The following is a 144,179-nucleotide window of genomic DNA, read 5'->3' on the forward strand; positions in this document are numbered from 1 at the left end:
ATAATTTATATCGATAGTATCGATACTATCTCGATAATTTCCCATCACCTATATTTCAATCGAAAATGTGAAGCAACATCAATGCACAGACCAAATAAAACCAAGAGAAATCATTGTACAAAATGTTAGTGTAATCGGATGAAAATTGCGCCCTCTATAGGCGCAATGTATCCTAAAGGATGCATTCAGTGTCGGATTGCTTATTTTTGCATAATTTTACAAAAAATTAACTTTTGCGATAGTATCTATCGGAAAAATATCAATCAATGGTTGTTGTTGTCGTTGTTGTGTTCTATCTTTCGTCTGCTTGATTCTGTTGAGTATTAAAACCCAGGAACTCTGCGACTAAAATGGGGTGCGTCCAGAGGAATCTGGGTCTCAATCGAGTGGGTCTGGCAGGGCTGTTAAACATGCGACGTGTGGTCCCAGATCACAATCGGGACACACATACTGCATGTCGGCATCAATCCTTGCTCTGTAGCAGTTGAGGCGACTACATCTGCCGGAACGTAATTGAGCCAGAACTACTCTGGTTTGCCGGGGGAGGTCAATTTATTCAGGTGCAATGGGAGGCGGTCGTTCTCCAAGGACTACATTCACCCGGTTGCCATTTACCGCATCTGCTACCGTGTCGGCACGAATGTTGGCTAGACTTGCTTGATATGCCGCTTGATCTAGAGGTTCTCTCTTGTAGCGCTGAACATCACACTCTAGATCATGTAGATCTACCTTAAGGCTTGTGGGCGGTGGATATCTATCCACAAATGATGATTTGGATGGTCTCTGCGATAACAGCCCAAAAGGTATTGCTTAGACAGCATGTAGTTATGTGTTCGCTCAGGTAGGATCTTTGTCTCCTGATGGAGGTGATCCACCTGAGAACTGAAGTGACAACCCGTCGTAGTTCGAAGACTGGCATTCTGACAGATCTGAATGTTATTCCACTGCATGTCACAGAGCTGTTGAGACCACACTGGTGCTGCATAACTTAACACAGACCGGCCAATTGATTTGTACGTGGTCAACAAGGTTTCATTGTCAGCAACCCAAGTGCTGCCGTGACTTGAGGACATTGTTTCTACTTTTGACTGTATCGCAAATTGCTGCGCTATGTTTAGAGTAAATGTGAGAGCAGTCAAATGTGACACCAAGTATTTTGGGACACTTGATGGTCGGCTCTATCGACCACCACATTCAGCTCAGTATTCACCTCACGCTTATTTGAACAATGTGGCTGAAGATTTGGTGGCAGAGGTCTTCAGACCTCTTGCAGCGAAATATGAGGCAAGTTCGTTGAGGTAGGCGTTGAGTGGGTGTATAACACACTGCTACAACAACAACACGATCTTTGTCTCCTAATGGAGGTGGTCCACATGAGAACTGAGGAGACAGCCCGTCGCTGTTCGGAACGGCATTCTGAAAGATCTGAATATTATTCCACTGCGTATCACAGCGCTGACGAGACCACACTGGCGCTGGATAACTTACCGCAGACCATCCAATTGCTTTGTACGTGGTCAACAAGGTTACTTTGTCTGGACCCCAAGTGCTGCCGCCATGTGACTTGAGGACCTTGTTTCTACGTATCACGCGTATCAGTCACTACTGATAATGTGGCTGAAGGTGTGGTGGCAGATATCTTCAGATCTCTTGCAGCGAGTTAAGAGGCAAGTTCGTTGAGGTAGACGTTTAACCTATCACAGATGTCATCAATGGGCGGGCGGCCTGATGCCATGATCGTACAATCGTCCGCATATGATACGATCTATCTATGCCGTCTGGAGGGGGTGGAATGGAGGATAGGTAGAGGTTAAACAGTGAGAGAGATATCACTCGTCTGGGTGAACTCCCTGTTTTGAATTTTTATTCCAAAATTCCACAAATGACTGTCGACCCCATAGACATTTCGCGACCCAGCGTTTGAGGTCTGGCTGGAGGGACGTGTTGGCGATGTCCTCAAATAATTTGGCATGGCTGACCGTGCCGAATGCCTTCGGTAGGTCTAGTGCCACGAGGACAGTTCTATCGCATGGTTTGGGCTGATTAAAGCCACGGCAAATGTGTGCGGTGATGTCATGCAAAGCAATTGTTGTGCTATGCACTCTTCGAAATCCATGTTGATGCTCGGCGAATGGAAATTCTCCTACGAGGCTCGGGAGGATAAAGCCTCAAGCGTCTTTGCTACTGGTGAGAGAAGAGAGATCGGTCTGTACGACTCCCCTAAACTCGGGTCCTTTCCAGGCTTCAGTAGCGGGATCACTCGGCTCATTTTCAAGACATTGGGAACCATAAGAGTGTTCAAAGACAGGTTGAGGACAATAGTCAGGTACTCAACTCCAGGTAAATCCAGATTCTTTAACATCAATGTAGAGATTCCGTCGGGGCCCAACGTCTTGGATAATTTGGCGCCACGGACAACATTCGTAACTTCGCCCACGGTAAATTGTGATGGCTGTCCATCGGCTTGGAGACCACGGATACGACGAATGGCTCTCCTCCTTGCCCTGTCACTTTTGGGATGCACAATAAATTGGCGGTGGAACAACCTGGCACATCTCTTAGGATTAGTCACAGTTAGGTCGCCAAAAGTGAAAGAGGTCTTGTCAACCGGTGTTCGATAGTGACTTAACAGTAGACACAGCTTGCCCAAACCGGTACCTTAGCTACATTACTGAAAATAATCCAGCCACAAATTCCGCTTATGTTCGTTGACTACCCTATTTATATTCCAGATGGTGGCAGTTAATGGGGTCCCATCACGCTCGTCCGCGAGTAGCACTGCTTGTGCCGGGAAATTAAGCCGCACTTGGGGTATTCAGCCGGAATTTCCCCTCGGCAACTAACACATTTGAGGAGGATGTCAGTTCACTGAAGCGGCGATTGGTGCACTCTCTTCTGCTGATTGATAAACATCCGGCGGTCAGAGGTTATGAAATCGGTTGGTCGGTCGATGGTGAGAATTATGGGGAGGTGGTCTGATCCCATAGAAATAACGGCTTGCCAGGATACATCACTCAGGAGATCCGGGACTACAATGGAAATGTCCGGCGAGCTAATGCATCTCCTTGCAATCAAAGTGAGGGTATCCTCATTCACCATGCAAAACGTGGAGCTTTCAATCTGCTCTGCCAAAGCTATGCCCCGCTGGTCGTTACCTAGGGGAGAATGCCATGAAACGTGATGCGCATTAAAGTCTCCTAGAACCAGACGATTGTGGGCAGACAGTAGCCCACTTATGTCGGGCTTCTAAGCTTGGCCATTAACTGGGTCACATCTACCAACTGGCGGTATGTACACGTTGTATAGCTTAACCTCGGCAGTACCGGACTTGACTGCCATCCTTGTGCTAGCGCCAGACGCAGGCAAGATGGATCTATACTACACGGAATGTTGTATCACGAAGGTCAATGCCCCACCTCCATTCCTTAAGCGATCCTTACGTAGCACGTTGTATCCGTGACAACTGTGCAAGCTGCAGTTGTTGGTCAGCTTTGTCTCCAGGATCGCTGCAACCAATATATTCTTCCGACTCATAAAATCCACTATCTCGTTGATCTTGCCTCTCAGACCATTCCAATACAATTGCAAGAAAGATATACTTGCCGGCACTGGCCTGGCAATATTGGGTCTGGGGTGCTGCTGTTGCGTATATTGCCGCACAGGAGAGGTCGAGGGGTTGACCTAGTCCGAGGACGACGACGCTTGTGACCCACTGCTGTCTATGTTCGCACAGCACCTTGCAACATATTCAGTATGACTAAGGCCAGAGCAAGATAGGAAATGTACCCACTAAATGCACCGGTTACACCTCACCGACACCAACCGATGATGTATGAGTTGGTTTTTTTTTAAATCCCCCTGCCGGGATTTAAAAAAACCGGGATGTGCCTCTCCCATGATTAAAAAAGTGCGAACACTTACACTGTCTGGTGGACGCCTAGTCTGCAATTCAAAATTTCAACACTTCATCATCTCTTGACCTTATACCTAGAAAAATGACTAGGACAACTGCAGTAAGGGGTTACGGGTTGTCTTTTATAGATCGGGATTGGACAACCCTTGTGTTGCAATCTGCCTACTGACAGCTCTTTCGTAAAGCTTGACATTTTTGAGGTTATACGTCCTCAGAACAGTAGCGCAGAGGTTAGCATGTCCGCCTATGATGCTGAACACCTAGGTTCGAATCGTGCCGAGAACATCTGAAAAATTTTCAGCGATGGTTTTCCCCGCCTAATGCTGGCAACATTTGTGAGGTACTATGCCATGTAAAACTTCTCTCCAAAGAGGTATCACACTGCGGCATGCCGTTCGGACTCGGCTACAAAAAGGAGGCTCCTTATCATTGAGCTTAAACTTCAATTGGGCTGCACTCATTGCTCCTGTTCCTTAGTGGAATGTTCATGGGTAAACTTTTGCAAATTTTTTACGTAATCAGAACGTTTTGACAGAAGAGCGCTATTTGTGTTGTTTACAGTAACTTCAAAGATTCATCTCGCCCAAAAAATGGAATTAAATCGTGAACATATTCGTGCAATAATTTTTTACAACTTTCGACGTGGATTAGCTCAATAAAAGAGCATCGATTAACTTAATTCAATTTTTGGCGATGAAGGCCCATCTAGGACTAGTGTTTATCGATGGTCGTAGTTCACTCCAACTGAGGTCGTAGTTCACTCCAACTGAGGTCGTAGTTCACTACAAGACGTATTTCGTGAAGGTCGTCTAAAATCAGTTGTTGTTCCAAAAACCATTGATGCTGGGCGCCAACTGATATTTCAAAATCTTCATGTGACCTATCGTGAGATTGAGACAATCTTAGGAATTAGTGGGACCAGCATACATTCAATATTGATCTGACCGTCAAAAAAATTTGGAATTCAGACCACATATGAAGAACAATTTTTCGATATGCTGAGGTGACTAACTTTAGGGCCTGCCAAGAGGTGCCCGGACCACCTAGGATCTTAAAATTTTCTCATGATCCCGTTAACACCAACCATTTCAAAGAGCTCTTTTCGTTCTCAAATGTCATATCTTTTACTAGTTTTTTCCCACTCGCATCGCCGACGCAAGACCTTAAATCCCTTTTATCGATATAAGACAGAAGCAGAGCGCATTCAGTCCTCATTTAATCCTATCCCCGACTTTCCTTATCCAGTTGAGTATCGGTCAAAAATCACGCACAGGTACTTGGCCTTTAGAGAGACCGCCAGCTCTACCCTACCCAGAACAGTTTGTCTATGAATGCCCAGCTTACGTTGCATGCCAAGCCCATGGGCCTTCAATGTTTTTAACTCCCATAGTATTATCAAAAGTCGTACATTGTCAACAGTTCTTGGCGAAGTTGACATATTTCCCACTCACACTTTTTCATTACTTAGAGAGGCGGTATGAGTGAGGGGATATGGCTATGGCCTGTAGTGTGAAACTTCCAACGAATTCCAAACCATATCTATCCTGTTTCTCCAAACTCCCCCCTCCCACCTTTTTCAGATTCCCATCGTTTAGTCGATAGTAATGAAATTCCTTTTTTATTGATTCAAAATATTATGAAGAGAATGAATTATGTACAGACTCACAGAGAAATACTCTCACACAAAATATTGATTCCGGAAACTGCTGTGGATATTGGCCAGTGTGGTATGTGCAAAATAAATTTCCATTGAAGTACGAACATGCATTCAAATTTTATAGGAACGGGGTGTAAAGAAGATGGCATAAAGCATACTGAATTTTTAAATATTTTTGTTTTTATATCAAAAAAGAAGTTTCAATAAATTTTCCCGTAAAATTAATAGGTTTTTAAAGAATTTTGTATGATAGTCAAAATTTGCTAACGTGCGTGCGAACTTCTTATGACGATGATGATACATGACCACGTGTGGATGATTGACAAAAATTCAATTCAGCGACTTTGGAGAGGAGAGTCTCAATGAGGAATCAGGTGGCACTGGCTCTTAATTAAATACTGAGTGCCAATGATACTCGAGATGACAAGGCGAGTTATTGGCGCCTTCATATAACCAATGGCCAACATCAGCGTCTGGTTCCAGGTTAGGGGCGGCTGGAGGCGAACGTCGGATGTTGAAGCAAGCGGCTCGCCACAACGAGGGATACATGTGCAATCCCACAAAACCCATGCGGTTGGGGCGCTGGGACAATAACCTGCCCCCGGAAAACTATGAGAACTACTACGAGAAACAAAGAAATAGTAAAAACGAACCCCCCCAACATTGACGACCCATGCAAACGAAAAAAGGACCATGATTTGCGGATCTGCACCTGAAATGTTCGCACTCTTTATAGAGAAGGTGCAGTATACACGCTGGCGGATGTATTAGAGAAGTACAGGGCAGATATTACCGTCTTGCAGGAAGTGCGATGGACTGGGAATGGCGTCACTACAACACCAAACGGTGACGAACTATACTAAAGCTGCCATAACATGAGGCATGAATTTGGCTGTGGATTTGTGGTAAGTCGGAGACTGAAACACCTTGTCTCCAGCTTCACTACGGTGGATGAGAGGCTAGCCATAATCCGCATAATAGCCAAATTCTTCAACATCAGCCTTATTTGTGCCCACGCCCCGACGGAAGACAAGGACGAGCAGAGCAAGGATATTTTCTACGAGCGCCTAGGGAGATACCGAATATGACCGCTGCCCCGCCCATGATATTAAAATCGTTCTGGGATATAGGAAAGGAAGACATCTTTGGTCCAGCAGTCGGAAAGTTTAGCCTCCGAGAGATAACGTCCAGTAAAGTGTTGAGGCTGATAGATTTCGCCGCGGCAAAAAACATGGTAGGTAGTAGCACCAGATTTCAACATAAAAATATTCACAAAGCCGCATGGCTGTCACCCGATCAAAATACTAGGAACCAAATTGATGGAAGGTATTCATCCTGAATATTAAATGTACGATCGATCCGTGGAGCGAATATAGATTCAGATCATTAACTTGTTGCAGCAAAGGTTCGCACCCGTTTGAACAGGGCGAGGAAAGTACGATCTGACACTGCATGGAAGCTGGACTTTGAAAAACTGCAAACACAACAGATGGCAACGGCATACTCCACTCGACTGACCCACTCCTTGTTCCGATGATATAATGATGCAGTGGCAAACTTTTGCCCACTCCATGGAAAATGCCGCGAAATACGTACTTGGGTACGGAAAGCCTCCCCCAACAAACCCATGGTACGATCAAGAGTGTCGAGATGCTACTGAAGCCAAGAATGAGGCATATAGAGCAACCTAGCCATCAGTAGCATCGCGCCAGATGAAGGAGAGTTATCGTCTATTCCACAGAAAGAAACAGGGAATGGAAAGACGTGAGTGTGAGCGAATTGAGATATACAGAAGTCATAATAAGTTCGGAAATTCTACCAGAGAATTAAACATCAAACCGATGGCTTTGGTGCAGGCACATCCTCCTGCAGAGACAAAGAAGGAAATCTGGTAACTGACAGAGATAGTGTGCTGAGGATATGGAAAGAACATTTTACCCAACTGCTGGTATCCGACGTTGGCGGCGAAGAGAATACCGCAGAACCAATCAATGATGATGGTATAGACTGCTTACCTCCCAGTCAGAATGAGATCCAAGTAGCAGTGACCCAACTGAAGAACAACAAGTCAGCAGGAGCCAACGGGTTACCCGCTAAACTATTTAAGACCGGAGGCGACACGCTGATAAGACGTATGCATCAGCTTATCAGCGCCATCTGGCTATAAGAACGCATACCCGATGATTGGAATCTCAGCATACTATGTCCCATTCACAAGAAAGGAGTCAAAGCGGAATATGCCAACTACAAAGGTATAAGTCTCCTCCCCATCGCATACAAGATACTCTCGAGTGTACTGTGTAAAAGATTAAAACCTAAAGTCAATGAGATAATTGGTCCCTATAAATGCGGCTTTAGACCTGATAAATCCACCCTGGACTAGATATACACACTGCGTCAAATCCTGGAAAAGACCCGAGAAGGACAAATCAACACTTACCATCTCTTTGTTGACTACAAAGCCGCTTTCGATAGCCCTTTACGTTCAAAGATATTTCAAGCCATGTCTGAGTTTGGTATCCCTGCACATGTATTACGACTCTGCAGGATGAAACTTGCTGATACGCGTACCTCAGTAAGAATAGGAAAGAATCTCTTCGAACCATTCAATACCAAAAGAGGTTTCAGGCAAGGAGACAGCCTATCGTGTGATCTCTTTAATATTCTGCTGGAGAGATGCAGATGTGAATAGATATGGCACACTTATCACAAGAGAACACATGCTACTCGCCTATGAAGATGACGTCGACGTCATAGGTCGGTCACCGGATATAGTAACTGCAGCCTTTGAAAGAATCGAGAGAGACAGAGAGTCAGTATATGGAGATAAGATGAAATGGATGGCTTCAACTCCCAAAACGCCTTGTACAACCGAGCAAATAATGAAAATGGAGAAAGTTGGGACACACAACTTTGAGATAGTCAGTAACTTTATCTACCTCGGCGCCGCCATAACCGGAACGAATGACACCAGTTTTGAGATAAAGCGAAGAATAATGCTGGCAAACAGAGGCTACTTTGGTCTAAATAAGCAGTTTAGAAACAAGGCCAGCTCTCGACAGACGAAGATTACACTATACAAGACACTGCTACTGCCCGTGTTGTTATATGGTTCTTGGGCATGGGTACTTGTCAAAGCAGACGAGGCAGTGTTTGGAGTGTTTGAGAGAAATTTTCTTCGTAAAATATATGGACCAGTTTGCGTTAATAGAGAATATTAGAATTCGTATGAACCACGAGCTGTATGACGACGATAGCATAGTTTAACGCATCAAAATACAATGGCAACGTTGGCTAGGTCATGTTGTCAGAATGGATGAAGAAGCTCCAGCAAAGAAGTCGTTTGAAGGCAAACACGGTGGTACACCCAAACCGGGAAGACCAAAAGCCCGACGGAAAGATCAAGTGGTGGGAGACACCTCGAAACTTGGTGACAGAGATTTTAGAATGAGCGCAGAAGATCGAGGCGCGTGGAACGCTATTCTGTCATAGCCATTAAAAGTGAGTGAAGTAAGTGTTTTTGCTGACCTTTTGTTCAAACTATTGGGTTGCCCAAAAAGTAATTGCGAATTGCGGAGTCGGCGTTGACAAATTTTTTCACAGCTTGTGACTCTGTAATTGCATTCTTTCTTCTGTCAGTTATCAGCTGTTACTTTTAGATTGCTTTAGAAAAAAGTGTAAAAAAAGTATATTTGATAAAAGTTCATTCTAAGTTTTATTAAAAATGCATTTACTTTCTTTAAAAAATCCGTAATTACTTTTTGGGCAACCCAATATCTCTTAAAATGAATTTGAATACCTTGAGCATTTTACCACTTATTGTGCATCCGATTTTAATGTTTAATTCTATTTAATTAAAGAACGAACACAAACATGTTTTAAGATGAATTTGCAGTTCTTCAGTATGAACATGCATACCGAATGCCGTTTCTATGGTCACAAAACTTGCATCAACTCCCAAATGAAATATGACATTTTAATGAAGTTTTGCCTTTTCAATTTTTGGCAGCGAAATGTTTTTTCACAACTCATTAATGAACTAAGTTTGCCAAATGCAAGGATCCAAGGAGTTGGTAATTGAGCCCAGAGTATGATTTTCCAAGAACTTTTGCGATGGGAAGCGACAAAAGAAAACAAAAAGTAGAAATCTCAACAAGTTCAGAAAGAAATTAATGAAATAAATACACAAACTTCATATAATAAGTGGAAGTCAGTTGGACATAAACAAAAGAAAATTAATTTGAAGCGATGTTCATTTTGCAAAGGACATACTTCTTAATAATTCTTAATAACTGCTTCAATATATTTGTGAATGAACATCTAAAAATACAATAGGTAGGCCTGCAGGTTAAACATTTCCCTTTCGGATCAACCATAATCTGATGAAAAGGGAATCAGTCCCACGTCAGTGCTTGCGTACCAATTATCTCCTCCAAGGAACCCATGTACGACCAGGAGTGTCAAAATTCTATTAAAACCGAGAATATGGCAAGCAGACCAATCCTGCGGTCAGTTACAACGCATCAGGTGAAGGAGAGATATCGAGAAAAATTGACAAAAGTCAGGCAGTGAACGAATCAAGGTGCATAGGATATGGAGAGAAAATTTTCCCAGTTGTAAGTATCCAATGGAATGTTTTTACTCATATTTTTTGTTTCATTGTCTTTCAAGTCGAGCTTAATGACCAAGCGAATGCAACATCCAAGGGAGAGATTGAAAATTGAGCCTTGAAGAAAAGAAATTGCCAGTTCCTCAGACAAGGCAGGACACATGTCACCCCACTGGTGGACGCGTTTCGATAATTGAGTTTCATTATCTCATCGGCACCATCGTGAACTATGTCCGTCCGTCTGACCGGCCTACAGTTCACAGCCTGCTGTTCGTAGTACTTATAGTTGAGATCATAAGCACAAATCCTATGTGAAATATCAACTACTACTACCAGACTGTTCGCTGTAAGCTTTTTCACTAAGCAATATCTCTTCAAACAGACTCAAACTCCCCTCTATGGCTCATATAGTCAGCATGAGATCTAAAGGGTGATTTTTTGGCTATTATCTTTTTGACAACACTGGTTTAAACAGTTCACGCAAGTTTCGTATTTTGTTTCACTGTCAAACATATTCAGTTTGGTCTAAAATTTAACCATAAATCGTCTCGCAAACGAACAACGCTTGCAAATTATTGAATTTTATTATCAAAATGCGTGCTCTGTTAAGAGAGTTCATCGCCCATTTCCTTTATTTTACGACGAAGCTCATTTTTGGCTCAATGGGAACGTAAAAAAGCAGAATTGTCGATTTTAGATAAAAGATCAGCCAGAAGCACTGCAAGAGCTACCAATGCATCCAGAAAAAGTCACAGTTTAGTGCGGTTTATGGGTTGGTGGCATCATTGGACCGTACTTCTCCAAATATGATTCGAATCGTAACGTAACTGTGAATGGCGAGAACTATCGTGAGATGGTATCCAACTTTTTTTTGCCCAAAATGCAAGAGTTTGACTTAGGTTAGGTTAGGTTTAAGTGGCAGTCTGCTATCAGTGATACCACAGATTGGGTATCACAATGGACCACAGATTGGGTATCACTAGATTGGACCACATAGTTTTTGAATGCTAATTTCCCGCACTTTGTGACCATCTAGCATTCGTTGTCCTTCGGGCCTGATCCTAAAAACTTAGCTAACATGTCGCTAGAAGCATACCCACAGATTCCAGTATCCCTGGAATGTGTAGGGTAGTTCCTAGTCTCGCAAGCTCGTCCGCTTTACAATTTCCCTGGGATATCTCCGTGGCCCGGCACCCAGAACAGATGAATTTTGAACTGTTCAGCCATCTCGTTGAGAGATCTGCGACAGTCGAGGGCGGTTTTTGGGTTCAGAAATACATTCTCCAGGGATTTAATGACTGCCTGGCTGTCTGAGAAGATATTTATGCCAATCGTCGTAATGACATTACATCTTAGCCATTCCATAATTGTCCTTCCTTCCTTCCTTAATTTCAAGAATCTCTGCTTGATACACACTGCAGTGGTCGGAACATTCTCTCTCTCTCTGTAAATGGAACATTCTCTCCTCCCAAGGAGACAGGTTCCACTGTAGGCAACTGGTATCTCCTGCTGAAAAGAACAACTTCTGTCTTGCTCGAATTTATACCTAGACTACTTTCGGTAGCCCACTTTACTGTTGCACGTAGAGCGTCATAGGTCTGACATCTTACGCATGACACGCGGTTTAAACCCCCAACTCTCTCCGCAATTGCCACGTCATCAGCATACGCGACCACTTTTACGCCTTTTTCTTCCAGAGACAGTAATATATAACATAGATAATAATATAAAGTAGAGAAGACAGTAAACCACCTTGAGGAGTTTCTCTGCTGAACCATCTTGTTAGATCCACAGATCCCAAGCCTGCCGTAATGCCTATAAACTCCAACTCCTTCATGATTGACGGCTGTTTTACATTATTGAAAGCATCTTCAATGTTAAGAAATGCCACCATTGTATATTCCTTGACAGCGAGATTAGCCTCTTTGTAGCCGACTAGGTCGTGAAGGGCTGTTTCAGTGGATTTGCCTTTAATATATGCATGCTGCTACCGCGACATCTTTGCCCTAAGATACATATCTAAGATACCTCTCAAGAGTCTTCAGCATAAACGATGACAGACTAATGGGACGAAAATCTTTCGCCTTCGTGTGGTAGGGTTTTCCTGCTTGCGGAATGAAAATGACCTTCGTGTCCCTCCACCCTACAGGTATATATGACATTCTGATACAAGCAGAGTATATCTCCCTAAGCCAGGGAACCATTCTATCAGACACAGCTTGTAATTCAACCGGTGATACATCATCAGGGCCTGGCGACTGAAAAGGAGTCGAAACTTCTTATCACCCAAAGAATTTTCGGCTCAGACACAATTTCCCTAATAGCCTCCGACGACCTCTGACAACCTCTTCTGGCATAGCTCCCATAACACGAGGCATGAATTTGGCTGTAGCTGTTCGCTAAGCCAGGGAACAATTCTATCAGACACAGCTTGCAATTCAACCGGTGATACATCATCAGGGCCCGGCGACTCAAAAGGAGTCGAAACTTCTTATGGCCCAAAGGATTTTCGGCTCAGACACAATTTTCCTATTAGCCTCCCACGAATGCATACCAGTGACAACCTCTTCTGGCATAGCTGCCATAACACTAGGCATGAATTTGGCTGTGGATTTGTGGTTAGTCGGAGACTGAAACATCTTGTCTCCAGCTTTACCCCGGTGAATGGGGGGCTAGCCACAATTCGCATAAAAGCCTTATTCTTAAACATCAGTCTTATTTGTGTACATGCCCCGACGTAAGACAAGAACATGCAGACCAAGGATATTTTCTACGAGCGCCTAGAGAGAGAATATGACCGCTGCCCCGCTCATGATATTAAAATCGTTCTGGGAGATTTTAATGCGAAGATAGGGAAGTAAGACATATTTGGTCCAACAGTCGGAAAGTTTAGCCTCCACGAGATAACGTCCGCTAATGGGTTGAGGCTGAAAGATTTCGCCGCGGCAAAAAACATGGTAGTTAATAGCACCAGATTTCAACATAAAAATATTCACAAAGCCACATGGCTGTCATCCGATCAAAACACGAGGAATCAAATTGATCACGTTGTGATAGATGGAAGGCATTCATGCAGCGTGTTAGATGTACGATCGATCTGTGGACCGAATATAGATTCGGATCATTAACTTCTTGCAGCAAAGGTTGAGCATGGCGAGGAAAGTACTATCTGACAATGCACGGAAGCTGGACATTGAAAAACTGCAAACACAACAGATGGCAACGGCATACTTCACTCGGCTGACCCAGCTGCTTGATGCAAGCACTTCTCGTTCCGATGATAAAATGGCGCAGTGGCAAATCATTGCCCACTCCATGAAAAATGCCGCGAAATACGTACTTGGGTACCGGAAGCCTCCCCCAAGAATCCCATGATACGACCATATGAGTGTCGAGATGCTACTGAAGCCAAGAATCCGGCATACAGAGCAACCCTGCCATCAGTAGCAACGCGCCAGATGAAGGAGAGGTAGTGGGAGAAAAGGAGAGAGGAGAAACGTCTATTCTGCAGAAAGAGAGAGGAAATGGAAATTCGTGAGTATGAGCGAATTGAAATGTGCAGGAGTCATAATAAGTTCGGAAATTCTACCAGAGAATTAAACATCAACCCGATGGCTTTGGTGTTGGCACATCCTCCTGCAGAGACAAAGAAGGAAATCTGGTAACTGACAGAGATAGTGTGCTGAGGATATGGAAAGAACATTTTACACAACTGCTAGTGTCCGACGTTGGCGACGAAGAGGATACCGCAGAACCAATCCCTAATGATGGTATAGAATGTTTATCTCCTTATCAGAATGAAGTCCAAGTAGCAGTGACCCAACTGAAGAACAACAAGGCAGCAGGAGCCGATGTATTGCCCATTGAACTATTTAAGACCGGAGGCGACACGCTGATAAGGCTTATGCATAAGCTTGTCTGCGCGAACTGGCTGGACGAACGCATACCCGATGATTGGAACCCCAGCATACTATGTCCCGTACACAAGAAAGGAGAAAAGTAGGAATGTACCAACTACAATATAATCTCGAGCGTACTGTGTGAAAGATTAAAACCTAAAGTCAATGAGATAATTGGGCCCTGTCAATGCGGCTTTAGAACTGGTAAATCCACCCTGGACTAGATATTCACACTGCGTCAAATCCTGGAAAAGACCTGAGAAGGACAAATCAATACCTGCCATCTCTTTGTTGACTACAAAGCCGCTTTCGATACCCCTTTACGTTCAAAGGTATTTCAAGCCATGTCTGAGTTTGGTATCCCTGCAAAATTAATAAGACTCTGCAGGATGTCACTTGCTGATACAAGTTTCTCAGTAAGAATAGGAAAGAATCTCTTTGAACCATTCAATACAAAAAGAGGTTTCTCTTTAATACCCTGCTGGAGAAGATTATACGAGATGCAGATGTCAATAAAAATGGCACATTAATCACAAGACAACACATGCTACTCGCCTATGCCGACGACATCGACATTTCAGGTTTCAGACAAGGAGACAGCTTATTGTGTGATCTCTTTAATACACTGCTGGAGAAGATTATACGAGATGCAGATGTGAATAGATATGGCATACAACTCACAAGAGAACACATGCTACTTGCCTATGCCGACGATATCGATATCATAGGTCGGTCACCGGAAATAGTAACTGCAGCCTTTGAGAGAATCGAAAGAGAGTCAGTGAAAATCGGTCTGGCAGTATATGGAGATAAGACGAGAGGAATAGTTTCAACTCCCAAAACGCCTTGCAGATAAAGAAAATTGAGAATGTTGGGAACCACAACTTTGAGATAGTCAGAAACTTTATCTACCTCGGCCCCGCCGTAACCGAAACGAATGACACCAGGTTTGAGATAAAGCGAAGAATAATACTGGCAAACAGATTCTACTTTGGATTAAGTAAGCAGTTTAGAAACAAGGCCACCTGTCGACAAACGAAGATTACACTATACAAGACACTGCTACTGCCCGTGTTGTTATATGGTTCTGAGGCATGGGTACTTGTGAAAACAGATGAGGCAGTGCTTGGAGTGTTTGAGAGAAAGTTTCTTCGTAAAATATATGGACCAGTTTGCGTTAATAGAGAATATTAGAATTCGTATGAACCACAAGCTATATGACGACGATAGCATAGTTACACTTATCAAAACACAACGGCTGCATTGGCTAGGTCATGTTGTCAGAATGGATGAAGAAGCTGCAGCAAAGAAGTCTTTTGGTGATACACGCAAACCGGGGCCACCAAAAACCCCATGGAACTTGGTGTCAGAGATTATAAAATGGGTGCAGAAGATCAAGGCGCTTCCAACGCTATTCTACGTTCGGCTAGTGGAACAAATGTTTTGTCATAGCCAATTAAAGTAAGTAATACGAAGGAAGTATTCGTTGTTTATATAAGTCTTGCCAACTCATCACAACAAGCCTTGAACAGCTTTGACTGCAGTCCGTCAGCACCCGCAGCTTTATAATTTTTTCATTGTTGTTTCTGATGTATCATCATGGGAGTTTTTTGCGATTCCACGGTATTGTGGCATAAGAAAATATGAATTTCGTATTCAGAGAACATTTTATACCTATTGTACTACCGAAGGATGGGGGTATATTAATTTTGTCATTCCGTTTGCAACACATCGAAATACCCATTTCCGACCCTGTAAAGTATGTATACTCTTGATCAGCATAAAAATCTAAGACGTTTTAGCCATGTCTGTCTGTTGAAATCGCGCTACAATCTTAAAAAATAGAGATATAGAGCTGAAACTTTGTACAGATTCTTTTTTTTGTTCATAAGCAGGTTAAGTTCAAAGATTGGCTATATCGGACTATATTTTGATATAGCCCCCATATATACCGATCCGCCGATTTAAGTTCTTAGGCCTATAAAGCCACATTTATTATCCGATTTTGCTGAAATTTGAGACAGTGAGTTGTGTTAGGCCCTTCGTTATTATTCTTCAATTTGGACAAGATCGGTTCAGATTTGGATATAGTTGCCATATAAACCGATCTCTCGATTTAAGGTCTTGCACTCATAAAAGGCGCATTTTTTGTCCCATTTTGCCACAATTTGGGACAGTGAGTTGTGTAAGGCCCTTCGGTATTTTACTTCAATTTGGCCCAGATCGGTTCAGATTCGGATATAGCTGCCATATAGACCGATCCGCCGATTTAGGGTCTTAAGCCCATAAAAGCCACATTTATTATCCGATTTTGCCAAAATTTGGGACAGTGAGTTGCGTTAGCCCCTTCAACATTCGTCTTTAATTTGGCTCAGATCGGTCCAGATTTGGATATAGCTGCCATATAGACCGATCTCTCGATTTAAGGTCTTACACCCATAAAAGGCGCTTTTATTGTCCGATTTCGCCGAAATTTGGGACAGTGAGTTCTGCTAGGGCCTTCGACATCCTTCTTCCATTTGGCCCAGATCGGTTCATATTTGGATATATCTGCCATATAGACCGATCTCTCAATTTGAAGTCTTGGCCCCATAAAAGGCACATTTATTATCCGATTTCGCTGAAATTCGACACAGTGTCTTATGTTAGGCTTTTCGACATCCGTGTCGTATATGGTTCATATCGGTCTATATTTGGATATGGCTACCAAAAAGACCAATATTTTTGTTCTGCAAAATTGAACAATGACTTGTACTTATTAGACCACTCATTATCCGTGTCGAATTTGGTACAAATCCGACCATATTTCAATAATGGTGCATTTTTCACCGGATTATAACGAAAGGTGGTCTACATATATACCCGAGATGGTGGGTATCCAGAGTTCGACCCGGCCGAAATTAACGCCTTTTTACTTGTTTTAAATTAAATTATTACTGTGCAGCAGTACTTATTGATTTATTTCATCATAAAGAAGATTATGCCGGTAGGCTAAAGGATGCGTCCAAGACTACCAAACATTAGATAAAGAGTTCAATACTCTGTGGCAACAAAATTATTAAAATTTGTTTTTAAGGCTAATAGTAGAGAGTGACAGAGGAAAACCCGAGAGCAGCAATAAAACTAATGAGACAAAGCAGCGCGAGCCGAACAAAGAAGACAAAAACACCACCACCCGAAACAAAGCATATGCGTTGGCTGGTTGGATGGGTTTTGCCTTGCCTATGGATATATTGTTGTTGTTGTTGTTATATGTTGGCTTGCAAAGAGTGCCTTTCAACAACAAATATGTACTTTGGGTCATTGAGATTCAAAATAAATTGTTGCAGGAAAATTAACAACTTTCGTAGTTGTTTTTTCGACCAAAGTTGTTGTTTTTCAAAATTATTTTTATCTGTGTAGTATTCAATTTCTGTGAGAGTGACACTTTCCTTTTTTCCAAATATTTATCCTAGGCGTTCTCCGCATTACTTGGAACTTCAGAGTTGCCTTGAAGACCGCAATTTTCTCAGAAGTAGGAAATTATTAAAAATTCAAATACCCTATAAGTTTCGCGGAAAAAAGCACGAAAGCGATTAAGGCTGGATTAGACATCTCTTGTTTTACTGTATCGAGCTAAAAGGAGAGGAAGTCGCGTAATAAAGAAAAACAACTTTAAGGGTACTCCAATAACCCTTTGATGCCTTATGAAACACTTTTTGGTGTCAGTGTTTGCTTACACTTCACCAGAAAGACATGCCACACGAGTGTTCGCTTGTACTCCATAATATTGACCTAATTAAATAGCGAATAATATATGGCGAAGATAGGGAGCCCAAAGCAAAAAAAAACTTGGACGTATGCATGAATCAAATATTTACATACCGCATCACAAAAAACTTTAAAGATGCATATGAGATTTGCCTAAAGCTCCCCTAGGAGAACAGGGGCAGACGTTTATGATGTTAAAATGTAAATATTTTCATCGTTGACAAAGGCAGTACAAAATAAATGGGACAACGTCGCATGAAATGAGGTGAATGTAAAACTCCTACGATATGAAATTATCATGGCATGTTTTTTGAAAGGGGTTTCCTAGTCGTAGTGCAATACCAAGCAGATATTTATGAGAGGATAAAAGAACTTTTTAAGAAAAGTAGTTGACAAAAATATCAAACGAGGTGTAGACAAGTAAAAAGGCATTAAGTTCGGCAGGGCCAAACTTTGGATACCCACCACCTCGGGTATATATGTTAACTACCTTTCGTCATAACCCGGTGAAAATAGCATTATTTATGCACTCAAAGGAGCTATATCGAAGTATGGCCCGATTTGGACTAAAATCGGCATACTTTTCTCTGCTTGTGATAGTGAAAGCCAGCGTCGACTTTTCACTGTTAGGCTGCGCAGAATGTTTGAATTTCTCAAACATACTTTTTTCTTGGACAGGAAACTGAATTGGAAGTGTCATATTCAGGAGCGTACTGAGAAGGCTCACAGATGTTGGGCACTATGTAGACGGGCCATAGGCTCGAAATGGGGCCTGAATTCGAGGATAGTCTCAGAACGTGAGAAGACGTAGCTATTAATGAAAGGAAGTCAGTATAGCTATTGGTATCATAACGGGACACATAGGACTACGAGCTCACTTATGTTAAATCGGTGCGGCAAGTGATAGCATGTGTAGGGCATGCGATGAAGATGATGAGACGTTAGAGCATTTCCTTTGCCATTGCCCGGCTTTCGCGTCCACCAGATACCGGCATTTAGGTGGAGACACAATACCAGACATGAACCAACTTAGGGGAGTGGTATTGCAAACAATTAAGGATTTTGTAAGTAGCATGGAATTCCTAATTTAAATTTTTCTTTTTTAAGACTTTTTTATAGTTTTTAGAGCGCACAACAAGCCGATTACTGGCTTAGGTGTATGTCCATAGTGGCATTGGGCGGACTAATATCTGCACCATCTTTTCAACCTAACCTACATATTCTCTCCATATGCCATAGCGAGTTGCGAAAAGGTAAAAACAAGGTCCTCAAGTCACTTGCCGCCAGCACTGATAGTGTGTGCTGACAATGAAACCTTGTTGACCAAGTACAAAGCAATTGGCCGATCTATGGTTAGTTTTGAAGTACTGTCAGAATGCCGCCCTCCGAGGTGCTTATGTGGACCACCTCCATCAGGAGACAAAGATCGCACTGGTAGGGCGAAGACATAAATACATGTTGTCTTAGCAATACCTTTTGGGCTGTTATCGCAGAGGCCATCCAAATCATCATCTTGTGGATAGATATCCACCGCCCAGAAGCCTTAAGGTAGATCTACATGATCTAGAACGTGAGGTTCAGCGCTACAAGAGAGAACCCCTAGATCAAGCGGCATATCAAGCAGGTCTACACAACATTCATGCAGACACGGTAGCAGATGCGGTAAATGGCTATCGGGTGAATATTGTCATTGGAGAACGACCGCCTCCCATTGCACCCGAAGAAATTGACCTCCTCCGGCAAACCAGAGTAGTTCTGGCTCAATAACGTTCCGGCAGATGCAGCCGCCCCAACTCCTACAGAGCAAGGATTGATGCCGACGTGCAAGATGTATATCTCGATTGTAACCTAATACCACACCAGATGCACGTCACCTGTTTAACTGCCCGGCCAGACCGAGTCGACTCAGACCGGGATCCCTGTGGACGCGCCCCATCTTAGTCGCAGAGTTCCTGGGTCTTGACACTCAACAGAATCAAGCAGACGAAATATGTTGTTGTTGTTGTAGCAGTGTGTTTACATTGAGGCGGCAGCCCTTGCCGATGAAGAACTCCATCGGGTCTATCCGGTACGTGCAACCGGTTGTCATGGGATTGGTGTTCTATCTTTCGGACTATATTTCGATATAGCTACTATGGGCTAATGATGCATTTTTCACCGGGTTATGACGAAAGGTGGTTAACATATATACTCGAGGTGGTGGGAATACAAAGATCGGCCCAGTTGAACTTAATGAAACGAAAGGATTATTGTTGTTGTGAGCAAGATCCTTCCGACGCGGTAACATGACAGCCATTGGTTATTTAAAGGCGCTAATAACTCCGAGAGGGTGAAAGTCGTTTCCTATGCAGGTGACGTCGTGGTTGCTTTCTCTCCTACTATTATGGTGTTCGCTCAGAGGGCCTTAAGGCATAAATCTCAAATAGACTGAGCTGGTACATTTCACGAATGCTTGGCATTTCTGAGGACCTGTCCTAAATGAACTGGAAAAGGATTGTCGAAAAGAATCTTAGGGGGCCAAATGCGCCCTACTTCTGTCTCAAGTCGATAGTAAGGATTTCAGGCTTGGCCGGGGTCAGTACATTGGATGTTGAAGGCGGTGTTTTGGCCGATTCTGGACTGTGGTTATCTGATGCGAAATCAGGCAGCTATGATCTTCGCAGGTTTTTTAAGAAGGCACAGGTTATCGAGACAGTGCTGATCACTGGAGCAAAGAGGAGTGTCCGAGAACGCTGAATGCCATGTTCGGGTGAGCGAAACGGAACCCGGCATTACTCGGACTATGGAGCTGGACATTATTTTCTCGGAAAAGGGAATCTGGGCTGGGGACACCCCGCCTTCCCCAGAACCTTCTCTATACATGGATGGGGGCACCGGGGCAGAAGTCTACATAAAGTTCCTTGGAATTTGCGAGTCATATAGGTTTTCGGACGGGTGCACCGCGGCGGCGGCGCTGAAGGCTCTTGCTTCGGGCCATGTGAAGTCAAGACTGGTAAGGAGACTCAAAGAGTTTCTTCGAATGATGGCTTTGCTGAGTACCGGGCCAAAAAAGAGTAGCGGGGAAGGAGGCGGTGAACACGCCCCTATGCGAGCTCCTTGGTGGGAGACGTATAAGCGGGTGTTCGAACGAATTGTAACTATGTGGGTCGACAGTCGGGTGGCGCTGAAGGCCATATGAGGTCCAGACTGGGTAGGAGATGTTAAAAGGTTTTTTCGAATAATGGGAAGGGATATCAAGTGTTGAGGAACGAGTTTACGGATAAGCTAGTTGGCAATGGAAAGCTGATGAACACCTACTGATATAGTAAAACAATCCCTGTTCGAGCTTCTTGGCAGGATATACGCATTTGCGAGGCCACCGTAGATAACCAAATAAATGAGGCACGTTTCAGGCTTTTGGTTTCAGGGTGGCCAAGTGCCCGTGGCTGGGACAGGACGTCACTTATCCTAGGTTTGAGAAAGCATGACCTCATACTGCCGGTAAAAGTCCTAACTATTGATGCAACGTTTGGTCTTTTACTTAGCCATGGATACAAGGAGCGGTGGGTCTGTGGAGACTGTTGTTGTTGTAGCCTCACGTTTGCAAGTATATCGATTCTTGTTTTGTCTCCGCAGTTCACTATTCTCTGTGAGATCATCCTTACCCGACAATAGTTCCTAGATCTAGCTCTAAGGATATGGCTGCTTCTACTGGATCGGTCTATAGTGCCTCTGCATTCAGATTCGTTGGGCATCTAAATAGGTGATTGTTGTTGTTGTTGTAACAGTGTGTTATACACTGCCCTTGCCGATGAAGAACTCCATCGGGTCAATCCGGTACGTACAACCGGCTGCCATGGATGATTGGTGTCATGGGGTGTAGTGCCGCACTAAGGGCAGATATTTGTAATATTATCATCTAACCATGAACGATGCGACTTCAGTCTGTACACCATCCGGATCTCAGTTGGTTGTGGTCCCCCTGGGCAGGTCTTTTCGTCATCAGCAATGGGTAATGGGCGCCCACCAAAGACTCTATTCGGTCGGTATGATAAGATCACACTACTTACTACTGGCGGACATCCTGGTGACTGCGGTGTTGTGTCACTGCCCCGCATTTGTGTCGAGAACACATATGATTATGAATGAACGCCTATGACCTGGGTTCCAATCCTGGCGAGAACATCAGAAAAAAATATCCATCGATGGTTATACTCTCCTAATGCTGGCCTATGACGCTAAACGCCTGGGTTCCAACCCTGGCCGAAAGGATCAGAAAAAATTTTAATCCCCACGATTATGAATGAACGCCTATGACGATGAACGTCCGCGTTCCAATCCTGTTGAGAACATCAAAAAATTTTCCATCGATGGTTATCCCCTCCTAATGCTCGGCACGGAATGCCCGTGAGCACCACACAAGCTGGAACCTTGAGGTCCGATCTGTGTGGTGTTCATTGCTGTCACGAGAAGCTTAGCTGGGAGCTACCGGGCGCGTCCACAGGTTGCGGATAGTGGAATGCTCCATACGGAGTAGCTGCAACGGCAGTCGGGGACAGTCAGCTGTATTGAGAGGAGAGTCTCAGTGAGAGGCCGGGTGGCACCGGCTCTTGCACAAATACTGAGTGCCTACGTTGCTCGATACGACAAGGCGAGCTATTGGCGCCTTTAAATAACCAATGGCCACCCTGTTGCCGCGGCGATCGTTCCTTTGGACGGGTACGAGCTTGCTGCTCCACTTGAAAATGTGGCTACAACAACAATAAGGATCGACACCTCCTCATTCAATCCCATGGCAGCCGGTTGTACGTACCGGATTGACCTGATGAATTCCTTCATCGACAAAGGCAGCCGTCTCAGTGTACTATACACTGCTACAACACCTGCCATCGGCAACGGCTGCCGTCTCAGTGTACTACACACTGCTACAACACCTTCTCATAAATGTGTCTACAACAATAACGCCAAGATTATGGTTCAGTCAAAATGTCATTTAAAAGCAAAACAACAACAATGGAATATCAGATGTTGTTCTGTCCACCAACAATGCTTTACACTGAGAATAGGCTGCGTAGAGTAAAGAAGAAAATAAATTTGTTTGTTTTTGAAATTTATTTTTGTGTATTTTTATAATTGCATTTATTTGTATTTAATTTAAATCTGATTTAAAATTTATTGTGAATAGTAGTAATAAATATTATATCGTAAGCTTATAAGACTAGTTTTTGGTGTGAACGTATATTATGTGGGTGTATGTATGTATGTATGTTTTCTTTTTCTTTTTCTTTTTATTTTATTTTATTAATATTTGTAATTTTCAATTTAAAGTCGACATTAACCCCTAGGGAAGTCCAAACAATAGGTGATAGCTTAAATAAAGAAGATACCAAGGTTGCCCCATCTACATACACACATACATATGCATGTATGTGGATATGGGACATTTCATTTATTATATGTAAGTTTGTATAAATAAATATATTAAATAAATAAAAATAATAAAACTTAAAACTGCAACAATACGCCATGGAAATTAGAACTAGAATTTTGACTAGGAAAAACAAAGTTGCCTACACTTACTTATTTGTATATCAGCTAGACCCGCTTGGGCTAACAGTCATTTATTTGATTTGTTCCGTCGACAGAAGTGGTCGTTTCGTAAACCAGATCTATCCTCTGGTTCTATAAGTATTTTTTTTTTATTTAATGTAATGTATGTATGTGAAATGGTGTCGTATCGTATTATCATCTCGTGTTTGAACTGAATGCTTTTCTTCTGGCAAGTTTGAATGTAGTTTTGGTTTAGTTAATTGTTCTATTTTTTGGTTTTTGATTTGGTAAATTGGCTAAGTAGTAAATACGTAGTAATAATGAGTATTTCTTTGCAACTCAAACCACCTCAATACGATGTGGCCAACACATGTGTTGCTGCAATCGCTGATTGTATTGTGGGGACATGGCACTTCTTCCAAACGGCAGTTGATGCAATGCATCGCTTATTTGGTAGGAAACTCGGGCCAATAGTTGATGTAGTATCTGTGAGTTGAGCCCTCGAAAAGGCGATCCAACCAATTGCTAAGGCCATCCAATAAGTTGCCCTCCAACAGCACTTTGGGCTCATTGTCTTCGGAATCATCGGAATTGGCAGGATTGAAGAAGGCACCAATTTCCGGATCATCGGGACGTTGTATGAGTTGGCGAGTGATCTTCTCCATGCGCTTAACACCTCGCGTTGTTTCCGGATGCTTGGCATGGTACATGCAGAAGTACTTGCGATGGCCATTCAAGGCCAACACAGTGCCCACACAATTTCTAGGGTTTATGTGCAAAGTCTTGGAATCGCCCAAACCCTGGCGCAATAGCTCCGAATACCAAGACAAACCTTTGTCTATAAGCATGTGGCCAAACATAAGGGTCTTGTTGCGGCGATAAGGCCAAACGGCTTTATGGAAAGGCGGTATAAGCTTGGGCCTTGATTGCAAGTCTGTTATAAGAATTATGGTTCTACAGCCTGGCTTTAGGAGCCTTATTAGGCCATTGTATTTTTCCGCTCGCAATTCATGCAGTCTTAGCTCTGGTTGTTGGCGATTTGCCTTGGCACCTCCCTTTGGCGACAGCTCGCCTTTGGCCTTTAGATTCTCCTCTTCGGCACGCACAAAATAGACCATGACATAGCCTACGGCAAACATAAATGCTATGGTGCCCAGCAAAGAAAGTGCAGCCAAAACATGCTGCTCCTCGATGGTGTCCACCAGATAATCGTAGATATTGAATACCTTAGTGATCCAACTGTGTATGAAACCCTGGGCATGCTCATCCAGCAGATTTTTGACAAATGCCTCATAGCTCAAGGCCTCAGATGTCTTCAGCAACTTCTGTATGGTATGATCAATTTGTTGCTTGGTATGATTTATGAGATGATCCGAGGAGGGATGATCTTTCAGATCCAAACTGGCATCATGTACCCATTCGTATTTGATATGCGAGGTGTCGCGGCGCCACAATACCACAATGCGCAAAAGCTTCTCGTTCTCAGAGCCCTGCGAAATGGCATTGATAAAGTCCAATTGCTTTTCCTTGTATATGTAGGCGAAGCGGACTTTCTCCAAACTGTAAGCACTTTGCAGGGCTATGTTGCGCAGGGCTCCGCGAGCGAAATTGTGCTCGTCGGAGTTTTCTGTTATTAAAACCACACATAGCCTTTTACGGGGGCGATTCCATTCAGCGGGACAAATACCTTCCAGTATCTCCTGGGAGGAGAGACGCGGCAGCATTAGATATTGATTTGATGATATGATGCTATTCAGTGTTTGTGTAGGTATATCAGCCATGGAGACACTGGCCACTGGGCGCTCTACATACTCATTGAATATCAACAAAGTATCCAAATTGGGATGAATCTGGAAACGTTCTCGTATATCCTTACAATTGGCATTGTCCAAGTGAACCAGACCGAATTGTACACGATTGCGAAACTGAAAGGCTGCTAGAAGATAGCGCAGGCGTGTTTGATTCCTGGGCTCCAAAATCAAAGCCCGCACTTTATTGTCCATCCAACCGTTTAGAAAGTCATCAATATTGCTGTCGTCCACCTTTACAGCCATTCTGTAGGGCAACTTCTTGCGTATGAAATCCACCACCTTTTGGGCACTTATGGTGTTCTCCCTATACACATAGTTGTGCCCGTTGAGCACAAAGACCATGCTGGGCAGATCATTGAGACCAGCATTGCGAAATAGTCTTTGCTCGTGGGCCGCATTGACGGTGGCAAACTGCACACCCAAAGGCTCCAGTATATCGATGAGTTTCTTAAAGGCCCCCACCAAACGCGTGCAGCGGAAACACCAGTCATTGTAGAACATTAAAATGTACGGCACACTACGGCTCTTCTCCAAAATGGTCTGTTCATAATAGTTGGTGGTCACCGACAACTTGTGATAGATGCTGATGTCATGATCGAAATGGAACTGCTTGCCAAAGAACTCCTCCAGAGGGTCGGTGGCAAAACGGCCATAATTACTGTAGTCGTGCTTTTGCTTGTACATATGCGAGTCCTCGTTGGTCACACCATGCTGGTCATACAGACGTCGTCGGTCTGAGTCACTGAGCAGCTCATATGCTTTTTTGATTTGCACAAATTTCAATTCAGCATCCGGATGACTATTTTTATCAGGGTGCCATTCTTTGGCCAGCTGCTTGTAGGCTTTGCGTATCTCCTGGTTGCTAGCGTGTCTATTCAATCCCAGCACTTTGTAGGGGTCCTCCGTTATTTGAGCTACTGCGAAACTTACGACTACAATTAATACAAATATAAAGTGTTTGTGATCGATCGAAAAAAGAGCCATGACGGGCTATTTTCGGTGCAGAAGAAAATAATCCACCCAAAAAACCACGAATTCGCGTACTTTTGTGTGTGCGTGAAGGAAATTTTCTTAATGAATGTGCTTTGTGATGACATTCGTGGTATGGAGGAAATTTTCTGACAATTTTGGGGTTTTTATGGAATGTTGGGAGCAAAACAAACCACTAAAAATATACACCAGAGCACAAACACATGCAAACAATGGTATTTGTTTACATGCGTTTGACATTTCTTACAAGTTGAAATATACTTAGGGGGGCTTTCTCAATGGAAACGTTGGGAAAAGTAACGCTTTGAGGGGGTGGATGAAAAATAGGCATTGCCAAAGACTAAAACATGAATAAACCTTTTCGCCTGACCAATTAAAATAGACAAACAGCCCCTTTTTCTTTTCTTTTATTCTCATCTACGGTTTCTTTCTAGTTTGCCTTTGCTGCTGCCGGCGACGCAATCATTTAGTTATGTCTCGCATATCATGCATGCACGCAAATCTCATGTCTGACAGTTCTCAGTAAAAGAAGAAAAAAAAGACGAAGTCAATCGCAAGTGTTTTTCCATTGCTTGCTTGAAATGTAGAAAATTTTATATATTTTAAAACGAAAAACTGCAAATAATATTGGAAACAAGTGCATGGTTGCCTTCAATAAAGTGTAAAGTTTGTAATTTTTGAAAAAGTTTCCGCCAGCCATGTCGACGACATCGATTGTGCAACAATTCGTGACGGGACTCAAGTCCCGGAATCGCGGCATGCAGAGCAAAGCCGCCCAGGATCTTTTTCTCTATGTCAAAACGGAGCTTAGGGAAATGTCCCAGGAGGAATTGGTGCAGTTTTTCGATGATTTCAATCATCAGATATTTAGTATGGTCATGTCCACGGACATCAATGAGAAAAAGGGTGGTGTTTTAGCCATAAGTGAGTATGCATGCATATATGACATGATGTGAGATGGATATTTTTTCTGGTGTTTGGCAGAGCCGGTGAGTTGTGAAATTAAATAACGTTTGTTTGCATTTACAGAATGTCTAATAAGTGGCGATGTTGTAAATACCATGAAACGTATTACGCCTTATTATAACCACCTGCGGGACTTGTTGCCCTGCAATGATGTCTCTGTAATGGAAATAGCTGCTCGCACTTTGGTCAAATTGGCCAATCTGCCGGGGTCCAAGGGTGCTGAATCCTTTGAGTTTGATATAAAACGTGCTTTCGAGTGGCTTAGCGGCGACCGACATGAGGCAAGTTCCAAACACGTACAGTAATACCTGAATTAACCAATAATAACACTCTTTTTGTTCTCATTACTTTTAGTATCGCCGACATGCTGCCGTATTTATACTACGCGAATTGGCCGTTGCCATGCCCACATATTTCTATCAGCAAATTTCCACTTTTTTTGATCATATCTTTAATGCCATTTTCGATCCGAAACCTGCTATACGTGAATCAGCCGGAGAGGCTTTACGTGCTGCTCTTATTGTTACATCGCAACGTGAGAACACCAAACAGTCGAGTGAACCCCAATGGTATAAGATATCCTATGCCGAGGCCTGTAAAAGTTTCAACGAAGACATAGCGCTGCAGCAAAGGGAGCCCAAGGGCATGACACGTGACGATCGTATTCATGGTAGTCTGATTATATTCAATGAACTCTTCCGCTGCTCTAATGCAGCTTGGGAGCGTCGTTACAATAGTTTAAAGGCCCTGCTACCCGATACATTGTCTGGCAAACTGGGCGACGCTTCTGCCGCTTCATATATAACCGGCGGCAATGGAACTAATTCTGGCAATAGCAGTCATCAATTGACAACAATTGTTCCACGTTTGAAAGCTCCCTTCATCAAGAAATTGGGCTCAACACGTTTGGTGGAATTGGGCGAGGGCCAACAAGGAGGACACAAATTCAATGGGGTAAGATAAACGATATGATTTAACAACTGCATTACTCATAAAAACCAAGTGTGGATTGATGAATTTTATTAATTCAAGCACTAATTTTGATATACAAAAAAATATACAACTGTATCAAAGCCCACACCACCCACAACCAGTGGGGCGCAATCCTAAAAAATTTTTAGAACATCGCTCACAATATTTTGTGATGCCTTCATTAGGATTCGAACCTAGGCGTTTGGCGTCATATCTGGACATGACAACCTATTGTTATGTCCATTGGTTGGTTAAATACGAGTATTGGCTATATCGGACCGTAAGTTAATGTAGCTCCCGGTATAGAGCGATCTCCGGAATTCAATTCTGCTGTTGTTGTCATTGAAACCACATATTTGCTTCGTGAGGTAGCGATCTACTTTAAGTTTCAATAGGTGAGAAGGCTCGGCCCTTGCACGATAGCTGTGAGCACCACACAGGCTGGAACATTGAGCTCCAATTTATGTGGTGTTTATTGCTGTCACGAGAAACTTAGCTGCAAGCTACCGGGCGCGTCCACAGGTTGCGTATATTGGAATGCTCCATACGGTCGCGGACAATCGGCGGTATCAAGCGGAGAGTCTCAGTGGGAGGGCGGGCGGCACCGGCTCTTGCACAAGTACTGAGTGCCTATGATGCTATGACAAGGCGAGTTATTGGCACCTTTAAATAAGCAATGGTCAACCTGTTCCCACGGCGATCGGTCGTTTGAACCGGAACGAGTTTGTTCACTTACAGGAGCTTGACGAGGATCATTGCCACCTCCACATGAAAATGTGGCTACAACAACAACAACAGGCAAAAGAGCATAAGATCAAGCACATCATTCAAAGTCTCTCTTGGGGCATTCCCCCTTGCACCGGATATCAGAACCTTCGCAGTATACTGCACCTTCTCCATCGTCCGCGGAAGCACAGCTGCCCAGATCCCGATGCCATACCCAAATATTCTTGTACTAGGCCCCTAGCTCCTAGAGCGCTTTCATTCCATTTCTGGCCCTTTTCTCCTAGGTACTTGGCCTCCGGTAAGAGCGGCAGCCCTAACACCTAAAAAGCTCAGCTTGTAAAAAGTACCAGTTCAAATTTTTTGGGGTGTATGTGTAAGCCATGAACATGGGACTTTGCCTATCCACACAGCTTTATCTACACCTTATCACGATGACGACGTAAAACGCGTAGGCAACGACCTTCGATCTTTCCCACCGAAGGACCTAAGACATGCATTGATACCAAAATCGATCCAGAATCATTTCTGGCCAAGGATTATCAGTCGATGAAGGAGCATCGAAACAAGTCCCATGCAGCTCTCCTAACGTGGTGACGTACCACTTGGTATCCTAACCCCATTCTTCCGGTGCCGAGCGAGTCGTCTTCTGTGGTGACGTACCAGTAAGCATAGCAAATCCAGTTTTTCTTACATGTTGTCAAACCCGTAAGCATCGTAAATCCATTCTTCCCCTGGCGTGCGGGTCTACTTACGTATCTGCACGTACCCGAAACCTTTGAAAACCCTTGCTCCCCGTATCTTGTCAGTCTTCTTACGTTATGACGTACCCGTAAGCATCGAATATCAATTCTTTGTGACTTGCAAGTCTTCTTACATGCTGACGTAGCCATAAGGATCCAAAATCATTCTCCCTGTACCTTGTGAATCTTATTACGTGGTAACATATCAGTAAGCGTCCTTACATCGATTCTTTTAATGCCGTGCAAGTCTTCTTATCATCGACCCTTTCATTGTGGCGAGTCTTCTTACGTTACCGTTACAAGCAAATACTTGATTATTTCGGTGCCGTGCGAATCTTCTTACGCGATCTATGAAAAGTACCAAGCCAATAGCTTTGAGAGTGTCACAGCTAGACTCCATTCAAGGTCGAGCTTATTTCAAGGGGCTCGGGTTCTTAGAAAGCTCCCTACGAAAACTAAAGAACTCGTCTAATCCCTTTGTTGATTTGTAAAAATCGACTCATGACTCAGTCCCTTTTGGCCGATTTCACCATGTCATTTTGTTTACTTGCCTGCACACAACTTCAGTCGTTTGCCCTTATTGTGAACCACCTCGTAGCCTGTCTAAGCCTTCTTAAATCTCCGTTCCACCAAACAGGTTACGATCATTTTCATGATACACTAAATGCAGCTTTCCACACAAGCAGAGATCATTTTTTTTACATCTGTGTATCTCATATGGAAATTAATTGGAATTTTCAGAAAAATCCTAAATTAATTGAAAATTAAAAAAAAAATTGGATGGATTAATTTCGTGATTAAAACCCACCTTTTATTTTTTTTTTTTTCTGTGTATAAGTTTGCCGAATCAGCGGGATATAGGAAATTGAATGGCAGCGTCCCGTTCAGGCATTGCTGTAGCAAAAAGCTTGGCAGGCTAGGCTTGAAGGTGGTCTATATGGGTTCATATCAAGATGTAACCTTCCAACAGAGGAATCTTTCGATCTGAGTTATTAAGCTGGCCGAATGCTATTTTTTTGTATTCGATTTTAATTAGAATTTTGGTATGGTGAACTCCTCTAACACCAATTGCAATTGTACATTATATACGAGCCACACTATGTAACCATCCTTTTTATATCCAACAAAAATTTTTTTTATATTCCTCTTTTGCAGTCTAACGTTTTGGAATCTTCCTATGCCCGTGAGGTCATCATGGAGCATTACACCAACATTTGTGACAATATCATTGAGCAGAGACTATCAAAGTCGGTTTATGTGCAACAGGCATTGCTTCAAATACTACCTCGCCTGGCTGCCATCAATCGTGAGGTGTTCGTCCAAAAATATATTCAAAAATGCATTAACCACTTGTTGACCGTACTTAAGGGCAAAGAGAAAGATCGTAATGTGGCCTACATAACAATTGGTTACATAGCTGTGGCAGTGGAGCGTGACATTGATAAGCATTTGAAAACGATAATGTCTGCCATAAAAATGGCCTTACCGCCCAAGGATGCTACCAATAAACGTAAGGCCTCTATAGATCCGGCCATTTTTGCATGCATTACTCTGTTGGCCAATGCTGTAAAGGCTGGCATTACCGAAGATGTGCGTGAGATTTTGGAGCAAATGTTTTCGACAGGATTGTCACCGGCGCTGACGGTTTGTTTGAGAGAGTTGGCAGAAAATGTGCCCTACTTGAAATCGGCCATAGCTGAAGGCTTGATTGGCATACTCTCTCAGATATTGATGAATAAACCAGCAGGAGCTGCATACGGTGCTATAATGTCGATGTCCTCATCTATGGACTCGTCCATGAATTTATCGCAAGATGCTGCTACCATTGTTTTGGCCTTGCGCACATTGGGAACATTTAATTTCGAGGAACAGAATATGCTAGATTTTGTGCAAAGGTAAGGAAAATCATTTTTCTCAGTAGCCTGTGAGGATAACTTTCTGCTTTTTTCCAATTATTCAGATGCGCCGACTACTTCATCAATCACGAGCAACAGGAAATACGTCTGGAGGCTGTGCAGACTTGCACACGACTTTTGAAATTGGCTGTGCAACAAGCGGATAGCAGTGAAAATTCGAAAACCCTTAGCGACACCGTCTCATACGTCATCGAACGCTTGTTGATTGTAGCCATCACCGATACTGATTGCAATGTACGCGTACGCATACTTCGTTCACTCGATGAGACATTTGATGCTGAACTAGCACAGCCGGAATCCTTAAGTGCCCTGTTTATAACATTGAACGATGAAATCTTCGAGATACGTGAGTTGGCCATGGTTACAATAGGCCGCCTCTCGGCCATGAATCCAGCATATGTTATGCCCAAACTAAGACGTGTTTTGGTCCAATTGTTGACAGAGCTTGAGCATTCAGGCATGAGCAGAAATAAGGAGCAAAGTGCTCGCATGTTGGACCATTTAGTCATAAGCACCCCTCGTTTGATATCTTCGTATATGAATCCTATTTTGGCCATTTTGGTGCCCAAACTACGGGAAACCGAATCAAATCCTGGTGTTATTCTAAATGTTCTGCGCGCTGTGGGTGATTTGGCCGAAGTAAATGGTGGCTCAAATGAAATGGAACTGTGGGCCGATGATTTACTTTCGATACTCTTGGAAATGTTGGGTGACGCCGGTTCTCCGGATAAGAGAGGTGTGGCTCTGTGGACCTTGGGTCAACTTATAAGTGCCACCGGACGTGTTGTAACTCCCTATCATAAATATCCTGTGTTGATAGATATTTTGATAAATTTTCTAAAGACCGAGCAGAGGCGTTCGATACGCCGTGAAACCATAAGGGTTTTAGGTTTGCTGGGAGCCATGGACCCATACAAGCACAAAATGAACAAAGGCCTGATAGACAGTCAAAAAGACAGTGTCCTCATTTCGCTCTCTGACTTTAAGGTGGAGGAGAACCAAGATATTTCCACCGCCGAACTACTAGTGAACATGGGTAATATATTGGACGAGTACTATCCTGCAGTAGCCATTGCTGCCCTCATTCGCATTTTAAGAGATCCCACCTTGTCCAGTCGCCATACAAGCGTAGTGCAGGCTGTCACCTACATCTTTCAAAGTCTGGGCATCAAATGTGTGCCCTATCTGTCGCAGGTGCTACCCAGCCTTTTGGAAAATGTACGCACTGCCAACAACAACCTCAGAGAATTTCTCTTCCAGCAACTGGCCATCCTAGTGGAGATAGTGCGTCAGCATATTATAACATACATGAACGACATTTTCAAGTTAATCAAAGAATTTTGGACCAACAACACGCCATTGCAGGTGACGCTCATCAATTTAATTGAACAAATCGCTGTGGCTCTGGGAGGAGAATTCCGCAACTACTTGGCCCAACTCATACCTCAAATGCTGCGTGTTTTGCAACATGACAATTCCAAAGATCGCAACGTCACCAAGCGCTTATTGCAGGCCCTACAGAAATTTGGCAACAATCTTGATGACTATCTGCATTTGATAGTGCCACCCATAGTTAAGCTTTTTGATTCGCCCTATGTGCCGCAACAAGTTTCGCAACATGCTTTGGAGACTATTGACAATTTGGCTTGGAATCTGGATTTTACCGATTTCTCCTCACGCATAATACATCCACTGGTGCGTGTCTTGGACACAGAAACAGAACTTCGGGATCAGGCCATGTCCACCTTGTGTTCATTGGTCATTCAGTTGGGCAAAAAATACCTTGTGTTTGCTCCTCTGGTTAATCGCACTATAACCAAGCATCGAATCGTAAACCCGCAGTATGAGAAGATAATGGCGAAACTGCAATCGAACACCACCATGTGCCTGGATGAGGAGTTTCTTATGAGACAGGCGAAGTTTAAGCTGAACTCAGCGGGCAATGTCATAAGTGATGCCAACACCACCATCAAGAAACTGAACGTGTCCACCAAACAGCTTTGCATGGCTTGGCAGGTTAATCGTCGTGTATCCAAAGACGATTGGGTTGAATGGCTGAAGCGTTTATCCATAGGTTTGTTGAGAGAATCCCGCTCGCATGCTTTACGCGCCTGCCGCGTACTGGCCGAAGATTATGATAAGCTTTTGAGGGATCTGTTTAATGCTGCCTTCATATCGTGCTGGACAGAGTTGTCGCCGGAACACAAGAACGAATTGACGCAATCCCTGATACAGGCCCTTCAAGTCACCGATATGCCTGAGATAACACAGACCATTTTAAATTTGGCCGAGTTTATGGAGCACTGCGACAAAGATCCCATTTTAATCGATCCCAAGTTGTTGGGTACGCGAGCCATGGCATGCCGCGCCTATGCAAAAGCTTTGCGTTATAAGGAGGAGGAATTCATGATGCACAAAGATCCCCAAGTCCTTGAGACGCTGATTCTGATCAATAATAAACTGCAGCAAAAGGAGGCTGCCGAGGGTCTGCTCACAACATATCGCAATTCTGTGGGCAGTGAGAATCCTCCCTTCAAGGATGGGCTGAAAGTCCAAGGAAGATGGTATGAAAAACTACACAATTGGGACCAGGCTTTGATACACTATCAGAGGAATTTGCGTCAGGGCAGTGTTGACCTGGAGTCTCGTCTAGGCAGCATGCGTTGCTTGGAGGCTCTGGGCGAATGGTCTCAGCTAAGCAAAGTCTCTAAACAGGAATGGGACACATTCGGCAAAGAGACTAAATCAAAGGCTGCTCCCCTGGCAGCTGTAGCCGCTTGGGGTTTACAGGATTGGGAATCTATGCAGGAGTATGTGAAATGTATTCCCGAGGATACTCAAGATGGTTCATTCTACAGAGCCGTCTTAGCAGTTCACCACGATGAATTCGAGTTGGCCCAACGACTGATAGACGAAACACGAGATTTGCTTGACACCGAATTGACCTCCATGGCTGGTGAGTCATATGAAAGAGCCTATGGAGCTATGGTTTGTGTTCAAATGCTTGCGGAACTGGAAGAGGTCATACAGTACAAACTTATACCCGAACGCAGGGAGCCCCTCAAAGCCATGTGGTGGAAACGTTTGCAGGGAGGTCAACGTCTGGTCGAAGACTGGCGTCGCGTTATCCAGGTTCATTCGTTGGTGCTAAGTCCTCATGAAGATATCCACACTTGGCTTAAGTATGCTTCGCTTTGCCGCAAATCTGGTTCCTTGCAACAGTCACACAAAACTTTGGTCATGCTGCTGGGCATGGATCCCATGGAAAATCCCAAGGATCCTTTGCCATACAAATTGCCTCAGGTTACATATGCCTATACCAAACACATGGCGGCTTCGGACAACATGCAGGTGGCCTATGAACAGCTGAGCCGATTCGTTAATACCTATAGCAGTCAACTTAATTGCTTGCCGGATACGGTGCACAAGCAGGAGGACCACCGTCTGTTGGCCAGATGCTATCTGCGCCTGGCCACTTGGCAGCATAAACTGGAAGGTTTGGATCCAGAAGCTGTGCAAGGTGCTTTAGATTGTCTGGAAAAAGCTGCAGAATACGACTCGAGCTGGTATAAGGCTTGGCATCTATTTGCCTACATGAACTTTAAGGTGGTACAGGCACAGAAGCAGACGTTTGAAAATCTCAAATCTCCCTTGGATCTACACAATTCTGCCGGGTTCTTGGAGAAAGAGAAATTTATTATAGAGCAGTATGCCGTACCAGCTGTAAACGGTTTCTTTCAGTCCATTAGCCTCATCAAAGGTAATTCCCTGCAGGATACCCTGCGCCTGCTCACTCTGTGGTTCGATTATGGTCATCACTCGGAGGTGTACGACGCTTTGTTGAAAGGCATGAAAGCGATTGAAATCAACACATGGTTGCAAGTCATACCGCAATTGATTGCCCGCATTGACACCCATCGCAATTTGGTGGGTCAATTAATTCATCAGCTACTCATAGACATTGGTAAAAATCATCCCCAGGCATTGGTGTATCCTCTAACGGTGGCCTCCAAGTCAGCATCAATAGCTCGCAAAAATGCTGCCTTCAAAATTCTCGACTCTATGCGCAAACATTCTCCCATTCTGGTGGAACAAACAATGATGATAAGTGAGGAGCTGATTAGAGTGGCCATTCTGTGGCACGAACAATGGCATGAGGGCTTGGAAGAAGCTTCCCGCTTATATTTCGGTGATCGCAATGTGAAGGGCATGTTCGACATACTGGAGCCGCTACACTGTACGTTGGAGCGTGGCCCTCAAACGCTAAAGGAAACCTCATTTTCTCAGGCCTACGGCAGAGAACTGACCGAGGCCTACGAATGGACACAGCGCTATAAGACGTCGAATGCTCTCACAGATTTAGATCGTGCCTGGGACATTTACTATCATGTTTTCCAGAAGATTTCAAGACAGTTGCCACAGCTAACCTCCTTGGAGTTGCCCTATGTTTCGCCAAAACTTTTGGCATGTAAGGATCTAGAATTGGCAGTACCAGGCTCCTACAATCCAGGCCACGATCTAATTAGCATCAGCTATATAAAAACCAATCTTCAGGTCATCACCTCCAAACAAAGGCCCAGAAAGTTGTGCATTCGGGGCTCCAACGGCAAGGACTACATGTATTTGCTAAAGGGCCATGAAGATCTTCGACAAGACGAACGAGTCATGCAACTGTTCTCATTGGTGAACACCCTCCTGCTAGATGATCCCGATACTTTCCGCAGAAACTTGGCCATACAACGCTACGCTGTCATACCCTTGAGTACGAACTCTGGCCTTATTGGCTGGGTGCCACATTGTGATACTTTACATACCCTCATACGAGATTATCGAGACAAAAAGAAGGTGCCCTTGAACCAGGAGCATAGAACCATGCTTAGCATATCACCCGATTATGACCATCTCACATTGATGCAGAAAGTTGAGGTATTCGAGTATGCATTGGACCAAACCCCTGGTGATGACCTATCCAAGCTGCTGTGGCTAAAATCACCCTCTTCAGAGGTGTGGTTTGAGCGACGCACCAATTACACACGCTCCTTGGCTGTTATGTCCATGGTTGGCTACATTCTGGGCTTGGGCGACCGGCATCCTTCCAATCTTATGTTGGATCGCATGAGCGGCAAAATTTTACACATAGATTTCGGTGACTGCTTCGAAGTGGCTATGACGCGCGAGAAATTCCCCGAGAAAATACCTTTCCGTTTGACACGAATGCTCATCAAGGCCATGGAGGTAACGGGCATTGAGGGTACCTACAGGCGCACCTGTGAAAGTGTCATGCTGGTATTGCGACGCAACAAAGACTCTCTGATGGCAGTGCTGGAGGCCTTCGTCTATGATCCTCTGCTTAATTGGCGTCTGCTGGACAGCGAGACGAAAAACCTACGTACCAAAAATGCCAATGAACCTGCCAACTCTGGTGGCGGCATTGCGGGCAATGCTGGCAACAGCCTCAGTAATTCCATGGACGAAAACATGTTGCATACCAATACCAATACCATGGCCAAGTCCAAGGCTTACGACACGCAATTCTCCAATGCCCTGTTTGCAGCGAATGCCAATAATGCCGATATCACCAACAGCAAGGCCAGCAAGGTTATAAAGCGTGTCAAACGCAAACTGACGGGTACAGACTTTCAGGCACAAACCAGCTACACGGTGCAACAACAAGTCGATTTGCTAATACAACAGGCAACAAACAATGAGAATCTGTGCCAGTGTTACATTGGCTGGTGTCCCTTTTGGTAAGCCGAGAAGTGCCATAGCAAATGGCCCATGGGCCAGGCTTGGCAGAGCTGAGGAAGTCTTTAAGATTTCTTGTTTGACTTTTACAAGAGAGTACTTTAAACTTTAACGATTTATGTTTTTTACAAAACCTTAACGCTATTGCAATTTCTACATTATCTTCTATGTGTATTTTTCTATTATTCTCTTTTTTTTTGTTTATTTTTTTATAAATCAACAGGCGCATACATACATACGACCGACGAGTCCATAACATACTTATCAAACCCAATCATCATTTTTTTTCTAATTTTATGACTTAAAAATAAGTTCACCTTCGTTAGCTTTTAAGTTGAATTTAGTTGTTAAGCAAACCTCTTTTTATGTTTATTATGCCACCTCCTCTTCTTCTTGTTTTCTATATATACATATATTTTTGCACACCTACTAGTCATTTAGTCGTGTGCTTCATGCGTTTTTTTTTTAGAAAATCGAAAAAAATCATAAAACGATTCGTTACGATTCCGACTGAAGTAGCGAAGCTCGGAAGCCCCCCCCCATAGACCTAAGAACAAAATATGCAATTTTCTTTTGTCATACATTTATAAAAGTGAATTAAATAATAATAAAAAAAAAAACAAAAAAATAACAATAATATGGGTGATCTTTTCTTTTTATTGTAAGGAATTGATAAAATTGAGCTTAGAGTAAGCACTCCAAAGGTGAGCAAGCTTGTTGCGGTCCATAGGATCCATCGCCGCAGAAACGTTATGGGCATTGCCAAGGCAGATTTAAAAAGGTGGTCTCGCTAGAGCTGGCATACTATTGATAATCGCAACATTCGATATTTTCGGTATTTCTAATAATAAATATCGATAGTACGATCTTCACCTATATTTCAAACGAAAATGAGAAGTAAAAATCGATAGATCGTGTTTTATAGAAGCAATACCAATGCCCAGAGGGAATAAAACCAATTTTAATAAAGAAATCATTGTAAAAATTTTAGCATAATCGGACGAAAATTGCGCCCTCTATAGGCGCAATGTATCTTATAGGGTATCGGATTGTACAATTTCGCAAAAATTTAACTTTACCAATATTATTGATAGGAAAAATTTCAATCGATATTCAGACAAAAAAAAAATTATCGATAGTATCGATATTTTGTCAGCTCTAAAATATCAATCGATATTCAGACAATCGATCGATATTCAGACAAAAAAAAATTATCGATAGTATCGATATTTTGTCAGCTCTAGGTCTCACGCGAACAGCTGTTAACAGCCGGCCAGGCTTGGCGGTATTAGGTTAGCTTGAAAAGAGGGTGCAGAAATTAATCCGCTCCATGCCACTATGGATATACACCTAAGCCAGTAATCGGCTTGTTGTGCGCTCTAAAAAGAAAATGAAAATGACGGTATTAAGATGCCAGATTTTTGTTGTTGCTATCTTCTTTCTCGCATATTCATACGCACACTTTCTAGAGCTGGGAAAATATAGATGTCACTATCGATATTTAATTTTTTGAGTAAATACCGATTGATGTTTTTCCGGTGGATACTTTGGCAAAAGCTCATTTTTTTCAAAATTAAACAAAAACAAGTAAAAGCGTGCTAAGTTCAGCCGGTCCGAATCTTATATACCCTGCACCATGGATCGCATTTGTCGAGTTCTTTTCCCGGCATCTCTTCTTAGGCAAAAAAGGATATAAGAAAAGATTTGCTCTGCTATTAGAGCGATATCAAGATATGGTCCGGTTTGGATCACAATTAAATTATATGTTGGAGACCTGTGTAAAATGTCAGCCAATTCGAATAAGAATTCTGCCCTTTGTGGGCTCAAGAAGTAAAATAGAGAGACGGATTTATATGGGAGCTGTATCGGGCTATGTTGTTGGATATCATAACAAAATACTTCGTGCAAAATTTCACTCAAATCGGCTAAGAATTGCGCCCTCTAGAGGTTCAAGAAGTCCTCAGATCTGTTTTTATAACAGCTATATCAGGTTATGGCCGATTTGAACCATACTTGGCACAGTTGTTGGATATCATAACAAAATACTTCGTGCAAAATTTCACTCAAATCGGCTAAGAATTGCGCCCTCTAGAGGTTCAAGAAGTCAAGACCCAAGATCGGTTTATATGGCAGCTATATCAGGTCATGGACCGATTTACTTGGTCCAGTTGTTGGATATCATAACAAAACACGTCGAGCTAAATTTCATTTCAATCGGATAAGAATTGGAATGACCCAGGATCGGTTTATATGGCAGTTATATCAGGTTATGGACCGATTTGAACCACACTTGGCACAGTTGTTAGATATCATAACAAAACACGTAGTGTAAAATTTCATTCCGATTGGATAAGAATTGCGCACTCTAGAGGCTTAAGAAATCAAGACCCAAGATCGGTTTATATGGCAGCAATATCAGGTTATTGACCGATTTGAACCATACTTGGCACAGTTGTTGGATATCATAACAAAACACGTCGTGCAAAATTTAATTTCAATACGATAAGAATTGCGCACTCTAGAAGCTCAAGAAGTCAAGACCCAAGAGCGGTTTATATGGCAGCTATATCAAAACATGGACCGATGTGGCCCATTTACAATACCAACCGACCTACACTAATAAGAAATATTTGTACTAAATTTCAAGCGGCTAGCTTTACTCCTTCGGAAGTTAGCGTGCTTTCGACAGACAGACGGACGGACGGAAATGGCTAGATTGACATAAAATGTCGCGACGATCCAGAATATATATACTTTATGGGGTCTCACACGAATATTTCGAGTAGTTACAAACAGAATGACGAAATTAGTATACTCCCCATTCTATGGTGGAGGGTATAACAAGCAATCCGACATTGAATGCATCCTTTAAGATACATTGCGCCTATAGAGGACGCAATTTTCATTCGATTAGGCAAACATTTCGTACAATGGGGGATTAGCCTTCGTGATACACCATTCCTTGCCAATCCCATGGCAGCCGGTTCTACGCACCGGATTGACCCGATGGAATCCTCATCGGCAAGGGCTGCCACCTCAGTGTACGTGTTCGTCTTTTTTCGTCATGGGAGAGGCACATCCCGGAGTGCCTTCTCCGCACGCTTCTGGTCCGTGCCGGGATTGAAAAGAACCCCGGACCCTGGTTCTGTTCGGTTTGCTAGAATCGCCTTCATCATCAGTCGGTGTCGGTGAGGTGTAACCGATGCATGGAGTGGGTACATTTCCGATCTTGCTCTGGCCTCACTTCACTATGGGAGTATAGTCATACTGGCTATGTCGCAAGGTGCTGTGCGAACATAGTCAGCAGTGGGTCACAAGCGTCGTCGTCGTCGCCTTCGGCGTCCTCGTCGTCGGACTATGCGTGTCTTGGGCTTCTACAAAAGTCACTATGGCGATCTGCCTTAGTTTAGTGGGTACTTAGAAAACGAACATATTAGAATGGTAATCTTTCTTAATGGAATGTTTATGGGAAACATTCATATAAACTTTCCATCTAACCTCAGGTTTCGTCACCAACATTTTCACATTCCTTGACGTTTCACTAACAACAGAGATTGCAAGGAGACAAAAAAAGGAAGAAAAAAATGCTACCTAAATTTTCAATGAACTTGAGGCCTAGGATTATTTTAGGGAGGCAAATTTTGGATTTTGGGTTAGCTAAAAATAAATCTTATATATAAAAATCAATTTGTGTTTGTTTGTAAATTTGTTTGTTTGTGTGTTCCTTATAGACTCAGAAACGGCAGAACCGATTTTCTTGAAATTTTCACAGATGGTGCATAATGACCCCGTGGTGAAAATAGGGTACTACATTTTTTTATATCTTAAGGGAGGACGGACCCTCCCCCTTACCCTAATTTTCAGAAACGCCAGATCTCGGGGATGGGTGGTGCTATTTAAGCGAAATTTTGTGTGCCCTAAAAATAAAAATTTGGTATCCAAATTTCGGATGGGGTACCTAGGGGGGCCGCCCCACTATAAAACCTACCAAACATATATTTAGACCAATCACGACAATATGGGACTCAAACGAAAGGTATTTAGGATAAGAAAACGTATCTGATATCCAATTGTCGAAACAAGTGCTAGGGGGACAACCCCTAAATCGGACATATTTACCGACCATGGCAATATGAGACTCAAATGAAAGGTATTTGCGAGTAGAATACGAATCTGATATCCAAATGTGGGAACACGTTTCTGGGGGTCTACCCCTTCCCCAAAACACCCCCCAAACAGGACTTATTTACTGACCATGGGAATATGGGGCTTAAATAAAAGGGATTTGAATGTAGAATACGAATCTGATATCCAAATATGGGACCAAGTGTTTGAGGGGCTGCCTCTCACCAAAAACATCCCCCAAAGGGGACAAATTTACGACCATAGCAATATGGGGCTCAAATGAAAGGTCTTTGGGAGTAAAGCACGAATTTGATATCAATATTCGGGAAAAGTGTCTATGGGGCCACGCCAACCCCACATCACAACCCAAATAGTAAGTATTTTCTGACTATTGCAATGTGAGGCTCAAATAAGAGGGTTTTTAAAGTGGAACACGAATCCGATATATATTTTCAAGGCCAACTCACTAAGTGGCCGCCCATTCGCCAAAACACCCTCCAAGCCGGTAATTTTTGCCGACTATGGAAATATGGGGCTCAAATTAAAGGTTTGTGGGAGTAGACCACGTATCTGATATCAACATTAGGGGCCAACTGTCTAGCGGACGTCCCACCACCATAGCAACCCCCAAATAGGACGTATTTGCTCACCAAGACAATTTGGGTCTTAAAGAGAGTGGAACTAAATATTCATAGTTTTTAGGGCCAATACCCCAAACCGGACATATTTGCTGACTTCTGCAATAAGGAGTTTAAATGAGATTAGAAAACGAATTTGATATCCAATTTTGAGGGCAAAAGCAATATGGGGTTCAAATAAATGATATTTGAGAATAGAGCACGTTGCTGATATATTTCTGGGCTTAGTGTTTGGGGGACCAATTCAATCCCCAAATCGGGCATATTTACCGACCATGTCAATGTGGAGCTTAAATGAAAGGTATTGAGGGAAAGAGCAAGAATTGATACCCATTTTCGGGACCAATATTCTGGGGGTGAAATGAAGTATTTCAAGAATTGAGTACACCTTACATCCAAACTTAAATTCGTAGGCCAATAAAGATCATATGGCATTCAGATAAAGGCACTATACTGTTAAACTGTTTGCCAAGTTAGCATGGTATTTCGCTAAAAGATCTTTAATTGTTGCAAATAAATATTCCAAGCAAACTTTTGTTCCATATAAAGAAAAAGAAGGCGCAGCAGATCAGCCCCGGTTCAGCTAGTAATATTATAATTTTTAATAAAAAAAACTCAATCTTCAGCTTAAAAACTAAAATACAAATGGCGCAGACTATTTAATTACGACAGTTTCCCCTTATCTTTTACTTGAGAAGTATGCAGATTTCGTAACATTTTAGTGGCTGAATGATCAAAAAGGAAAAGTCTTTTAAAAATGTTTCTTACATTGACTTTACAGAGATCTGCAAAATAAATAGCCTTTAATTCCGGGAAATTCAAACAGAATTGTAGGGTTCCCCTACATATATTTTTGAGTTTGAACTACATTTACTTTTAACTTATAAAAAGACTCCTGCTAAGCAGATAGGCATTTTTTAAGACTACATTTTTAAGAAGCTTGATATTTGGAAACATAACAAGCAGAATTTTAAGAAAATCAAAAGCAGTTAATTTACTGAGAAATTTTGTCTGTAGAGAAAATTTTATAGAAATTTTGTCTTTCGAGAAAATTTCATAGAAATTTTGTCTTTCGAGAAAATTTCATAGAAATTTTGTCTTTCGAGAAAATTTCATAGAAATTTTGTCTTTCGAGAAAATTTCATAGAAATTTTGTCTTTCGAGAAAATTTCATAGAAATTTTGTCTTTCGAGAAAATTTCATAGAAATTTTGTCTTTCGAGAAAATTTCATAGAAATTTTGTCTTTCGAGAAAATTTCATAGAAATTTTGTCTTTCGAGAAAATTTCATAGAAATTTTGTCTTTAGAGAAAATTTCATAGAAATTTTGTCTTCAGAGAAAATTTCATAGAAATTTTGTCTTTAGAGAAAATTTCATAGAAATTTTGTCTTTAGAGAAAATTTCTATGAAATTTTGTCTTTAGAGAAAATTTCATGGAAGGAGCGTCCTATAACATGGTCTGAGCTGATTGAAGCCACGGCAAATGTGCTGTCTTCGAAATCCATGTTGATGCTCAGCGAATGGAAATTCTCCTATGAGGCTCGGGAGGAATCATGCCTCAAGCGTCTTTGCTCCTGGTGAGAGAAAGGAGATCGGTCTGTATGAATCCCCCAAACTCGGGTCCTTTCCAGTAATGGCTGCAGTAGCGGCATTACTTTGCCCATTTTCTAAACATCGGGAACTATAAGAGTCTTCAAAGACAGGTTGATGGCAGTAGTAAGGTACTCAACACTAGGTAAATCCAGATTCTTCAGCATCAGAGTAGAGATTCGGTGGGGCCCAACGTCTTGGATGATTTGGCACCACGGTGACATTCGTAACTTCGCCCACGGTAAATTGTGATGGCTGTCCATCGACGCGGGAGCCCATGGATACGAAGAATGGCTCCCCTCCTAGTCCTGTCATTCTCGGGATGCATAATAAATTGACAGTTGAACAACCTGGAGCACATTCTCGGGTTGGTAAAAGATATGTCGCCAAAAGTGACTGGGGTTACTTCACCGTCAGTGTAGAGATTCCGACGGGGCCGAACGACTTGGTGCCACGGATGACATTCGTAACTTGTCCACGGTAAATTGTGATAGCTGTCCTTTGACTCGGAGACCACCGATACAAGAAATGGCTCCCCTCCTAGCCCTGTCTTTCTCGGGATGCACAATATATTGACGGTTGAACAACCTGGCGCACCTCCTCGGGTCAGTCAAAGTTACGGCAATGTTCTACCGGAGTTCGAGAATGACTTAACAGTAGACCACAGCATGCCTAAACCGGGGCTCCACCTGCTTACATTGCTCCAAGAGTTTCCGCCACAAAATCCGCTTATTTTCGTTGCCTACCCTGCTTATTTCCAGATTCAGCTCGCTGATTCTGCTGCTGCTGCGTTAATGATGTCTCAGAATTTCTTCTCGGCATCTACCACATCCGAGGGGGATGTCAGTGGCTATTGGTGTACTTTCTGAAGCCAGCCCAATCGGCTTTCTTCTGATTGATAAACGTCCGGCGGCCAGAGGTTATGAAGTCGGATGGTCGGCCGATGGTGAGAGTTAAGCGGAGGTGGTCTGATCCCATAAAAATAACGGCTTGCCAGGATAAGTCACTAAAGAGATTAGGGGATGCAACGGAAATGTCTGGCGAGCTGCTGCACCTCCTCGTAATCCAAGTTGAGGCATCCTCATTCACCGTGCAAAACATGGAGCCTTCAATCTGCTCTGCCAAAGGTATGCCTCGCTGGTCGTTACCTAGGGGAGAATGCCATGAAATGTGATGCGCATTAAAGTCCCCTAGATGTAGACGATTATGGCCAGATATTAGCCCACATATGTCAGGCTTGTAAGCCTTGCCATTCTTTGGGACACAGTCACCAACCGGCGGTATGTACACGTTGTATATCTCTATTTCCGCAATACCAGACTTGACGGCTCTATGTATGGGCCATGGACTCTATGTATGGGCCACTAGCACCAGGCGCAGGCAAGATGGGACTATACTGCACGGAATGGTGTATCACGAAGGCCAGCGATCCTTAGCACATTGTATCCGTGACAAATGTGCAAGCTGCAACTGTTGGTCAGCTTTGTCTCCTAGATCGCTTCAACCAATATGTACTTCCGACTCATAAAATCCACAATCTCATCGATCTTGCCACGGAGACCGTTACAGTTTAGTTGCAAAAATGATACACTTCCCGGGCTGGGATGCTGCTGTTGCGCATATTTCCGCACGGGAAGTCGGGGGGTCACATAGTCCGACGATGAGGACGTAGAAGGCGACGGCGCCGACGTTGTTGCTGTTGTTGCAGTCACATTTTCATGTGAAGGTGGCGATCCTCGTCAAGCTCCAGTAGGTGAGCAAGCTCGTTCCGGTCCAAAGGACCTATCGAACGTCGGGTCCGACTACTGGCGAGACGATCAGAAAAAATTTTCAGCGGTTGTTTTCCCCTCCTAATGCTGGCAACATTTGTGAGCTTCTATGCCATGTAAAACTTCTCTCCAATGAGATGTCGCACTGTGGCACGCCGTTCAGACTCGGCTATAAAAAGGAGGCCCCCTATCATTGAGCTCAAAACTTGAATCGGACTGCACTCATTGATATGTGAGACGTTTGCTCCAGTTCCATAGTGGAATGTTCATGGGCAAAATTTGCATCTGCAATTTCTCGCCTTGTCATATTAAGCATCATAGGCACTCAGTAGTTGTGCAAGAGCCGGTGCCGTATGGAGGCGCAACGGTAGACGAGTTGGCAGCGTGCTTGGATTACCAGTGCAGGGGTCGTGGGTTCGATTCCCGCAGGAAGCCTTGGTCTGTCGCTGCTGTGGTATCACAATGGATCTAAAATTGTCTAAGTGAGTCTGTAAAGAACTGGCACTTTTACCTAACCTAACCATAACTCGCTTTGTCATTTCAAGCATCATAGGCACTTAGTATTTGTGCAAGAGCCGGTGTCGTATGGAGCATTCCACTATTCGCAACCTGTGGACGCGCCCGGTAGCTCGCAGCTAAGTTTCTCGTGCCAGCAATGAACACAACACAGATCGGACCTCAATGTTCCAGCCTATGTGGTGTGCACAGCTATCCCGTGCCGGGACGACGACGCTTGTGGCCCACTTCCGTCTAGGTTCGCACAGCACCTCGTAACATATTCAGAGCAAGATTGGAAATGTACCTACTCCATGCACCGGTTACACCTCACCGACTGATGATGGAGGCTGTTCTGGCAAACTGAACAGAACCAGGGTCCGGGGTGCTTTTCAATCCCGGTACGGAGCAGAAGCGTGCGGAGAAGGCACTCCGGCATCTCCCATGACGAAAAAAAGGACGAACCCGTACACTAACGTAATCTTTTACAAGATTTCTTGGAATCTTTTTGCATCAGAAAAATGCATTCATTATCTCGTTGCAAAAACTTTGGAATCATTTGGCATACACATTACTTGAGTTATGGCAATCCTTTTTGAATTCTGTGAATTCAAATATTTCCCCTCTTTTTGGCATACGCGCCGGCTTTTCTGCAACATTTTCTGTTAAACTTTAAAAAGCAGAAAACGCTTAGCTGAATACAATTCAAAATGGCGCAAATCGTTCATTACATAACGCTAAAAACAATCGAGTGTGCAGATAATCAAATAGTAGGCGTTCGCCAGTGTGTTGTGCAATTCTGGGAACTACTCTACAACCACTCTTTGAAAGGGTAAACAAAGCGATTCTTAGAAATCTGGCTCATATGGTTGCACCAGAGTGTTTTTGTTTTTGAGCATCCCAGCTAAGTTTTCCTAGAATAATGGCCAATTTGACTCATTCATCATCATCGATGCAAATTAGCTGCTCCATTGAACGTTCGATTTTCGAGCATCCCTCAGAATTCTATGAATCGTATCAACAGAATGGCACCAAGTACTTGAAAAGTCGCAAGCAACTCGATGCTGGTTTACAAGCGCAATTAAATGCTTGCGAGGGAGAGGTAAGCCACAATCTCACATCAAATTTGTCATTGAGTTTTGTTTTGTTATAAAAATTTAAAAAGAAATTGTATGTAGATTTTCATACATTCCATACCTGCTGAAGTCAGAGCTGAGACCATTGCAGAAATTGCTTCCAAATTGGGTGAGGTGTATGTGCTGCGTTACAAAGTGAATTTTTCGGGTCTTTCTAGAGGTTTCGCTTATTTGCAATACATGGATCCATCTTTAATGCAATATGCCCTGACCAGGTGAGTGTTGGTGAAAAGTGCTGAAAACAAAAAAGGGATAAAATTAAAATCGAATCTTTCCAAAAAGAACTTTTATGGAGAAAAAATGCCCCAAACTGTTGAAAGCCGATAGCCAATATTTGATTCCCATAAGAAAATCCTGCCACAACGTATCACATTTCAAAAAATGTAGCCCCCTTGAAGTTTTAGCTAGCCCCAATCTTTCGAGGCTATCGCGCGGGCCATTGTAAGTCCCCAATAGCCTTTTTATCTTCGATTCGGGTCTTTCAACGGGTATCGAAGCAGTTAACGTGCATTCCACAGTATCCTCTTGTGCCACTTTGATGACTTACCTTTACTTAAATTGGCTATGACAGAATATTTGTTCCACTAGCCGAACGTAGAATAGCGTTCCAAGCACCTCGATCTTCTGCGCTCATTCTTAAATCTCTGACACCAAGTTTCGAGGTGTCTCCCACCACTTGATCTTTCCATCGGGCTTTTGGTCTTCCCGGTTTGCATGTACCATATTCAACAAACAAGTGTAGAGGTCTATCAAATCGCACTGTTTCAAATTTCATCCAAATCGGATGAAAAATGCTACTTTTATGGGCTCAATACTCTATATCAGGAGATAGGTCTATATGTCAGCTATATCCAAATATGGTCCGATCTGGACGATATTCAACAAAAAGGTTTAAAAGGGTACCGGAACTCGCTGTGCCAAATTTCATCAAAATTTTGTCTTTAGAGAAAATTTCATAGAAATTTTGTCTTTAGAGAAAATTTCATAGAAATTTTGTCTTTAGAGAAAATTTCATAGAAATTTTGTCTTTAGAGAAAATTTCATAGAAATTTTGTCTTTAGAGAAAATTTCATAGAAATTTTGTCTTTAGAGAAAATTTCATAGACATTTTGTCTTTAGAGAAAATTTCATAGAAATTTTGTCGCCAGAGAAAATTTCATAGAAATTTTGTCGCCAGAGAAAATTTCATAGAAATTTTGTCTTTAGAGAAAATTTCATAGAAATTTTGTCGCCAGAGAAAATTTCATAGAAATTTTGTCGCCAGAGAAAATTTCATAGAAATTTTGTCTTTAGAGAAAATTTCATAGAAATTTTGTCTTTAGAGAAAATTTCATAGAAATTTTGTCTTTAGAGAAAATTTCATAGAAATTTTGTCGCCAGAGAAAATTTCATAGAAATTTTGTCTTTAGAGAAAATTTCATAGAAATTTTGTCTTTAGAGAAAATTTCATAGAAATTTTGTCTTTGGAGAAAATTTCATAGAAATTTTGTCTTTGGAGAAAATTTCATAGAAATTTTGTCTTTGGAGAAAATTTCATAGAAATTTTGTCTTTGGAGAAAATTTCATAGAAATTTTGTCTTTGGAGAAAATTTCATAGAAATTTTGTCTTTGGAGAAAATTTCATAGAAATTTTGTCTTTGGAGAAAATTTCATAGAAATTTTGTCTTTAGAGAAAATTTCTATGAAATTTTGTCTTTGGAGAAAATTTCATAGAAATTTTGTCTTTGGAGAAAATTTCATAGAAATTTTGTCTTTGGGGAAAATTTCATAGAAATTTTGTCTTTGGAGAAAATTTCATAGAAATTTTGTCTTTGGAGAAAATTTCATAGAAATTTTGTCTTTGGAGAAAATTTCATAGAAATTTTGTCTTTGGAGAAAATTTCATAGAAATTTTGTCTTTGGAGAAAATTTCATAGAAATTTTGTCTTTGGAGAAAATTTCATAGAAATTTTGTCTTTGGAGAAAATTTCATAGAAATTTTGTCTTTGGAGAAAATTTCATAGAAATTTTGTCTTTGGAGAAAATTTCATAGAAATTTTGTCTTTAGAGAAAATTTCATAGAAATTTTGTCTTTAGAGAAAAATTCATAGAAATTTTGTCTTTGGAGAAAATTTCATAGAAATTTTGTCTTTGGAGAAAATTTCATAGAAATTTTGTCTTTGGAGAAAATTTCATAGAAATTTTGTCTTTGGAGAAAATTTCATAGAAATTTTGTCTTTGGAGAAAATTTCATAGAAATTTTGTCTTTGGAGAAAATTTCATAGAAATTTTGTCTTTCGAGAAAATTTCATAGAAATTTTGTCTTTCGAGAAAATTTCATAGAAATTTTGTCTTTCGAGAAAATTTCATAGAAATTTTGTCTTTAGAGAAAATTTCATAGAAATTTTGTCTTTAGAGAAAATTTCATAGAAATTTTGTCTTTGGAGAAAATTTCATAGAAATTTTGTCTTTGGAGAAAATTTCATAGAAATTTTGTCTTTGGAGAAAATTTCATAGAAATTTTGTCTTTGGAGAAAATTTCTTAGAAATTTTGTCTTTGGAGAAAATTTCATAGAAATTTTGTCTTTGGAGAAAATTTCATAGAAATTTTGTCTTTGGAGAAAATTTCATAGAAATTTTGTCTTTGGAGAAAATTTCATAGAAATTTTGTCTTTAGAGAAAATTTCATAGAAATTTTGTCTTTGGAGAAAATTTCATAGAAATTTTGTCTTTGGAGAAAATTTCATAGAAATTTTGTCTTTGGAGAAAATTTCATAGAAATTTTGTCTGGAGAAAATTTCATAGAAATTTTGTCTTTGGAGAAAATTTCATAGAAATTTTGTCTTTGGAGAAAATTTCATAGAAATTTTGTCTTTGGAGAAAATTTCATTGATATTTTGTCTTTGGAGAAAATTTCATAGAAATTTTGTCTTTCGAGAAAATTTCATAGAAATTTTGTCTTTAGAGAAAATTTCATAGAAATTTTGTCTTTAGAGAAAATTTCATAGAAATTTTGTCTTTAGAGAAAATTTCATAGAAATTTTGTCTTTAGAGAAAATTTCATAGAAATTTTGTCTTTGGAGAAAATTTCATAGAAATTTTGTCTTTAGAGAAAATTTCATAGAAATTTTGTCTTTAGAGAAAATTTCATAGAAATTTTGTCTTTGGAGAAAATTTCATAGAAATTTTGTCTTTGGAGAAAATTTCATAGAAATTTTGTCTTTAGAGAAAATTTCATAGAAATTTTGTCTTTAGAGAAAATTTCATAGAAATTTTGTCTTTAGAGAAAATTTCATAGTTCAATAAAGGAATTCGTCAAATAAGCCTAGTTTTGTGAATGCCGTTGTTTGTCTTTATAGAAAATTTCATTGGAGGACCATCCATTAACGATATTTGCATCAACTATTTTCAGGTTAGAAAGATTGCTACGGCTTTATGCATTGCCCATGATAAAAGTATGCCAATCACGCAATAGATCCGTTTTATTATTGAAAAGAGCAAACTATATGAAGCCAAAAGCTGTCATTGAAAATCTCCAGTCTTTGGTGGGATTCCAGGGATTGATGGGTATCGAAGTACGTCCAGGCTATTATGAGTACAAAATCATATTCAAGAGCAACGAGGAGGCTGTTCATGCGAGACGGGAGATCTTAAGAGTCATTTCAAGATTTGGACGCAATGCTGCACTTGTTTGGCACAATGATCATTTGTTCGATAAATATAAGCCTCGCAACTACGCTATGCCTGATAATCTAAAGCAGGCGCTTAAAGCAACATATCCAGAAGAATGTCGGGAGTGCCCCATCTATTTACAACCTCGAAGCCCATGTCTACAATTTAATCAGTTCCATTAGAATGGGAACCACATTGGACCACACATGTATGGCAGTGTGTGGCTAGAAATATTTGCAAATGGAATTTGGAAATGTGGCGCTAAAGGAAAATATTGCTGCCATCACGTATTCAGCTACTAAATTTAATCAATTTGAATTATTATGCACGATTTATTTTGTAATTATATGGATGTCAATGTATCGATGTACCTTTTTGTCTGTATGTTAAAGAAAAGTTAAATGAGTCCTGATTATCCCAAATTGAATTGAATTGTTTCTTACCCATGTCATTCTCAAAAGTTTATTTAACACTCATGAAATTATTAATAAACAATGAAATAATTATAAAGAATCAGAATGCAGTAGATAAAATGCAATAGCTTGTTTACAATCGTTTTTAAAAAATACCAACGTTTTCGCCCTTAAAGTACCGAGTCGTATGTAGGTTTATGATGACGCCGTCAACATTTTCTGGTGTTATTGCTTTAGTTACACATATCGTAACGTACAATAACGCAACGGCTTTTGATTCGGTTAAAAATTCCAACAATAATATATGTGTATTTTGAGGTTCCGGACTATCGCAACTGGCGGAAAATGTATAACCGAGAAAATAAAAATGGTTTTAAAGCTTAGACAAATATGCACCAGAAGGTATTTTGAAGGGTACCATATTCTCCTACATACTAATGTGTGTTAGAATGCAGCAAAAGATGGCACAACAAGCGGCGTGTCAGGATGGTTTAAATAACATGTTATGAGGATATGACAGCAGAGCGGTGCATACGCTCAATAACGAGTATGGGGTCTTGGAGGACCATCCACCCTGCAAATCCTGTGTAGAAGATAACTTTTCAGAAAAAACAGTTGCAGCCGCCTCCATTCCATTGCTTTGTTTTTACAGCAGCTTTGTTTGTTGTTGTTGTTGTAGCCACATTTGCATGTGGAGGTGGCGATCTTTGTCAAGCTCCTGTAGGTGACCAAACTCGTTCCGGTATAAAGGTCCTTTCGCCGCGGAAACGGGGTGGCCATTGGTTATTTGAAGGCGCTAATAACTCGCCTTGTCATATCGAGCATCATAAGCACTCAGTATTTGTATAAGAGCATTTGCCATCTGGTCTCTCGCTGAGACTCTTCGCTGGATACCGCTGATTGTTCGCGACAGCCGTTGCAGCTGCTCCATATGGTGCATTCAACTATCCGAAATCTGTGGATGCGACCGGTAGCTCACAGCTAAGCTTCTCGTGACAGCAATGAACACCACACCGATCCGAACTCAATGTTCCAGCCTGTGTGGTGCTCACAGCTATCTCGTGCCGGGTGCAGCAGGAAACAGATCTAGACTTAGAAATCTGGCCGGTCCACAGTGACCCTTCGTTAGACTAGTGCGTTTCGCCGGTCATGTAAATAGGTGATTGGAGTTATAGGATTCTGTGTTGCATGCAGGACAAATAACGGCTAATAGCATCGTCCAACAAGTTCAATTTGCTACGCCATATGGATGCCAGAGTAATTTTGGTCTTTCGTGGCAAGTCTTTCTCGCCATTAGCAACAGTTGGCGGGCGACCACCAAAGACTATATTTTGTCGGTATGATAAGGTCAAACTGATTACAACATTCTAGTGGAGACCATCGTGGCGCAGAGGTTAGCATGTCCGCTTTAACACCCAACGTGTTGGTTTAAATCCCGGCGTGAACATTAGAAAAATGTATCCCTTCACTAATGCTGGCTACATTTGTGAGGTGTCTTGCCATGTCTACCTGCATGAATGTTTTCTAGACCTGCTTGATCTAGAGGTTCTCTCATGTAGCGCTCAACCTCATACTCTAGATCATGTAGATCTACCTTAAGGCTTCTGGGCGGTGGATATCTATCCACAAGATGATGTTTTGGATGGTTTGTGCGTTAACAGCCCAAAAGGTATTGCTTAGACAGCATGTACATAGTTATGTCTACGCACTGGTAGGATCTTTGTCTCCTGATGGAGGTGGTCCACATGAGAACGGAGGAGACAACCCGTCGCAGTTCAGAGGGCGGCATTCTGACAGATCTGAATATTATTCCACTGCATGTCACAAAGCTGACGAGACCACACTGGCGCTGCAGAACTTAGCACAAACCGACCAATTGCTTTGTACGTTGTCAACAAGGTTTCTTCGTTGTTGTGGTTGTTGTTGTAGCAGTGTGTTGTACACTGAGGCGGCAGCCCTTGCCGATGAAGGACTTCATCGGGTCAATCCGGTACGTACAACCGGCTGCCATGGGATTGTCTCCACCACAAGTGCTGCCGGCAAGTGACTTGAGGACCTTGTTTCTACATTTGACTTTATCGCTAATAGCTGTGGCATATGGGGAGAATGTGTAAGAGCTGTCAAATGTGACGCCAAGTATTTTGGGACACTTGATGATCGGAACTGTTACTCCATCGACCATCACATTTATCTCAGTATTCACCTCACGCGTATCGGTATGTACGACTCCCCCAAACTCGGGTTCTTTCCAGGCTTAAGGAGCGGCATTACTCTGTCCATTTTCCAGACATCGGGAACTATAAGAGTTTTCAAAGACAGGTGGAGGACAGTAGTAAGGTATTCAACTCCAGGTAAATCCAGATCCTTCAACATCAATGTAGAGATTGACGGTTGAAAAACCTGGCCATTTCTTCGGATCAATCGCGGCCAAAAGTGACGGAGGTCCTGTCATCCCGTCTACCGGGGTTCGAGAGTGACTTAACAGTAGGCCAAAGCTTGCCTATACCGGTGCAAACGTTACATTGCTCCAAGTTTTTCAGCCACAAATTCCGCTTATGTTCGTTGACTACCCTGTTTATTTCCAGATTAAGCTGTCTGATTTTGGGGTTAGTGGGGTCCATACCACGAATCCCATTACGCTCGTCTCCGAGTACCACTGCCTGCGCCGCACTTGGGGTATTCGACCGGCTGCTGCGTTATTGATGTCTCGGAATTTCCTCTCGGCCGTAGTGTCCTGCCACCCCGAGGGAGGTGGCAGTTCACCGAAGCGGCGATTGGTATACTCTCTGAAGCCAGCCCAATCGGCCTTCTTCTTATTGATAAACGTACGGCGCTCAGAGTTTATGAAGTCGGGTGTTCGGTCGAAGGTGAGAATTATGGGGAGGTGGTCTGACCCCTAAGAGATGACGGCTTGCCAGGATACGTCATTCAGGAGATCAGGGGATGCAATGGAAATGTCTGGCGAACTTCTGCACCTCCTCGTAATCCTAGTGGGGGCATCCTCATTTACCGACCAAAACGTGGAGCCTTCAATCTTCTCTGCCAAAGTTTTGTCACGCTGGTAGTTACCTAGGGGAGAATACCATGAAGTGTGATGCGCTTTAAAGTCCCCTAGAACCAGACGATTATGGCCAAATAGTAACCCACGTATTTCGGGTTGTAAGCTTGGCCATTAATCGGAACACAGCTACCAACCGGCGGTATGTACACGTTGTATAGCTCTATCTCGGCAGTACCGTACCTGAGTGCTATCCCCATGCACTCCATGTAGGGGTCACTAGCGCCATGCGCAGGCGAGATGGGTCTATATTGCACGGAATGGTGTATCACGAAGGGTAATCCCTCACCTCCATTCTTTAAGCGATCCTTCCGTAGCACATTGTATCCGTGACAACTGTGCAAGCTGCAGGTGTTGGTCAGGTTTGTCTCCTGGAGGGGGGGGGTCACATAGTCCGACGACGACGCTTGTTCACACAGCACCTTGCGACATATCCAGTACGACTATACGGGTTACGGATAGTGGTATGCTCCATATGGAGTAACTGCAACGGCAGTCGCGGACAATCAGCGGTATCGAGCGGAGAGTCTCAATGAGAGGCAGGGCGGCACCGGCTCTTGCACAAATACTGAGTGCCAATGATGCTCGAAATGACAAGGCTAGTTATTGGTGCCTTAAAATAGCCAATGGCCACCCTGTTCCTGCGGTAATCGATGCTTTGGCCCGGAACCAGCTTGCCCACTTACATGAGCTTGACGAGGATCCCCATCTCCACATGAAGATGTGGCTACAACAACAACCTTAATGGTTGTAGCAGTGTAGTTGACACTGAGGCGGCAGCCCTTGCCGATGAAGGACTCCATCGGGTCAATCCGGTACGTACAAACAGCTGCCAAGGGATTTGTCAACCTTAGTTGTTGTTGTTGTAGCAGTGTGTTATACACTGAGATGGCAGAACTTCCAAATGTAGAACTCCATCGGGTCATTATTTCTTTGGGCACAAGTCGAATAAAATAGGAGGATTAGTATACGCGTCATCTTATGGTGATGGAGTGGATGGAATGCTTTTCAAGAAACGCTAATACATCATTAGCATAACTTTTATCCTATATACACGTAACGCAAAGTGTTAAATGAAACATGGTCTTTTAAGTTACAGTTTTACAATTTTTTTTTTATTATTTTACGTTTTCACTTGTTATTTTATGATGAGAATGATGATGATGATAATGATGGATTATAATGGGTGGTTTAATGCAAAGTCTGAAATAAAACCCAAACCTCAGTCTTAATGAATGTGTCGTATGATGTATGATGAGATGAAATATGTAAAAATAGATGGAAACAAAAACGGAAATCTTATAGAAAATGTGAAACATGGAAAACGATAGTTTAACAGTGGCTAAGAGAGGTAATGATGCCGAGAAGAGTGTTACTAGATGATTTTTTTTTTGGCAAAACATTTGTTAAAATGAAATGAATTTTCTTCCAAGCAAGAGCTTTGATGAAAATGTTGTACGAATAGGAAAAAAATTACAAATTTTTTAAGAACTCCTTGAACTTTGAAATAAACAACTTGTTTGACCCCCCAAATATTGAAAAGATGTTGGTTGGGCTCTCGGCCAAGTTTATGTGAGTAACACCATCCAATAGCGGTTTTGATGCAAGAAGGCAGGCAGCCACTTCAAAGAGTTTATTGTACAATTCGTAGTTTGCAGTAAGGTAGGTAATTATGATATCTCTAGCATGGGCAATGCACAATAACGACTTTGCTGTGGCCTCCTCACCCCAAAAAAAAGGAGAAGAGCTTAGGGCCTATCTTCATTTAAGATTCGGGTGTTTTTAAGTTGTATTTTGTTTTAATGTTGTTCAGCTCCTCCTGCTTCTTGTCTACATCCAGACGCTTGAATGCCTTGTTCGATTGGTAGTACAACACCACGAGATATCGATTGCAGACATTAAAGCCCGACAGATGGTCGCAAGCATTTTTAGCATCAAATATATCCTCGTAGACAACAAAGGCGGTGCCACGAGTCTCTGGGGTATTACCACTGTAAAGACAACATAAAAAACAGGATTTTACACATGGAAAAGCCAATGGTAGTAGAAAAACAAGGGCACTTACACTCTTATTTGTCTGATCGCTCCATACTTGCCAAAGATATCATACATTTCTTCCGAAGTAATCTTGTAGGGTAGGTTGCGCACATACAAAAGGCGATTGACCTCGGGAGGTAAACGTATCTGCAACGACAATGCAAAATTTATTATGGTTCTTGTTATTGAACTTATTGAGATAAAACACATTTTTTTGTTAGTTGATCAGCGCAACACCACTACCAACATCGAACTCACATTGTTACGTTTATTCATTTTATACGTTTAATATCTGTGGCCAGTGCAGGCAGCCAGGCTCAATGATGATGCTGGCGATTCGCGTTGTATACAACGAATGACAACAGAAATTTGCTCCTTGCTAACTAAAGAGTTAAGTTTGTCTAGTTCGGCGGTAGACGCTTTGTTTGTCCTTTGTCTCCTTTGTCCTCAGGATGCTTAAAAAAAGAGTCCTTTGTTTGGTCTAGTGAACTGTAATGTGCAAATGCCGTCGATTTCAATTTATCATCGATAATACATTTGGCTTATCGATTTTTTTTCAAAGTGATTACGAATCTTATTAGAAAACCGATAACTATGAACTTTGCAATTCGATTATTAATGCAGGAACACAGGAAAACATTTCACATTTCAAAAAAAACTTAACAAATATTTTAGTCACTTACCTGAATAATAAGGCAGACGTCTTTTTTGTTGTATGTTTTAAATTTGTTTTTGATGCTTCAAAGAGGCAACACTTGCATCTCCACTCAAAACAGATTTACACGAGGCCACGTGGGAACTGTTGCCAGTGGCACAGTCTTGGATTGAAGGAACTCTGGCATTGCCATCTGGTAGATTATGCATGGCGAAACAATTATAGGTGGTCTCATTTGTATAACAACCACAAATCACATTGTGCAATCCGCCATATTGCCATCAAGCTGATCGACGTTTTCCAACACACACAAAGAAATTTTCGTGAGTGTTTGTATACATGAGCGTACATGAGCAGAGAATATGCGAGATAGAAGATAACAACAAAGAGAATGCAAACAAAAACCTGTCATCTTAATACGGTCAAACTTGGCCGGCTGTTAGCAGCTGTTCGCGCAAGACCACCTTTTTAAATATCATGGATCAAAGTTGGAATACAAACAGATCTGGGCGTCTGAAGATGCTGAGTTCTATATCGGACGGCTTTATCATAACGCGGTCCTGCAAAGGGGTGTTCGGGGTGATCTCAGAATACGTTGAGGGGTACAGTACTAACGCCAGGAAGTCGAGTGTGAAAATCGTTACGGACGGTTAAGACGCTCTATAAGGTGAGGTTATGCGAACAGCTGAGAACAATTTCTTTTTATTTTTGTATTGATTTTGTAGTTAATCTAAATGTCAGATGCTTGATAACAGCTGTTATTTTTTTCTAATATCTTAAAAAGATGTTCTATTTGATCCGAAATTCCACCCATAAGCAACAAAATAGTGTTATAATGAGAAAATATTATGTATAAAATTAAATTTGTGTTTGTTTGTTTGTCGGTATGTTTGTTTGTTGCGTATAGACTCTAAAACGGCTGAACCGATTACCTTGACATTTTCGCAGATTGTGTAGGTTGGTCTGGAAGGAAGCGCAGGCTATATAGTTTTTTGATATCGGGAGGGGGGCGGACCCTCCCCTTTACCCACAAAGAACTCCCAAAAATATAAGTGGACCGATCGGGACAATATGGGATTCAAATGAAAGGTAATCGAGAGTAGAATACGAATTTCATAATAAAAGTTGTGTCCAAGTACCTGGAGGCTGCCCCAGCATCAAAACATCTTTAAATAGCTTTATTTGACGATCATGACAATATGGGACTCCAATGAAAGGTATTCGGGAGTAGATTACGAATATGGTCAGGAAGTAGGAATAGGCTTTATAATTTATTGATAACGGTAGGTCCGGACCCTCCATCGTTACCCCAAAAACACAACCCAAAATTAAAAGTGGACCGATAGGGACAATATAGGTATCCAATGAAAGGTATTGGGGAGTAGAATATGAATATGGTATTAAAATTTGAGTCTAAGTACCCATCGGGCCGCCCAAAACGCAAAACTCCCCCAAACAGACATATTGGACGTTCATTTCAACATGGGGCTGAAATTAAAGGTTTTCGAGGGTAGATTTCGAATTTGGCTTACAAAATCAGAACGAAGTATAGGGGGTCACGGCATCCCTCAAAAACGTCATTGGATCCATTATGACAAAATGATACTTGGCTGAACCGATTTTCTTAAAATTTTCATTGTGTACATTTGTCTGAAAGGAAACATTGGCTATATAATTTTTGGATATCGGGTGGAGGTGGACCCTCTCCCTTACCACATAAACGCCACTCATATCCGAAAGTGGTCCGATGGGCACAATAAGGGTATACAATTAAAGGTATAGGAGAGCAGAACACGAATATGTTATTAAAATTTGGGTCCCCACCCTCACCCAACCCCAAAACTCCTTTAAACATATATAGTCGATGTTCATGTCAATATGGGATTCAAATGAAAAGTATTTGGCGTAGATTAAAAATACAAAATTAGGTCGCCCACCTCCAAATGGGCATATAAGCCAACCATGGCTATATGGGAGTCAAATGCAAGGTATTAGGGAGTAGATTACGAATATTACATTAAAACTTGCGTTCAAGTCTATGTGGCGCTTTTCCTCCTAAAGATACGTCAAATGGATTATTTGACCCATTATGACAATATGGGGCTCAAATGAAAGGTATTTGAGAGTAGAAAACGAATTTGAAATCCAATTTTGGAGCCAAGTGTTTTGGGTTACGTCCTAAAGCACCCCCTAAACTGAATTTCATTTTAGTTGGGAATAAAGAACGAATTTGATATCTATTTTGAGTGCAAAGTGCCGATGGCCGCCCCAACCCCAAAAAGCCCTCCAAATGGTTGATATTAATCGGCCATGGTAATATGGGGCTGAAATTTAAGGGATTTGGAAATGCAGCACAAATTTAATATCCATATTTGAGTCGAAATGTCTGTCTGTCCCTCTCTCCCATAATGAGAACTTTACCCTAAGGAAGAAGATTACCACCAGGAACCGAGAAGGGGTAAATTCTCACACATCAATAAGTACTTTTCGATTCAAGTTTAATCTCAATGATAAGGGACCTTCTTTAATAGCCGATTACGAACGGCGTTCCGCAGTGCGACACCTCTTTGGGGAAAATTTTTAAATGACCATGCATAGCATTGTACTCCACAAATGTCGCCAACATTAAGAGGAGATAAACACCGCTTTGTCCGATGTTCTCGACAGGATTTGAACGCGTTCAGCGTCATAGGCTACAATGGCACGAATTCGATATTCCCATTCAGGGCGAAGTGTCCCCACTCTAAAAAGATATTAGAGAGTTAATGAAGGCGCAGAGGAGCGGGCCCGATTCGGCTAGTACTTAATATTCATGTAAGTCGTTGGGGATTGCAAATGGGCCATATTGGTTCAGATTGAGATATAGCTCCCATATAGAACAATCTCCCGATTTGCCTTCTTGAGCCCCTGGAAGCCCCAATTTGTGTCCGATTGAACTAAAAATTAGCAGATAGTGTTCTGTTATGACTTTCAACAACTGTGCCAAGTACGGTTCGAATCGGTCTATAACCTGATAAAGCTCCCATATAAACCGATCTCCCGATGTGCCTTCTTGAGCCCTTACAAGCCGCAATTTTTTTCCAATTTAGCTGAACTTTTGCATGTATTGTTCTGTTAAGACTTCCAACAACTATGCTAAGTACGGTCCAAATCGGTGTGTAACCTGATATAGCTCCCATATAAACCGATCTCCCGATTTGACTTCTTGAGCCGCTAGAAGACGCAATTTTTGTCCGATTTGGCTGAAATTTTGCATGTATTGTTCTGTTATGACTTCCAACGACTATGCTAAGTACGGTCCGAATCGGTCTATAACCTGGTTTAGCTCCCATATAAACCGATCTCTCGATTTGACTTCATGAGCCCCTGGAAGACGCAATTTTTGTCCGATTTGGCTGAAATTTTGCATGTATTATTCTGTTATGACTTCCAACAACTATGCTAAGTACGGTCCAAATCGGTGTGTAACCTGATATAGCTCCCATATAAACCGATCTCCCGATTTGACTTCTTGAGCCCCTGGAAGACGCAATTTTTGTGTGATTTGACTGATATTTTGCATGTAGTGTTCTGTTATGACTCTCAACAACTGTGTCAAGTACGTTCCAAATCGGTCTATAACCTGATATAGCTTCCATATAAACAGATCTCCCGATTTGACATCTTGAGCCCTTACAAGCAGAAAGTTTTGTCCGATTTGGCTGAAATTTTCCATGTATTGTTCTGTTATGGCTTCCAACAACTGTTCCAAGTACGGCCCTAATCGGAGTATAACCTGATATAACTCCCATATAAACCGGTCTCCCGATTTGACTTCTTGAGCCCCTGGAAGACGCAATTTTTCTCCGATTTGGCTGAAATTTTGCATGTTTTGTTCTGTTATGACTTCCAACAATTATGCTAAGTACGGTCCAAATCGGTGTATAATCTGATATAGCTTGTATATAAACTGATCTCCCGATTTGACAATTTTCATCCGATTTAGCTGAAATTTTGCACATAGTGTTATGTTATGACTCTCAATAACTGTGCCAAATACGGCCCAAATCGGTCTATAACCAGATATAGCTCCCATATTTTAGCCGAAACCATGGTGGTGGGTTCCCAAGATTCGGCCCGGTCGAATATAGCACGGTTTTACTTGTTATATATTAGAAGGTTGTTGAGAAAATGCCTCTATGATATAAATACCACATTAACCACGCTCGCATGCAACCCTGTCTATTAGCTCTACTTTTTTCTCATGCATGTGTTTTTGTGTAATGGCAGATTTTTTGTCTACACAATTACACTACTCCCATGGTATACATATGATTCTGTGCACTTGTTGGAAGCTGTTTTGATGGCTTTGAATGGCAGACAATGTGGCAACAGTACTCACTGTTGCTCCGTGTGCCCAGGTTCGAATTCCGGCTCTGCCAATTTTTTTTTTAAGTTTTTTTCCTGTAAGTGCGAAGGGGTATACTAATTTCGTCATTCTGTTTGTAACTACTTGAAATATTCGTCTGAGACCCCATAAAGTATATATATTCTTGATCGTCGCGACATTTTATGTCGATCTAGCCATGTCCGTCTGTCTATCGAAAGCACGCTAACTTCCGAAGGAATAAAGCTAGCCGCTTGAAATTTTGCACAAATATTTCTTATTAGTGTAGGTTGGTTGGTTGGTTGGTTGGTTGGTATTGTAAATGGGCCATATCGGTCCATGTTTTGATATAGTTGCCATATAAACCGATCTTTGGTCTTGACTTCTTGAACCTCTAGAGTGCGCAATTCTTATCCGATTGAAATGAAATTTTGCACTACGTGTTTTGTTATGATATCCAACAACTGTGCCAAGTATGGTTCAAATCGGTTCATAACCTGATATAGCTGCCATATAAACCGATCTTGGGTCTTGACTTCTTGAGTCTCTATAGGTCGCAATTATTATCCGATTTGCCTGAAATTTTTTACGATGGATCCTCTCATGACCATAAACATACGTGTTTATTATGGTCTGAATCGGTCTATAGCCTGATACAGCTTTCATATAAATCGATCTCTCTATTTTACTTCTTAAGCCCCCAAAGGGCGCAATTCCTATTCGAATTGGCTGACATTTTACACAGGTCTCCAACATATAATATAATTGTGGTCCAAACCGGACCATATCTTGATATCGCTCTAATAGCAGAGCAAATCTTTTCTTATTTCCATTTTTGCCTAAGAAGAGATGCCGCGAAAAGAACTGGACAAATGCGATCCATGGTGGAGGGTATATAAGATTCGGCCCTGCCGAACTTAGCACGCTTTCACTAGTTTTTTTCTACGAGAAACCAACGCTTTATCCATAAAGGGATGATCCCTTTTTATGCAGGTGCTTACAAATACAGTGACACAGAAAAGTCTACATACCCTGCTGAAAAATCGTGTTTTACAAAACAAAATTTTTATACGAAAAAGTGTTTCCGCCAAATATTGAATGTTGCTGAAATTGTTCACCGTGGTCACTTGGTTTATAAATAGTCAACAATTTTGGTGCTACATCATATCCTCATTAAATAAGTGTCAGTTTATGAAGTCGCCATATACGAAAAGGTATGTAGACTTATCTGTGCCACTGTATATCCTTTGTATGTTCGTCCTTTTCTTAGGTCAAGGTACCATCCTTTATTCGAATTAGAGTCAATATCGAGACGTTAAAACGCGTGTTCACGTGGTTCCCTTAAGTCCCCCAGTACTTCTGTTGATACAGGATGGCCAAAGAAAAAGTGCTCAACCCCTATATGGTTGGACTCAACTCAACTATAAATGCGATCTCCCTTGGATTCAGCCCTGATGAATTGATTACCTTGTATACCTGTTACATCTCCTTATATGGGAGCATTATCTTTAACTACCGCAATGCTTTCCTAGTAGGTGGTTGGCTAATCGAATATTGTCTTTGCTCAAATTGGTTGCATTTTCCTCGATGAGACAAACTGAGTTTGCATTAAAATAAATACTCTATAATGCTCCCCCTAGATGCTCGCCTATAAATATTCCATTATCGCCATGTTCAAGTCTTTTGGAGCCACAATAGCACAACCGCATCTGTGACAGACTTAACATTTTGTGCAAAAAGGATGCCTGGATGCGGTGGCTTTTTATGACGTTTTAAGGATGCTTAAATTCTGACAAAAAATAACAACATGGCAAAAGGTAAGGGAAACAGCAACTCTGAATAAAAAAAGACGTTCAAGAAGCCACATGCACATGTCTACTACAGAATGCAACAACGAACCCACAAGCTGAAAACATGAAAAGTATTCGTAGCCATGAAATGGAGAAATGGGAAGTGCATGCCACAAGCACACACGCAGAGCATTTGAGTTAAGAAAACTTTTTGAAAATAATCCTCGAGTTTTCTTTGAAGTTAGTCAGGGGGTAAGAAAAAAATGTGGGGTGGCGTTGGTTGGTATTGGTGTTATGAGCCACCCACACAACTTTCCCATTCTATCGCATTCGCTTCGAAACATTTACCTTGCTAGAATATTTTGTAAATAAATACAAATTTACCACATCAAAAGTTCAGAAGCGGATTTAAAGCGGTCCGCTTAAACACAAGGCCTCTTAAAGGAAAGGAAAACTTAACGTAGGATCACAATGTGAAGTGCAATGTTCGGGAGAAATGAAAGGCCTTCTAACATGCCTTCCATGGCAATAAAGTAGTAGCAAATTCACATTCATCACTTCTTTGGTCATTGCCAACAACAGGTTTCCATGGATAATGGTGTGGTAGATGGAGAGATCAAATTCCATACACTGATAGAAAAATGACGGTACTTTGCCAATACCGCCTGGTATTATTTTGTGCGCGTCATTGGCAAAGATTTTTAATACCATTTGGTAACAATTTAATACCAGACAAAGGAGACTATTAAGAATTGACGGCTTCACATTTGTGTTCTTGTCATATGAAAACCACTTCTGGGAATCAATGGATATGGAATCAATTGCTGAATACAAAGAATTGGGGTTGGCCACGGTGTACGATTACTTTTTGTTATTATTAACATAAATAATCAAAATATTGGGTTGCCCAAGAAGTAATTGCGGATTTTTTAAAAGAAAGTAAATACATTTTCTATAAAACTTAGAATGAACTTTAAACGAATATACTTTTTTTACACTTTTTTTCTAAAGCAAGCTAAAAGTAACAGCTGATAACCGACAGAAGAAAGAATGCAATTACAGAGTCACAAGCTGTGAAAAAATTTGTCAACGCCGACTATATGAAAAATCCGCAATTACTTTTTGGGCAACCCAATGAAATTAGATTAAAATTATTTTCAGTAGTTTTTATATCCACCACCCTGGGGATATACTAATCTAGTCATTCCGTTTGTAACACCTCGAAATATTGATCTAGGACCCCATAAAGTATCTTCTTCATTGTCTCGAAATTCTGATTCCAATCAGCCATGTCCGTCCGTCCGTCTGTTGAAATCACGATAGCGGTCGAATGCGAGAAGCTAGCCGCTTGAAATTTTTCAGAGATACTTTATATTGATGTAGGTCATTGGGGATTGCAAATGGACCATATCGGTTCAGATTTGAATATAGCTCCCAATTAAAACCGATTCGTGAGCCCATGGAAGCCACAGTTGTTGACCGATTTGGCTGAAATTTTGCATATAGTGTTCTGTTATGACTTCCAATAACTGTGCTAAATACAGTCCAAATCGGTCAAGAATCGGATAAAGCTCCCATATAAACCGATCTCCCGATTTGACTTATTGAGCCCCTGGAATCCGCAATGTTCATCTGATTTGACTGAAATTTTGAACATGATGTTCTGTTATGACTCGCAACAAATGTACCAAGTACGGTTCAAATCGGTCAAGAACATGTTACAGCTCCCATATAAACCGATCTCCCGATGTGACTTCTTCAGCCCTTACAAGCCAAGATTTTTTTCCGATTTGGCTGAAATTTAGCATATAGTGTTCTGTTATGACTCTCAACAACTGCGCCAAGTACGGTTCAATTCGGTGTATAACTAGTTATAGCTCTCATATTTTAGCAGAATCCATGGTGGGGGGTTTCCAAGATTCGGCCCCGCCGAACTTAGCACGCTTTTACTTGTTTTTGGTTCATTAGGGGGTGGAAACATCAATAACGGTTTGGTACTAAAGCCAATAAAGGTCTGTTGCTAAAATCAATGACAGATTGGTATTAATACCAATACCAGCTCGGTATTTAAACCAATACCAGTTCGGTAATAAGGCTAGCACCAAACGGTACTGATCATTTCATGTTTGATCCATAGCATCCGGTATTGTTTTTGTACCATACGGTGTTGCTTTGCTATCAATACCGTATGGTACTGAAATGAGCACGTTTGGTATCAACTTTTCTCTGGGTGTCCTTCAAGTTGTCATTTTCCAGCTCTTTCAAAAGGAATTCCACAGAAGGCTTTTTATAAAACCCATGTCTGAATTACAACTTAACTTAAAACCATAAGGTAAAATCGTCACCTTGTCTTCAAGCTTGATCAGAGACTATGCGAGAAAGAAGGTAACAACAAGTAAAATCGTGCCAAGTTCGGCCGGGTCGAATCTTGGAAACCTACCATCATAGATTCTTTTAAAAATTTATATAAAATAAATTAAGTTCAAGGGCATAATTTTATTCTACATACCAAACTTCTGTCAAACCGGCAAAAATTGAAGCTTCTAGGAACCAAACAAGGATGACTGAGAGACCGGTTTACATGGGAGCCATATAAGGTTATAGACTGATTTGGGGCGTATTTGGCACAGTTATTGGAAATAGTAACAGAACACCGAATGCAAAATTTCAGCAAAATCGGATTGCGGCTTCCAGGGGCTCAAGAAGTCAAATTCGGAGATTGGTTTATATGGTAGCTATATCAGGTTACAGACCGATTTCTACCGTATTTGGCATAGTTATTGGAAGTCATAACAGAACACTATATGTAAAATTTCAGCCAAATCGAATAAAAAAATTGCTGCTTCCAGGGGCTCAAGAAGGCAAATCGAGAGATCGGTTTATATGGGAGCTATATCAGGTTATAGACAAATTTGGACCGTATTTGCCACAATTATTGCCAGTCAGAACAGAACGCTACATGCAAAATTTCAGCCAAATCGGACAAAAACTGAGGATTCTAGAGGCTCAAGAAGGCAAATCGAGAGATCGGTTTATATGGGAGCTATATCAAAATCTAAACCAATATTACTCATTTGCAATCTCCAAGGACCTACATCAATACTTAGTATATGTACAAAAACTGAAAATTATGTGTACACTCATGCGCATGTTCATGCGTTGCATAATAAAACAAAGAGCATAAGAATAAATGTGACTTGCCATCAACGCTACCGTAAAGGGCTGGACATCGCTGTTGTAGTCCTTTGTGTCCCGTTATAATACCGAAAGCTATGCTGATCTCCTTCTTATTTTCCTTCATTAATATCCTTGTCTTCCCATGATCCGAATGTCCCCATAGGATTGTCGTCGTCCTACCGACCGTTTCGCTGTTCCACAGTGTTGCATCCACGTTTGTCGCCCACGCCCTTAACTTGGGCTGCGTCTAACCGAAAGGCTTCGGTTAACCAGCTGTCCTCTAGCCTTCATTGCCAAATCGTCTGCTCTTACATATCCCCTTACTCCGCTATGGCCCGCCATCAAAACAATGCGGATCGTTTAAAGCAGGGGCAAACTTCTCACATATCAATGAGTGCTATCCGATTCCAATATTAAGCTCAATGATACGGAACCTCTTTTTATAGCCTAGTCCCAATGGCGGGCCGCAGTGCGAAACCTCTTTGAAGAGAAGTTTTTGCATGGCACAGTATCTCATAAATGTTGCCAGTTTTAGGATAACAGCTGAAAAACATTTTTTCTGATGTCAACGCCAGGATTCAAACCAGGCGTTGACCTTCATAAGCGGACATACTTACGCCGGTGAACGAATAAAAATACGAATAAAATAGATGGGATGACCAGTGTTGAGTTAGCGAAGATGTGCGAATCTTTACTGGGATAACGGATTGTCAGGCCTGTCTGATATACCGTGCACATTCCAAAGTGTGCATGCTGCCTTCTCCCTCCTTTTATGTCTTCATCTGCTTACCTTGTATTCCAGGTTTCGTTATACTCTCCACCATAGGATGGGGGGTATACTAATTTCGTCATTCTGTTTGTAACTACTCGAAATATTCCTCTGAGACCCCATAAAGTATATATATTCTAGATCGTCGCGACATTTTATGTCGATCTAGGCATGTCCGTCCGTCTGTCTGTCGAAAGCACGCTAACTTCCGAAGGAGTAAAGCTAGCCGCTTGAAATTTTGCACAAATACTTCCTATTAATGTAGGTCGGTTGGTATTGTAAATGGGCCATATCGGTCCACGTTTTGATATAGGTGCCATATAAACTTCTTGAGCCTCTAGAGTGCGCAATTCTTATCCGATTGGAATGAAATTTTGCACGACGTGTTTTGTTATTATATCCAACAACTGTGCCAAGTATGGTTCAAATCGGTTCAAAACCTGATATAGCTGCCATATAAACCGATCTTGGGTCTTGACTTCTTGAGCTTCTAGAGGGCGCAATTATTATCCGATTTGCCTGAAATTTTGTACGACTGATCCTCACATGACCATCAACAGACGTGTACAATATGGTCTGAATCGGTCTATAGCCTGATACAGCTCCCATTTAAATGGATCTCTCTATTTTACTTCTTGAGCCCCCAAAGGGCGCAATTCTTATTCGAATTGGCTGACATTTTTCACAGGTCTCCAATATATAATTTTATTGTGGTCCAAACCGGACCATATCTTGATATCGCTCCAATAGCAGAGCAAATCTTTTCTTATATCCTTTTTGCCTAAGAAGAGATGCCGGGAAAAGAACTTGACAAATGCGATCCATGATGGAGGGTATATAAGATTCAGCCCGGCCGAACTTGTTTTTACCTACATTTTCTTTCTAACTGGGGTATCACAATGGGCCAAACCAAGGCGGATTTAAGAAGGTGGTCTCACACGATCAGCTGTTAACAGCCGGTTGCATTCTTTTTGTTGTTATTTTCTTTCTCGCACATTATCTACTCATGTACACACACGCGAAACGTCGATCAGCTTGATGACAAGATGGCGGATTGCACTATATGATTTGTGGTTGTTGTACAAATAACTAACCTTCATGGCCTTGAATTCACTCTAATGAAAGGCTAATTAGAGCTGACAAACTATCGATTGTCACAACATTCGATATTTTTGATATTTCTAATAATAAATTTCGACAGCATCGATACTATCGTTAATTTTCCATCACCTACATTTCGAACGAAAATGAGAAGTGAAAATCAGGAGATCGATTTATCTAGAAGCAATATCAATGCACAGACCAAATAAAACAAAATTTAATAAGGTCAGTTGGAAGCCATGCAAGAAATCGTTGTACAAAATGTTAGCCTTATTGGATGAAAGTTGCGCCCTCTATAGGCGCAATGTATCTTAAGGGATACATTCAGTGTCGGATGGCATATTTTTGTTAGATTTTGCAAAAATGTTAACTTTGCCGATAGTATCGATAGGAAAAATGTCAACCGATATTCAAACCAAAAATAAAATATCGATAGTGCCATCGATAATTTGCCAGCTCTAATGCTTATCATTCAACCTAAATCTAAGCTTAGCTTTGTGTTCTCTGAATAATATTTCGTTTAAGGCCCGCAGAGGAATTGCCATTTTCCTACAGGATATTATCAACGCGGCTGGTTATTTATCCTATTCACATAGCTTACGTACGTTGTATTTGTGTAGTATGTTGGCATTAGGAAAGTATCCCTAGCAACATTTTTAGATATTCTTTAAAATAAGTCAAGATCATAAGTCTCAAAATTCTATTTAGAAACAAGTAAAAGCGTGCTAAGTTCTTTCAAACTAGAGAAAATTAAAGCTTCTAGGAACCGAACAAGGAAGATCGAGATACCGCTTTACATGGGAGCTATATCAGGTTATATACTGATTTGGACCGTACTTGGCACAGTTGTTGGAAGTCATAACAGATTACTACATGCAAAGTTTCAGCCAAATCGGGCAAAAATTGCGGCTTATAAGGGCTCAAGAAGTCAAGATCGGGAGATCGGTTTATATGGAAGCTATATCAGGTTATGGACCGATTTGGAACGTACCAAACGCCGTTGTTGAGAGTCATAACAGAATACTATGTGCAAAATTTCAGCCAAATTGGACAAATATTGCGCCTTCCAGTGGCTCAAGAAGTCAAATCGGGAGATCGGTTTTTATGGTAGCTATATCAGGTTACAGACTGTTTCGGACCGTTGGAAGTCATAAAGGAATACTATATGCAAAATTTTAGCCGAATTGGACAAAAATTGCGCCTTCCAGGGGCTCAAGAAGTCAAATCGGGTGCTCGGTTTACATGGGAGCTATACCTATATATGAACCGATGTGACCCATTTGCAATCCCCAACGACCTACATCAATATTAAGTATTTGTGCAAAATTATTATGTTATTTCGACAGACGGACATGGTTAGATCAACTCAGAATGTCGAGGCAATCAAGAGTATGAATACCTATTGAAAGGTCAAATCAGGGGATTGGTTTATTTGGGGGGCTATATTAGTATATAGATCGATTAGGATCATACATGTCTGGGATGTTGGAAGTCAAAACAAACGTCCTTATGCAAGTTTCAGTATGATCGGACTAAACTTGAGGTTTCTGGGGGATAAAGAACTAAAAATCAATTTGTGTTTGTTTGTTTGTTTGTGTGTTCCTTATAGACTCAGAAACGGCTGAACCGATTTTCTTGAAAATTTCAATGATGGTGCATAATGATCCCGTGGTGAAAATAGGGTACTAAATTTTTTGATATCTGAAGGGGGGGCGGACCCTCCCCCTTACCCTAATTTTCAGAAACGCCAGATCTCGGAGATGGATGGTGTGATTTAAGCGAAATTTTGTGGGCTCTCATATAGTACCCTAAAAATAAAAATTTGGTATCCAAATTTCGGATGGGGTACCTAGGGGGGCCGCCCCTTCCTAAAACCTACGAAACATATATTTAGACCAATCACGACGATATGGGACTCAAATGAAAGTTATTTAGGATAAGAAAACGTGTCTGATATCCAATTTTCGGACCAAGTGTTAGGGGGACCACCCCAACCCCCAAAACATCCCTAAATCGGACATATTTACCGACCATGGCAATATGGGACTCAAATGAAAGATATTTGCGAATAAAATACGAATATAATATCCAAATGTGGGACCACGTTCCTGGGGGTCCATCCCTTCCCCAAAACACCCCCCAAACAGGACTTATTAACTAACCATAAGAATATGGGGCTTAAATAAAAGGTATTTGAGTGTAGAATTCGAATCTGATATCCAAATATGGGACCAAGTGATTGGGGGGCCGCCTTTCCCCAACAACATCCCCCAAAGGGGATAAATTTACGACCATAGCAATATGGGGCTCAAATGAAAGGTCTTTGGGAGTAAAGCACGAATCTGATATCAATATTCGGGAAAAGTGTCTATGGGTGTCTGGGGGACTCACCCCCGAAAACACCCCAAAATCAGATACATTTGAGTATATCGGGCTGAAATGAAGTATTTTAAGAATGAAGTACACCTTACATCCAAACTTAAATTCGTAGACCAATTAAGATCATATGGGATTCCGATAAATGCACTTATATTGTTAAACTGTTAGTCAAGCGATATACTATTGGGTTGCCCAAAAAGTAATTGCGGATTTTTTAAAAGAAAGTAAATGCATTTTTAATAAAACTTAGAATGAACTTTAATCAAATATACTTTTTTTCTAAAGCAAGCAAAAAGTAACAGCTGATAACTGACAGAAGAAAGAATGCAATTACAGAGTCACAAGCTGTGAAAAAATTTGTCAACGCCGACTATATGAAAAATCCGCAATTACTTTTTGGGCAACCCAAAACAATATTTTCGTAGCAATGTATTTCACTAAAAGCTCTCTAAATGTCGAAAATGAATATTCCAAGGAAAATTTTTTTCCATATGAAGTAAAAGAAGGCGCAGCGAAGCGAGCCCGTGTCAGCTAGTATCAGTATAAAGACAAATTCGGATCATACTCAATGCGGATGTTGGAAGTCAGAACAGAAGGCCTTGAGGCTTCTAGGGGCTCAAGAAGTCAAATCTGGGAATCGGTTTATATGGGATGGTGTGGAATGGGATGATGAAAGTCAGAACAGAAGTCCTTGTGCCAAATTTCAGTCAAATTGAATGACAATTAAGACCTCTAGGCGCTCAAGAAGTCAAAACAGGGGATCGGTTTATATGGGGACACTATATCCAAATCTGAACCGATGTGAACCATTAGCGTTGATAAGAAGTGTCTGTGAAAAAATTTAATTACATCTACTTTATAGCCTAAAGATTAATATTTCGAAGAGTTAAAAACTGAAAGACTAGATTAGTATATGGGCCTTCCTATATGGAGGTCATATAAAGGTTTTCTTGTAGGAGTTCCTTCCCCCATATTCTTGGTGTGATAACATTTTATGTTACTTGTCACTTTAAAGAAATGTACCTGCATCCACAGTGATGTATGGATACTTGTTAAAATATAAGCTACACACCTTGTCTACAGGGAGGAAGTGCAAATGTATCTGCACATTACTTGTAGAAAGGTGCCTCACGTGAAAAATTCCATAGTAGATTAGTTATAAGACTATATTTGAGGGGATATATTCAATTTTTCATGTCGTTTGCAACACATCGAAATATCCATTTCCGACCCTAAAAGATATATATATATATATATATATATATATATATTCTCAATCGTCTTAAAAATCTAAGAATATCTAGCCATGTCCGTCCGTCTCTCTGTGGAAATCATGCTGCAGTCTTTAAAAATAGAGATATTGGGTTGCCCAAAAAGTAATTGCGGATTTTTTAAAAGATTACTTTTTGGGCAACCCAATATTAAGCTCAAGCTTTGCACAGATTCTTTTTCTGTCCATAGGCAGGTTAAGGTTGAAGATGGGCTATATTGGACTATAGCTTGATATAGCTCCCATATGGATCGATCTGGCGATTAAAGGTGTTAGGCCCAATAAAGTTACATTTATTATCCGATTTCGCTGAAATTTGGGACAGTGAGTTGCGTTAATTCTCTCAACATCCTTCTTTACTACGGTCCAGATCGGTCCAGATTTAGATATAGCTGCCACATAGACCGATCTCTCGATTTAGTGTCTTTGGCCCATAAAAGGCGCATTTATTGTTCGATTTCGCTGAAATTTGGGACAGTTAGTTATATTGGCCTATTGACATCTTTATTGAATTTGGCACAGATTGTTCCAGATTTGGATATAGCTGTCATAGCTCTCGATATAAGGTCTTGGGGTCCTAAATGGGCTCTTTTATTGTCAAATTTCTCAGAAATTTGGTATATAGAGATTAATATTGACTGGCTCTACAGGAACATGATTGGACCAATACTTACTTACGCCTCAGTAGTTTGGTAGACTGCTGTGGAGAAAAAGTGCAATATAAGGACCATACAACAGGTTCAGGGAACATGTTGTCTTGGCATAGGCGGAGCCATAAGGACCACGCCCACTAGGGCACTGGTGACTATTCTAGATATTCGACCCATTGACATACAGATTAATTGTAAGGTATCCACTGCGGCTATGAGACTTAAGGCGATGGGGTAATGGATTGAGGATGGCAGCAGCTCATACCATCGCGGTATAATCGAGGCGACTATAGGAAACCTGAAAGGAAGGGATGAGATTCCCGATCGGATACTTGAGACGACACTTGGGGTCGAGTGCGAGGCACTGTTGCCATCGGCATAGTCTTGAACCGACGGAACCGTAGTAGCCCCATCTGGAAGATCATGTTACACGAAAGGATCAAAGTTCGAGGACAGTGTGGGCCTGGGGGTCTACATTGAGAACCCTGGGCACTGAGATCTGATTTAGACTGCCTGACCATAATACGGTCCTGCAGGCGGAGATCCGGGCGATCACGGAATGCGTGAGGTGGTGTGATGCTAACGCGAGGACTTCGAGTGTGAACATCTTTACGGACAGTAAACAGGCCATAAGGGCAACAACAACCAGGAGGGTAAGGTCGCGAACAGTCTTGCAGTGTAAGAAGGGGATTAACGCCTTCTCTGAGGATGGCAAAATCCGCATCGTTTTGTGCCGGTCCATACGTGAGAAAGGCGGAATGAAAGGGCAGACGATTTGGCGGTGAAGGCCAGAGGACTGTCGTCAATAAACTTGGTTAACCCGAAGCCTTTCGGGTCGACGCAGTCCAAGTTAAAGGAGTGGGCGACGAATGCGTATGCAACATTGTGGAACAGCGAAACAGTCGGTAGGACGGTGGGGGAATCCAGATCGTAAGAAGAATAGCCTATTACTGAAAGGAAGCAAGAAGGAGGTCAGTATAGCTATTGGTATCATAACGGGCCACATAGGACTACGAGCTCACTTATGTAAAATCGGTGTGGCATGTCATAGCATGTGTAGGGCATGCAGGCAAGATGATGAGTCGTTGGGGCATTCATTTTGTCACTTTGCCCGGCTTACGCGTCTAATAGATACCGGCACTTAGGTGAGGACACAATACCAGACATGAACCAATTAAGGGGCGTGGCATGGAAAAAAATTAAGGATTTTTTAAGTAGCACAGCATTCCTAACTTTAATTTCTTTTTCGAGGTTACTTTTTTGTATTTAGAGCGTACAGCAAGCCGCTTTCTGGCTTAGGTGTATGTCCATAGTGGCATAGGGCCCTATTTTCAACCTAATCAAACCTATTGCAACTGGGCCATATCGGTTCCGATTTAGATATAGCTTCCATATAAACCGATCTCCCGATTTTAATTTCTTGAGCCGCTGGAATCCGCAATTTTTTCCGATTTGGTTAAAACTTTGCACGTAGTGTTCCGATACGACTTCCAACAATTGTGCCAAGTACGGTTCACAGCGGTCTATAATCTGTTATAGCTCCCATATAAACCGATCTCCCAATTTGACTTCTGAATCCCTTACAAGCCGAAATTTTTGTCCGATTTGGCTGAATCTGTGTCTAGTATTGTCAAAATCGATCTATAACCTGATATAGCTCCCATATAAACAGGTCTCCCGATATGACTTCTTGAGCCCCTGGAAGCTGCAATTTTTGTCCGATTTGGCTGAAATTTTGCATGTAGTGTCCACTTAGGACTTCCAACTACTGCGTACGGTTCAAATCGGTCTATAACTTGATATTGCTCCCATATAAACCGATCTCCTGATTTGACTTCTTGACCGCTTGTAAATTTCAGTTTTCATCCGATTTGGCGGAAATTTTGCAAATAGTGCTCTTTTATGACTTCCAACAACTGTTCTAAGTGCGGTTTAAATAGGTCCATAACCTGATATAGCTCCTATATAAACCGAACTCCTGATTTTATTTCTTGAGGCCCTTGAGGCCCAAATCTCCGATTTGGCTGAAATTTTGCATGTAGTGTTCTGTTATGACTTCCAGCAATCGGTCAAGAACTTGATATAGCTCCCATATAAACCGATCTCCCGATTTGACTTCTTGAGCTCCTGGAAGCGCAATATTTGTCCAATTTGGTGAAATTTTGCACATAGTATTCTGTTATGACTCTCAACAACTGCGTTTAGTACGTTCCAAATCAGCCCATAACTTAATATAGCTCCCATATAAACCGATCTTCCGATATGATTTCTTGAGCCCCTGGAAACTGCAATTTTTGTCCGATTTGGCTGAAATTTGGCAGTATTGTTCTGTTATGACTTCCAATAACTGTGGTGAGTACGGTCTAAAACGGTAATCTAGTAACAGGTCAATACTTCGAGGTATTGCAACCTCAAAATAGCAGACTAGCAATGTCCGTCCGTCCATCTGTCGATCACGATAGCGGCCGAACACGCAAAGCTAGCCGCTTGAAATTTTGCATAGTGACTTCTTATAGATGTAGGTCGTTAGGGATTGCAAATAGGCCACATCGTTTCAGATTAGGATATTGCCCCCATATAAACCGATCCCTGGATTTGACTTCTTGAGCTTTTAGAAGCCTCAATTTTGTATCCGATTTGGCTGAAATTTGGAACAAGGACTTGTGTTATGACTTACATCATCCATGGCAAGTATGGTCTTATTGAGACAGAATATGTACGCAATGGAATTTAAATGTGTGTGCTTTATTTAAATTCAGTATACAGAGTGATATGGAAAATGAAAATTATTTTTTCAATACACAACAATTAATACTAAGGTAACTTAATCAAATTAATTATGTTGAACTAAAGTAGAATAACATAAAGTATTTTCAACATGCCTCCTCAACATTATTAATTTAACAATTAAGTTTAATGCCCATATTATTAGAACAATAAATATGTTTTGGTTTCGGTACTGGTTTTGTTAGAACATCCGCCAACATATCTTGTGTAGGCAAGTACCGCAGCTCAACAACTCCATTTTGTATTGTGTCCTTAATATAATGATACTTGTAGTGGATATGTTTTGTTCGAGAATGATGAGAACCGAACTCTGCCATTTTTTGCGCACTTTGAGAATCAGTATGTATTTTTATTGGTTTGCCATTGAATAATCCAAGTTCTTCAAGTATGTAACTTAAATATGAGGCTTCTTTAGCTGATTCAGTCAAAGCTATATATTCCGCTTCAGCACTAGAATGTGCAACCACCTTTTGTTTTTTGGATTCCCAGGTGACCGCTCCACCTGCTAGGAGAAAACAGAACCCAGTTTGAGATTTCCTATCATTGATATCTTGAGCCCAATTGGCGTCACAGAATCCCATGAGAGGTGCCGAATTCTTTTTATATATTATTGCTGCATTCCTTGTTGTACTCAAGTACCTTATTACTTGCAAAGCAGCATTATAATGTTGTTTCCGGGGGTCTTTTGAAAATTGCGATAACATGTTAACTGCACATGCAATATCTGGTCTACTATGCAATGCTACGTACAATAAATAACCAATTAATTCTTGATAGACTTTTTCATCCACTTTTTCCCTTTCTTCTTCATTGTTTGGGTCCTTTTCTAGTTTCACATTTGCAGACATAGGAATTTTCACAGGTTTGCAGTTTTCTAGTATTTCTTTACTAACAGCTTTATATATCCTGACTGCGAAATCGATACTTCATTTGGCTTTACATTTACTTCAAGACCAATACAATGTTGTGGTACGCCTAAGTCTTGAATATCAAATTTAGATTGCAGTGCCTTCACAAATTTTTTGGTTATCATTTGGTTATTAGTTGCGATTACTATATCGTCTACATATAGTGCAACAATCATAAGTGTATCTTCACTTTGGACATAATAAATGCACTGGTCATAGTTTGATCGATGTAATCCAAACTCTAAAATTATAGCATCAATGCATTTAAACCATTGTCGTCCTGATTGTTTGAGTCCATAGATGGCTTTTTGCAATTTACACACTTTATGTTTTGTTGCCTCCTGAACAAACATCTCTGGTTGTTCCATGTATATTTCTTCGTCCAGTGTGCCATTTAGAAAAGCAGTTGATACATCCAATTGTCTTAATTGAAGATTATGCTCCACTGACAAAGCATAAATCAATCGCAATGAAGTTTGCCTTACAACTGGGGCAAATGTATCAACGTAGTCTAAGCCCATGACTTGAGTATAGCCTTTTGCTACAAGTCTCGCTTTTCGTTTTTCAACTGTCCCGTCGGGTTTTATTTTCGACTTGAAAACCCATTTGCAACCGACAGCTTTTCTTCCTTCAGGCAAGTTTGTCAAAGTCCAGGTATTATTCTTCATCAATGACGCGTATTCTGATTCAATTGCTTTACGCCATTCATCTGCAAGAATTGATGATAAAGCCTCATTTATTGATCTTGGGTCCATACATTTTTCATCAACCATATTAGACGACTCATCTTTTTTTTTAAACGTCCACGATCTAAGCCTCTGCTTTATGGATTCAAACTGGTCTTGGTTATTACTTCCAGCATCTCTGACATTCTCGTTTGGAATTTCATTGGAACTCTCACCACTTTGACAGTCTTCATTTGAAAATTCCGAGTTGTCACACTCAGAAAACTCGTCATCCGTCTCATTGTCAACATCATCGGATGACCGATCATCATCGAATCGTTGATCCACTTTATCAATTTTTGGAGATTTGATTTCAAATTCATAAAACAATTCTTTGTTTGTTTTGTTCACATTCTTGTACAATTCATTCTCAATGAATCTTACGTCACGACTTTTTACAACTTGTTTAGTGCCTGGTCTCCATAATCGATATGCCTTTGATTCAACGGAATAGCCCACTAATATATGTTCATCACTCCTGGCTTCCCATTTGAATTTGGACTTCTTGTTTAAAACGAAAGCCTTACATCCTATTTGGCGTAAATGTTTCACGCAAGGTTTCTTACCAGTCCATATTTCTTCAGGAGTTTTTTCATTGTTTAGATTTGTCGGACATCTGTTTCTTATATACACTGACGTGTTAATCAATTCCGCCCACAAGGAAGTTGGTAAATCAGCATCTAACATACAGGAACGACCCATTTCCACCAAAGTACGATTCATACGTTCGGAAACGCCGTTCTGTTGAGGGGTGTACTCCACTGTTAGCTGACGTTTAATTCCATTTTTCTTCAAAAAATTCGAAAAATCTGCCCCAACCAACTCTTTTGCATTGTCACTTCGAAGTATTTTTATCCTTTTTCCAGTTTCATTTTCAACAGCCTGTTTAAATTCTTTAAATTTCTCTAAATATTCGTTCTTATGTCTCAGAAAATAGACATACACTTTACGAGAGAAATCGTCAATGAAAGTTGCAAAATAAATACTTCGTCCCATAGACTCACACTTCATAGGACCACATAAGTCTGTGTGAATAAGTTGCAATATTTCCGTGGAAGATTTTTCATTTTTATGTGGGAAGGATAATCTAGTCTGCTTTCCACGAATACAAGCTTCGCAATCAATTTGCATCGCATTCAAATTTGGCAATCCATTTACCATAGAAAAAGACGAAAGTCGGCTTAAGTCCTTACAATTTAAGTGCCCATATCGCCGATGCCACAAATTAAAATTCTTTTCGTTGCTTTGATGCACTTTATTTGCTGCCTTTTTATCTTCAAACAAATTGACGAAATATACATTGTTTCTCTTGTGGCCTTCAATCAAAATTTCATTTTTTCTCAAAATTAAAGCCTTTTTGCCCTCCATGATTACTTTACAACCGGAGTCTGTAGCTTTACTGGCCGACACAAGGTTACATTTCAAATGTGGTACATATAGTGCGTTATCAAAGTGTATGGTCTTCTTTTTTCCTTGTACATTTACAAAAATCGAAACTTTACCAATACCTTTGATGCATACCTCTTTGTCGTCTGCCAGTTTTACTTTACCATTATAGCCTTTGTTGAGTTGGATAAATAGAGATTCCTCATTACACATATGGGAAGTCGCTCCACTATCTATTGTCCATTCGCGATTAGATTTCACGATCATAGCAGTTTCTGTTGCACCCATGCATTTTGCTTTTTCCTCAACACCGCGAGAGTTTTCCTCAAATGACAATTTTTCTCTACATTTGCTGGCTTTATGTCCTTTCTTTTTACAACGAAAACATTTAAAAGTCTTTTTGAACATACCTTCAGCTTGAGTTTTGTTGTAATTTGAACCATATTGATGTTGCTTTCTTGCGTAATGTTTAGCTTTCATTGCAGAATCTTGATCTAACGCATTTTTATCACCAATTTCCAACAAACGCGCCTTCAACACCTCAACTTTCGGAAATTCGTTTGCAGTATCCACGGCAGCCTTAATAGCTGAAAATTTCTCTGGCAATGCATCTACAATTATAACCGCAAGAAGGTCTTCATCCAATTCAACACCCATTTCACGAATCGAAGCAGCACAAACGTCGAATTCAATTAAAAATTCCGACACGCTCTGGTTTTCAGACATTTTGAAGTTTAGCAGCTTCCTGTAGCACTCTATCTTCTTTCTGATAGTCTTTCGATCAAAAGTATCTTCCAGATGTTTCCACATTTCACTTGATGACTTGATATGTCTCACCATACTCACTATGTTTGCTTCCAAGGATATCAAAATTTCGGCTCTTGCATCCATATCCTTTTCCTTGAATTTTTTCAGGGTCTCCATCTTGGTTTCAAATTGAGTTCTCTGCTCACTCGTTGCATTTTGAGGTAAAATTGGAACTTCCGGACATTTTTCTTCACCCATCACAATATTCAGCAATCTATTTTTATGCAAAATAGCCTCCATTTGCGTTTTCCATGTCAAAAAATTGTTGCCGTTGAACAACGGAATGCGTCCATTAAACGTAGACATTTTTCAACAGATCAGGATACACAGCTTACCGATTCCAAAAAATTTTTCTGACCTACAGAAAATTTCAGCCTTTGAATCGCTTTTCCAGGTATACACAGCTTCCCAATTTAACAATTTTTCTGTCCAACAGAAAATTTCACCTTTTGAATTTCTGTTCCCGGTACACAAAGTTCACCAATTCAATATTTTTCTGACCAACAGAAACAACGGCCTTTGCATTGCTAGTCCAGATTATGTAGTTTGAATTATTCTTATTTGCTCAAAATTCGCGTTATGAGTTCTGGGCCCATAACCTATTGAGACAGAATATGTACGCAATGGAATTTAAATGTGTGTGCTTTATTTAAATTCAGTATACAGAGTGATATGGAAAATGAAAATTATTTTTTCAATACACAACAATTAATACTAAGGTAACTTAATCAAATTAATTATGTTGAACTAAAGTAGAATAACATAAAGTATTTTCAACAGGTCTAAATCGGTCTATGGACAGATAAAGCCCCCATATAAACCGATCCCCGGATTTGACTTCTTCAGACCCTAGAAGCCTCAATAGTAATCCGATTTGGCTAAGATTTTAAAACAATGTCTTGAGTTATGACTTCCAACATCCATGCCATATATGATTCGAATCGGTCTATAAACAGATATAGTCCCCATATAAACCAATCACCGGATTTGACTTCTTGAGGTCCCAGAAGCCTCAATTTTCATCCGATTTGTCTGAAATTTGGAACAAAGACTTGTCTTATGAATATCATCATCCATGCCAAGTATGATCCGAATCGGTCTATAAACAGATATAGCCCTCATATAAATCGAACCCTGGATTTAACTTCTTGAGCTCTTAGAAGCCTCAAATTTCCTCCGATTTGGCTAAAATTTGGCCCGATACCCTATCTTATGACTTTCAACATCCACGCTAAAATTTGGCTGAAATTTAGCCCAAAATCCTATCTTATGACATACAACATCCATGCCAAATTTTGTTCGAATCGGCCACAATGGCGATATAGGGCCCTAAGTACCGATATGACTTCTTGAGACCAAAGAATTCAAATACAAACTCAGTTAATAAGGGCACATTTTTAGCAAAATCCATGGTGGCCGGCCGAATTTAGCACGCTTTTACTTGTTTTCCATAGCTTCTACACCGTTTACTAATCAATGCGGTTTGAACCTTCCTAATACGCTGCTTGATTTTGCAGACCCTGCTGGGTATCGAACCCACGTACCGCATAATGGTAAATCACATAAAGCAACGCTGCCAACTCCTCTACGCGGGCGTCTTGGTTTAATTTGGTTTTCAACTTATTTTGTGATTTTCCATATTTTGCGTGAGGCGGTTTAGTGCAGATGCACTCTTGACAGGATGCACAACTGGAACGTTGGCTTTATTTAATTTTAACGAAATTATAAAGTAAACTACAGCACAAACACTTTGTCTTCTTCACATGTCGCTGTGTTCATACACATTTAGATGCACTTGCTCTCATTTTGGAGGAAGAAAGGTTTCTTGGCTTTGCAGCTCTTGGGGCACAGTGTGGGATGTTTTCGTAAATGAAAAGGGAGAGGCAAATGTTGAAAATTTTCAAAAAAAATTGATTCAATTGCAAAAGACTATGAGTCTGAATATCTCACCTATTGACGCCATCTCAGTGAGAGACTGGGTGGCATCACCTCTTGCTTAAATACTGAGTGCCTATGGTGCTCGATACGACAAGGCGAGATATTGGCGCCTTAAAATAACCAATGACCATCATGTTCCCGCGGCGATTGGTCTTATAGACCGGAACGAGCTTCCTCACCTATAAGAGCGCCACCTCCACATGGAAATGTGGCACCGACATCAACAAAAGTTGTCGCCGATATGCATTCGTCGAAGGTGTTTGTTTGTCGGTTTGTTTGTTTGTTTCGTATAGACTCAAAAACGGCTGCACCCATTACCTTGAAATTTTCACAGATTGGGTAGGTTGGTCTGGAAGGAAACATAGGCTATATAATTTTTTGTTAGCGGGAGGGGGGCGGACCCTCCCCCTTACCCACAAAGTACTACCCAAAAATAAAAGTGGACCGATCTGGACAATATGGGATTCATATGAAAGGTATTCGAGAGTAGAGTTCGAATTTCATGACAAAAGTTGAGTCCAAATACCAGGGGGGCCGACCCTGCCCCAAAACCTCTTGAAATAGGTTTATTTGTCGTTCATGACAATATGGGACTCAAAAGAAAGGTACTTGGGAATAGATTACGAATATGCGCAGGAAGAAGAAATATGCTTTATAATTTGTTGATAACGGAGGGGGCGGACCCTCCACCGTTACGCCAAAAACACCATCCAAAATCAAAAGTTGAACGATAAGGACAATATGGGTATCAAATGAAAAAAAAATATGAGATAACGAATCTGGCATACAAATTCAAGTCGAGGTATAGGGGGTCACTCTACCCCCACAAAAACGTCTAAAATGGGCACATTAGCCAATCATGGATATATGGGACTCGGTTCCGTACAGACCGAAAAATGTCAGAACAGATTTTCTCGAAATTTTCGCATATTGTGTAGGTTAGTCTGGAAGGAAACATAGGCTATATAATTTTTCGGTATCGGAAGGTACCTTTAGGCCAAAAACACAACCCAAAATCAAAAGTGGACCGATCGGGACAATATAGGTATCAAATGAATGGTATTGGAGAGTAGAATACGAATATGGTATTAAAATGTGAGTCTAAATACCCATCGGGCCGCCCCAACCCCAAAACTCCCCCAAACAGACATATTGGACGTTCACCTCAATATGGGGCTCAAATGAGGGGTATTCGGGAGTAGATTTCGAATCGGGCATACAAAATCAGATCGAAGTATAGGGGGTCACGCCACCCCTCAAAAACCCCATTAGACCCATTATGACTAAATGCTACTTGGCTGAGCCGATTTTCTTAAAATTTTCATAGATTGTGTACATTTGTCTGGAAGGAAACATAGGCTATATAATTTTAAGATATTGGGTGGAGGCGGACCCTCCCCTTACCCCAAAAACGCCACCCATATCCGAAAGTAGTCCGATGGGCACAATAAGGGTATCAAATGAAAGGTATTGGAGAGCAGAACACGAATATGGTATTAAAATTTGGATCCAAGTACAATTTTGGAGCCAAACTGAACTTCATTTTCGTTGGGAATAAAGAACGAATTTGATATTTATATTCAGTTAAAAGTGCCGGTGGCCGCCCCAGCCCCAAAACACCCTCCAAACGGTTCATATTTACCGGTCATGGCAATATGGGGCTCAAATTAAAGGGATTTGGAAGTGCAGCAAGAATTTGATATCCATATTTGAGTTGAAATGTCTGAGGGAGGGATGGCTCCCCTAATGAGAACATTACCCTAAGGAAGAACATTACCACCAGGAACCGAGAAGGGGCAAATTCTCACACATCAATGAGTGCTTCCGATTCAGGTTTAAATTCAATGATAAGGGACCTTTTTTTTATAGCCGAGTCCGAACGGCGCCCCGCAGTGCGACACCTCTTTGGAGAAAATTTTTTAAACGACCATGCATAGCATTGTACCTCGCAATTGTCGCCAACATTAAGAAGGGATAAACACCGCTTTGTCAGATGTTCTCGCAAGGATTTAAACGCGTTTAGCGTCATAGGCTACAATGCCACATATTCGATATCCGCATTTAGGACAAAGTGTCCGCACCCTAAAAAGATATTAGAGAGTTAAAGAAGGCGCAGCGCAGCGGGCCCGGTTCGGCTAGTGTTAAATAAAATGCAAGTAGGATTGCATCATCGCCTTGGTCTCCTAATGTGCCTTCCTTGTCAACTTTTGCTTACCTGTCTTGTTTAGCACGTAAGAATGTATGTGGTGTGGGGTTTTTGGTTATGAATATCAAAACGTTACATCAAGTGGAAAGTGAAACGTACTCAGGACATGTTTTGACTTCGCCCAAACCACTTTGTGTGCCATGGCGTATAGAATATCTTAAATCATTTATCAACTTTAACTTCAGTCAAGTTAAATTTCATTGCTGTTGAAATTGTTCGAAATATTTAATTGCGTAAATACTTTCGATTTTGTATAGAAAATCTTATAAAGGTAACTTCCAGAGCTCAAAAGGAAATTGGATCGAAAAGACTCGCACATTTTACCAGCATCTACATAGTATGCGATTGAGGCGATTACGACAATAATTCAGAGACAATCCCTGATAACGAAATAGGCAACAGAAGCTGATGGGCTGCCAGCGTAACTGTTTAAGACCAGAGTCGACAAGCTGAAAAAGTGTATGCATCAGCACATCTACGCAATGTCACTAGCAGAACGCATTGCCAATGATTGGAGAGGAGACAAGACAGTATATGCCAGTGTAAGTCTCCTTCCAATGGAATACAAGATACGCTTAAGAGTACTGTGTGACAAATCAAAAACTAAAGTCAGCAAGACTAAAGACCCCATAATATGGGTCGTAAACTAGAAGCAGTAATTGGAGCCTTAGAAGAGATCAAAGGAGAATAGTGAAAGTGATTCTGGCAGTAAATGGAGATAAGACAATGTGGATGGTATCAGCTCGGAAGCCATCGTAGCACAGAGGTTTGCATGTCCGCCTATGACACTAAACGCCTGGATACGAATTCTGGCAAGAATATCAGATAACAAAATTTCAGATGTGATTATCCCCTCCTAATGCTGGCGACATTTGTGAGTAATTATGCCATGTAAAAACCTCTCCCCAAAGAGATGTCGCTCTGCTGCACGCCATTCGAACTCTGCTATAAAAAGGAGGCCCATTATCATTGAGCTTAAACTTCAGTCGGACAGCACTCAGTGATGTGTGCGAAGTTTGTCCCTGTTCCTTAATGGAATGTTGATTGTCAAATTAGGATGGTATCAGCTCTCGCAACAGCCGTACAAACCTCGGCCCCGCCGTAATCGAAACGAATGATACAGGTTTTAAAATGAATAATATTGTCTATAAAAGATGCTAATTTGGATAAAACAATTAAAAGCGTGCAAAGTTCGGCCGGGCCGAATCTTATAAACCCTCCACCATAAATCGCATTTGTCGAGTTCTTTTCCCGATATCGCTTTTTAGGCAAACAAAGGATAAAAAAAAGAATTGCTATAATATTGGAGCTATTTTAAGTTATGGTCCAATTCGGACTATAACTGAATTGAATGTGGGAGACCCTAGTAGAAGTCATTGTGTAAAACTTCAGACAATATGAGTAAGAATTGCGCCTTTTAGGGGCTCAAGAAGTAAAATGGGGAGATTGGTTTATATGGGAGCTGTATGAGGCTATTGATCGATTCGGACCATATGTCACGCGTATGTTGAAGATCACAGGAGAAGCCGTTGTGCAGTCAAATTGGATAATATTGGGTTGCCCAAAAAGTAATTGGGGATTTTTTAAAAGAAAGTAAATGCATTTTTAATAAAACTTAGAATGAACTTTAATCAAATATACTTTTTTTACACTTTTTTCTAAAGCAAGCTGAAATTAACAGCTGATAACTGACAGAAGAAAGAATGCAATTACAGAGTCACAAGCCGTTGAAAAAATTTTTCAACGCCGACTATATAAAAAATCCGCAAAAGGCTCAAGAAGTCAAGATCCCAGATCGGTTTATATGGCAGCTATATTAGCTTATGCATCGATTTGAACCATATTTGGCACAGTTGTTAGAAGTCATAACAAAACACGTCATGCGAAATTTCAGCCAAATCGGATGAGAATTGGGGCTTCTAGTGGCTCTAGAAGTCAAGATTCAAGATGGGTTAATATGGCGGCTATATCTGGTTATGAACCAATTTGAACCATACTTAGGACAGTTGTTGGCAGTCATAACTTAACCCGTCGTGCATAGTTTCAGCCAAATCAGACAAGAATTGCGCCCTCTAGACGCTCAAGAAGTCAAGACTTCAGATAGGTTTCTATGACAGCTGTATCAGGTTATGGACCGATTTCAACCATACTGAGTATGGTTGAAATCGTATGGTTGAAATTGAGCCACTGTGTTGAACACAGTGGTTGGAAGTGACAATAAAACACCTCATGCTAAATTTTAGCCAAATCGGATAAGAATTGTGCCCTCTAGTGGCTAAAGAAGTCAAGACCCAAGATCAGTTGATATGGCAGCTATATCAAAACATGGACCGATATAGCCCATTTACATAGTCAACCTACACTAATAAAAAGTGTTTGTGCAAAATTTCAAGCGGATAACTTTACTCCTTCGCAAGTAAGCGTGCTATCGACAGACAGACGGACGGACGGACGGAATTGGCTAGATCGACATAAAATTTCGCGACGATCAAGAACATAAAGGGTGATTTTTTTGAGGTTAGGATTTTCATGCATTAGTATTTGACAGATCACGTGGGATTTCAGACATGGTGTCAAAGAGAAAGATGCTCAGTATGCTTTGACATTTCATCATGAATAGACTTACTAACGAGCAACGCTTGCAAATCATTGAATTTTATTACCAAAATCAGTGTTCGGTTCGAAATGTGTTCAAATTTTGACAAATTTTGCTCAGCGATGAGGCTCATTTCTGGTTGAATGGCTACGTAAATAAGCAAAATTGCCGCATTTGGAGTGAAGAGCAACCAGAAGCCGTTCAAGAACTGCCCATGCATCCCGAAAAATGCACTGTTTGGTGTGGTTTGTACGCTGGTGGAATCATTGGACCGTATTTTTTCAAAGATGCTGTTGGACGCAACGTTACGGTGAATGAACACATTTCGAACCGAACACTGATTTTGGTAATAAAATTCAATGATTTGCAAGCGTTGCTCGTTAGTAAGTCTATTCATGATGAAATGTCAAAGCATACTGAGCATCTTTCTCTTTGACACCATGTCTGAAATCCCACGTGATCTGTCAAATACTAAAGCATGAAAATCCTAACCTCAAAAAAATCACCCTTTATATACTTTATGGGGTCTCAGACGAATATTTCGAGTAGTTACAAACAGAATGACGAAATTAGTATACCCCCCATCCTATGGTGGAGGGTATAATGACGAAATTAGTATACCCCCATCTTATGGTGGAGGGTATAATATTGGCCTTTTTGGTAGCCATATCCAAATATAAACCGATCTGAATCATATACGACAAGGATGTCGAAAAGCCTAACATAAGTCACAGTGTCAAATTTCAGAGAAATCGAATTATAAATGTGAAATGTTGCAGGGACTAACACAACTCACTGTCCCAAACTTTGGGGAAATCAGACAATAAATGCACCTTTTATGGGCCCAAGACCTTAAATCGAGAGATCGGTCTATATGGCAGCTATAGCCAAATCTGGGCCGATCTGGGCCATATTGCAGAAAGATGTCGAGGGGCCTAATGCAACTCACTGTCCCATATTATGGGCGACATTGGACAATACAGCCGCCTTTCATGGGCCCAACATCTTAAATCGAGAGATCGGTCAATATGGCAGCCATATCCAAATCTGAACCGATCTGGCCCATATTGCAGAAAGATGTCAAGGGGCCTAACATAACTACTGTCCCAAATTTTAGCGATATCGGACAATAAATGCGTCTTTTATGGGCCTATAACCTTAAATCGAGAAATCGGTCTATATGGTAGCCATATCCAAATCTGGACCGATCTGGGCCATATTGCATTAAGATGTCGAGGGTCTCACAAAACTCACTGTCCCAAACTTCGGGGAAATCAGACAATAAATGAACTGTTTATGGGCCCAAGACCTTAAATTGAGAGAATCGGTTTATATGGCAGCTATATCTAAATCTGAACCGATCGTAGCCAAATTAAAGAAGAAACTTGAAGGGCCCAACGCAACTCACTGTCTTTTATGGGCGCAAGATCTTAAATCGAGAGATGGGTCTATATGGCAGCTATATCCAAATCTCGACCGATTTGGGCCGTATTGTAGAAATATATCGGCGACATCGGACAATACAGGCGCCTTTTATGGGCCCAAAATCTTAAATCGAGAGATTGCTCTATACAGCAATCATATCCAAATCTGGACTGATCTGGGCCATATTGCAAAAAGATGTCGAGGTGCTAAACACAACTCACTGTCACAAATTTCAGCAAAATCGGATAATAAATGCGGCTTTTATGGGCCCAAAACCTTAAATCGAGAGGTCAGTCTATGTGGCAGCTATATCTAAATCTGGACCGATCGGGGCCAGATTGAAGAAGAAAGTCGACTGGCCTAACAAAACTCACGGTCACAAATTTCAGCAAATTCTGATAATAAAGGTGGCTTTTATGGGCTTAAGACCTTTAATCGGCGGATCGGTCAATATGGGGGCTATATCAAGATATAGTTCGATATAGCCCATCTTCGAACTTAACCCGCTTATGGACGAAAAAATATTCAGTGCAAAGTTTCAGCTAAATATCTCTATTTTTAAAGACTGTAGCGGGATTTCAGCAGACAGACGGACGGACATGGCTAGACCGTCTTAGTTTTTTTACGCGGATCAAGAATATATATAATTTATAGGTTCGGAAACGGATGTTTCGATGTGTTGCAAACGGAATGACAAAATGAATATTCCCCCCTCCTTCGGTGGTGGGTAACAAATAAAAGCATGCTAAGTTCAGCCGGGTCGAACCTTGGGAACCCACCACCATGGATTCTGATAAAAATGTATACAAAATTAATTTAGTTGAAGGGCATAATTTTATTCTACATACCAAACATCTGTCAAACCAGTAAAAATTAAAGCTTCTAGGAACCGAACAACGGAGATCGAGAGACCGGTTTACATGGGAGTTATATCAGGTTATAGACTGATTTGGACTGTCGTAACAGAGAAACACATGCAAAATTTCAGCCAAATCGGAAAAAAATTGCAGCTTGTAAGGGCTCAAGAAGTCATATCGGGAGATCAGTTTATATGGGAGCTATATCAGGTTATAGACCGATTTGGACCATACATACACAGTTGTTGGAAGTCATCACAGAACACTACATGTAAAATTTCAGCCAAATCGGACAAAATTTGCGGCTCTCAGGGGCACAAGAAATAAAATCAGGAGATCGGTATATATGGGAGCTATATCAGGTAATAGACCGATTTGGACCATACTAAGCACAGTTGTTGGAAGTCATAATAGAACACTACAGGAAATATTTCAGCAAAATCGGATAAAAAATGCGGTTTGTAAGGGCTCAAGAAGTCATATCGGGAGATCGATTTATATGGGAGTTATACCAGGTTACAGACGGATTCAGACCGTACTTAGCACAGTTTTTTAAAGTCGTAATGGAGCACTACATTCATAATTTCATCGGGTTGCAAGGACTCAAGAAGTCAAATCGGGAGATCGGTTTATATGGGAGCTATATCAGGTTATAGACCGATTTGGACGGTACTCGGCACAGTTGTTGGAAGTAGCAACACAACTTATAAAAATGCTAAAAAAAATTTATATTTTGAATTTTATATTTACACAAATCTTTAAATTGTAAGTATAGAAACGTTTAATACCTGTATCTATATACGCTACCATCAAACAAATTTGTTAATCTAGAAAGATTAAAATAAACGAACGTTCATTACACTTTATGCCAGGACAGGTCGCACATTTAAATGGACGTATTTAACGTTCTTTGTGGTTTATTTTTATTTTTATTTTTTTTTTTTATTTCATGCAACCCTCAAGTCATGGAGGTTTAGCGAAATTTCTTCTGTATTGCACTTCATTCTTTTGTCGTCTTGAGTTGCATTTCTTGGAGCGGTTTCTCATTATGAGCACATGCACATAGGGTTATCATCGAAAGACTATTCGATTCAATTCCATGGCAGCCGGTAGTACGTACCGGATTCTTCATCGACAGGGGCTGCCCTCTCAGTGTAAAACACACAGCTACAACAACAACAACTATTCGTGTACAAGGCATTGAGATTTGTAAGAAGGATTCTATCAGAAAATTGTCCCCCTTTTAGAAATGAAACTGAAGTGATATATTCTAGGGAATTATAAAACAGACGAGTTTAAAGGACTAAATACAACCTTTAAAATTTCAGGATAACTTGAATCTGTGGGTATGCCTCTGATGACTTATAAGCTAATTCTTTCAGACACGCAACGCTATAAGTATCATTATAGCAATTTATAGTGCGATACACATTTTGTTCACTTTGAGCTGTTTGAGTTCGCCAACTAAAGCTGGTTGTGATTTTCCAGCCACACTAATACACTTTAACTCCATCAAGAACAACTTCCTGCATATAAACTCAGAAGCAAACGCCATTGTGGTTTGTAAACAGCATAATGTGCTGTGCGATACACATTTTGTTCACTTTGAGTTGTTTGAGTTCGCCAACTAAAGCTGATTGTGATTTTCCAGCCACACTAATACACTTTAATTCCATCAAGAATAACTTCCTGCATATAAACTCAGAAGCAAACGCCATTGTGGTTTGTAAACAGTATAATATGCTGTGTTGTTCCATGTGCAGAAAGCGCAAACTCCCTGGGTGATTTGCTGGACAGGAAAATGAACTTCAAATCCAACATTTTGGAAAGGGCAGGAAAGGCAACTCTTGCCCTATACACCTGCAAGAGAGACCTTGGCAAAAGTTGGGGGCTTAGACCGCGTGTCATGCATTGGGTATATACTGCATACCTATTATCCTATATGGTATTGTGGTCTGGTGGACGGCGCTTCAAAAATCCACTTACTGTTCAATAGTCAACCGGATCCAAAGGATGGCTTGTTTATGTATTACAGCCGCAATGAGGACGACACCATCTGATGCATTGAATTTAATGCTGCATCTAATGCCTCTGGACATTATGGCTAGACAAAATTGCGACGACTGCCGTACGACTAAGGGAGCTTTCTCTTTGGTCATGTGGCGGCTACGGACACTGTGCTATCCTTGATACTATGTCCGATGTTCCAGGTAGTGTGGGGATAGCACCCTATCTGAGACGCTTTTTGATAAAAAGTATATGCAAATTTTGCCCATGAACATTCCACTAAGGAACAGGGGCAAACTTCTCACATTTCAATGAGTGCAGTCCGATTCAAGTTTTGAGCTCAATGATAAGGGGCCTCCTTTTCATAGCCGAGTCCTAACGGCGCGCCGCAGTGCGACACCTCTTTGGAGAGAAATTTTACATGGCATAGTACCTCACAAATGTTGCCAGCATTAGGAGGGGAAAACCACCGCTGAAAATTTTTTTTCTGATGGTCTCGCCAGGATTAGAACCCAGGCGTTCAGCGTCATAGGCGGACATGCTAACCTCTGCGCTACGGTACTGCACCACTATTCCTGATCGATCCGACTGGAACTATGATATCCCTGGTAAAATAAGTTACAAAGACGAAGGTTCCAAACTAGATGACGACTAGACTTAAAAGATCTAGAACTGGTCATATCGAAAAGGATACCCGACCACTGCAGTGTGTATCAACCGGATATCCTTGCAATCAAGGAAGTGGTGGAATGGCTAAGATATGATGTCATAACAACGATTGGCGTCAAATATCTTCTCAGCAGCCAGGCAGCCATCAAATCCATGGAGAACGTATTTCTGAACACAAAAACCGCCCTCGACTGTCGCAGATCTCTGAACGAGATGGCTGAACAGTTCAAAATTCACTTGTTCTGGGTGCCAGGCCACAGAGATATCCCAGGGAATTGTAAAGGGGATGAGCTTGCGAGACTAGGAACTACTTTACACATTCCAGGGACACTGGAATCTGTGGCTATGCCTCTAGTGACATGTAAGCTAAGTTTCCAGGACTAGGCCCGAAGGAAAACGAATGTTAGATGGTCACAAAGAGGGGGCTGTGAGCATTCCAAAACTATGTGGCCTCATTTAGACTTGAAGAGGTCTACTGCTTTGCTGTCATTGGTTAGAACGGACATCTCAGTCATTGTGTCCGTCATTACAGGGCACTGTCTAATCGGAAAACATGCTGACAGACAGAAGGTTGCCAGCATCGACTTTTGCAGAAGCTGTGGGGACATCGAAGAATAAGAGACTATAGAACACCTTCCATGTGTGTTTCACGCACTAGCAGTTAAAAGGAGTTCCACTTTAGGTTCTAATTTCTTTGAGAACCTGTCTAATTTTGCGGATGTGAACATTCGTTTTGTTATTGGGCTTTTTAAAGCGATCTGGATGTTTCAAGGGTAGAAACTAGAAGTCATCTTCCTTCTTCTGTTCCTGTGGTATCACAATGGACGTAAACGTCTAAGTGAGTCTAACGGCAGACTGCCACTTAAACCTTACCTAACCTAGGAGTGATCTTGAATTCATATTCAGGAGCGTACCGAGAAGGCTCACAGATGTTGGGCACTATGTAGAAATGGGGTCTGAATCCGACGATAGTCCACTGGTTCTACAGAGAAGTGATTAGACCAATACTTAGTTACGCCTCAGTATTTTGATCGACTGCGATGTAAAAAACGTGCAACGTTAGGATCATACAACAGGTTCAGAGAACATGTTGTCTTGTCATAGGCGGAGCGATGAGGAACATGCTCACAAGGACACTGGAGACTATCCAAGATTGCCGACTCATAGACACACAGATTAAGTATGAGGCAGTCATTGCGTATATGAAACTTAAGGCGATGGGAGAATGAATAGAGGATAGGAACAGGTCAAACCATCGCGGTTTAATAGACGATAGGAAACCTGGAAGGAGTGGAGGAGGTTCTCGATCGTATACCTGAGACGACACTTGAGGGCGAGTGCGTGGCACTACTGCCAGCGGTACAGTCTTGGATTAACGAAACCCTAGTATTGCCTTTGGAAGATCATGTTACACGAATGGATCACAGCTAAGGGACAGAGTGGGCCTGGGGGTCTACATTAAGCACTCAGGGACTGAGATCAGTATTCGACTGTCTGAGCATAATACGGTCCTGCAGGGGGAGATATGGGACATTACGGAATGTGTGAGGTGGTGTGGTGCTAATGCGTTTTTGAGACTTGAGGCGATGTGAAAATGGATAGAGGATAGGAATAGGTCATACCATCGCGGTATAATCGACGATAAGAAACCTGGAAGGAGTGGAGGAGGTTTACGATCGGATACCTGAGATGTCACTTGAGGGCGAGTGCGAGGCATTGCTGCCAGCGGTACAATCTTGGATTGACGGAAACCTAGTATTGTCATCTGGAAGGTCATGTTAAACGGATGGATCACAGCTAAGGGACAGAGTGGGCCTGGGGGTCTACATTGAACACTCAGGGACTGAGATCAGTATTCGACTGTCTGAGCATAATAATAAGGTGGTGTCGTGCTAATGCGTCTATGAGACTTAAGGCGATGGGAGAATGGATAGAGGATAGAAGCAGGTCATACCATCGCTGCATAATCGACGATAGGAAACCTTGAAGGAGTGGAGGAGGTTTACGATCGGATACCTGAGATGGCACTTGAAGTCGAGTACGAGGCACTGCTGCCAGCGGTACAGTCTTGGCAATACCCTAGTATTGCCATCTGGATAATCATGTTACACGGATGGATCAAAGCCAGAGGACAGAGTGGGCCTGGGGGTCTACATTGAGAACCATAATACGATCCTGCAGGAGGAGATCCGAGGGATCACGGAATACAAGAGGTGGTGTGGTGGCAACGCGAGGAAGTCGAGTGTGAATATCGTTACAGACAGTAAAATAGCCATAAGGGCAATAATAACCAGGACGGTAAAGTCATGAACAGTCTTGGAGTGTAAGAAGGAGATTAACGACTTCTCTGAGAATGGCACGATCCGCATTATTTGGGTGCCGGGCCGGAGGTATGAAAGGGCAGACGATTTGGCAATGAAGGGCACAGGACTGCCGACAACAAACTTGGTTAACTCGAAGCCCTTCGGGTCGACGCAGTCCGAGTTAAGAGCGTGAAAGAACTGTGGAACAGCGATACCGTCGATCGGGGACAAGTTGGGGTCTTGTAAATATCATTACGGTGAAACCTGGTGGCGCTAACTTCGCTACCTATTTGATAAGTACTAGTAGGTACTGAGGAAGGCTGGTATAAAGTCCACTACGCCCAATTTTGTTTCATTCCTTCCTTTGTAATTAAGAAATTTACTTAATTGTCCATGGTGAATTTTTTTCCATAGGTCTAATATAACAACTCTTTGCTGAGAAATATTTTCCCAAGCACGTACACCAAATGTGTGGATGAAAGTATGCGTGTGTATGGATAGATGAATGGATAAATGGGTGTGGGTGTGTGTGTGTGTGTGTGTGTGCGTTCGTCTGAATTCTTTCTGGTATTACATTAAAATTCATTTATTTAATTGCGTTACAACCCGAAGCTGTCTATGGAAATTTACTTACTCCTATTTTTTGCAACACCTTCACCAAAGACTGCACTGCATTCCTGCACGATGAGATGAGTTGAGAGCGTCTAACAAGCAAAGGAAAATTAATTCCAAAAAAAAACACTTGCAAACTCACACACACACACACACACGCACAACGCGTAGAAAAAAGTCAGGTTGAAAGTCCTTAAAGTAGGCAAGGGATTTTGTTAATACGGGTAAATGTATGCTGGTGTGTATGTATGGTGACGGATGCTGTATGATGACATGTTGAGCATCTAATAATTTTCAATTCAACAACGAGCATGAAATTGCATCACTGCTAAGCGACCAAAGTAAAAGGGAATGCAAATTAAAGAGACAATTTGGTTTCTAGGACTGGCTGAGTGAGCGACAATTGAAATGCTTGCCAATTGTGCTGACGACAGATTAGCATTTTATTCAAATTTATTGTGTTATTTATAAGCCTACCAATCCAGATATATTCACATTTACAGAGATATGACAGACATGCCACAGGATTTGATATGATAAATATGGTAAGGACACAAATATCTCTTGCTGTATGAGCTAACCTTAAGTTGGCAGGTGCAAATAAACAAAAGTTGTCGGAAACCAAATGATACATCATATCTTTGTTGAAACATTTACCCCAGACCATTCCAGGGTTGGTCACCTTCTCACTACTGCTGGTGACATTTGTGAGTATTTGTAAAACTTCTCTTCAGGTGGTATTGCTGCTGGAGCTACAATAGTTCATAGGTTAGATTTGGCTGAAAAGCGGGGTGGGTATATTAATCCGCCCCATGCCATTATGGAGATACACCTAAGCTAGTAATCGGCTTGTTGTGCGCTCTAAATGGAACAAGTAAAGAAGTGTAAAGTTTGCGGGTTCGAATCTTGAGTACCCACCACCATGGGCTACGCTAAAAATTTGCCTTAATTAACTCAGTCGTATTCGAATTGGAATTGGTTACGGTGCCATGGCCTCAAGTAGTCCTATCGGTTAATCGGTATTTAAGAGGCCTATATCAGTATACAGACCGATTCGGATCATGGTCTGGAAGCTGAAAGTAACATCAGATGCCTTTGTGTAGATTTCAGCCAAATTAGAAGAAAACTGAGGTTTCAAGGGCCTCAACATGTCAAATCCGGGAATCGGTTTATATGTATAACCTATTACGGATGCTGACTGAGGAGGGATTTGAACCCGTCAGACGACGTTATAATACTTCTTAGGGGTAAGGATCCCAACCAGCTATGAAGAAGGGCCGAAAAGGTCATGCAGATGGCACACGACTGGGCTAAGGGTCTCAATGTTAACCCAGAGAAGACTGAAATATGTCTGTTCAAGAGGAAGACGAAGGTGGGCCCATTTAACGCACCACGTTTCCTTAATAAGACGATTTCGATACCTGACAAGGTCAAATACTTAGGTGTGATCTTGGACAGGAAACTGAATTGTATGTGTCATATTCAGGAGCGAACCGAGAAGGCTTGCAGATGTTGGGCACTATGTAATTGGGCCGAAATGAGGATAGTCCACTGGCTCTACAGGAGCGTGATTGGACCAATACTTACTTACCACTCAGTAGTTTGGATGGACTGCGATGGAGAAAAAGTGCAACGTTAGGATAATACAACAGGTCCAGAGAACCTGTTGTCTTGGCATAGGCGGAGCGATGAGGACTATGCCCACTAGGGCACTGAAGCCTATTCTATTGGGTTGCCCAAAAGTAATTGGGGATTTTTAAAAAGAAAGTAAATGCATTTTTAATAAAACTTAGAATGAACTTTAATCAAATTTACTTTTTTTACACTTTTTTTCTAAAGCAGGCTAAAATTAACAGCTGATAACTGACAGAAGAAAGAATGCAATTAAAGAGTCACAAGCTGTGAAAAAATTTGTCAACGCCGACTATATGAAAAATCCGCAATTACTTTTTGGGCAATAGATATCCAACCCATTGACATACAGATTAAGTGTGAGGCAGCCATTGCGGCTATGAGACTTTAGGCGATGGGAGAATGGATTGAGGATGGGAGCAGGTCATACCGTCACGTAAACTAAAGGCGACGATAGGAAAACTGGAAGCAGTGGAAGAGGTTTCCGATCGGATACCTGAAACGGCATTTGATGTCGATTGCGAGGCACTATTGACAGCGGTACAGTCTTGGATTGACGAAACCCTAGTATTACCATCTGGAAGATCTTGTTACACGGATGAATCCAACCTAGAGAATAGAGTGGGCTTGGGGGTCTACATTGAGAACCCGAGGACTGAGATCCGTTCTAGACTGCCTGACCATAATACGGTCCCGCAGGCGGATAACCGGTCGATCGCGGAATGCGCGAAGTAATGTGGTGCTAACGCGAGGACGTCGAGTCTGAACATCTATACGGACAGTAAACAGGCCATAAGTGCAATAACAAGCAGGACGGTAAAATCACGAACAGTCTTGGAGTGTAAGAAGGAGATTATCGAACATGGAGAATGAAAAAGTAGATGATTTAACCGTGAAGGCCACAGGACTGCCGTCAACAAACTTGGTTAAATCGAAGCCTTTCGGGTCGACGAAGTCTGAGTTAAGAGCATGGCGTACGAACGTGTATGTAACACTGTGGAACAGCAAAACTGTCGGTTGGACGACGAAAATCCTATGGGAAGATTCGGATTGTGAGAAGACTGGGCTATTACTGAAAGGAAGCAAGCAGTAGGTCAGTAAAGCTTTCGGTATCATAACAGGACACATAGGACTATGAGCTTACTTATGCAAAATCGGTGCGGCTAGTGATAGCATATGTAGAGAATGCGGAGGAAGATTACGAGACGTTGAAGCATTGCCTATGTCCTATACCCCGCTTTTGTACTATGGTGGCTACACAATACCAGACATACACCAACTAAGGGGCGTGGTATGGAAAACAATTAGGGATTTTGTAAGCAGCACGGAATTCCTGACTTAGATTTTCTTTTTCGAGGTTACTTTTTTATACCCTCCTCCACCATAGGATGGGGTGATATAGCTTCCATATAAACCGATTTTGGATCTTGACTTCTTGAGCCACTAGAGGGCGCAATTGTCATTCGATTTGGCTGATAACTTGCACGTGGAGTTTTGGTATCACTTTCAACTACTGTGCTAAGTGTGGTTTAAATCGGTTAATAACCTGACTTCTTGAGCCACTAGAGGGTGCAATTCTCATTCGATTTTGCAGAAATTTTGTTTAAAGTTGTTTGTTATTACTTCCAACAACTGTGCCAAGTAGGGTTCAAATAGGACCATAATCTGATATAGCTGCCATATAAACCGATCTTGGATCTTGACTTCTTGAGCCACTAGAGGGCGCAATTCTCATCCAATTCGGTTGAAAATTCACACGTGGTGCTTTGGTATCACTTCCAACAACTGTGCCAAGTATGGTTCAAATCGGTCCACAATTTGATATAGCTGCCATATAAACCGATCTGGGATCTTGACTTCTTAAGCCTCTAGAGGTCGCAATTCTCATTCGATTTTGCTGAAATTTTGTATAACGGCTTCTCCCACGACCTGTCCAATATGGTCTTAATCGATCTATAGCGTGATACAGCTCCCTTATGAACCGATCTCCCGATTATGCTTTTTGAGCCCCTACAAGGCGCAATTCTTATTCGAATGGACTGAATTATTATCCGAATGGACTCAAATATTCATTCAATTCATTTATGGTCCGAATCGAATATCTCCATTAGCATAACAATTCTTACCCTTTTTTCACTGTTTGCCTATGAAGAGATACCGCGCAAAGAACTCGACAAATGCGAGCCATGGTGGAGGGTATATAAGATTCGGCCGGCCGAACTTAGCCCGCTCTTACTTGTTGTCGATTAATGGCTTAGGTATATGTCCATAGTGTCATGGGGCGGATTAATATCCGCACCCTCTTTTCAAACTAACCAAACCATGTCAGTATAAAAACCGATTCGGATCATACCTGGCATGGATGTTTCAAGTTTCAGATAAATTAGATGAAAATTGAGGCTTCTAGGGAATCCGGGAATCGGTTTTTATGAGGCCACATCCAGATCCTCACAGATATGGCCCATTTGCAATCCCCAACGATCTAAATCGATAAGAGGTATCTGTTCAAAATTTGAAGTAGATATCATTATTCGTTTCAACGTTATCGTGATTTCGACAGACGGACGGACAAACATGGCTAGATCGACTCATAATACCAAGCCAATCAAGAAAATATACACTTTATAGAGTCTCAGATCAATATTTCGAGGTGCTACAAACGGAATGACTAAACTAGTATACCTCTCATCCTATGGTTGTGGGTATGAAAAGTAACCTCAACAAGTAAAAGAGTGCTAAGTTCGGCCGGGTCGATTTTTGGTTACCCACCACCATGGATTCCACTTAAAATTTACCCTTTTTAACTGAGTTTGTATTTGATCTATTTTAGTCTCAAGAAGTCATATCGGCATATCGGTACTTAGGGGGGCCTATCTTCATATATATAAAAATCAATTTGTGTTTGTGTTTGTTTGTTTTGTGTGAACTCCTATAGTAATCTAAAAACATAAATTTGTTATCCAAATTTCGGATCGGGTATCTAGGAGGGACGCCCCACCCCCAAAACACCTCTAAATCGAACATATTTACTGACCATGACAATATGGGGCTCAAATGAAAGGTATTTGCAAGTAGAATACGAATTTAATATACAAATGTGGGACCATGTGTTTGGGGCACCAACCATCTCAATAAGTGGCTCAAATGTGGACCAAGTTTCTGGGGGTCCACACCTTCCCCAAAACACCCCTCAAACAGGACTAATTTACTGACCATGGCAATATTAGACTCGAATTAAAGGTATTTGGGTGTAGAATACTAAGGCGATTTTCAAATGTGGGCCCAAGTGTTTGGGGGGCGGCACCTCCCCAAAAACACCCCCAAAGAGGGCAAATTTACTACCATAGCAATATGGGGATCAAATGAAAGGCCTTTGGAATACTTGGCATGGATGTTTGAAGTCAGAATTCAAGTCTTTGTTCCAAATTTCAGTCAAATAGGATGAAAATTGAGTCTTCTAAAGGCTCAAGAAGTCAAGTTCGGGGATCGGTTTATATGGGGGCTACATCTGTTTATAGACCGATTGGGATCATAATTGGCACGGATGTTGGAAGTCATAACTCAAGTCTTTGTTCCAGATTTTAGCCAAATCAGATGGGGGCTATATCCAAATCTGAAATTGAATAGTGTGCGCCATTTGCAATCTCTAACGACCTACATCAATAAGAAGTACCTGTGCAACATTTTAAGCTTTAGGATACCGAAAGCTAGGCTAGGATGAAAAGATGTTGTGGATATTAATCCGCCCCATTCCGCCGCGTTCTAAACACTAACAACTAACCTCTAACATGTAAAAGTGTTCTAAGTTCGGCCAGGCTGAATCTTATATACCCTCCACCATGGATCGCATTTGTCTAGTTCTTTGGCCGATATCTCTTTATAGACAAAAAAAGGATAATGTATAAGAATTGCTATGTTGTTGAAGCTATACCAAGTTATGACTCGATTGGGGCTATACTTGTTTTGGCTGTTGGAGACCAAAGTAGAAGTCATTGTGAACATTTCCAATCAAATCGGATAAGAATTGAGCCCTATAGTGGCTCAAGAAGGAAAATCGGGAGACCTTTTTAAATGGCACACATGTTGAGGGTCATAGAGAAAGTCCTTGTACAAAATTCAGCTAAATCGGAATTGATTTAGCTTGAGGCACAAAAAGTATAATCAGGAGACCAAATACATGAGAGCTATATCAGGTAGTGAACCGTTTTGAACCATACTTGGTATGGAATGGTCTGAATCGGTCCATTACCAGATGTATATACCATATAAACCTATCTACCGATTATAATTCCCGTGTCTTTGGAGGGCGTGATTGAAGAATAAATGAATACTTTTGGGAAAAAAATAAAATAACGGTTATGTTTTGATCAGACCTCGTATATAAGAACGCAGGTGGTGCAAGTGCCTTGATTTTTGCCTGTACATAGGTGCCTTTGTTATCCTTTTGTATAACATCCACCATAGAATGAGGGGTAGAAACTTAAAAAACCTCATATTGGGGTCCACCGTGGTGCATAGGTTTGCATGTCTGACAATGACTTTCAACACCTGGGTTCGAATCCTGGCGAGAACAAATATATATTTTCGCGTTGGTTACTAACTGTGGCGACATTTGCGAACTCTTTCGACATGGAAACTTCCCCCTTAGTTCAATTGTGAACCTTACAAAATTTTTGACCTGGCCCAACTTTATGTCCGATGCTGCTTATCCGTATCTCAACATTTCCGGGGCCTTACTTAGATTGTATCTTAATTTATGTTACCTTCCTACTAATTTAAATATTTAAGTATTTACCTACAACTAACTACACATGTATGGTACGTACTCGTCCATTTACAGAGAATAACACGAGTGTTCACCACAATCCCCTAGGTTATAGCAGCAAAACATCTGCCTGAATTTGCCAATGCAAAATAATAGCAGCATCTTTGTTTACTTGTACCTGTCATTTGGTGGTTTATGTGCTGCCATACCATGAAATACGAGAAGCGTTCTGACAATAATAGAATGTGCACATGTAAAAAGGAGCTTAGTTCGGCAGCGACCAATCTTGGATACCCAGTGGATACTATATACCACTCAAGATTTGGGTAAAAACCTCACATACTAGAAGTTTCTGGGATAGTTGAAATAAATCAAAATTGGCTAATGATAAACACTGAAGCGCAGTGTTAAATCCCATGGCAGTCGGTTGTAAAGGATGATTTTTTAGCTATTACCTTTTTTGGCAGCACTGGTTTAAACAGCGTGAAAGTTTCGTGTTCTGTTTCACTGTCAAACATCTTCAGTTTGGTCTATAATTTAACCATGAATCGGGATACAAACGAATAACGATAGCAAATTATTGACTTTTATTATCAAAATGGGTACTCCGTTAAGAAATATCATCGCGCGCTTCTTCCATTTTATGACGAAGCTCATTTTTGGCTCAATGGGTACGTAAATACCCATAATTGTCGATTTTGGAGTGAAGGTCAGCGAGAAGCATTGCAAGAGCTGCCAATGCGTCCAGAAAAAGTCACAGTTTGGTGCGGTTTATGGGCTGGTTGCATCAGTGGACCGTACTTCTTCAAAGGCGATGCGAATCGTAACATAAATAAAAATGGCAAGCACTACTGTGAGATGATATCCAACTTTTTTTTGTTCAAAATGCAAGAGCTTGACTTGTGGTTTCAACAAGACGGTGCCACATGCCATGCAGCACGCGTAACAATGGACTTATTAAGAGGCGAGTTAGGTGAACATTTTATTTCACTTTTGGGACCGGTCAATTGGCCACCTAGATAGTGCGATTTAACACCTTTAGACTATGTTTGGTAGGTCTATGTTAAAGCTCATGTCTATACAGACAATTCCGCTCCATTGGAACAACATTGAAGCATTTATTTGTGTGCTACCGGCCGAAATGTTGGAAAAAGTATGCCAAAATAGGACTAAGCGGATGGACACGGTCAACATTTGTTTGAAATAATATTCAAACGTTAAATTGTGTGGACCGTACTATCGATTCAAATAAAGATTTCATACATTTTTCTGAATTTTATGTGTTTTTTTGACAAACTTTCCTATAGCGTTTAAAAAAATTACCCTTTACTTACTGGATTGGTTTGATGGAGTCCGCTGAGGCGGCAACTTGGCGATGAAGTATGCGCGGAGGTAAGCATGCCTGCCTATTACTGCCTTGTATAGTGTAATCGTCGTCTGTCGAGAGGTGGCCTAGTTTCTAAACTGCTTAGTTAATCCAAAGTAGCATCTGTTAGCCAATATTATCCTTGGTTTTATTTTGAAACTGGTGCTGAGGTTCCAATCATCGGATATTCGTTCTTTTAGCCAGATTGTTTAGATGAGCTGATGCATACGTCTTATCAGCGTATCGCCTCTAGTCTTGAACAGTTTAGTTGACAACCCATCGGCTCCTGCTGCCTTATTGCTTTTCAATCTGGTAACTGCTATATGGACCTCGTTCTGATAAGGTGGCACACATTCTATACCATTATCAGTGATTGGTTCTGCGGTATATTCATGGCCACCAGCATTGGATACCAGTAGCTGGGAAAAGTGTTCTTTCCATATCCTCACCACTCTATCTGTATGTGTATCAGTTACCAGATTTCCTTTTTTGTCTCAGCAGGGGGATGTGCCTTGTGTTGTTATATGGTTCTGAGGCATGGGTACATGTGAAAGGAGATGAGACAGTGCTTGGAGTATTTGAGAGAAAAATTATTCGTAAAATATATGGACCAGTTTGCGTTATGGAGAAAATAGGCGACGTATGATCCACGAACTGCATGACGACGATAGCATAGTTACACGCATCAAAATACAACGGCAGCGTTGGCTAGGTCATGTTGTCAGAATGGATGAAGAAGTTCCAGCAAAGAAGTCTTTTGAAGGCGAACACGGTGGTACACGCAAACCGGGAAGATACCTCGAAACTTGGTGTCAGAGATTTTAGAACGAGAGCAGAAGATCGAGGAGCTTGGAACGCTATTCTCCGTTCGGCTAGTGGAACAAATGTTCTAGAACAAATGTAAGGGGCCTGTATCAAAGCCATCGGCTTGAAGTTTAATTCTTTTGTAGAATTTTCGTACTTCATTCCTTCTTGTTCCTTGCGGAAGAGACGTTTTTTCTTTGTCATTCTCTTGATACCTCGCCCTCATCTGGCGCGTTGCTATTGACTGTAAGGTTGCCCTGTATGCTGCATTCTTGGCTTCAGTAGCTTTTTGGCACTGCTGGTCGTACCATAGGTTCCTTGGGGGAGGCTTTTGGTACTCAAGTATCGATATTGTGGCTGTTTCCATGGAGTGGGCAGTGGGACAGGAAGTGCTTTCTTCAAGCAATTGTGTCAGCCGAGTGGAGCTTGTCGATGTGTTTGCAGCTTTCCAATGTCCAGGTTCCGTGAAGTGCCAGATCGTATGTTTCCCGGTACACTAAGACGAGTGCAAATCTTTGCTGCAACTAGGTAATGATCCGAAACCAATTTCGTCCCTCGGATCGATAGTACATCAACACGCTGATTGAATGCCTTCCATCTATCAAAACACGATCTATTTGGTTTCTCGTGTTTCGATCTGGTGACAGCCATGTGACCCTATGAATTCTTGGATGTTGGAATCTGGTACTGCAAACTACCATGTTCTTTGCCGCGGCGAAATCTATTAGCCTCAATTCACAATAAGAAGTTTCTTCGTGTAGGCTAAATTTTTCAACTGTTGGGCCAATTTCGCATAAAAGTCTCCCAGAAAGATTTTAATACCATAGGCGAGACAGCGGTCATATTCTCTTTCTGGGCGCTCATAGAAAATACCCTTGGTCTGTTAGTCCTTGTCTTCCGTCGGGGCATGAACACAATAAGGCTGATGTTGAACAATTTGGCCTTTATGCGTATTGCGGCTAGCCTCTCATCAACCGTAGTAAACCTGGAGGCAAGGTGTTTCAGTCTCCGACTAGCCACAAATCCACTGCCAAATTCATGACTCGTTTCATGGTAGTTATAATATAGGGCGTCACCTTTTAGTGTTGTTGAGAAACCATTCCCGAGCCATCGTACTTTCTGTTTGGCGGTAATGTCTGCCCTGTATTTCTCCAATACATCCTCCAGTGCGTATTCTGTTTTCCTCTCTATAAAGAGTGCAGACATTCCAGATGCAGATACGCAAACCGTGGCCCTTATTTGCGAGGGTCGCCAACATAGGGGGGGATCCATTTTTAATCTTCCTCGTTTTTATACCCTCCACCGCTTAACCTCCACCGAGACCCAACAAAGTGTATATATTCTTGATCGTCTGTCGCTGTCGAAAGCACGCTAACTTTCGAAGGAGTAAAGCTAGGCACTTGAGATTTCGCACAATTACTTCCTACTAGGGTAGGTCGGTTGGGATTGTAAATGGGCCATATTGGTTAAAATCGGGTGAAAAATGCTCCTTTTATGACCTCAATACCCTATATCGGGAGACCGGTCTATATGGCGGCTATATCCAAATAATGTCCGATCTGGACGATATTCAACAAAAAGGTTTAGAGAGATACAAAAACGCACTGTTTCACATTTAATCCAAATCGGATGAAAAATGCTCCTTTTATGGGCCAATACTCTATATCGGGAGATCGGTCCATATGGCAGCTATATCCAACTATAGTCCGATATTCAACAAAAAGGTTTAGAGGGGTACCAGAACTTGCTGTGCCAAATTTCGTCGAAATAGGATGAAAATTGCTCCTTTTATAGGCTCATTATACTATATCGGGTGATCGGTCTATATGACCGATCTGAACCACATTTGGCAGGAATGGGTAGGGGTCTATCAGAACACACTGTGCCAAATTTGATCGATTTCAGGTAATAAAAGGATCTTTTATGGCCTCAATACCATATATCGGGAGTTCGGACTATATCCAAATATAGTCCGATCTGAACCACATTTGGTAGGAATGGGTAGGGGTCTACCAGAACACACTGTGCCAAATTTTATCGATTTCAGGTAATAAAAGGATCTTTTATGGCCCCAATACCATATATCGGGAGTTCGGTCTATAGGGCAGCTAAATCCAAATATAGTTCGATTTGAGCCACACTTCACAGAAATGGGTAGGGGTCTACCAGAACTCACTTTGCCAAATTTAATCGAATTCGGAAAAAAATGACCAATTTATTGCCTTAAGACCTTAAGTCTGGAGGTTGGTTTATATAGCGGCTATATAAAACTAAAATCCGATTTTATGAGATCAGAAGTGCAGGTTTATATACAAAGAAACGAAATCATCAACAATTTTTTGGAAAATGTTTTTATACCCAAGATATCTTCAAAATTATAAATACCCCAAAAAATGCCCAACCGTTGGATATTTACCCGGTAGAAACTCATCTCTACCGATTTGCTGAAATTTTGTATCTAGTGTTTTGTTATGATTTCCAATAACTGCGTTAAGTAGGGTCGAAATCGGTTCATTATTTGATGTAGCTGCCATATAAACCGATCTCGAATCTTGACTTCTTGAGTATATAGATCAAAGAATTTTTAACCCATTTGGCTGAAATATTGTACAACAACTTCTTGTATAGCTTTCAACATGCTTGCCAAATATGATCTCAATCGGTCTATAACCTTATATAGCTCCCATATAAACCGATCTCCCGGTATTAATTTTGAGCCCCCTATAGAGCGCGGTACTTATTCGATTTAGCTGACATGTTGCATAATGACCACTACTATGGTTTCCAACATCCAAACCAAATATGGTCCGAAACGGTCCATAACCGGATATGGCTCCAATAGTATGACAAATTTTATCCATTATCTTTTGTTTGCCTATAAAGAGATACTGGGCAAAGAACTTGACCAATGCGATCCAGGGGTGGAGGGTGCATAAGATTCGGCCTGGCCGAACTTAGTACGCTTTTACATGTTTCAAAGTAATCTCCTAAAGTTTTCCGGTTGATGGGATACTAACCTGATACCGCAACCCATCTTTCTATCGTTCTACAGGTGAACTCTTGGGGGACATTTTAGCTCACTACTGGGCAAAGAACTTGACAAATGCGATCCAGGGGTGGAGGGTACATAAGATTCGGCCTGGCCGAACTTAGTACGCTATTAAAGGAAGCTACCCAGGTGACACCGCGGGGAGGTTTTGAGATGGAGGAAGACCAAAATAAGCCTGGATTTTGCCAAGTTAAAACCAATCAGAATCGTTGCTTGGTGTCGATCATCCCCTCAAAGTCGCTCAAACTGATATAGGACCCTATCGGGGAATTGGATTTAAGGGTCCTCAACCAATTCCCGAAATGATTGTTGAAAAATAATTTGAATACGAACTTACGAGTTAATAAAGGCAAATTCTTAGCGTAATCCATGGTGGTGGGTACCCAAGATTCGTCCCGGCCGAACTTAGCACATTTTTAATGGTTCAAAATTAAATTACTCCTTTGCTTTGAAGTTTCAATCAAAATAATCTGACTTAATCACATAGGCCAAACTGCAAAATCCTTATCTGGACTAAGGGCCATGTTTCGGCAAAAAACCTCTTAGAGGGACAAGTAAACCAACTGGGACCATCTTCTTATATATAAAAATCAATTTGTGTTGGTTTGTAGGTTTGTTTGTTTGTATGTTTGTGTGGGTTCCTTATAGACTCAGAAACGGCTGAACCGATTTTCTTAAAATTTGCACGGATGGTGCATAATGAGCCCGTGGTGAAAATAGGGTACTACATTTTTTGATATCTGAAGGGGGGCGGATTTAAGCGAAATTTTGGGTGCTCTCATATAGTACCCCAAAAATAAAAATTTGGTATCCAAAATTCGGATGGGGTACCTAGGGGGCTGCCCCACCCTAAAACCTACCAAACATACATTTAGACCAATAACGACAATATGGGACTCAAATGAAAGGTATTTAGGATAAGAAAACGTGTCTGATATCCAATTGTCGGACCAAGTACTAGGGGGACCACCCCAAGCCCTAAAACACCCCTAAATCGGACATATTTACCGACCATGGCAATATGGGACTCAAATGAAAGATATTTGCGAGTAGAATACGAATCTGGTATCCAAATGTGGGACCACGTTTCTGGGGATCCACCCCTTCCCCAAAACACCCCCCAAACTGGACTTATTTACTGACCATGGGAATATGGGGCTTACATAAAAGGTATTTTAATGTAGAATACGAATCTGATATCCAAATATGGGACCAAGTGTTTGGGGGCTGCATCTCACTAAAAACATCCCCCAAAGGGGACAAAATTACGACCATTGCAATATGGGTCTCAAATGAAAGGTCTTTGGGAGTAAAGCACGAATCTGATATCAATGTTCGGGAAAAGTGTATGTGGGGCCACCCCACCTCCACAACACCACTCAAATAATAAGTATATGCTGACTATTGCAATATGAATCACAAAGAGGGTTTTAAGAGTGGAACACTAATCCGATATATATTTTCAAGGCCACTTCACTGAGTAGCCGCCCATCCCCCAAAACCCCCCCAAGCCGGTCATGTTTGCCGACTGTGGAAATATGGGGCTCAAATTAAAGGTATGTGTGAGCAGATCACGTATCTGATATTAACATTAGGGGCCAACTGTCCAGCGGACGTCCCACCACCATTACAACCCCCAAATAGGACGTATTTGCTCACCAAGACAATTTGGGTCTTAAAGAAAGTGGAACTAAATATTCATAGCTTTTAGGGCCAAACCGGACATATTTGCTGACTTTTGCAATAAGGAGTTTAAATGAGATTAGAAAACGAATTTGATACCCAATTTTGAGGGCAATGGCAATATAGGGTAAAAATAAATGATATATAGATATATGAGAATAGAGCACGTTGCTGATATATTTTCTGGGCTTAGTGTTTGGGGGACCACCCCAATCCCCAAAACACCCCTAAATCTGGCATATTTACCGACTATGTCAATGTGGAGCTTAAATGAAAGGTATTGGGGGGTAGAGCAAGAATTGAAACCCATTTTCGGGACCAATTTTCTGGGGGTACCCCTTTCCCAAAATACCCCACAAACAGCAACTTTTTAGTGACCATCGCAATTTGGGGCTCACATTAAGGTATTTGGGAGTATAATACGAATTTGATATCCAAATGTAGGACCATGTATTTAGGGCATCACTCCTTTCCCAAAGAGTTAACATTTTTTGACCATGCCAATATGTGGCTCAAATGAAAGGTGTTTGAGATTAGAAAACGAATTTGATAACCTATTTTGGGGCCATGTGTTTGGGGGACGCCTCATCCTGTAAACTCCTCTTAAGCCAATAGCAATAAGGGGTTTAAACAAATGGTATTTTAGGGACCACCTCAGTGACTGGGAGACAACCTCACCCCCGAAAAACCCCTAAATAAGATATGAGAATATCGGGCTGAAATAAAGTATTTTAAGAATGGAGTACACCTTATATCCAAACTTAAATTCGTAGACCAATAAAGATCATATGGGATTCAGATAAAGGCACTTATATTATTAAACTACTATTTTCGTAGCATGGTATTTCACTAAAAGCTCTTTAATTGTCGAAAATAAATATTCCAAGGAAAATTTTGTTCCATATAAAGTGAAAGAAAGCGCAGCGGAGCGGGCCCGGGTCAGCTAGAATTAGATACAAACGAAAGCTATTTAAGATCAGAGTACAAATTTGGGGTTAAGTGTCTGAAAGCCGCTCCAACGCTCAACCGGACAAGTTGCCCGATCGAGATAGTATGGGATTTAAATAAAAGGTTTTTGGAAAAGAGTACGAAAGCCAGGATTTGTTTAAAGGTATTTTTTTTTGTCCCCCCAAATTTTCGTAACTATACTCCTTAGCGAAAATCCTTGCATAATTTTAGTTCATGTTTATTCTTCAAGTGGAAGATTTATTCATTGGAAACCAAGTCAACAAGATGCGACGTAACAAACAGGACGACTTAAATTTCAAATTGCATGACTCCATTGAAATGTTTACTTTTGCAAAACAGACATTGCCGCATATACTCAGCTTTTAGGTTATGTGGATAAATGTCTTTGTATTTTATAATCTTTTTAACGAAGACAGCGAGCGAGTGATTTGTACACATTGTACAACAACATGTGGTTGTATCGTAGAGAAATGACAATGTTCTTGGAGAAAAATTGGGAAAATGTTTTTTGAAAAAATTTACATTTTGCTGTAGCACCTTGAGGAAGATGAAAGTGAAACTTGGAAAAGTCGATTAAGTCTTGTAAATCGATCTGTAAATGAACATTCCCTTAAGAAGCAGGGGCGAACTTTTCATTTATCACCGAGAGCTGTCCGATTCAAGCTTAAGCTCGGACTCGGCCTCTTATTATAGCCGAGTCCGAACGGCGTGCCATTGAGCGATACCTCTTTTGGGAGCATTTTTTAAAAGTACCTCACAAATGTCGCCAGCATTAGAAGGGGATAACCAATGCTGAAAATATTGTTCTAATGTTTTCGCCAGAATTCGAACCCAGGCGTTCTCAGTCATAAGCGGACATGCACTATTGGAGACCTCGGTAGCGCGAGGTTGGCATTTCCACCTGGCGAGAACATCAACAAATAATTTCAGCGGTGGTTTTTTCCTCCCAATGCTGGCGACATTTGTGAGTTCCTATGACATGAAATAGAAACCGTGTAGAAACTTCTGTTCAAAGAGGTGTCACACTACGACATGCCATTCAGAGTCACCTGTAAAAATGAGGTCCCTTATCATTGAGCCAAAACTTATATCGGACTGCACTCATTGACATGTAAGAGGTTTGCCCCAGTTTCTTAACGTGGAGTTACATACTAAGCGCGCGCATTAAAAATACAACTCTGCAAACAAATCCCCCAAAATCTAAGTGCCAAAGTTAAACCATTTTTAACTCAGTTATTGTGCATCGCTTCGGATCGATGCACCAGTTTGTTCAACCGTCAATTTATTGTGTCTCCCAAGAATGACAGAGCCATTCGTCGTATCCGTGGTCTCCGAGCCGATGGACAGCCTTTACAATTTACCGTGGATCAAGTTTCAAATGTTATCCGTGGCGCCAAATCATCCAAGGCGTTAGGCCCCGAAGGCATAGCAACACCACTTCGCAGAGAAGTTTTACCATGGCAGGATACCGCAGAAAACTCCTACCCCAGTGCCCCATGCAAATTAGATCCATCTGTGTATACAGAAGACTTTGGGGAAAGCGAGGTACCCCATTATAATAACCTGAATGATCAAAACCCCTTTGAAAAGTAATAAAACTAGCAACATTTTTCGACAGAGGGATTTTTAAAGTTCTGGGGCGGAGGCTAGAATTTTTCAGGGTTGGGGGGTCTTAGTCCACCCCTAGTTTACCTTCTTACACTTATGGGGTATCTCAGATGTCGCTTTTCGGTAAACCACGTACAGCCCGTCATCTTATATAGCACACCGTAATGAAAGATCCCAGCAGAATAGAATAACGCCGTCTACATCAGCCGAAGAGCGACCATCGTTGCCACACACCCAACATACAGGTGTAAGAGCAATCCCATGACAGCCGGTTGTATGTACCGGATTGAACCGATGGAGTCCTTCATCGGCAAGGGCTGCCGACGACAACTAAAACAACCTCGACATGGGGTAGCTGTGAGCTCCAAACAGGCTGGAACATTGAGCTCCAATTTGTGTGGTGTTCATTGCTGTCACGAAAAGCTTAGCTGCGAGCTACCGGGCGCGTCCACAGGTTGCGGATAGGGGAATGCTCCAGTAGCTGCAACGGGAGTAGCGGATGATCAGCGGTATCGAGTGGAGAGTCTCAGTGAGTGGCCGGACGGCACCGGCTCTTGCACAAATACTGAGTACCAATGGTGCTTGATATGGCAAGACGGGTTATTGGCGCCTTTAAATAACCACTCTGTTCCCGCGGCCATCGGTCATTTGGACCGAAACGAGTTTGGTCCCCTACAGGAGCATGACAAGGATCATTGCCACCAATAACAACAACAGTCGTAAGAGCATAAGATCAAGCACACCATTCATAGTCTCTCTTGTGGCATTCCTCCCTGCAGCGGAGATCAGAACCTTGGCAGTATACGTTTCCTTTTCCATCATCAGCGGAAGCATAGCTGCCCAGATCCAGGGGCCATTACCAAATGTTCCTGGGCTAAGCCTCTAACACCTTACGGTGTTACATTCCCCTCCTATCACTTTTCTCGATTATTTTCTTAATTTTTGTTGTTCAGATAAGAGCGGCAGCTCCAACACTTAAAAAGCTCAGCTTTTCTTGTAAAAAGTACCAGTTCAGACTTTTTGGGCTGTATGTGTATGCCAAGAATATGAGACTTCGCCTATCCACACAGCTTTAACAACATCTTATAGAAGTGTAATTGTTGCAGAAAAAAATCTGTCATTACACGAAAACACATGCATTGGGAAAAGTACAGCTAATATAAATGGTTGTCGAGCGTGGGTAATGTGGTATTTGTATCATAGAGACGTTCTTGCAATCTGTTTTTATGCTGAGTAGCTGCAAATGCGGCCGCGGGCAGTCAGCGAGTTTCGAGAGGAGAGTCTTAGTGACTCGACGGAAAACAAGAACGAGCAGACCAAGGATATTTTCTATAATCGTCTGAAGAGAGAATATGACCGCTGCCCCGACCATGATATTAAAATCGTTCTGGGTGACTTTAATGCGAAAATAGGGAAGGAAGACATTTTTGGTCCAACAGTCGGAAAGTTTAGCCTCCACTAGATAACGTCCAGTAATGGGTTGAGGCTGATAGATTTCGCCGCGGCAAAAAACATGGTAGTTAGTAGCACCAGATTTCAAACATAAAAATATTCATAAAGCCGCATGGCTGTCAGCCGATCAAAACACGAGGAATCAACTTGATCACGTTGTGATAGATGGAAGACATTCATCCAACATGTTCGATGTACGATCGATCCGTGGAGCGAATATAGATTCGGATCATTACCTTGTTGCAGCAAAGGTTCGCACACGTTTGAACACTCTATGGAAAATGCCGCGAAATCCGTACTTGGGTACCGGATGCCTCCTCCAAGAAACCCATGGTACGCCAAGAGTGTCGAGATGCTACTGAAGCCAAGAATGCGGCATACAGAGCAACCCTGCCATCAGTTGCAACGCGCCAGATGAAGGAAAGGTATCGGGAGAAAACAAGAGAGGAGAAACGTCTATTCCGCAGAAACAAAAAGGAAATGGGAAGACGTGACTGTGAGCGAATTGAGATGTACAGGAGTCAGAATGAAGTCCGGAAATTCTACCAAAGAATTAAACATCAAAACGATGGCTTCGGTGCAGGTACATCCTCCTGCAGAGACAAAGAAGGAAATGTGGTAACTGACACGGATAACATGCTGAGGATATGGAATGAACATTTTACTCAACTGCTAGTGTCCGACGTTGGCGGCGAAGAGGATACCGCAGAACCAATCCCTGATGATGGTATAGAATGTTTACCTCCGTCAGAATCAGGTCCAAGTAGCAGTAACCCGACTAAAGAACAACAAGGCAGCAGGATGCCGACGGGTTACCCGCTGAACTATTTAAGATCGGAGGCGATACGCTGATAAGGCGTATGCATCAGCTTATCTGCGCAATCTGGCTAAAAGAACGCATACCCGATGATTGGAACCTCAGCATACTATGTCCCGTACACAAGAAAGGAGATAAGACGGAATGTGCCAACTACAGACCAGTAAGTCTCCTTCCCATCGCATACAAGATACTCTCGAGCGCACTGTGTGAAAGATATAAACCTTAAGTCAATGATATAATTGGGCCCTATCAATGCGGTTTTAGACCTGATAAATCCAACCTAGACCAGATATTCACACTGCGCCAAATCCCGGAAAAGTCCCGAGAAGGACAAATCAACACCTACCATCTCTTTGTTGGCTACAAAGCTGCTTTCGATATCCTTTTCGTTCAAAGGTATTTCAAGCCATGTCTGAGTTTGGTATCCCTGCAAAATGAAGAAGACTCTGCAGGATGACACTTGCTGATACGCGTAAGAATAGGAAAGAATCTCTCCGAACCATTCAATACCAATCGAGGTTTCCACACAAGGAGACAGCCTATCGTGTGATTTCTTTAATATCCTGCTGGAGAAGACTATACGAGATGCAGATGTGAATAGATATGACACACTAATCACAAGAGAACACATGCTTCTCGCCTATGCCGACGACTTCGACATCATAGGTCGGTCACCGGAAGTAGTAACTGCAGCCTTTGAAAGAATCGAAAAAGAGTCAGAGAACATGGGTCTGACAGTAAATGGAGATAAGACGAAATGGATGATTTCAACTCCCAAAACGCCTTGTACAACCGATCAGAGAAAGAAAATGGAGAAAGTTGGGAATCACAACTTTGAGACAGTCAGTAAATTTATCTACCTCTGCACCGCCGTAACCGAAACGAATGACACCAGTTTTGAGATAAAGCGAAGAATAATACTGGCAAACCGATGTTATTTTGGACTAAGCAAGCAGTTTAGAAACAAGGCCACCTCTTGACAGACGAAGATTACACTATACAAGAGACTGATACTACCCGTGTTGTTATATGGTTCTGAGGCATGGGTACTTGTGACAGCAGATAAGGCAGTGCTTGGGAGTATTTGAGATAAAGATTTTTCGTAAATATATGGACCAGTTTGCGTTAATGGAGAATATAGGCGACGTATGAACCACGAGCTGTATGACGACGATAGCAAAGTTACACGCATCAAAATACATTGGCTGCGTTGGCTAGGTCATGTTGTCAGAATGGATGTAGAAGCTCCAGCAAAGAAGTCGTTTGAAGGCAAACACGGTGGTACACCCAAACCGGGAAGACCAAAAGCCCGATGAAAAGATCAAGTGGTGGGAGACACCTCGAAACTTGGTGTCAGAGATTTTTGAATAAGCGCAGAAGATCGAGGCGCTTGAAACGCTTTTTTACGTTCGGCTAATGGAACAAATGTTCTGTCATAGCCAATTAAAGTAAATATGTAAACTCACTTCCCTATTTGACGTTTTAAGCACTTGGGGCGCCTAATTCCGATGCAATTTGAAAGAAATGGTCAATCTGAAGTGTATTTAAGATTCCACCCAGAAGAACTTAACGCCTTAAGGCTGGTACCATACTTGCTTTCGCGATATTTTTCGACGATTTAATTTTTAAGATAATAATACCAGCCATTACAGTCCACGGGCTGACACCTTCTGTAAAGAGATGAAGCTTAAAAGCTATTTCGAAACCATTTGAAGCACTTTTTAATTATTTTTATCCAATATCGCCTATGGTACATAAGCATATGGATGATGTTGTTATTGTTATTCCTGTTGAGAAGATAACATGATATCTTCTCGTCAAAGGATGAAAGCGTGCAACCAGCAAGTCCTGTACTCCCCCAGGCATTTTATTAAATTTATACGTTGAGCACTTGAACATGTTGACGCGTTGTTTTGTTGCTTTAAGGAAACCTCATGAAAACGATGATATTACCACCAGATGAAGAGATGTCAGGACAGGGTGCTCTATTAAAATTTATTTATGGAAACTTAAATAAAGCAGAAGGCGGTTCTGTAATTTGATTTTTTAAATTTTCATGTAGCAAAAGTTCATTTGGTAATTAAGTAAAGAATTCCTATGGTTTTTACTATCAGTTCATGTAACGTAGATAAATGACTTTACTCTATTAGATAAGATAGAAGTGGTAGTCGTATAAAGACTCAATTAATCAAAACTTGGGATTTGAAGCTTAATGGCCATAAATGGAACATTCTCTTCCACAGGCTCTGAAGTCCTTAGGAAAACGGCATGTCCTTAGGAAAACGCGACCACTTTCATCCGCAATTCGAGTACGCCAGCGAAGTTCCCCTATTTTGCACAATGTTGGATTTTTATTATACTCTCCACAATAGGATGGGGGTATACTAATTTCGCTGCCATATAAACCGATCTTGGGTCTTGACTTCTTGAGCCACTAGAAGGCGCAATTCTCATCCGATTTGGCTGAAATTTTGCATGAGGTGTTTTGGTATCACTTCCAATAACTGCTCTAAGTATGGTTCCAATAGGTTCATGTTTTGATATAGCTGTCATATAAACCGATCTTGGGTATTGACTTCTTGATCCTCTAGAGGGGGCAATTCTCGTCCGATTTGACTAAAATTTTCCACGTGGTGTCCTGGTATCTCTTCCAACAACTGCGCTAAGTATGGTTTAAATCGGTTCATGTTTTGATATAGCTGCCATATAAACCGATCTTGGGTCTTGGCTTCCTGATCCTCTAGAGGGCGCAATTCTCATCCGATTTGACTAAAATTTTGCACGTTGTGTTCTGGTGTCACTTCCAACAACTGTGCAAAGTATGGTTCAAATCGGTTCAAGTTTTGATATAGCTGTCATATAAACCGATCTTGGGTCTTGACTTCTTGAGTCTCTAGAGGGCGCAATTCTCGTCCGATTTGACTGGAATTTTGCACGTGGTGTTTTGGTATCACTTCCAATAACTGTGCTAAGTATGGTTCAAATCGGTTCATGTTTTGATATAGCTGCCGTATAAACCGATCTTGGGTCTTGACTTCCTGAGCCTCTAGAGGCCGCAATTCTCATCCGATTTGGCTGAAATTTTGCATGTGGTATTTTGGTATCACTTCCAACAACTATTCTAAGTATGGTTCAAATCGGTTCATGTTTTGATATAGCTGCCATATAAACCGATCTGGGATCTTGACTTCTTAAGCCTCTAGAGGGCGCAATTCTCATCCGATTTGGCTGAAATTTAGCATGAGGTGTTTTGTTATGACTTCCAATAACTGCTCTAAGTATGGTTCAAATCGGTTCATGTTTTGATATAGCTGCCACATAAACCGATCTGGGATCTTGACTTCTTGAGCCTCTAGAGGGCGCAATTCTCATCCGATTTGGAAGAAATTTTGTACAACGGCTTCTGTCATGACATTCAACATACGCGTCTAATATGGTCTGAATCGATCAATAGCTTGATACAGCTCCCACATAAGAACTCGACAAATGCTATCCATGGTGGAGGGTATATAAGATTCGGCCCGGCCGAACTTAGCACGCTCTTACTTGTTTTGCTCTCCAACTAACCACATATGTAAAACCCACTGCGTAAGAAAATTATTTAATATCTTACTGACTAAGAGATGCATTACGGCAGGCTTAGGATGTATAGATCTACAAACATGGGTAAGCAGAGGGATACTTGAAGGAGGTGTATTGTCTCCTCTACTTTGAAGTATAGCCATTAACAATTTTCTATGGAAGAAAAAGGTGTAAAAGTGAAAAAGGGAAAATTTCCCGGCACTATTAGAGATATACTTCAGGAAGCTCAAGGTACGACGGCATAGACGGAAGTTGTTCTGTTCAGCAGGAGATACAAGTATCTAACAGTAGCACCGGTCTCCTTGGGAGGCGTCTAATGGGGAGCAACGCTTGGAAGGTAGCCAATAGCTCTCCAGGTGGTCTGAAGTGGAAGACTAATGCTCCCTAGGTATCGTGTAGTTTTGAGATGTTGCTTAAAAATTGATCTCCTGGATATGACAAAGTGATGTTTTAGTGATGCATAAATGTTCGTACTATTTATTAAAGAATGATTGGAATGAAGGATGTTATGTGAAGTGAAGGACGGAAAGAAGGTTAATGACTAGAGATGGGTTTCTACCGGGTAAATACCAAACGCTTGGGTATTCATTGGTTGAATACCCATTAAATACCTCGCTTTGCGAAATTTCATCGAAATAGGATGAAAAATGCTCCTTTTATAGACTAATTACACTATATTGGGAGATCGGTCTATATGGCAGCTATATCCAAATATGGTCCAATCTGGACCACATTTGAGAGGAGTGGGTAGAGGTCTACCAGAACACACTCTGGCAAATTTCATCGAATTCGGGTAATAAATGTATCTTTTATGGCCTCACTACCCTATATCGGGAGATCGGTCTATAGGGTAGCTATATCCAAATATAGTCTGATCTCAACCACACTTCACAGAAATGGGTAGTGGTCTATCAGAACTCACTGTGCCAAATTTTATCGAAATCGGTTGAAAAATGACGAATTTATGGCCTCAAGACTTTAAGTCTGGAGATCGGTTTATATAGCGGCTATATATAACTAAAATCCGATTTTATGAGATCAGAAGGTCAGGCTTATTTACAAAGAATACGAAATCACCAAAAAATTGTTTGGAAAATGTTTTTATACCCAAGATATCTGCGAAATTATAAATACCTAGCTTTTGAGTATAAATGGGTAAATATCCGGGTATTTACCCAATTTACCGGGTAAATACCTTCTGGGTATTTACCCATCGCACATCTCTATTAATGACGGTAAGGAGGTGCAAGACGGGCGATAAGGAGGTGAAGAACGCTAAGGAGATGAAGGACTGGTGAAGCGATGAGATGGAGGATGGTTGAGAAGTTAGTAGTTTGCATCGAAAAGGTCGATGAGTTGAAGGCTCCTGACCGTGTTGAAGTTTTCAGAGCTGATCGTGTGAAGGTGAATGTATGGCAGCTCCTGTTGGTTTGAATGTTTTGTACACGATGTCGCTGCTATTCCTTGTGAATAGCAGAATGTTTAAGTTGTCGTGTGGATGTTTCGGTGGCATTCCTGTTGGGCTCAGTCTAGTGCTGAGCCATTTTGGGTTATGCCATCTGCTTTCTGATGGTTCTGGTTGTGGTGTTGCTTTGGGATGGTGCTTACATCATTCCACTAGGTGACCAGTCCGGAACTGTTTGGAGTTCAACTGGAAGTAGTTGAACTACGTGGTCGGAACAGAGTCGTTAATCTGTTGCTACGGGTGTCAGGAGTTCCTGGAATTTCGGTTCTAGCCTGAATATGGTGAGGCCCCACATTGGGAGCAATGTGGAGGCTGTGGTTTGGGCCTTTAATCGCTGGCAGGGCAGTTTTTGCTCGGTTTTTGCCAGGTGCCGGAATCCAGAGTTTGGAAGGAGTTTTAAATGGTGCTCCGCTCCTAAGCAAGGGGAAGATCCAAACGTCCAAACAATGTGGGATCGAATTGGTACTCATGCTAGCTTCGGTTTTATATGGGGTCGTTGGTAGATGCATTATAATCACCCAGGGTTAAGAGCCCTGCAAGATTGAGCCAACACTGCAGGTGTCTGCTGTACAAATCCCGGCCAAATTTCTCAAGCTGGAATGGCTCCCAGATATGTAAATCAGTGTAATAAGGAGGGTAAGAAAAAATATTTCAATAAGTTCATATCTTAAGTTCCAAAGTTCAATAATTTGTAGAACGAAGTTCAATACCTGCATTAAACACCATTAGGACTTATCTTCTTGGGAGGAGAAAATGTCCCAAAGCACTGCGTGTTTTACTGGACAGGTAATTGAACGTGAAATCAGACATTATGGAAGGGGCAAGAAAGGCAACTCCTGACCTGCCAGACAGCAATTGGCAAAAGCTAGGGGTTGAAGGTGCTTGTCATCCACTGGCTACGTACTGCAGTTGTCAGACTAATAATACTATATGGAGTCATAGTTTGGTGGACGGCGCTTCAAAAGTCCACCTACTGTTCAATACTCAGTCGGATCCCAGGTTGGCTTGCCTGTGCATCTCAGCGGTCATTTGAAAGTGTACAGAACCGGGAAATCGGTGTTTTGGGATTTGAGAAACTTCAAATTTTAAAAGACTCCGATGAGATTTCCACCGAGAATCAAAACTCGTCATACTATGGTTGGTGTTGTGGCATTTCTTTTCCATTGAAAAATAATTCGGTCATAAAAAGCTTGTCTCGAAAGAGAAAGAAAATAAGAAAGATAGTTTTTATACCCACAACCATAGGAAGGGGGTTTACTAACCTAGGCATTCCGATTGTAACACCTCGAAATATTCGTCTAAGACCCCATAAAGTATATATATTCTGAGTCGATCTAGCCATGACCGTCCGTCCGTCTGTCAAAATCACGATAGAGGTCGAACGAGTGAAGCTAGCTGCTTGAAATTTTGCACAGGTACTCATACCTCATGTACTTCATTGGGGATTGCAAGTGGGTCATATCGGTTCAGATTTAGATATAGCTCCCATATAAACCGATATGTCGTTTTGATTTCTTGAGCCCCTACCGCAATTTTCATCCGATATGGCTGAAATTTTACATGTAGTGTTCTGTTATGACTTTCAACAACCGTTCAAATCGGTCTATAACCTGATATAACACCCATATGAACCGATATCCGATTTGACTTTTTAAGTCCTTACAGGCCACAATTTTTGTCCGTTTTGAAAGAAATTTTGCATGCGGTGTTCTGGTATGACTTTAAACAGCTGTGCGTAGTAAAGTCCAAATGGGTCTATAACCTGATATAGCTCCTATATAAACCGATCTCCAGATTTGACTTCTTGAGCCCTTACCAACCGCAATTTGTATCCGATTTAGCTGAAATTTTGCATGTAGTTTTCCGTTATGATTTCCAACATGTGTGTTTAGTACGGTCCGAACTCAAGAAGAACTCAAGAAGTCAAATCGTGTGATCGGGTTATATTATAACTGGATTTCGATATATGACAAGGTGAAATACTTTGGTGTGATCTTGAACAGGTAACGGAATTGGTAGTGTAACATTCAGAAGCGTACTGAGAAGGCTCACAGATGTTGGGCACTATGTAGACGGGCCGTAGGCTGGAAATGGGGCCTGAATCCGAGGATAGTCTACTGGCTCTACAGGAGCATGATTAGACCAATACTTACTTTCGCCTCAGCAGTTTAGTGGACTGCTATGGAGAAAAAGTGCAACATAAGGACCATATAACAGGTTCAGAGAACATGTTGTCTTGGCATAGGCGGAGCAATGAGGACCACGCCCACTAGGGCACTGGAGACTTTTCTAGATATCCGACCCATTTACATACAGATTAAGTGTGAGGTAGCCACTGCGGCTATGAGACTTAAGGCGATGGGAGAATGGATTGAGGATGGGAGCAGCTCATACCATCGCGGTATAATCGAGGCGGCGATAGGAAACCTGGTAGGAAGGGATGAGGTCTCCGATCGGATTCCTGAGATGAACCTTGAAGTCGAGTGCGAGGCACTGCTGCCATCGGCACAGTCTAGGATTGACGGAACCTTAGTATTGCCATCTGGAAGATCATGTTACATGGATCAAAGCTAGAGGACAGAGTAGGCCTGGGGGTTTACATTGAGAATCCAGGGACTGAGATCTGTTTTAGACTGCCTAACCATAGTACGGTCCTGCAGGCGCAGATCCGGGCGATGACGGAATGCGTTAAGTGGTGTGGTACTAACGCGAGGACTTCGAGTGTAAACATCTTTATTGACAGTAAAATGGCCATAAGGGCAATAACAACCAGGAGGGTAAGATCACGAACAGTCGTGCAGTGTAAGAAGGAGATTAACGCCTTCTCTGAGAATGGCAAAATCTGCATCGTTTGGATGCCGCGCCATAACGGAGTACGGGGAAATGAAAGGGCATACGATTTGGCGGTTTAGGTCAGAGGACTGCCTTCAAAAAACTTGGTTAACCTGAAGCCTTTTGCGTCGACGCAGTTCGAGTTAAGCGCGTGGGCTACGAATGCGCATGCAACATTGTGGAACAAAGAAACGGTCGGTAGGACGGCGAAAATCCTCTGAGGGGATCCAGTTCGTTAGAAGACGAGGCTATTACTGAAAGGAAGTAAGAAGGAGGTCAGTATAGCTATTGGTGTCATAACGAGACACATGGGACTACGAGCTCACTTATGTAAAATCGGTGCGGCAAGTGATAGCATGTGTAGGGCATGCGGGGAAGATGATGAGACGTTGGAGCATTTCCTTTGTCATTGGCCGGCTTTCGCGTCTAACAGATATCGGCACTTAGGCGGAGACACAATACCAGACATGAACCAACTTTTGGGAGTGGTATTGAAAACAATTAAGGATTTTGCAGGTAGCACGGAATTCCTAACTCAAAATTTTCTTTGTAGAGGTTGCTTTATAGTTCTTAGATCGCACAACAAGCCGATTACTGGCTTAGGTGTATATCCATAGTGGCATGGGCCGGATTAATATCTGCACCCTCTTTTCAACCTAACCTAACCTATTGTTTGGAAAGTTAGCTTGTATTGGACAAACAATCAAGACGGACGGATATGGCTAAATCAAGACGAAATCAAATGTTAGTGGTTTTTGCAGTTGGAAGTCGAGGCTTACAAATCAGCAAAAAATTGGAAGGAAATTATTTATAGAGAACCTATGTACTTTAAAGGAAGGCAACTATTGGTTTGCCCAAAAAGTAATTGCGGATTTTTTAAAAGAAAGTAAATGCATTTTTAATAAAACTTAGAATGAACTTTAATCAAATATACTTTTTTTACACTTTTTTTCTAAAGCAAGCTAATAGTAACAGCTGATAACTGACAGAAGAAAGAATGCAATCACAGAGTCACAAGCTGTGGAAAAATTTGTCAACGCCGACTATATGAAAAATCCGCAATTACTTTTTGGGTAACCCAATATATACTCTGAAGGAAGCTATATATTCTGTCGACTAGACACGTTATCGTTTGTTCAGACCTCAAAGCATAAATCGTCGGATGATTGATTTATTAATGATAAGTAATAGCTTCCTTGAAAAATAGCTTACCGAAGTTAAATAATTCAAAAGCCTGCACCCACTCAAGGCCTGGGCAACATAAAAACAGATCCAATTAAACTTCAATCCCTAAAATTCTGTTTAAAACTCCTCATCCCAAGAGGAATCGAGTGAATGAAAACTTTCTGAATGGAGATTCAAGTTACCATCCCAGCTTCGTTCCCCTTGGATACATATACGTAGTTTGTTTTTGCATGGCCATAACTATAGCTGTTTTTTTTTTGCTTTTTCTCATTTGTTTACGTTGCAAAATAATAATCCTGCAAATAACGTAAATTGAGCCGAAGGGCATAATTAATAAAATTGCAAGGATAATGGTATTTATTTGTATGTGTGTGTGTGTTTGAATCAGATTGTGTATAGTGCATGATTTGCTAAATCAAAATCTATTGAAATCAATTAAAGCTGAATGTATGCATGTTGAATTAGAATTAACTTTAATTTCTTCAACAATAGACATTTTTGATGTTTAAATTATTACAAAATACACTAATTAAATGCAGCATACATGCGTGCAATTCTCCCAAAAATTAGTTTAATTATCAGAGTCAAGGCGTATTTTTCAAGCGGCCGCATCAACCCAGCTGAGGGATATGTCAACTCATTTTTGAATTCACCGTACAAAAATATATACTTCAAAAATTGTGTTTGCTGCTGTTGCCATAAGCCTGCACCTACTCTCTCAATTTCAAGGCAGTCTCACAATAGCTGCTCAACCGTCTATGACTCCTCCTCATCCCCACAGATCAAGCTTAAGTCCGCCATGTGATCAGCGCATGGTCAAAGTCCATTGACATTGCAATGGCTTTTCAGGATATTCAGTAGTGAGAGCGGCAACTCCATCACATTTAGGAGAGGTCCCCTGATCACACCAAGTTACCAAGTATTTAGGCAGCATACTATATGCACTCTGAACGGCCAAAAACCATGATGACAACGTCATCCTCGTAGCCAACAAACTTTAACTGTCATTTTTAAATGACCTGAAAATCCGACAGATATCCAAGAGCCAACAAGTAAGAGCGCGCTAAGTTCGGCCGGGTCGGATCTTATATACCCTCCACTATGGACAGCATTTGTCGAGTTCTTTGTGCGGTATCTCTATTTAGGCAAACAGGGAAAAAGGATAAGAATTGTTATGCTATTGGTCCGATCCATATTGGTCCGATCCATTCGGATAATATTTCATTCTATTCGGAAAAGAATTGCGCCTTGTTGGGGTTCAAGAGGCATAATCGGAAGATCGGTTTATATGGGAGCTGTATCAGGATATAGATCGATTAAGACTATATTGGACATGTATGTTAAAGATCATGGGAGAAGCCGTTGTACAAAATTTCAGCAAAATCGGATAAGAATTGCGCCCTCTAGTGGCTCAAGAAGTCAAGATCCCAGATCGGTTTATATGGCAGCTATATCAGATTATGGACCGACTTAAACCATACTTGGCACAGTTGTTGGAAGTAATAACAAACAAGTTTGTGCAAAAATTCAGCCAAATTGGTCAAGAATTGCGCCTTCTAGTGGCTCAAGAAGTCAAGATCCCAGATCAGTTTATATGACAGCTATATCAGATTATAGACCGATTTAAACCATACTTAGCACAGTTGTTGGAAGTAATAAGAAACAAATTTGTGCAAACATTCAGCCAAACTGGATGAGAATTGCGCCTTCAAGTGGCTCAAGAAGTCAAGATCCCAGATTGGTTTATATGACATCAGATTATGGACCGATTTAGACCATGCTTAGCAACAAATTAAGAAACAAATTTGTGCAAACATTCAGTCAAATTGGATGAGAATTGCATCCTCTAGTGGCTCAAGAAGTCAAGATCCCAGATCGGTTTATATGGCAGCTATATCAGGCTATGAACCGATTTAAACCACACTTAGCACAGTTGTTGAAAGTGATACCAAAACACCACGTGGAAATTTTCAGCCAAATCGGATTAGAATTGCTCCCTCTAGTGGTTCAAGAAGTTTAGATCCAAGATCGGTTTATATGGCAGCTATATCAAACATGGACCGATATGACCCATTTACAATTTCAACCGACCTACACTAATAAAAAGTATTTGTGCAAAATTTCAAGCGGCTAGCTTTACTCCTTCGAAAGTTAGCGTACCCCCCATCCTATGGTGGAGGGTATAAAAAGGGGTTCACAACCCTTCCTTGTGGTGATTGAGCCCTAACCACAATCTTCCTATATGAGCCATTTGTTTGCATTCACTTGGTAGCTATCTATGTCTGCAATGACCTTATGAATTTTATTTTTAAACCTGCCATCTTGGTGGTTTTGTGGGTTGTTGTTGTAGCCACATTTTCATATGAAGGTGGCGATCCTCGTCAGGCTCCTGTAGGTGAGCAAGCTCGTTCCGGTCCAAATTATCGATCGCCATTGGTTTTTTGAACCAATTCGCACTCAGTAATTGTGCAGTCGCTGATTGTTCCCGACTGCCGTTGCAGCTACTCCGTTTGGACCATTCCACTATCCGCAATCTGTAGACGCGCCCTGTAGCTCGCAGCCTAAGCTTCTCGTGGCAGCAATGAACACCACACAGATCGGACCTCAATGTTCCAGCTATTTTGCCGAAAAAAATTGAATATGCATATCCTGCTGCAGAGGCAATGAAGAACATCTGGTAAGTGATACAGATGATGGGCTTATTATTTGTAAGGAACATTTTTTCCAGCCGTTGGAATGGGATATTGGCGACAATGGAGATGCCACAGAACCAGAATGAGGTTGGCGTAACGGTTATCCAACTGAAAAGCAATAAGGCAGCAGGAGCCGATGGGTTGTCAAATGCAAATTTGCCATAAACATTCCATTAAGGAACAGGGGCCAACTACTCACGCTGTCCGATTCAAGTTTTAAGCTCTATTATAAGGGGTCTTCTTTTACTAGTCGTGTCCAAACGTAGTGCGGCAATGCGACACCCCATGGGGGAGAAGTTTTTGTATGGCCAAATAGCTCACAAATGTCGCCAGCATTAGGAGATGATAACCATCAATGAAAATTTTTCTGATGTTTTCGCCAGGATTCGAACCCAGGCGTTCAGTGTCATACACGGACATATTAAACTTTGTGTCACGGTTGCCTACGATGGGTTGTCAGCGGAATTATTTAAGACAAGGAGCGACACGCTAATGAGGTGTATGTATTAGCTTGTCTACGCAATCTTACAACAAGAGAGCATATCCGATGATTGGAACCCTAGCACGCAAAGTGCCGTACACTGGATAGGAGATAAGACACTATGTACCATCTACAGAGGAATAAGACTCCTTCTCATCGCATACAAATTGCTCTGGAGCGTGATGTATACGAAAGATTAAAACCTGCAGTCAAAGAGACAAGATATTCCCAATACGCCAATTAGGGACCAATAGAAAGCTTTATGCTCGGCACGGATTTTGAGGGGCCCAATACAACTCACTGTTCCAAATCAGGTCAAAAATACGATTTTTATACCCACCACCATAGGATAAGGGTATACTAATCTAGTCATTCCGTTTGTAACACCTCGAAATATTGATATGGGACCCAATAAGGCATATATATTCTGGATCGTCTGGACATTCTGAGTCGAACTAGCCATGTCCGTCCGTTTGTCGAAATCATGATAGCGTTCGAACGCGTAAATCTAGCCGCTTAAAATTTTGCACAGATACTTAGTATTGATGTAGGTCGTTGGGGATTACTAATGGGTCATATTGGTTCAGATTTGGATATAGCTCCTATATAAACCGATCTCCCGATTAGACTTCCTGAGCCCCTGGAAGCCTTAATTTTCATCCGATTTGGTTGAAATTTTGCGCATAGTGTTCTGTTATGACTTTCAACAACTGTGCCAAGTACGGTTCGAATTGGTCTATAATCTGATATAGCTTCCATTGACTTCTTGAGGGCTTGAGCTGCAATTTTTATCCGATTTGGCTGAAATTTTGCACGTAGTGTTCCGTTATGATTTCCAACAACTGTGTTTAGTACGGTCCGTATAGGTCTATAACCTGACACAGCTCCCATATAAACCGATTTCCTGATTTGACTTCTTGAGCCCTACAAGCCGTAATTTTTGTCCGATTTGGCTGAATTTTTGCATGTAGTGTTCCTTTATGACTTCCAACAACTGTGTTTAGTACGGTCCGTATAGGTCTATAACCTGATATAGCTCCCATATAAACCGATCTCCCGATTCAACTTCTTGAGCCACTGGAAGCCGCAATTTTTGTCCGATTTGGCCGACATTTTTCACATAGTGTTCTGTTATGACTTCCAACAACTGTGCCAAGTACGGTTCGAATCGATCTACAACCTGATAAAGCTCCCATATAAACCGATCTCCCGATTTGACTTCTTGAGCGCTTATGAGCTGCAATTTTTATCCGATTTGCCTGAAATTTTGCCCATAGTGTTCCGTTATGACTTTCAACAACTGTGTTTAGTACAGTCCGTATTGGTCTATAACCTGATATAGCTCAAATATAAACCGATCTCCCGATTTGACTTCTTCAGCCCCTGGAAGCCTTAATTTTTATCCGATTTGGCTGAAATTTTGCACACAGTTTTTTTGTTATGATTTCCAGTAACTGTGCGAAGTTCGATCCAAATCTCAACAACTGTGCTAAGTACGCTGCAAATCGGTCTTTAACCAGATTTAGTTCCCATATTTTAGCAGAATCCATGGTGATGAGTTACCACGATTCGGCCCGGCCGAACTTAGCACGCTTTTACTTGTTATACATTAATATATGCACCTTGAAGTGCTGTATGATTTGAGACGCATGGAAAAAAACGTGATTCGTGATTGTCTCGTGAGTCATGGGCGTTTCGTGTGTCGTGGTTTCCTCGTGGGTGTTTTGTGAGTCGTGATTTCCTCGCGAGTCCTGATCGTCTTGTGAGTCTCTCGTGAGTTTTTCGCGAGTCGTGATTTTCTCGTGAGTCGTGGGAAAGAGTGCGTGAGTAAAATATTTGTCTCGTGAGTCGTGAGTTTTTCGCGAGTCGTGATTTTCTCGTGAGTCGTGTGTAAGCGTGCGTGAGTAAAATATTTGTCTCGTGAGTTAGCGTTAACATGAGCAGTGCGTAAGTAACATTTTTTCTCGTGAGCGTCCGTGGATGAAAAATTACTCACGCGCACATCTCTAATTTCTATCCATTCTAATAGGGCAAATATTTCCAACTACATTTCTTGCCCAACCCACTGTACAGTGTGCGTCGACCGATGAAGCAAGAGCAAGTGGCAATTTATAATCAAAATCACTAACACTTGTTTAAACATCTAATTTGGATAAACTTTAAGTAATCTTAATTTAAATGTTTGCTGTGGTTGAAATTTTGCTATTTTGGCCTGCTACCCAAGCATGAGGAGGCGTGTGGGGGCATTTCTGCTTTATGTTTCCATGCATCAGGTGTTGCATGAGAACACAAATTAATTGTGTCTGGTCATTTGTAATTGTAAGTGCGAATACACAAAAATTCAACTCCTCTTAAGGGGATGCACAAAAAAACACACAAAATAATTGTAATGTAATTGCAGCATGGCCCAAACCAACCATGATTGGTTGAAATCGGTATTCTTGGCCCACACTTACATGGTAATTTGTGAATAAAGGAGTTGTTAAGTGGGGGCGGAGCAGGCAACCCAGCGAGGTGTTCATGTGTATAAAAGGAGCTTTGACGCTGCTGTTCGCCTTTTGCATTGTAAAACCACCAATAATGGCATATGCCACACAATGCTCAATAGTCTTTGTGACTCTGTGAGGGTTTGTGTGGGATTCTGTGGCTTCGGTGTTGAGTAAGTAGCAGTCCATGAAGGACTTGTGTTTTTAATTACCATAAAATCATGTGTAATTTTTATAATTGCAACCTCTTTAGACATGGCGTTGAATTAAATTGATGATAAGGGGGTTGGATGCCAGTCCCGGGCCCTTGGAACATTTGGTTTAATGTGGTTGCTCAATTGTTTGGCCATCCCTTCAAGTATTCCTTCGCTCAGATTGTTGTTAATTTGGAGCGCAATGCACTTGTGGAGCAAGTGAGCCTTGGAACATGACGTTGCATATTAATTGAGAGTAGGTATTTCATCTGCTTTTACAGATGCTTTTGGAGGGAGTATTTTGCACTCAAAAGCCTTAAAGAATATCAATGCTCGCTGCCATAACTCCGACCGCTTGAAGCTTATGGGACAAGAACAAAGAAACCTTTTTAAGCATTTTGTTGATATTTAAGGGTTCTACGAGTATATACACAAAATATTCGTTCAATTGATATGGGGCAAATTTGTTTGTTAACATACTTGTGCAAGTACCTTTGGATAGGGGCTAAAGAAATGAATGGCACACGGTGTGATGCATAAAATATTTTCTTCACTTTCAATAACGTGATTATTTTCTAATTGGAAAATTTGCCAATTTTAATGGAAAAAGTTAAAGAAGTTCTTCTTCTTATTTGCTTTCAATTGGAGCTCAATCAATCGATGTGAATGCTACAAGAAATTGCACCGTGATCTGAGACCTTTAAATTATTCATAATATTGTCCAGCAGAAGTGAAAATATTTCCAATTTACTCGCAAAGAATATGCATGTTTTTAACACGTAATAGGTACGTTTATAACAAAAAAAAGTTTCTAAAGGCTCTATTACGCGGTATGTAAAGGGATGCTTTTTTAGCCATTATCTCCTTGGCAACACTGGTTTAAACAGCTCACGCACGTTTCGTCTTTTGTTTCGCTCTCAAACATCTTCAGTTTGGTCTATTATTTGACCATGAATCGTCCTACAAACGAACAAGTAAAAAGGCGTTAAGTTCGGCCTGGCCGAACTTTGGATACCCACCACCTCGGGTATATAAGTTAATCACCTTTCGTCAAAATCCGGTGAAAAATGCATTCCTTATGCCCCATAGCAGCTTAATCTAAATATATTCCATTTTGGACCAAATACAAATAACAAGTCATTGTACAATTGTGTATAACAAAATATTGGTCTTTTTAGTAGCTATATCTAAAAATAAACCGACCTGAACCATATACGAAGCCTAACAATGGTCACTTTGTCAAATTTCAGTGACATCGGATTATAAATGCGCCTTTTATGGCCCCAAAACCTTAAATCCAGAGATTGGTCTATATGGCAGCTATATTCAAATCTGGACCGATTTGGGCCAAGTTTCGGAATAATTTCGAAGAGCCTAACACAACTCACTGTACCAAATTTCGGGGAAATCGGACAATAAATGCGCCTTTTATGGCCCCAAAACCTTAAATCCAGAGATCGGTCTATATGGCAGCTATATGCAAATCTTGATCGATCTAGGCCAAATTGCAGATATATGTCGAGAGGCTTAACTTAACTCACCCAAAACCTTAAATCGAGAGATTGGTCTATATGGCAGCTATATGGAAATCTAGACCGATCTGGGCCAAATTGATGAAGGATGTCCAAGGGCCTAACACAACTCACCGTCCCAAATTTCGGGGAAATCGGACAATAAATGCGCCTTTTACGGCCCCAAAACCTTAAATCCAGAGATCGGTCTATATGGCAGCTATATGCAAATCTTGATCGATCTAGGCCAAATTGCAGATATATGTCGAGAGGGTTAACTTAACTCACTGTCTCAAATTCCGGCGACAGCGGAAAATAAATGCGCCTTTTATGGGCCCAAAACCTTAAATCGAGAGATTGGTCTATATGGCAGCTATATGGAAATCTAGACCGATCTGGGCCAACTTGATGAAGGATGTCAAAGAACCTAACACAACTCACTGTCCCAAATTTCGGCGCCATCGGACAATACATGCACCTTTTATGGGCGCAAGACCTTAAATCGAGAGATCGGTCTATATGGCACCTATATCCAAATCTGCACCGATCTGAAGCAAATTGAAGAAAAATGTCGAAAGGCCTAACACAACTCACTGTCTCAAATTTCGGCGACATCGGTCAATAAATGAGCTTTTTATGGGCCCAAAATCTTAAATCGAGAGATCGGTCTATATGGCAGCTATATCCAAATCTGGACAGATCTGGGCCAAATTGAAAAAAAATATCGAAGGGCCTAACACAACGCAATGTCCCAAATTTCGGCGATATCGGGCAAGAAATGCGCCTTTTATGAGCCCAAAACCTTAAATCGAGAGAACGGTCTATACGGCAGCTATATCCAATTTTGAACTGATCTGGGCCAAATTGAAGAAAAATGTCGAAGGGCCTAACACAACTCACTGTTCCAAATTTCGGCGACATCGGTCAATAAATGAGCTTTTTATGGGCCCAAAACCTTAAATCGAGAGACCGGTCTATATGACAGCTATATCCAAATCTAGACCGGTCTGTGCCATATTGCAGAAGTATGTCGCTTAACTTAACTCATTGTCCCAAATTTCGGCGACATCGGACAATAAATGCACCTTATAAATCGGTCTATATGGCAGCTATATCCAAATCTAGACCAATCTGGGCCAAAATGAAGAAGGATGTTAAAGGGCCTAACACAACTCACTGTCCCAAATTTCAGCAAAATCGGATAATAAATGTGGCTTTTATGGACCTAAGACCCTAAATCGGCGGATCGGTCTATATGGGGTCTATATAAAGATATAGTCCGATATATCCCATCTTCGAACTTAACTTGCTTATGAACAAAAATACAATCCATGCTGTAGCGTGATTTCAACCGACAGACGGACAAACGAACGGACGGACGTCTTAGATTTTTTACGCTGATCAAAAGTATATATACTATATAGGGTCGGATATGGATATTTTGATGTGTTGCAAACGGAATGACAAAATGAATATACCTCCATCCTTCGGTGGTGGGTATAACAACGCTTGCAAGTTATTGAATTTTATTATCAAAATGCATGCTTTGTTAGGAAAGTCCATCGCGCGCCAATTTTTGGCTCAATGGGTACATAAATAAGCAAAATTGTCGATTTTGGATAGACGATCAGCCAGAAGCATTGCAAGAGCTATCAATGCACCCAGAAAAAGTCATAGTTTGGTGCGGGTTATGGGCTGGTGCTATCATTGGACCGTACTTCTTCAAAGATGATGCGAGTCGTAACGTAACTGTGAATGGTGAGCGCTATCGTGGGATGATATCTAACTTTTTTTTTGCCCAAAATGCAAGAGCTTGACTTGCATGACATATGGTTTGGTTCAGATTTAGATATAGCTGCCATATATATCTTTCATCCGATATGGCTTTTAAGTATTTAGTACCTACAATTTTAGTCCGATCCTTACAAAATTCAACATGAGATGTTTCGTGTGACGTCTTAATGTGTGTGCAAAATTTCAACAAAATCGGGTCAGGTTTAGATATAGCTCCCTTATATATCTTTTATCCGATTTGACCTATTAAGGCGTCGAAGCCACAATTTTGGTCCGATCTTTACCAAATTTAGCATGAAGTGGTTTTTGTGACGTCCCAATATATGTGCGAAATTTCATCAAAACTGGATCAGATTTAGATATAGATGCCATATATATCTTTCATCTGATAAGGTTTTAAAAGCTGGAGAAGCCAAATTTGGCATTAAGTGCTTTTTTTGACGTTCCAATATATGTGCAATATTTCATCAGATTCGGATCAGATTTAGATATAGCTGCCACATATATCTTTTATCTGATATAGTTTTTCAAGTTGGAGAAGCCACAATTTTGGTCTGATCTTCAAAAAATTCGGCACAAATTTTTGAGACGGTAAAAGCCACAGTTTTCGATCGATCCGATCTTTACATAATTTTGCATGATGTGTTTTATTTATGTTTTTATGAAAACTGGTTCAAATTGAGGTATGAGTTCCATATATAACTTTCATTCCATATGGCCTGTTAAGGATGTAGTCGCCACAATTTCGGTTCAAACTTTATAAAATTTAGCGTGAGGTGTTTAACATCCTAGCAAAATGCAAATTTTCTACCTAACTTCTCCCATATCAATGAGTGCTGTCCGATTTAAGTTTAAGCTTGTAGCACATGATCTAAATTTCATTAAAGTTGGTCTAGATTTAAATATTTATATATCCGATATATCTTTCATCCAATATGGGCCTTAAAGTCTGTAGTAGCGATCATTTAAGTCCTATCGAAAAAAAATCTTACAAGGTTCTGTTCAGTTTTTCAATAGGTTTCATATATTGAAAGCAGTATGTATGTTAACTCTGTGGTGTACGGTATTATATAATCGGCTCTGCCCTACTTTTGCCTTTCCTTACTGGTTTTTTAGCAGAATCCATGGTGGTGGGTTCCCAAGATTCGGCCCTGACGAATTTAGCACGTTTTTCTTGTTTAATCATCGCCTTCAAATAGCCTCAAATAAAGTAACGAATTTTTGAGCTCTTTAGGGTATGCTATTCTTTAGTAATTAGTTTGTAGCATCAAAAAAAATCATCCACTTAACTGGCCATAACCACCACAGCTAATTTTTCCCCTAATAACTGGGGAAAGTTGTTCATAAATCCCCTGGGCCATGTTGTGGATTATGCGAATGTGTTCTTTGGCAATAAGGCAGCACAAAAAGTGCAGAAAATGGCTAAAAGTCATAAAAGTGGAACAGAAATTGTTTCTTCCTTTTTTCACAAAACGCTAAACTTGTGGGAGAAAATGCATTTGTGTGTGTGAGCAAAGAACTTGTAGCAATAAACAAGTAGTAGTAGAAGCAAGTAACAAGTAAAAGCGAGCTTATATACCCTCCCCAATGAGTCGCATTTGCCAAGTTCTTTGCACGATATCTCTTTCTAGGCAAACAAAGGATAATGGATAAAAATTACTATGCTATTGGAGCCATGTCAGTTTGCATACCGATACGATACGGACCATACTTGGTGGACGTTGGAGACCATAGTAGAAGGCATTGTGCAAAATTTCAGCCAAATCGGATAAAAATTGCGCCCTATGGGTGCTGTATCAGGTTCTAGACCAATTCAGACCATATTTGACACGCATGTTGAAGGTCATAGGAGAAGTCGTGCAGCTACACTCAACCAAATTTGCTATTCAAAACAGCAAACATGTTTGCTAAAACAGCAGACTTTGTCTGCTGAAAATGAGAAAGCAGTCATTACTGCTGTTTCAGCAAACTTAGGCCTGCTGTATTAGCAAACTTTTCTTTTTGCTATTTCACCTAACAAAATCTGGTGTTTTGAGTACACAAGTCTGCTGAAAAAAAAAATTGTATGCTACTTTTTATGGTTGCCTGTTTCTTGTTTTGATAACTTTTGGAATTTTTTCGAATTTTTTTTTAGAACTATTTTTGGAAGAGATAATTTTAATTTGTGGAATATTACTGCAAAGAAACTACCAGATCCAGCCATTGGTATACATTTCGCAATGTGGTTAATTTAGCTCGCATTTTTGTTATTGCTCTTCTAACTGACATAGCCTTTTGTGTCTAAATTTAGAGAAACAAGATTATGGGAAGTATACATTCAGTGGTGATTATAAGCATCCACAGAGACACACATTACCATTTGTGTTTTATTTTTATACCCACCACCGAAGGATGGGGGTATATTTATTTTGTCATTCCATTTGCAACACATCGAAATATCCATTTCCGACCCTGTAAAGTATATATATTCTTGATCAGCGTAAAAATCTAAGACGATCTAGCCATGTCCGTCCGTCAGTCTGTTGAAATCACGCTACGGTCTTTAAAAATAGAGATATTGAGCTGAAATTTTGCACAGATTCTTTTTTTGTCCATAAGCAGGTTAAGTTCGAAGATGGGCTATATCGGACTATATCTTGATATAGCCCCCATATAGACCGATCCGCCGATTTAGGGTCTTTGGCCCATAAAAGCCACATTTATTATCCCATTTTGTTGAAATTTGGGACAGTGAGTTGTGTTAGGCCCTTCGACATTCTTTGTTAATTTGGCTCCGATCGGTCCAGATTTGGATATAGCTGCCATATAGACCGATTCTCCGATTTAGGGTCTTAGGCCCACAAAAGCCACATTTATTATCCGATTTTGCCGAAATTTGGGACAGTGAGTTGTGTTAGGCCCTTCGACATCCGTCGTTAATTCGGTTCAGATCGGTCCAGATTTGGATATAGCTGCCATATAGACCGATCCTCGGATTTAGGGTCTTAGGACCATAAAAGCCACATTTATTATCCGATTTTGCTGAAATTTGGGACAGTGAGTTGTTTTAGGCCCTTCGACATCCGTCGTTAATTCGGTTCAGATCGGTCCAGATTTGGATATAGACCGATCCTACGATTTAGGGCCTTAGGCCCATAAAAGCCACATTTATTATCCGATTTTGCCGAAATTTGGGACAGTGAGTTGTGTTAGGCCCTTCGACATCCGTCGTTAATTCGGTTCAGATCGGTCCAGATTTGGATATAGCTGCCATATAGACCGATCCTCGGATTTAGGGTCTTAGGACCATAAAAGCCACATTTATTATCCGATTTTGCTGAAATTTGGGACAGTGAGTTGTTTTAGGCCCCTCGACATCCGTCGTTAATTCGGTTCAGATCGGTCTAGATTTGGATATAGCTGCCATAAAGACCGATCCTCCGATTTAGGGTCTTAGGCACATAAAAGCCACATTTATTATCCGATTTTGCCGAAATTTGGGACAGTGAGTTGTGTTAGGCCCTTCGACATCCTTCGTCAATTTGGCCCAGATCGGTCTAGATATGGATATAGATGCCAAATAGACCGATCACTCGATTTAAAGTTTAGGGCCCACAAAAGCCACATTTATTATCTGATTTTGCCGAAATTTGGGACAGTGAGTTGTGTTAGGCCCTTCGACATCCGTAGTCAATTCGGTTCAAATCGGTTCAGATTTGGGTATAGCTGCCATATAGACCGATCCTCCGATTTAGGGTCTAGACCCATAAAATCCACTTTATTTTCCGATTTTGCTGAAATTTGGGACAGTGAGTTGTGTTAGGCCCTTCGATATCCTTCGTCAATTTGGCCTAGATCGGTCTAGATATGGATATAGCTGCCATATAGACCGATCACTCGATTTAAAGTTTTGGGCCCATGAAAGGCGCATTTATTGTCCGATGTCGCCGAAACTTGGGACAGTGAGTTGAGGTAAGCCCCTTGACATACTTCTGCATTATGGCACAGATCGGTCCAAATTTGGATATAGCTGTCATATAGACCGATCTCTCAATTTAGTGTTTTGGGCCCAAAAAAGGCGCATTTATTGTCCGATGTTGCCGAAATTTGGGACAGAGAGTTAAGTTAAGCGCCTCCACATATTTCTGCAATTTGGTCTAGATCGATCAAGATTTGCATATATCTGCCATATAGACCGATATCTCGATTTAAGGTCTTGGCCACAAAAAAGGCGTATTTATAATCCGTTTTAACTGAAATTTGACACATTGACTTATGTTAAGCTTTTCGACATTCATGTTGTATATGGTTCAGATCGGTTTATTTTTAGATATAGCTGCTAAAAAGACCAATATTTTGTTATACACACAAATCGGAATATATTTCGATGTAGCTGCTAAGGGGCATAAGGTATGCATTTTTCTTCGGATTTTTATGAAAGGTGGTTTACATATATACCCGAGGTATTGGGTATCCAAAGTTCGGCCTGGCCGAACTTAACGCCATTTTACTTGTTTCTTCTAAATCTTCTAAAAACCTCTCCATAATTAAGAAGCAGTCATTTTTTTTACTTTTCAGCATTAAGCCTGCTGCTCTGAAATTGCAGTACTACTGCTACAGTAGCAGCAAAATCAACTACTAATATTCAGCAGACAATGTTTTCAGCAAACTTTTTTCTATGAGTGTATATCAAAAGGTGGGCCGATATGGCCTATTCACAATCCCAACTTCCATCTCATTTATAAGAAGACATTGTGCAACATTTCAAGCGCCTAGTTTTATTCCTTCGGGAGGCCACCGTGGCACAGAGGTTAGCATGTCCGCCTATGACGCCGAACGCCTGAGTTCAAACCTCCGGCGTGAACATCAGAAAAATCTTCTGCGGTGGTTATCCACTTACTAATGCTGGCTTCATTTGCGAGGTTTCCTGCTATGTTAAAACTTCTCAACCAAGTGGTGTCGCTATGGGGCACTCTGTTCGGACTCGGCACAAAAAAGGAGGTCCCTTATCTTTGAGCTTAAACTTTAATAGGACTGCACTCATTGATACGAGGGTGTGAATGTTCATGGGAAATTTGGTATTTAGTTAGACGATATGCAAAATAGGGTAAAGGAGGTTCTTAGATTCGCAAAAAGCCAGTTTTGAATTTGTGAAACTTGACCGATTTAATTAAATGCATGACAGCAAGGTTCTAAGGCATTGCCACATCGTCGGTATGGTAATAAGACATTGCCACAAAACCTTTTAGTTACCTATGACTGACAGTAGCTGTTATTGTTCTTAGCCTAATAGCGATTTTGTTAAGAGAATGTTTGCATTGCAATTTGTTGGTGCTGCAGGATACTAAGACAATTCCATACCTGATCATTTATGTAAAATGCATGTTAAAATATCTTGGAGGGAAAATGCCAAGAAAAATACAAAAGACAAAATCGAATTCAAAGGGAAACAACAGAGTATCCTCCCCTCCCTGCTCTATCCCCCCAAAAGACAACCACCAAGTCGTTTGCAAGAAAACAAAAGAAAAAACCAGACCACAAAAATAGAGAAAAATGCATGGAATATTAAACAAACAATAAGGCAGTGCTTAGAAAATAGCAAAATCTCACTACCAAACTTCCTCTCCCTTTTCGACAAAGCCAATGGCAGCAGCCAAAACAATAAGGACGGCAAAGCATAGGCTCATTAGAAAGGAGAATAGCTAGGTAGGTGGCTAGGTCGGCCGGAAGGAAATGCAACAGAGGAAAACAAGGGTACAATTTTTAATTAAGTACCGTTTCCGCATGCCAGTAATTTCCTTTTGTCGCCTTCAAAAGCACAGTCGAAATGTGCAGTCTATCGAAAAGCTGCATCATTGTGACGACCATTGTATAGACAAAAAGGACAATGACAACTGAATCACAAAGTCAAAGGAGTTTGGTCGATTACCAGGTAAACGAGCTTTCTACCAAAGCAAGACAAGAGAAGCACAAGTTGCAACAACATTTTTCTATATAACCGTGGTGAGATTATTCAACAATCCACAGCGACATGAAGAGAAACAGCGGTGACGTTCAATGTAAATACCAATTTTGCCTAATCATTCTTGAATCCTTCGACATACCTAGACATTTTCTCAAAAGGCGAAAATGTAGTGACATAGAAAATTAGAGAGCACCACGGATTTTTAATGTAGAGGAACATAAAAGAGAGTTTCGAATGCAATTCAACAAACAAAATATCATTCGTTTCCCTCTAGGACGCATATTGCAATAGTTTAGGAGATACAGCTTTTCTACTTAAAATTAGATTTTTATTGGATTTTCAATGAAATTTTGAAGTTTTCGATGGAGTCACGAATAATCGTGCATTTCCCTCCAGAACGCATAGTTTAGGAGATAAAAACAATTTGAAGTTTTCTATTGAAAATTCGATTTATAATGCATTTTGAATTTTCGGAGTCACGTATGAGTGCTCATTTTCTCCAGTATGCATAGTTAAGGAGATACAGCCATTTTAAAGTTTTCAACTAAAACAAGTAAAAACTTGTTAAGTACGGCCGTGCCGAACTTTGGATACGCTCCACCAACGTTATAATAATCATCATATTTTATTATAGCTCCACTACTATATTCATAGTTATATCTAAATAGGGCTGGTCTCGATCATAGTTTATTCAGGTCCCGAAAACTCATACACAAGTAACAGATTCAGCGAAATCAGGCAGTTAATCCGTTTTTTATGGGATTAAGACCCTAAATTTGAAGATCGGTCTATATGACAGCTTTATCTGTATAGTCTGATCTGATTTATATCTGGGTCGGATGTCGGAAGGTTTAAAACAACTCACTATTTTAAACTTCAACGAAATCGGGTAATGTATAAAGCTTTTATGGGCTTGAGGCCATTAATCGGCATGTTGGTCTATATGATAGCTATATCTAAACATAGTCCGATTTGAAATATGTCCAGGTCGGATGTCTGGAGGCTAAAAAAAAACTAACAGTTTTAAATTTCAGCGAAATGGGATAATAAATGCAGCTCAGATCCTTAACAGGCAGATCGGACTATATGGCAGCTATATCTATATATAGTCCGATCTGAACCATCTTTGGGTTGGATGACGAAAGGCTTAAAATAACTCACTAACTTAAAATTTCAGCGAAATCGGGTAATAAATGCGGATTTTATGAGCGTCAGGCTCTTTAACGGCAGATCGGTCTGTATGGCAGCTATATCTATATATAGTCCGATCTGAATCATATCTGGGTCGGATGTCGGGAGGCCTAAAGCTACTCACTGTTTCAAATTTCAGCGAAATCGGTTAAAAAATAAAGCTTTAATGGGCTTCAGACTCTTTATCGGCAGATCGGTCAATATGGCAGCTATATCTACATATAGTCCGACCCGAACCATATTTGGGTCGGATGTCGGGAGGCCTAAAGCTACTCACTGTTTCAAATTTCAGCGAAATCGGTTAAAAAATAAAGCTTTAATGGGCTTCAGACCCTTTATCGGCAGATCGGTCAATATGGCAGCTATATCTATATATAGTCCGATCTGATCCATATTTGGGTCGTATGTCGGGAGGCCTAAAGCTACTCACTGTTTCAAATATCAGCGAAATCGGATAAAAAATAAAGCTTTAATGGGCTTCAGACCCTTTATCGGCAGATCGGTCAATATGGCAGCTATATCTATATATAGTCCGATCTGAACCATATTTGGGTGGGATGTCGGGAGACCTAAAGCTACTCACTGTTTCAAATTTCAGCGAAATCGGATAAAAAATAAAGCTTTTATGGGCTTCAGACCCTTTATCGGCAGATCGGTCTATATAACAGCTATATCGAAATATGGTCCGATTTAACCCATTCAAGAACTTAACCTGCGTGCAGCAAAAAGACATATCTGTGCCAAATTTCAGCTCTATATCTCAATTTTTTAAGGCTGTAGAGTGATTACAACAGACTGACGGACGGACAGATATACGGGCATCGTTAAATCGTCTTAAAATTTTACCACGATCCCAAATATATATACTTCGTAGGGTTGGAAATTGATATTTCCATGTGTTGTCGGAGTGACTAAATGAATATACCCTTTATCCTATAACCACCACCGTATAATAATGATTTTTAATGGATTTTCAATGAAATTTCGAATTTTCCGATGTAGTCACGAATTAAGGCCCATTTCCTTCCAGGATGCATAGTTTAGGAGATACAGCCAATTTAAAATTTTCAACCAAAATAACGATTTTTAATGGATTTTCAATGAAATTTCGAATTTTCCGATGTAGTCACGAATTAAGTCCCATTTCCCTTCAGGATGCATAGTTAAGGAGATACAGTCAATTTAAAGTTTTCAACTAAAATAACGATTTTTAATGGATTTTCAGTGAAATTTTGATTTTTTCCATGTAGTCACGAATTAACGCCTATTTCCCTTTAGAGTGCATAGTTTAGGAGATACAGGCAATTTACAGTTTTCTGCTGAAAATTCGATTTTTATTGGATTCTTGATGAAATTTTTGAAATTTTCGATGGAGTCACCAAAAAATGCCCATTTCGCTTTAGGGCACATAGTTAGGGAGATACAGCCAGTTTAAAATTTTCAACTAAAAATTAAATTTTTATTGGTCGAATCACGAATTAAGGCCCATTTCCCTGTAGGGCGCATAGTTAAGGAGATACAGCCAATTTAAAGTTTTCAACTACAAATTCGTTTTTTATGGGATTTTCAATGATATTTTGAATTTTTCGATGGAGTTACGAAATAAAGCCCATTTTCGTCGCTAAAATTCAAAATTGGAAGTTGTACTAGAAGCGCCGCTATTCAAACCGAATTAGGTGCATATCGGACCATGTTTACATATAGCTGCCATAAAGACCGATATGCCGGTTTAGGGTTTTAAGCCCGTAACAGACGCTTTTATTATGCGATTTCGATGAATTTCGACTCAAATATGGTTTCAATCGGACCATATTTAAGCATAGCTGTCGTATGGACCGATCTACTGATTTAGGGTCTTAAGCCCATAAAAACCGCAACTATTATCCGATTTCGCTGAAATTTTAAATAGTGAGTTGATTAAAGCCTTCCGATATGTGATTGGAATATGGTTCAGATCGGACTATATGCAAATATTGCTGCCATATGGACCGATCTGCCGATTTAGGTCTTAAGCCCATAATAGTCGCAATTATTATGTATGGTGCAGATAGATCTACCATTTCGATCGATCTGCCTATTAAGGGTCTCAAGCCCATAAAAGCTGCATTTATTACCCGATTTCGCTGGAATTTGACTCAGTGGCTTGTATTCAGTCTACCGTCATCCGACTAGCATATGGTCCAGATCAGACTTTATTTAGATATAGCTGCCATATAAACCGACTTTCCAAATTAGGGGCTTAATGCCATAAAAAGCGGATTTGTTGCCCAATTTCGCTTAAATTGTGACTTGTATAGGAGTTCTCGGGACCTGAATCAAATATGATCCCGACCAGCCCCTTTTTGCATATCAATATGGATATGATAGTAAAGATGTTTTACGATTAGACAGTGACCTGTCATGACAGACACAATGACTGAGATGTCTGTTCTAGCCAGTGACAGCAAAGCGGTAGACCTCTTCAAGTCTAGATTATGCCACACTGTTTTGGAATGTTCACAGCCCCCTCTTTGGGACCATCAATCATTCGTTGTCCTTCGGGCCTGGTCCTGAATACTTAGATTACATGTCGCTAGAGCCACAGATTCCAGTATCCCTGTGTAGGGTAGTTCCTAGCCTTGCAAGCTCGTCCGCTTTACTATTCCCTGGGATGTCTCTGTGGCCCGGCACCCAGAACAGGTGAATTTTGAACTGTACAGCCATCTCGTTGAGAGACAGTCGCGGGCGGGTTTTTGTATTCAGAAATACGTTCTCCAGGGATTTAATGGCTGCCTGTCGTCATGACAAGGATCTCCGCTTGATACACTCTGCAGTGGTCGCGTAACCTTTTCGATATGACCAGTTCTAGATTTTTAGACGTCTTTGTAATTTCTATTATCAGTGATATCATAGTTCCTATCGATTCTATCAGGAATAGTGGTACGGTACTTTTTATCAAAAAGCAGCTCAGGTAGGGTGTAATCCACACTGCCAGGAACATCGGATATTGTATCAAGGATAACACAATGTCCGTAGCTGCCACATGACCATAGAGAAAGCTCCCTAAGCCTCACGGCAGTGGTCGCAGCAATTTGTCTAGCCATAATGTCCAGAAGCGTAAGATGTTGCATCAAATTTAGGGCATCAGATGATGTCGTCCTCAGTGCGGCTGTGATGCACAAACAAGCCATCCTTTGGATCCGGTTAAGTATTGAGTAGTAGGTGAACTTTTGAAGCGCCGTCCTCCAGACCACAACACCATAGAGCATTATAGGTCTGACAACTGCAGTATATACCCAATGTATGACGCGCGGTCTAAACCCCAATTTTTGTCAATGGCTCTCTTACAGGTGCATAGGGCAAGAGTTGCCTTTCTTGCCCTTTGATTTGAAGTTCAATTTCCTGACACCCAGGTATTTTGCGCTTTCTGTAAATGGAATTTTTTTCCCCGTCCCAAGGAGACAGGTTCCACTGTAGGCAACTTGTATTTGCTGCTGAAAAGAACTACTTTTGTCTTGCACGGATGTATACCTAGACCAATTTCGGTAGCCCACTTCGCTGTTGCACGTTAACGTTAATTTTGCTATAAATGTTCACGGACTTGTCAGGTTTATTTATGAATTACTAAGAAAAACTTCATCGGCAATATTAAATTTCAAATTTCTCCTTAACTATACAGGCAATAAGTCTTTCTACATAAAACCTCAAGAATGCCAATGTTCCATTTGGCACAGTGTGGTTGACACTTTGGTGCGCGGATACACCCACTGTGGTTATGGTCTGATGCGAGCACAAGCGTTCGTAAATGTGTGTGTGTGTGTGTGGTTTGTATGAGTATTGCATCGGTGACGGGTAATTTGAAATAGAATTCCTTTTTTAGGGCCTTAAACAAAGACCTGAGAACACTTCGTAGTCAATTCTACCCACTTTCGGCATGCTTAGCGATTCCATACTCATTCGGGAGTAAGGATAAGTAGAAAAGCCTTTACTTCGGCCAGACCGAACTTTGGATAGCCACTACCTCGGGTACATATCTTAACGACCTTTCGCCATAATCCAGAAAAAAATGCATCATTTATGAACCCATTGCAGCTATATTGAAATATGGTCCGATTTGGACCAAACTGGGCACGGACGTCGAGTGGTATAATAAATGGCAAATTTTGCCCATGAACATTCCACTAAGGAATAGGGGCAAACTTCTCATATATCAATGAGTGCAGTCCGGTTCAAGTTTATGCTCAATGATAAGGGGCCTCCTTTTTATAGCCGAATCCGAACGGTGTGGCGCAGTGCGACAACTCTTTGGAGCGAAGTTTTATATGGCATAGTACCTCACAAATGTTGCCAGCATTAGGAGGAGAAAACCACCGCCGAAAATTTTTTCTGATGATCTCGCCAGGATTCGAACCCAGGCGTTCAGCGTCATAAGAGGACATGCGAACCTCTGTGCTACGGTGGCTTACGCACGTTTCGTGTTTTGTTTCACTGTCAACCATCTTCAGTTTGGTCTATAATTTAACCATGAATCGTCTTACAAACGAACAAGGCTTGCAAATTATAGAATTTTATTATGAAAATCTGTGCTCTGTTAAGAAAGTGTATAGCGCGCTTCCTCCATTGAGCGACGAATCTAATTTTTAGCTCTATGGGTACGTAAATAAGCAGAATTGACGATTTTGAAGTGAAGATCAACCAGAAGCATTGCAAGAGCTACCAAGGCATCCAGAAAAACTCACAGTTTGGTGAGGTTTGTGGGCTGGTGGCATCATTGGACTGTACTTCTTCAAAGATGATGCGAATCGTAACGTAACTGTGAATGGTGAGCCCTATCGTGAGATGATATCCAACTTTTTTTTTGCCCAAAATGCAAGAGCTTGACTTACATGACATTTGGTTTCAAGAAGACGGTGCCACATGCCACACAGCACGCGTAACAATGGACTTATTGAGAGGCGAGTTCGGTGCGCACTTTATTTCACGTTCGGGACCGGTCAATTGGCCGCCTAGATCTTGCGATTTAACGTTTTAGTTTTGGTGGGGCTATGTTAAAGCTCATGTCTATACTGGCAAGCCCACAGCTTCAATTACAGCTTTGGAAGACAACATTGAAGCATTTATTGGAGCAAAATGTTGGAAAGAGTACGCCAAAATTGGACTAAGCGGATGGACCATTTGAGGCGCAGTCATGGTCAACATTTGCATGAAATAGTCTTCAAACATTAAAATATATGAATCGTTCTATTGATTCAAGGAAGGATTTCATGAATTTTACGTGTTTTTTTGAAAAACCTTCCCCTTTACAATTCACTGTTCAAGTTGTTAAAACAGAATATTGGTCAATATGGCAGCTACATCCAAATATAGACCGACCTGAACCATATAGGGTACAAATGTCGAAAAGCCTAACATAGGTCACTATGCCAAATTTCAGCCAAATCGGATATTAAATACGCCTTTTATGGGCCCAAGACCATAAATCGGGAGTTCATTCTATATATATGGCAGCTATAACCAAATATGGACCGATGGGAGCCATACTGAATGCGGATGTCGTAGAGCCAAGAACAGTTCACTGTGTCACATTTCAGTAAAATCGGTAATAAACACAGCTTTTATGGTTCAAGGACTACAATCGTGAAATCGGTATATATGGCAGCTATAGTCCGATCTCAACCAAGTAAAACAAAGATGTCGAAAAGCCCTGCATAAGTCACTGTGCCGAATTTCAGCAAAATCGGATAATAAATGCGCTTTTTATGGGACCAAGACCTTAGATCGGGAGATCGGTCTACAGCTATATCCAAATCTGAACCGATCTGGGCCAAATTAAAGAAGGATGTCGAAGGGCCTAACGCAATTCACTGTCCCAAATTTTGGCATTTTCAGACAATAAATTTGCCTTTTATGGGTCCAAGACCTTAAATCCAGAGATCGGTCGGTATATCCAAATCTGGACCAAGCGGGGACAAATTGAAGAAAGATGTCGAGTGGCCTAACACAACTCACTGTACCAAATTTGAGCAAAATCGGATAAAAATTTTTGACTTTTTATGGGCCTGAGGTCTTAAATCGGCGGATCGGCCTATAAGGGAGCTATATCAAGATATATTCTGGTATAGCCCTTCTTCGAACTTAACCTGCCTATGGATAAAAAACAGAATCTGTGCAAAGTTTCAGCTCAATATCTCTATTTTTAAAGACTGTAGCACGATTTCAACAGACAGGCGGATAGACATGGCTCGACAGTCTTAGAATTTTACGACGATCAAGAATATATATACTTTTATAGGGTCAGAAATGGATATTTCGGTGTGTTGCAAGTGGAATGACAAAATGAATATACTCCCATCCTTTGGTGGTGGGTATAAGAACGACTGGGACATAAAGGCCTTTTGCGTCTCCGTTTATACAGGGCCTTTGAGTACATATTTTACCGCACTGGCCAAGCTCATCCTTTTACGCAACAGCAATATCCTCAATATCCTTGCACAATATATACATAGACCACCTTCGCTTGTAAGTGTACATGTGTGTGTATTTATGTATGTATGTACGCCATGGTTGTGTCGATAAGTACCACGAGTCGTTTTATGCGGTCGCATTTGTTCGAATGGAAAGTTTTATCAACATCAGCGAATATAAAGTGAAATTATCACCCTTTATGCCCAGTTGCAGTTGTGGTAGCATCGTTGCGGCAGAGGTCAGCAAAAAGTGCCACATACTCAATAAAAATCTTGAAAGTGAGAATTTTAACACTCCCTTCCTAAACCGCCGTGACCGACCACTTAACCACACATCCGTTTATATAATAACAAATTATGGTTCTCATCTCGTAAGAGCTTCAATTAAATTTGACATTAGCACCTGATGTCAATAAATGACAGACTGTTGCCACACCGCAGAAATGTCTTTGACGTATGGTGTTAAATGGAAAATGTCGCATCTTGCATGAATGGCATGTGCCATGTTTTTATGCACGATTTCTCTTAATAGACAGAAACTAAACCATTAAGGTAAGGTGAAAGTCGGTCGGAGCGGACTATACGGTATCCTATACCACCGAGTCTAAGTACTACTTTCGGTACATAGAACCTAAGTTGAAATAATCAGACATTAGTTTTGCATAACTATTGAAATATCGAATTGAAGCTTGGAGGATTTTCTTGCGATAGG

The 144,179-nt window shown here is 41.2% G+C and overlaps 5 protein-coding genes across 5 annotated transcripts; 2 read left to right on the plus strand and 3 right to left on the minus strand.

Annotated features, from left to right (window-relative positions):
• Nucleotides 1–22,933: 22,933 nt before the first annotated feature.
• Nucleotides 22,934–26,252, minus strand: LOC106089847 (dnaJ homolog subfamily C member 16). The gene has a single exon (XM_013255844.2). It carries the CDS (start codon nucleotides 26,150–26,152, stop codon nucleotides 23,804–23,806), a length of 2,349 nt encoding a protein of 782 aa, XP_013111298.1. The 5' UTR covers nucleotides 26,153–26,252; the 3' UTR covers nucleotides 22,934–23,803.
• A 447-nt stretch (nucleotides 26,253–26,699) lies between these two features.
• Nucleotides 26,700–37,836, plus strand: LOC106089840 (serine/threonine-protein kinase Tor). Its single transcript, XM_013255834.2, has 5 exons — nucleotides 26,700–27,082; nucleotides 27,188–27,405; nucleotides 27,479–28,078; nucleotides 30,718–31,457; nucleotides 31,523–37,836. Exons 1-5 carry the CDS (start codon nucleotides 26,857–26,859, stop codon nucleotides 37,227–37,229), a joined length of 7,491 nt encoding a protein of 2,496 aa, XP_013111288.1. The 5' UTR covers nucleotides 26,700–26,856; the 3' UTR covers nucleotides 37,230–37,836.
• Nucleotides 37,837–46,590: 8,754 nt separating this feature from the next.
• On the plus strand, nucleotides 46,591–51,140 carry LOC106089839 (uncharacterized). The gene is made up of 3 exons (XM_013255833.2): nucleotides 46,591–46,942; nucleotides 47,019–47,191; nucleotides 50,368–51,140. Exons 1-3 carry the CDS (start codon nucleotides 46,763–46,765, stop codon nucleotides 50,807–50,809), a joined length of 795 nt encoding a protein of 264 aa, XP_013111287.2. The 5' UTR covers nucleotides 46,591–46,762; the 3' UTR covers nucleotides 50,810–51,140.
• A 4,048-nt stretch (nucleotides 51,141–55,188) lies between these two features.
• Nucleotides 55,189–56,664, minus strand: LOC106089837 (splicing factor 3B subunit 6). The gene is made up of 3 exons (XM_013255830.2): nucleotides 56,394–56,664; nucleotides 56,164–56,282; nucleotides 55,189–56,089 (listed from the first exon to the last, which is right to left on the minus strand). The coding sequence occupies exons 1-3, from the start codon at nucleotides 56,409–56,411 to the stop codon at nucleotides 55,864–55,866; spliced, it is 363 nt and encodes a 120-aa protein (XP_013111284.1). The 5' UTR covers nucleotides 56,412–56,664; the 3' UTR covers nucleotides 55,189–55,863.
• Nucleotides 56,665–75,192: 18,528 nt separating this feature from the next.
• Nucleotides 75,193–75,927, minus strand: LOC131997380 (uncharacterized). The gene has a single exon (XM_059368341.1). It carries the CDS (start codon nucleotides 75,925–75,927, stop codon nucleotides 75,193–75,195), a length of 735 nt encoding a protein of 244 aa, XP_059224324.1.
• Nucleotides 75,928–144,179: the final 68,252 nt, after the last annotated feature.

This window comes from Stomoxys calcitrans, chromosome 1, assembly GCF_963082655.1.
Source record: "Stomoxys calcitrans chromosome 1, idStoCalc2.1, whole genome shotgun sequence".
NCBI classification, from domain to species: domain Eukaryota; kingdom Metazoa; phylum Arthropoda; class Insecta; order Diptera; family Muscidae; genus Stomoxys; species Stomoxys calcitrans.

What these genes read in the sequence shown, in the direction of transcription:
- LOC131997380 (XM_059368341.1), bottom strand. Translation starts at nt 75,927, where the DNA reads ATGTCTGCAAATGTGAAACTAGAAAAGGACCCAAACAATGAAGAAGAA.
- LOC106089847 (XM_013255844.2), bottom strand. Translation starts at nt 26,152, where the DNA reads ATGGCTCTTTTTTCGATCGATCACAAACACTTTATATTTGTATTAATT.
- LOC106089837 (XM_013255830.2), bottom strand. An exon ending in GCGATCAGACAAATAAGAGT is followed by an intron (nt 56,090 to 56,163) that starts GTAAGTGCCCTT and finishes TTGTCTTTACAG; the next exon opens with TGGTAATACCCCAGAGACTC.
- LOC106089839 (XM_013255833.2), top strand. Translation starts at nt 46,763, where the DNA reads ATGGCCAATTTGACTCATTCATCATCATCGATGCAAATTAGCTGCTCC. An exon ending in TAAATGCTTGCGAGGGAGAG is followed by an intron (nt 46,943 to 47,018) that starts GTAAGCCACAAT and finishes AATTGTATGTAG; the next exon opens with ATTTTCATACATTCCATACC. An exon ending in ATGCAATATGCCCTGACCAG is followed by an intron (nt 47,192 to 50,367) that starts GTGAGTGTTGGT and finishes AACTATTTTCAG; the next exon opens with GTTAGAAAGATTGCTACGGC.
- LOC106089840 (XM_013255834.2), top strand. Translation starts at nt 26,857, where the DNA reads ATGTCGACGACATCGATTGTGCAACAATTCGTGACGGGACTCAAGTCC. An exon ending in GGGTGGTGTTTTAGCCATAA is followed by an intron (nt 27,083 to 27,187) that starts GTGAGTATGCAT and finishes TTGCATTTACAG; the next exon opens with AATGTCTAATAAGTGGCGAT. An exon ending in GAGGACACAAATTCAATGGG is followed by an intron (nt 28,079 to 30,717) that starts GTAAGATAAACG and finishes CCTCTTTTGCAG; the next exon opens with TCTAACGTTTTGGAATCTTC.